This window comes from Passer domesticus, chromosome 1 (genome assembly GCF_036417665.1).
Source record: "Passer domesticus isolate bPasDom1 chromosome 1, bPasDom1.hap1, whole genome shotgun sequence".
NCBI lineage: Eukaryota > Metazoa > Chordata > Aves > Passeriformes > Passeridae > Passer > Passer domesticus.
The window spans coordinates 150,070,922-150,215,100 of NC_087474.1; the positions used below are offsets into that span (position 1 = coordinate 150,070,922).

Below are 144,179 nucleotides of genomic sequence, written 5' to 3' on the forward strand. Positions count from 1 at the left end.
AGTCACTCAAGTTGCTAATTTTTTTCTTTTTCTTTTGGAACCGTGTTTCTGAGAATAGTTGTGATTTGTATTTAAATTTTTCACTGTTTGGATTTATGTCTGTCATCTCCTTGCTATGGTCCTGTAACCAGATGTCTAATGGTCTTCTGGCTTCAAAAGTCAACCCCAGGACAATACTTTCTTGAATTATACCAGCACTTTAACGCAATTGTAGTTTTGAGACATTTTACCTTGACAGAATGTTTAAAATGTGCATTTGGTGAACATTGTGCAATTTTAGCCTGCCTAGATGTGGATGACTGTCTCTTGTGTTTTATACTGAGGGTGAATTAGATTCCTTTGTTGCTCTGTGGAAAAATGAAAATGTTGTCCCCAGTGTGGATTTACTTTTTCATGCAGTGGGTAGGGGGAAGTTGTGGTGCTGCCTTTGGAAACATTAGCCTGGAGAAAAGGAGACTCAGATGTGACGTTTTCATTCTCTACAATTTCATGAAATGTGGATGTAGTGAGGTGGGATTTGGTCTCTTTCTCCAGACAGCAACTGAGAGAATGAGAGGACACAGTCTCAAGCTGTGTCAAGGGAAATATAGGTTGGATATTAGGAGAAAGTTTTTTATGGAAAGCGTGATAAAGTACTGGAATGGTCTGCCCAGGGAGTTGGTGGTGTCACCATCCCTGGATGTGTTTAAAGAGATTGGATGTGGCACTTGGTGCCATGGTTTAGTTGAGGTGTTTGAGCATGGGTTGGACTAGATGATCTTGAAGGTTTCTTCCAACCCACTGATTCTGTGAGGGACAGCCAGCCTGTGGCTGCAATGATCTGGCATCCTGTTGTTCAGCTGCTTTTGTGCTGCCTGACTGATAAACCATCCCAACTCTCTGCATGCAACCAGCAAGCACAGCCCTTTGCCAGTGCTTCCTCATTTTGCCACCCTGAGCTGCAATGCTCTGTAATGGGTCCCTGTACACCCCAGTTATGATTGTGGAAGGGAATGCTGAAATCTTGGTGCTCTAGATACCATTCATCACCCCCATTTTTCTGCATCTCTATCATGTTAATGGTGAGCTACATTGGCATGAAAGAAAAGAACCAAATCGTTGGCTTTGGATATTTAGAAATTGGAGGAGTTTGTTAATGTCTGTCCTTGGGTTGTCCCCAGTCTCACAGGTACAGAACAGGAAGCATGCTCTGGAATTTCATAGCCCTGTCTGTAGCTGTCTGTGCCCAGCTCTGATCCACGTGCTAACATTTCTGCAGGTAACAAGTACAGTCACCAGGATCCCAGTAGGCTTTTTATCTCCTTCTCCAAACACATCTAAATTCCCATGTAATTATGAAGCCATCATGCTAATTACAGTTGTGGGAAAAGATTGTCCCTATCTGCCAACAGTTCCTCTGTATTGCTGAGGCACAAGTCAGGCTGGGGAAGGATTAATTTCAGTGTATTTAGTCACATTAGCAGTTCTGGGCTTTATTATTGCATCACCACAGACACCCCCAGTTAACTCATTGTGCTGGTGTGTGTCACACGTGTGCTTGGGGCCCCAGGGCTCTGTGAGGCTGTCTGTGAATGGGTGATGTGGGGAGCAGGCTCAGGACAGGGATTACAGTTTTGAGGGAAGGAAAGGATACTTAAACCAAATGAAAATGGGTGAAGGTCTTCTGTGGTTTAGGATGTCTTATTAATATTTAGAAATAGACTCCCAGCTCCAAAAGTTACAGAAGAATGCTGTGTACCAAGTAATTTTGCTGCAGGCTTATCTTTGCTCTAAGTAGAACAGAAGACAATTACTGCATTCTGCCTTTCTATTTTTAAATAAAAATAGTTAGGCCACCAGTGACTTTGCTATAAGCAATATATTATTCTTATTAATAGTTTAAAAAAATGCTTCACCCACAAAAGTGGCATTTTTAAGGAGTTATAACAAGGTCAGAGAGATCTTCCAGCTGATGTTGTGATGTTTTCATGGTACCTGCAGAACAGAGTTGCTGTTCTAGAATTTATGGAGACCTTTTCCCCTCAACTTACCCCTCCCTGGACTGCTGCCAGAGCTCTTGCCAGGGCTTGAGTCAGCAGGAGCTCAGCTGTGGGTGAGTGGAGGGAGAGGAGTCAGGAGGGGTTCAAGCTTTGCTCTGCCTCTGTGCTGGGCTGTGTCTAAAAAGCACCAAGCCTCAAAGGAATGAATTTGCTGTAGGTTTGCAGACTTGGCTGAACTTTTAACTTTACTTGCCCAGAAAGCTGCTGGAATATTGTTCTGCACTCTGCATGGCAGACACAGCCTTGTCTTCAGTGTGAAGAGCTCCCATGTAATGTTGCCTGCTGCTACTGAAACCTGACAGTCCAATGGATAGCCCTGGAAAGCTGCTAGGGAAGCTGTGTGTGTATCTGTGCAGTGTGAGTATACAGTGCCACCCATGTGCTCCTTTCTTCTGTGCCTTCTTTCCTTCTCCGATGTGTTGCCCTGCCAAGTGCTTCAGGAGGAAATTCTCTCAGGTGGGTCTGTGTGTGAAAATGCAGAAAAGCCTCCTACCTTATCACCCCGCCAGAGACCCCCGCAAGGGATCCACGTTGTCTGATTCCATCTGATGCTGTTAAGGGAGAGATCTCAAGTCTATGAACTCACAGCAAAAAAATCATCTTTGTCCCACTTGATAAGCTGATTTAAACTCCCCTACTGAAATACTGAAGAGCAAAGAAAAAAGAGGTGTTAATGAATAGATTGGACCTAATTAAAATCTAAATCTGGTAACACTGTGGAAAAAGCACAACTTTCTGTTCTAGGTTCTGCCTCATTTCAAGGCAGATGATTCTCATGAAGTGACTAAAATTGTCTAAAATTGTCGTTGTTCCACACATTATCACACATGCAGCATTTTCATGTCCAGCCAGCATCAATCTTCCCAACCTGAAAAAAAGTTTAAAATATTAAAAAAAATACCAAAAACCCTTTATGCTAAGGGATTTTTTGTCTTTGACTGTAAAATCAGCACTATATGCTCACATCATGGGCAAAAAGTAGGTTTTCTAAAAGACAAAGATGAGAATCAAGCACAGTTATGTGGCTCCAGGAAGAAACACTAAAGTCCTTTTTATCCGTGGCTCCAATTATGCTGCAAGACAACTTTCCGAAATTTTCAACAATAAAAAACAGTTGATTATATTGTAAACAGCAAAGACTATAAAGCATCAATTCACAGTCCAGATCCTTCTTTTCTAACTTCAAAGAATACAAATTATTTTAAGAAAAGGAGAACTAACTTTTGAAGGTAGCCTTTTCTTCCCCACATTCCCCAGAACTTTATCTCACAAATTCTTTAAATACTTTGCACAGTCAATTAAAATTATTATTATAACAATTTATTACAGTTCAGCAGCAAAATACACAAGTGGGCATTTGACCAAGTGGGACTGTAATGGCACGAAATCTGTCATTATGCTTGGAAGAAACAAGTGAAAATTTGCAAATATTTCTGTGTGATATTCCTAAAATGGCAGGTCAACCCTTTGAGCTTTTGAATTGATTTGGTTGGAAGCACTCAGGAAGGTAGCAAGGAGATTACAAAACTGACCTGAGGGTGTCCAGGATGAAGAGCTGTGTGAATGCTCAAAGCACAAAGCAGATCTGAAACACTTGTCTGAATATGGGACTGAGGCTGCATTGATGAACAGTATTTTGAAAGTTTGCCATAGTGTCTGCAGATGTCAGCTGAGCTTCATGGCATTTTACTGTCATATTTAATATTAAATTTTCACCATAATTTTTTTAACTTCCTAGTGTGATTTTGTGAACCAGGTGCCCAGCATTCAACTTGATATTTTTATCAGACCATCCTGGTGGAAGACTAATGGGGAATAAAACTCAACCCAAATATGTATGAAGCATGGTCATACTATAACAATTTATATCTTTAAAACCTATTAGACTGTTGCAGACAGGGACTTAGTGTGGCTTGTATGTCTATTTTATGCACAGGAACATTAACTGGTATTAGTTGTTTTAGCAGCTCTGGATGGAGTTGCACCTCTGAGAATATAATGCAGAAAGGATTGCAGGTTTAGTATTTGCCTGCTAAAAGAATTTTATTTCAGTGACTGTCTTCCCTGGCATTTAATCCCTGCCTAACAACTGCTGCCCTGATGCTGGTGTTGTAGCTCTCTACAAAGTATTCAAGATTTGTAGAGGGTGCTGGGATTTCTGTAAATGGATTTTAGTTATCTGTTCTGAAAAGGTTGAAAAGACACTGAATTAGACTCTGGAAGAGCTGTTCTTAGTTTTATAGATCATTTGAGCGTGACACTCAATTTTTCCAAAAAGGAAAGTACCTGAGACGAATATTAATGGAATAATGCAGTTTTTGTATTTTGAACAAAGAAAATTTTAAATGTAAAAAATCCAAATAATATTTTTAAGTTATACACAAACTTTTCAATCTTTAGAAATTTATTGATTTGCAATTGCAAACTGTGCTTTCTTATGTGTTTGAAGCAGATACTCGGTGCTGAAAACCCAGAAATATGTTTGTGAACCTGAGTTCAGTCGATGGTCTGTTGGCAACAGTGATACTTTTATATTTGTTGCCACTGAGTGTTGAGGTGAGAAAGGCCATTTTCAGGTTTTCTGTGTGTATTTAACTACGTGCACGTTGTGTCTTGAGTGGTGATGTTGGAAGGAAATCTACCACGACGGCTCTGCTAAAGCCCGCTCGCCATGTGGCTGTGCTGTGGCTGTGCTGTGCTGCCACTGAGAGCTCAGTGTGGGAAACTGTAAGTAAAACATCCCCACCCTGGGCTGCCAGGCTGGTGGAGGGTGTTTCATGCCATGGCCAGAGAGGAAGGCATGCAGCTTTCCAGTGCCATCAGCTGTCACTGTCATATTTTCTGAAAAATCCCTTCACCAGGATTTCTTCTCCTGGGAAGCTGAGAAGCCTCCGAGAAGAATGAAAACAATAATTATCTGATTGCTTCTCCCGTTTTGATGCTTTGGAATGTGGTCTGGAGATTGTTTACCAACTGGTCATTGTTTGATTGGTTTCATGTGAATTGTTTTAACTTAGTGACCAGTCACAGTCCAGCTGTGTCAGGACTCTGGAAGCAGTCACGAGTTTTCATTATCATTCTTGTAAAGCCTCCTGTCTGTATACTTTCTCTATTCTCTAGTATAGTTTAGTATAGCATAAAATAATAGAATAGAATAGAATAGAATAGAATAGAATAGAATAGAATAGAATAGAATAGAAGAATAATAAATCAGCCTTCTAAGAATATGGAATCAGATTCAATCATTCCTCCTTCATCCTGGGGACCCCAGAAATTACCACAATCAGCAGTGATGTGTAGGGCATGGCAGGGTGGGTGTCTGGCAGGGAACAGAGGAAGCAGCAAGGAGGGTTTCCTGCTGGGATAGGGCTGTTCTTTCTCTTGTCCTGTACAGGCAGGGACTGAGACTCTCCTCTGTAAGATAAAATGTCCTGTTTTGGGTATTCCTCTAAGGAGGATGCTGTGGGCTATTTTCTGGCTCTTGCTTTGAGCTCAGTTCAGCCCCCACCTGCCACAAACAGCAGCAAATCTGCAGTGAGCCTGGGCTGCTGCCTGCCTTGGGCAAAGCCAAGGGAGAACCAACTTTCTGGTGGGTTTTGGAGCAAAACACAGAAATATTTTATTGGCCAAGATGTTTGTGGCCTCTTGCTAATGTTGTCTTTGATGCCCTTTGGGTTTTTTTTAGCATCCTTGGGTGAGAAAGAGCAGTGGATGGGACAGCATCACAAACATGCATTATTTGGTTTATGTTTTAACTGTGATTCCTCTCTGTAAAAATCCATACCTTGGGATTTATGGCTGAAAAAAAATTTTAGGACAAATTCAGTGGACAGTTTGTGCTTAGGAGTATCAGAAGTTTCATTTCAGTGTGCTGTGAGCCCTGGGAAACAAAACTCACTTGAAGGTCTTCCTTTGATCATATTTTATTTATTCTGAAATAGCTGGAATTCCACTTCTGCAGTCTGTCATCTCAAATTCTGAAGACTGGAACAGTTTTTGCAGCTTCTTGGCCAGATATTGAGGAAGAGATCCAGCAGCCATGCCCTACATATCTTCTGCTGTGCTGCACACCTCTCCCAGGTGTCCTCCACAGGCCTGGCTTTTGGCAGCTCTTCCTTGGGATGAACACAGACTGTAGGACAAAAAAATTAATTGTCTACGTTCTGCTGCTCAAATTTATCTTGAGATTTCACACTCACTTGATTAAAAAATTTGCAAACCAATCTGCAGTTCTGTGCAAGGAATAGGACGGCAGAAAGATTCATGCCTGCACCAAGCTCTAATTTGTTTCTATCACTCGCTTCAAAGAATAGAGATAAGTGGTATTTTCTAGAGAAATGGATTTGATCTTTGCATGCATCAGGTACAAACCACAAGTAAACAGAAAATTTATGAAGAATTTTTATCTAAGAAAGGGAAAAATGCTTACACTAATATCAAAGTATGTATTTACAGAGGGATGTTATGGTTTATGATCAGCCCTGAAAGAACCATTGTAGTTTTTAAAACTTCAGGCTGAAGGGTCACCCCATTTATTTCCTGATGCAAACAAACAAAACTGCAGACTAGAGCTGAGACACTCTATTTAAATGAATTTACTTGACAAATAGTTTGCCTGTTGAAAAAATTCAAATAGAACAGGCTTCTTTTGTTGAACTATTTACAGTTTTAATCTAAATGTATGCCATTGTGAGATATTTTGACTATGTTTAATTTTTGGGAAAAAAACCCCATACCAACAAAACTATGGTAAAACAGGTGTTTGATTAAATTCCAAACTGACCAAGGTAATATTCTTCACTTCACCAGCAGAACCAAACTACTCCTCTCCTTTTGGTCAACAGCACAACAGGAGACAGCTGGGAGGCTGCTGTGTGTACCCTGTGGTTGGCAAAGTGCTGCAGCGAGGCTGTAACTAAGTTAATAGGTTTATCTGTTGGAGAGATGTAAAGGACAAAGAGGTTTTAACTCTGTTTAATGCCTCACTTAGCTTGCTGAGCAGCAGTGCTGTGTCTGTGTGGCTAATACCTGAAACAATAGTATTTCAGAAGAAGTGAAGAGCTGGATAAAAATAGAAGGACAGAAGTGAAGGGATGTCCTAATTACCGTGGTCCCCACGAGCCTCTCAGGATTGACTCATCAGCTTCACCATCATATCACTGTTATGGATGACATTGTGGTGGTCAATAGTTCCTTTTGTTCAGAGGAACAGACCAGAGATCTATATCATTAAAATGGAGTGAAGTGAAAAACTTGTTTATCTCCTAATTGTGCCAAATGCAAGATTGCTGAAACCCTCCAAAGCCACAATAGTTCACCAGGAGAAACCCACCTAATCTGATCTGTGACAGTAAAAGAGGTGAAGTGTCCAAAGTGTCTTGGCCTTCAATGGACCAGATTAGTTCTGAAAATGCCACACAAATTCCTGCACTGGGTAGTTTCAATACAGCTGGCTTTGTGTACCTTGGCATGGCTCTTTGGCAGAGAGTATTTCTAAACAGACTCACAAAATGCATCATGTCCTGCCTTTCTGGAAAATATTTGGTTAAATTAGATGTTTTTGGGAATGTGCCCTGTACTGCTGTTGTTGACATTAAGGGTTTGTCATTGCAAGTTAGAGGACAAAATGATGGAATGGTTTGAAATTGTCGGATCACAGAGTGGTTTGGGTTGGAAAGGATCTTAAAGATCATCTAGTTCCAGATCTCTGCCACTGGCAGGGACACTACCAAGATCCACATACTGGTCCCTAGTGCTGGCTGAAGTAGTTTTATCCCACTGTCAGCCAAAATGGGAATTTTATTACCACTGTATTCTTGAATTAGGATAAACCCCCTCCCCCCACAAATATTGTCGAATTTGTTGCTGCAGTCAATGCAGTATAAGCAGACAGATAACAGAAGTACAAGGTCTGGCTTCAGCTCCTCTGACCTGTATCTATAGGGACCTTTGCAGTCCTGAGTTATTCAGGCATCTACCGCCAAGATTCAAACCTGAATTTGTCTTATAAATCTGCTGCAGCTTTTAAAACCACAAGAGACCAGGTAACAGAGGCTGAAGTAAATCTGGAAAGAGAAGTGGGCAGGCAATGTCTCAAGGCTTTCCAAGCCAGGGGTTTGCTTTACGGGAACAGGCTGAAGTTAAATATATCTGCAGAATTGTGCTGAAGGAGGACTAGAATTGTGCAGTGGGAAAGCTCCAGCAACATGGGAACTGCTATCAGAAAAAATAAAGATGGGTTTATTGTTCTTACAGGCAAACTGGTTTTGAGGGTAGCTGACATGAAAATAAAATAGAAAACATTGACACTGTCCCTCAAAGTCTTGCATTTGCTCTGCTCTCAGCCCCTGGCTGCCATCGTGTGCTCTGCTGCCTCCCTGGGCTGCCCCAGGGTGGGTGATCCTGCAGCAGCCCAGTGCCTGAGGCATGGGTTTGGCAGAGATCTGAGTTCTGGTTTATATTTTATATATTTTATAATTTATATATATTTTATATTTTATTTTGTATTTTATATTTTAGTCTATTTGGAGAAGGTGTTTGTCTGCTGACCCCGAGCCCCCACCCAGACCCAGCACAGCCGAGGGCAGGGAGCAGCTGCAGGCTGTGCCATGGGTGCCCTGGCTCACACAGCCCCTCCCTGTGGCACATCAGTACAGGAGATTCTTTATGTAATGCAGAAGAACGAGGTCAGGAGAGACCAAGACTCATGTTTTGTGTTTACTGTGAGACACTGGAAAAGATTGTCCAGAGAAGTTATGGCTGCCCCATCCCTGGAAGTGTTCAAGGCCAGACTGGATGGGGCTTTTAGCAACCTCTTCTAGTGGAAGATACCACTGCCAATGGCAGGGAGCTGAAATTAGATGATCTCTAAGTTCCCTTCCAACCCAAACAATTCTATGACTGGTAACTGGCTTTATCCAGCCTCTGAGAAGTGGATATTTGGCTCCTGAATATATCTATCCATATCTATATCTATATCTATATCTATATCTATATCATCTATATCTATATCTATATCTATATCTATATCTATATCTATATCTATATCTATATCTATATAATGAACAGACACAGATATGACATGATTTGCAGCTTGAGGTCAGAGCTCTGTGTGTTGCTGATGCTGCAGCTGAGTTTCTGTAGCTGTGGTGGAAATGGATCTCCAAGAAATCTGAGTTCCAAGATCCAAATCTCCAAGAGTTTTACTGCTGCAGCTTTTGTGGGGAAAGGGAGAGAGCAGGAGGGCTTCAGGCTCTGCTTGCCAAGGGGTCATTCTTTTCCAGGAAAGAGAGAAATTAAGTGACAAAGGATTTTGGTTATCCTTTGCAAAAAAAGCATCAAGCTTTCTTCTCTTCACTTCTGTGTTTTGGTGAAAATGTAATGGCAATTAAATGAGCTTTGCTAAATCTTTCATAAACCAGGCTAGTTGTGGAGAAAGCAGAGGAGTTAAAATAAACTCTAGTGTTTTCCCTGCAGACTTTCTTGCTGAGGCTCCTACAGATACAGAGGTCTGCAGGTCTACGACTCCTAAATGCAGTTGCTCATTTTTGCACTCAGAAATTTCTGCAAGTGGCTCTTTTCAGAGGAATCTCACAGATCCTGAATTTTCCTCTATTCCATCTGCAGTCATTTTCACCCAAACCAGTTCCATGTGAAGTTCATTTTGTTAAATTTTCTCCATCTTTAAAAAATTGAAGATTTTTTTTGTGTGTAGATATAAGTGTTTCTAGGTGCACAGTTCTTTTCAGGAAGGCTCATCTAGTTATTTTAAAAAGAACCACATAGAGAAGAACCAGGATTTTGAGTGCTGCTATAAATTTCTTAAATATTCCCATTTCCTGGTATAAGTGGTTTGATAAACTACCTCTGGATATACAATCCTGTATGAGAGCAATCCAGGCCTGTGTTTTACAGAGATTTTGCAAAAAAAGCAAAGGATGTATGTGCTCAAATCTGGTGTAATTTATATTGCAGGTGACAGAGTTGCTATTCCAATTTTCACAGTTTCACAGTGTTACTTGGATTTGTTTTGTATTAATTAAATTTTATTACATCTGAAATTTATGTTATCTTTTAATTATAATAATATCTAAATTCATATTGAAAAGTGTGGCTTATCAGCCTACACAGTACCTTTCACAAAACTGAATTAAATGTCTTGAAAAAAAAATTTAATTCACATTTACTGAGATGAATGACAAAAGAGCTTATCTCCTCTCTCTCGGCTTTTTCTTATTTATATTCCTAGATGCTTATTTTATCTGGCATTCAGGTCCCCAGTGTGGTGGATTTTTCCTGTTTAAAATAAAGCTATCCTTTTACAGCCAAAGAAATGTTTTTCCAAATGAGGAAGGTAAGTATTTGTCTTTTGTGCCTTACTCACCAGAGCTGATGTTGTGAGGAGGTTGGGCTGTTTTTGTGTTGATCCTGGCAGTGTTACTGTGTTCTGTAACTGGGCATTTCTGATATGACTTATGGCAGTTCAGAATATCAAATATTATCCCTCACTACATTTTCTGCAGAATAACTGTCACGAAGCAATGCAGCTTTTTGTGTGCCTCCTTGTTTAACCAGGGCTATAATTTTTGCAGCATGTGTTTGGTGTGGGAAGACAATTTAATGGAGACACATTTCCTCCCATTTACAGATCAAACTCTCCCAATAAACAATGAGTCAAATCACAGGGAGCTTAGGGAGATGCCTCATCTCTCATACAGTTTGTTCTCTGCTGGGTCATGGATGATTTGAGGCAGCAATCACCTTTTCCTGTCTCTGTCAGGTGGAGATCACTGGAACTTTGGCTTGAATATCTCATAGAGTGATATAAAATGAGCATAGAAGTGGTTTGTATAAAAGCCATAATCTGCTTTTACCTTTTACTTTTCATTTTTACTGTATTTTTAATATAGTATGAGGCAGTGATCTTAATGAAGATGCCAAACTTGCACAGTGAAATCACTTCATCCTGCAATCCGACTGTGTACTTGGTGTTTGGAGAGGGATGTGTATCCATATTCAAGTTCCTTTTAACCTTTGGTTTGGGTTTAAAACTCTTAATTAAAGCCGTGGGACTTTAGTTAAGGTCCTAGGACAAAATGCTCTTGTCCATTCTTTGAACTCTCAGAAGGGAGAAGATGCTGCCACAAAAAGAACTTGGGCCCACGTTTCAGCCAGCTCTGTTGAGGTGATTAAAGATCACCATCACCAGCTGAGAGAACAAAATCATGCAGGGTGTGAATGAACAGTCTGGTTATTACAATTATCCCTGTTAAGCCTCAGGGTCCCCTGGGGCAGGTTTTGGGTAGTGCAAAGCAAAGGGGCCGTCTCTGCCCTGTTGGTCCCACCATCCATGGATCACAGCCTGGGTTCATTGTCCCTTGCTGGCACCTCCAAGGGCTTCAGCAGGACCCTGCTGAAGTTCCTGCCTTGGGGGCACACTGATGCTCTGGCATTTCTAATGCTGCTGATTTCTTCAGCATCTCACTGTGGAGCTCTGGGCTGCCTCATTCTTTCTCTAAAGTGGGAGCTGGGTGCTCAGAGCTCAATCTGTGTGACCGTACCCACCTCCTGTTCTCTTGAGCTCATTTATTTCCCAGATTGTCATTTTGTCAATCAGTTTTATACTTGAGTGATATGAAAAACAAAGTCAATAAAGAGAAGGCCATCCTTAGGTTCTGTTTATATGGCAGTGCACTTACTGAAGCAGGCCCTGTTTGCTCAGGTTTTTAATTTTTGGGGGGCAGGAACTATTCCTCCCTATAGGTCTGAATGGATGTTAAGATGGTGGCAACCAAATTTTGAGCAGGGTCTTTAAGGAGTCACCACTCTTGCTAAAACTCAGACACTCTCAAGCACTTAGCAGTTGCTGAGGCTGTTCAGGGAGATGTAAAATGCTTGTATTTGGCCAACAGCAGCATCTTTCTGAGAAAGAGGTTTGTGTGACCAAGGAAAAAGGTATGAGGGCAAACATGGAGCCAGGAGGCACCCACCAGGGGCAAGGCTCGTGAGATCCACAAGGGCAACTCTGACGTTTACCAACCCTGCCATCTCCTCTGTGCCCTGATAAGGAAAGTGAGTTCTCAGAGTCACAGAAACCCCCATCCTGGTTTTGCATATTCTAGTCTCAATTTGCGCCTGAAATCCTGACTGTGTAAATATACATTTGACAAAAGCACAAGGAAAATTGTCATATCAGTGGCACTGAAATAACAAGATACTTCCTCAAATTTGGCTCCCTGTTCAATATTGACTCACCCGTGTCACAACACACAGTGTACAGGGGTGTTGACACACCAAACAACTTGGCAGAATTCCATGTTATAGCCCAATTTTATATTTCTACCTGGCCTACCTTTTGATACCTACTATGTCTGAAAATTTTACGATAATTATGTCATAGTCTCTGATCAGTCTTAGGACTGATTTGTATGACATGTGGGAACATTAAAAACTGCAGATCACCTGGAATGGACTCCCACAACAGATAAGATTTGGAGTTATTCCTTGATTTCTCAATCTGTAGGTGGTTTTGGTGGTTTGGACATGTGGATGGGTTTTGTTTTGCAGCCAAATGATACTAGAGGTGGAGAGAAGTATTTAAGAAAAGGCTGAGATTTTGGGGTGTTATTATTCCAACAGCTCAGACTATTTAAAAAAAGCCCAAACCCAAACTCAAAAGAAAATGCAAAAGGAGTCTACAATGAGAAATAATTACAAAGTTAAGATAAACCCAGTCATGGAAATACTTGTGAAAAATGTGTGGCATTGATCCTGTCCATGTAATGACCTTGTGTCCTACCCACTAGGTAAAAAAATGTTTCCAACTTGTTCCTTTGGTATCAGAAAATGTGACATTTGTTCATCATTCTCTTTAACTCAAGCTAGTATTGGCCAATTGGTTTGCAAGACCTAATGAGAGCTGAACACCATCTGGGATGCCTAAATCATGGCCAGGTTATTAGATATTCAGAAGTGCCAGTGTGGCTATTTGTGAGGGTGTTTGCCATGCCCAAAAGTTGTGTTAACTTTTGGAAAGCTTGTTTGGAGAGATGCCCAAGAGGCAAAGTCAGTATTTCCTGGCCCAGGACAGTCAGAACCTGGCCAGAGCTCTTCATGGTGGGGTCTTTGCCTTATAAAATCAAATGAGGGGGACAGTGGCACATTATATTGGTAAGTGGGGCCACACATGAAAAGTCTTTATCAACAGTATTGGGAAATATTTTTGGGGCTCTAAATTACAGTGTTTGGGTGACTGGGCATTTTAGGGACTGTAGTGCTTGTAGTAGAGGCTGCTCTTCAGAGAGTCCCTCTCTGCAGCTGGCCCTCTGGAGGTTTGGTTTCTGGAGCTGGTCTGCAAGGATTCAGGAAGAGAGACTGAGACTTACTGCTGCTGTGAGCTCTTGTTTAGGACCTGCATGCAGCTTTGAAGCGGAGCCATATGAAGACATCACCATTCTGGTCTCATCCTGGTTTGAGCCATCACAGAAGAAAATTAAATAAGGAGATGATATGAAAACTGCTTTACAAATTATACCACTAGTATTTTGAAGGCAAAGCAATGCAGATAAAATACACGGAGCAATTCCAAATCCATTAGCAGCGGATGTGCTTAGAAACCCCAGCCCTATTATGGAAATTTGTGGGCAGGTGTCCATAAATTGATAAAAATGCATTCTCTATGCAGTGCTCACAAAGCTGAGGCTAGAAGAGTAATGGGGAAGCTGTGCAAAGCATTGGCAATAACTATTCTCCATAGCTAAGCACAAAGAGAAAAAAAAAATACAAAGCTGGTAAAATCAGAATTAATGTCAATCTGACTTTACAAGGAGAAGTGAATGTCTCACAAGTGCCTATAGAAGAAATTAAATCTGTTTAATGCATATATTGGGAAATAAAAAAAAATCAGGGGATAGAATTAGAGGCTTGGTTTGAATCATACCCAAGTAAAAAGCATTTCAAAGGTATGGCTCTCTTTGCCTTATCAAGCCTGTGCCATAGAACAAGGGCTAAACAAATAAAGAAGCATGTGATGTTACAGATGCAGTAACTACCTTGTCTTGCAGAAGGGGGGAAAGTACAGATAATTACATGGACAACGTTGGCTTTAAAGTAACTTGTAGAAAATTAGGTTCAGGATCAGCAGAGGACAGTAACATGATGCATGTTGGAAAGGGGAATGGAAGATTGCTGTGGGTAGTGCTGTGTGAGGTTTTAAAGCACAGAACACATCCTCATGAATATGACCAAGCCATTGAGGCTTGGAAGCTTGCCTAGAGGTGGGATTTGAATTATGGACACTGGTTAAAAAATTCTGTATAAAGTTGTTTCTGTTGAAGTGAAAAAAAACAACCCCAAAACAGACATCTGCTGACATATGGGCATGAAATAGTCACCCACAGGATTTCAGATTCAATTTAAATTAATAAGCTTGTTGTGGATTAAATAAACCAACAGAGCATATCTGTATGAAATACTAAGAAGTGCATATATTAAAAATTTTTCTTTCTGTTTTCTAGAGCAACATATCTGAGGAAGGAAGCAAACCAACTTTACCATGTTTTTAATTACAGTTGTGAACAAAACAATTTGAATGCTTTATATAGATTGTTTCACAGAGGAAACCTAAAATATCTATAACTGAGCTGCAGGGGAAGCTGTAAGTATATAAATGAGAAGAATTTTATTTTATTCACATGGGCAAAATAAGTTCCAGTCTCTTCATACTATATATAAAAGTGAGAAATGGATGCATATGAAGCAGAGATGTCTCTTTGTATGTTACCTTCGGTAGGAAGTGCTCATTTAAAGCATTGGGGAATCCAGGTACAAGCCTTTTTCATTTGCTTTGGATTTTGTTATGTAAGACTAAGTGAAGGACATGGCTGAAGCTTTGCCTGTGGAGCAGGAGGATAAGGTGTCAATGGTCACACTGCAGGACAGGTCAGTCTGGTGTGTATTTGTGTGATGTCCTTTCTACTTGACACCAGAATCAGACATTGCAGAGTTCCTGGGAATTGCCAGATATTATGGTGTGGGAACCTTGCTGGCAGTCAGACCAGGGTGGCCTGATGTTTTGAGCTTGAGGGGGAGCAGGAGCTACTCCCTTCATGTCAATTATTAGCTATGTCTTCTATGCCTTTGAGTGTAATCTCAGTACCACATAACTGGGAAGGACTTTGAGGCTTTTATTCCACCTTTTATTCCAGCCAAGGCTGAATGTTAAGTCTGAACTTGACAGAAGAACTCAGGGGGTTCCCTTGCTGGATGTCCACACCTGCATGAGCTCCCTAGAATGTGTTAGGTCAGCTAAGTCTCAAAATGTTTCTTTATTTCCACTGACCAAGAGGTTCTAGGTGACTATTTCACACATCAACATTTAGTCTGCAGACATGTGGAGTTAGGAGAGATGAATCTTTTCTCTATCATCCACATCAGGTAGATTATGACTTAGAAAACTGTGAGACTTCCAGCACAACTCCTTTCTCAGAGGAACAAGGAGAGGAAACAGCAGAAGAAAAGTAAGAAATCTGACAGCAGGTTCAAGTTCCTCCTTTTATGTTAGAGTTGGCTTGTGCCTGACTGTCTTAGCTTTGCAGCTTTTTTATTAGATTAGTGGGTAAGAGGGGAAATGGATTTTTTTAAGATGGGGTAAGCTGATAAATGAAGTGAAATGAAAGAGAGCATCCTCCCGGTTCAGCTGCTACAGACTAGGAAAATCCATCTCTGGGGAGTTTGGCCCCCCTTATCAGGGTTTCTCAGGAGTGTGTCCTGCCTCCATTTCCCAGCAGATATTCCTCTTGCTGCTGTCTCTACTAATTCAGAGAAAAGCAGGGAAGGCTTGGATCTCCATGCCTGAGCAACTTCTAGCACAAGCTGCTTCAGAAGAGGATGTCACAGGCTGATGCTTTGCCCAGGCTGTGGTTGGCCAGGGATGGGCTGCAGCCTCCCTGGTATGCTCCAGACTTCACACCAGCTTTAGTTAGGCAGCATAAAATTTTATCTGTGATTTTATCTGTGTGCCTCAGGGGGCTCCTGTTCTGAAAGCAGAGCGAAAGGGGCCATCAAACTTTTATGGCAGGTGTAGTTAATTTACATGAGAACTCTTCTTCCATTTCAGAGCATGGAAAATGTTTTTGTAGTAGCTGTGCATGATGTCTATTCCAATTCTTCTATATCAATAACCATCTTTTCAGGACTGAATTTATTTATGAAAACTCAGCAAATTTTTCCAAGAAGCATGAACTTCTAGAGAAGCCAAAGATGATGATCTATTAATTGTGAATTTAAAAAAAACCCCTATTCTTTAAAAACTGACTCTATTTGAGAACATTGTGCTCTGTTCTCTGAATGCTTTACCCTTAATTTCTTCTGGTATCTCAATGTTACATGGTCATGTGCTAAGCAGCAGCTGAATGGCTTCATCTGTTCCACACTGTAGCTATGTGTCTTATGCAAAACACTTCTTCAGTGATAAACTGTAGCAAGTGTTTCCTGCTCATCTTGCCATTCCACCAATGATTTTAGAAGCCCTAATGTATCCCACTCATTTGTCTTTTTCAAACATCAGTGTCCAAGCTGTAATTTGGAAGGCACCCCATGCCCTTGGTGACCTCACTCTCCTCCATCCCCTGACAACTTCTATTGTCTTCTTTTGGGAAAACTGCACAGAATGCTAGACTCAGAATGTAAAACCAGGTGTTTAGAGTGGCATAATCATTTTTGTCACAAAGTGAAGAAATGATGGATGCTTCATCCACAAAAGGGACTCTTTCTTTCTTTCTTTCTTTCTTTCTTTCTTTCTTTCTTTCTTTCTTTCTTTCTTTCTTTCTTTCTTTCTTTCTTTCTTTCTTTCTTTCTTTCTTTCTTTCTTTCTTTCTTTCTTTCTTTCTTTCTTTCTTTCTTTCTTTCTTTCTTTCTTTCTTTCTTTCTTTTTCTTTCTCTCTTTCTTTCTCTCTTTCTTTCTTTCTCTCTTTCTTTCTCTCTCTCTCTCTCTCTTTCTTTCTTTCTTTTTCTTTCTTTCTTTTCTCTCTTGCTCCCTTGCTCCCCCCTTTCTTTCCCCTTTCTTTCTTCTTTCCCCTTTCTTTCTGAAGTGTAGAAGAAACTCCGCCAGCTTTGCATCTTCCTGGGTGGAGCCCTTTTCCTCATTGCCTGTTTTTCCATTTCTGTCTAGAAATGTGCTTTACCCAGACTTATTCTCCTCAGCATTTTAATGCCCTACATTGCATTACCCAAACCCTCCCTTGCAGATATAATGGCACTGTTCAAACTAATAATGATACCATATAATGGGAACTAGCCACACCTTGTGGCTGCTCTCAGCTAAACTCTCAATCAAATTGCCTTGTCAGGGGTTTGGGATATTGGTGGGTAAACATTTCTGAGTCACAGTGTTTCTGGAAGACAGCTGCCTGGGAAGCAGGAAGGTGCCCAGGTTTATGTAATCCCTCAGCCATGGAGTCTCTCCAAATAGCTGTACATTGCTGGAGGTGGGTCCAGACAGACCTGCTTTCATCTTTCCCCCCACTACTGAAACACAGCACATTTTTCCATGTTTAATCATTGGCTAGATGTTGGGGGGAAAAAGGTTAATATGTTATTATTGAGTTATTAGTGTCAATTAACACCAACCCAAATCCCACTGTTTGAGGACAGCAGGAGCCCCATTGTGGATTTCCAATGGTGTCAATCATTATTTCTCATTGCAAAGACTGTGCTACAAGATACCCTGTTATTTCTGTGAGGGTGTGTTATCCCTAAGATAGCAGCAGACTAAAAGCCCGGTATTGACACAATTTTTCTCTTCCTTCCTGCAGAAAACAGACACTGCTTTTCAGGTCACAGTTATGTTCTTCAGCCTCCTCTGCCCCCATGGTGTTTGAGCAGATCAGACAGACCTCACTGGGCTCCTGTGTGACCCCTCCAGGGCACTGAAGCGTGCCTCATTTCACATTCATTCATTTAATTTCCAAACTTAATGAAACCAAATTCAATTACTGTCATGGTAGTTCTGAGCATGTGTCTCTACACAGAGAAGAATGCAGTTGAATTTGTCCACTTTAAATATTAATTCAGAGTAACTCCCCCAGTGTCCCCTGTGCAGCAGAGCCATCATTGGTCTCCCACAGAGCCAAGAGACTGGCATCTTTCAGGAAATTAGAGAAATAACAATACCTAAGGTGAGATTAATGTTATTGAACCTCAAAAAGGCCCTCTCCAGTTCATGCTGAGCAGTGAGGCACAGCTCTGCTGGCCTCCTCTGCACAGGCGCATTAGAAAGAGGCTGGAGTGCTGAATTGAGGACAGTGAATGGATGTCTGTCAACATGAGAGATGATTCTCCCACCTTATAACAGGTCAGTATCCTAAATGTGAAAGAAACTACATCAATTCTGTAAGGTAATGACCAGTGGCAGCTATAATATCCACTGAACTAACAGTGCCCCAGAAAAATGCCCAGTTATGAAGTGAAAGAGCTCTGCACCATAAAAGAAGAATTTTTATGCACCATAAAAGAACATTTTCTTGAATGTGGGAGCTGGACTGATGAGATGACCCAGAATAGCTTGGAATGACTTTCCAAAAAATGGAGTTTCCATCTTTTGTTTCATTTCACTCAATTTTCAAAACTGAGCCCTGCAGCATTACCTACCAAAAACTAGTGGGTCACACTAGGTCCTCCTAAAGTGCTGTTTCACAGCCAAATTGGAACTGTAGGGACACAGGCATCTTGTGCCATTAGAGAGGCCATGGAGGCCAGCCACCCACAAGGGCTGGTAAGTATAACACAGGATCCATGACACCTACCTGTGTCTGGAACAGGGAAGGGAGACCAAACAGGATGTCCTGAAGCACCACAGATGGCACTGGCTGCCCCTGTTGAGCTGCACTGCTTTCTTTGCTTCCTTATTTCAGAGTCTGGGTCCTCTCCTCTTTCCAGTTGCTGTTCTGATGAGCATTCACCTAAACATACCTACAGCCTTCCTCAGAAAGCTGCTAGAACTACTTTGTCAGGATAAACAAAAAATTGGGTAAAGAAATTAAGAAACTGCTCACCTGACACTTTCATAGGCCGCACAAGGGAACATGTGAGTGGAGAAAAAAATGTTTAAGATTGTGATTTCATCTGGTTCTGAGCCACCCTGATGGCTCTGTCTTCCCTGCTGTCCTTTCTCCTGTTCCCAACTGCATGATGGCTCTCCCTCCTTTCCTCCTGGCTCCAGACTCTCTGGTTCCTCCTGGAAAACAGTTCCAAATTGTCCACTTCTTTCTGGTGGATAAACAGTCTCAGAGGAGTGTTGCTATAGTTGGTGTAACATATGCATCAGAAAGATGGTTGACAGCAAAAAGGGGACAGGTAAATGGGAATAATGCCCTCATCCCTTCCCAGCACAAAGAGCTGTTAAATTGACTCAGATTGCTATATGAAAACCCATCAAAGGTAAATGTCTACACTACAGGGTATGAATGTGTCCCTGTGAGTTGTCCTTAGCACTCAGAGCAAATGTATGAGTAGCCAAGTGCTAAAACAGACATAAGCCCTAAAAAGTCAATTAAGAAAATAGTAACAAAGGTTGAAACCTTTAGTGTTTTCCTCTATCATAATCTATTTTTAACTAAGATAGAGAGAAGTTCCTGTTTGGAGAGACATGAATTAACCTTCATGGTGTAAGATATTCCTCTTGCCAAATAATGTCTTTTCTTCCTCATTTACTCCTTAATACCAGTCTTTGGCAACACTTAGACATGAATTGCCAAACTACTGCACTGAGCAGCAAAATGACTACACATGCAGTGACTGCTCAGTGAGACAGGTCCTCTCTTTTTCTGCTAATTTTATTAATTACAGAAGTTTCTTTATTCCTTTCATGCATGTTTTAATACATGGGAGATGTTTACTTTTGCAGAACCATGGAACGCAGTATGTTCATATGTGTTTTATATGAGACATGAAATGATGAGCTAGTTAACACCCTGTGTATTTGGGCAGCAGGTTGATGTTGTTAGTCTAATTAGGTTAAGAAAGACATTGCCTAAACTGTGGCTGTGCTTTGTCCCAAAGTCTACACTTGTATCTCTTCAAGGACTAATGGAAATATTGCATTGGTTGTATTGCTGTGAGACTGAAGAACATCATTTGCCATATGAATAATTTTAAAATGTTATAGTATGCCTGCAAATGCCCCAGGGAAATAAGAAACCAGAATGATTCCCATACAGCAGCTGCATAAGCTGAAATTCAGAGAAGATATATGACCAATATCTCTTCAGAGGGTAGATTTTGTCCTCAACCCATGTTGTAAATCCTGATATGCCTGCACATGCCATCCCCAGAATATAGGATCATAGGGTGGGATCACAGGAGAACTGAGCAGGGGCCTGTGGGCGGGCTCCAGTTCAACCTCCTGCTCAGAGGAGAGTGACCAGGTGCTCTCCAGGCTTGGTCCAGCCAGGATGTGAAAATCTGCCAGGGCAGAGATCACACAGACTCTCTGAGCAGGTTGTTCTAATGCTGGGCTGTCCTCATAATTGGGATGTATGTTTGTTTGTTTTATTATATCTGGGACATACAGGGAGCAATAAGTCTGAACCCTGGGAAAACCTAAACTAAACAAAATAGCTCTTGTGCCTATCCACTTTACCAGTCTCTGATATCTTGGAGTTAAAACTCCCAAGATTCTGTTGATTTTGTTGGAATATTTGTACACTAGGGAGAAAAGTCTGGGCTGGTAAATCTGGAGAGAGGCTCTATGCATGCAGAGAAGGAGCAGAAGTTATGTTAGTGCAGCAAATACCTGGACCACGTGAAGCCCTGTGAAAAGATATATACCTCATAACCCAAAATAACCCCCAGTATACTCCATTTTGACATCATTGCACCCCAGAACATCAGGCTGTTGTGCCCCTGGAGCTGTTTTATGAGCCAGAACACTGGCTGAGCCAGGAGCTTATCCTACCCAACTGCAGCTGCATGGCAGGAGGAGGAAAAAGTGTCTCTGTAAAGGAGCACTATGAGGCAAAACCACAGACTTTTGCTAGGCTTCAGTAAGCAGCTAACAGCACTTGTACACTTCAGTGCTTTGGGAAACCTTATCTACAATAACCATCATAATTCAGTGTTTAAACAGCCTCACCCTGCCGTGGCGGATCTCTCAGTGGGTTAATCATAACACAGGCAGAATCCCTATGGCAGCCAAAGGAAGAAGACCAGAGTGTCTGGCATGTGTGGGATGAGCTGCTGAAGGCCAGCTTTGACATCAGACAACAGAAAGGTGTAGGAGATGGAAGGAAAAAAGCCCAGGTAATGTCTCTTCTTGAAAATGTAAGACATCTGCAGTTAGAAAAAATAAGGTTTAGGAATACATAGAGACCTAGAATTTCAACATTAAGGTGTTTGCATGAGGGTTTTATTTAAGTCAGAAAGTTTCATACTATTATTTTTTTTTCTTGAAAGTCTTCAAGGGAAGATCATGAATTCTACTGAGCTGCAGATGAGAGGACATGAATGTCTCTGGCAAGCATATTTTCTCGCATCCTTAGGTCTTTCTTGTCCACTGTTTTCTAGAATTTTAGTGTTCTCAGGATCACTCTGGTTCACACTTGCTGTGCATTGACCAGCAGTGCAAGTTAAGAAAACAGAAATCCCTTGGAGCACCCTGGTCCAGGGCTGTGGGGCTTGAATGTAGAGGAGTTCCTGTGTCTGCATCAGTTGGCTTAACATAACTGGTATCTCTGCCTGTAATTCTGTGATTCTGTGATTTTCTTCAGAAATACTCAGAAACAGCATTGCTGTGTTTCGTAGGTAGATATATAGGTAAATACATATATGCATCAGTTTATCCATTGAGAATGTCTTTTCATTGCAATAGGATGCATCTAAAGGAAAAAGATGGCACTTAAATCTTTTAATGCTCAGTTGCAGCAGCTGGAAATAATCTTACTTTCGTGAAATTGATCTAATTCATGAGCTGGGTATTAGCTCTAGTTTTTAAGTGCTTGTTTTTCATAAGGAAAGGTTACTGGCTTTTTGCTGAAAGAGAACAGAGGAATAACACCCACAAACACAGTGGATGTTTGTGTCTTGAAGCATATGCAAATATAGATACACATGTCCATGTTTATTCATATGTTTTTGTATTTCTGTTAACAGTAAGATTATTTAAATAGGATATCCTGCTTGTAGTGTATATTCTTGTTTCTACCTTCTTTTGCAGTAGAGCTGAATGTGGATCTAGAAAACAAATTTTGCCTTGGCTCTATGAGAACAAACCAAAAACTTTTAAATTGATTTTATCGCATCTCTACAGACTCAGAGATGTGGAACTGAGACCAAAGCTTGGCCAAAGTTCCTAGAGAATTTGCCTTAGAATTTTATATAGTTTATATAACTAGCAAATAAATGGTAGTGATTAAATAAATTTAACATAGTGACAAATTTTAATTTGTGCCTCACCCTAAATTCTAGGACAACTATACAAGGTTTTTTTGTGTGTAAAGAGAAAGTCATGTTTTGCTGTAATGGTTTGCTTCATTGAAACAATCTAAGAATATCTACCTAAAACTAAACTAACATTAGCTCTGGTAAGATTGATATCAATTTTTCAATTTCTTCTGCTGAAATGTATTTTTTCTGCTGATATATATACATATATATATGTGTGTGTGTGTGATTTTGGAGTCCAAGTAATTTAATAATCTGTGGAACTGATCCTGCAGACAAGGGATATCTCCATCAGAGAAGAAAGCAGTTGCATTACTCTGGAATACCTTTAAAGTTAACAAAAGGGCTTGTCACAGAAGAAAGACAAGAGGAGGCTGGGTGGGATTATTTGGATTAATTTTAGGTATTATGTTTTATCCAGGCTGCTTGATGTCCTTGAGGGAATTGTTTCTCCTTGAAACAATTCACAGAGCACCACATAAACCTTTGTGGCTAAATGGTCTCTGGAAAAGCCTGTCTGTCTCCACTGCTATGCTGGGAGGATCCTGCCTGCTAAGATGCACTGGGACCAAACCCTGGCTCCCTCCCTCAACCCCAGCAATGGTGAACATAGTGGAGGTCTTTATTTCTAGTTTTGAGCTTTATTCCTGTTCACTACAGCTCAGCAGCTCTGTTAAGGACTTCAGCACAAGGAAAAGCAAAGCAGTTGTGCTAGGGATGAAAAGGTTTTGGAATAGTGAATATGGAAAATTACTTCAGTGATATAATGCTTTCCTCTTTGACTCATACAAATAGTTCAGAAAGTTTGCAGACAGCACCTAGCTGCAGCTGAGTCACTTGAGGGAAGGGATGTAATCCAGAGGGGCAGGCTTGGGGAGTGGGGTTATGTGAACTTCATGACGTTCAGCAAGGCCAAGTGCAAGGTCCTGTGCATGGACTGGAGTAATCCCCAATATCAGAACTGCAGAATGAGTTGGTTGAGAGCAGCCCTGAGGAGAAAGACTTAGGGATCCTGGTTGGTGAAATATTGGACATGAACTGGCAATGTGCACTTGCAGTCCAGAAAGCCAAGCATGCCCTGGGCTGCATCAAAAGAAACATGGCCAGCAGCTGATTCTTCCCCTCTGCTGTGCTTTTGTGAGAGCCCTCCTGGAGTCCCCTGCCCCCACCGTGTCCAGCTCTGAAGTATTCACCATAAAAAATACTCTTGAAGAGGGTCCAGAGGAGGCCATGACAATGATGGAGAGCTGGGGCACCTGTCCTGTGAAGAAAAGCTGAGAGAGTTGAGATTATTCAGCCTGGAGAAGAGAAAGGTCAAGGGAGACCTTATTGCATCTTCTCAATGAACAGAGGGCACTTACAGAAAAAACAAAGAAAGCCTTTTTACCAGGGCCTGGACAAGGGGCAATGGTTTTAAACTGAAAGTCAGTAGGTTTAAGTTGGACATAAGTAAGAATCCTTTAGATGAAGGCAGTGAGACAGTGGAGCAGGTTGTCCAGAGGAGCTGTAGATACTCCAGCCTGGGAAGTGCTCAAGACCAGGTTGGACAGGGCTTGGAGAAACCTGATCTGGTGAAAAATGTCCCTGTCTGTAGTGGAGGGGTTGGGCTGAATAATTTTCAAAGTTCCCTTTCAATCCAAACTGATCTACTACTCTGTGATTCTGTGAATAGAAGATTAATTATTCCTCTGTATGTTTATATACAAAAGAGCATATTAGTAATTCCTCCAGCAATCTTTCTTCATATAATAATCTGTATCTTCTTTCATGTTTGTTTGCCTTTCTTCTTTATTCAATCGTCCTGGTAAAATATGAATGAAATTCGATGCAGACCTGATTCCTCACATGGGGATCAATTTTTATGTGGAGACAGGCTCCTTGCTAGACAGCATGGACAGATATTTTTGCCAGCCATTTCCGTCTCGGACACTAACAAGACTTGTGACAATTGCAGTAAATTGGCTGCTTCCAAACATCTTGGTAAATACTGAAATAACCAAAAGAACTTGGTTCAACCAAATGTGCTTATTTTTGATAAAGTGTGACTCATACCCCAAACAGCAAACCCCTTTGAGCTCCACCCTGTGAAGGGAGGATGCTCTCAAGGACATTGATGAGACAGGAATATTGACATAAAGATATTACTGTAGGCATTAGTAATGTTCTAGACATTTTATACAGCCTTTATTTGAGCAGCTTCTCTCTAGCAACAGTGAAACAAAGGAGTAAAATTGATAAACAATGTTATATCCATGGCTATGGTAAAAGGTGAGAGAGAAGATATTTGTCCAGACCTTTCAGGCCCTGTCCTTTAAAATATAAAACTGTCTTTGATTTAAAGGGTGATTTTGTGGAAAGTCTGGACTGGTTACACACTTTCTTTTTACAAGTTTGGATTTTCTGGTAGCAAATGGAAAGTGAGTTGCTGCAGCATCAGACAAGACCCATTTCTAGTCCAGTTTAAAGGCATTTTACAGCATCAGTGTGAAGCACATAGTCTTGGTTTCAGCTGGGATACAGTTAGTAGCTGGTACAATGTTGCAAGATTAGGATTTAGGATTGAGAATAATGTTGGTAGCACACTGATTTAGTTGCTCTTGAGAAGTACTTACACTCTGTCAAGGACTTTTCAGCTTCTCACACTGCCCTGCCAGTGAGGAGTCTGGAGGTGCACAAAAAGTTGTGAGTGGACACATGTGGGACAGCTGACCCCAGCTGATCCAAGGGATATTCCAAACCATATGGCATCATGCTGAACAATATACTGGGGGCATTGACTGCAGGTCAGGAATTGACCTGCAGGGGGAATTGACCTGCTGCTCAGGGACTGGCTGGGCAGCAGTCAGTGAGTGGTGAGCAAACTGCATTGTGCATAATTTATTCTGTATGTAACAATAACAATCACAATCACATTATCATTGTTATTATCATTATTATTTCTTCTCCTTCATTTTTGTCCTATTAAACTTTATCTCAATGAAAGAGTATTCCCTTTTTTTTCCTGTTTTCTCCCCCACTCCACTGAGGGGCAGTGAGTGAATGGCTGTGTGGTGTTTAGCTGCCTGCCAAGGTAACCCAGAACACACGTGTAGTGTGGCACTGATCAGCACTTCCAGAGGGTCACTTGGTGCTGGGTGGCAGCAGCCCTGTGTCCCACTCATAGCCTTTGCAGGCTCCCTGGGATTTCCACAGGCAATTATCCTCATGCTCCACAAGTAATTGTTCAAGGTGGTGTTGTTTTTCTCTCTCATGACTTGTTCAGGACTGGAGAATAAAGGAGTTTATTTGGCCTGGCAGGGCACAGGCTATCCATAGTGAAAATCACCTTGCTGTCTGGACCAGAGCACAATTACTGCAGCAGCTATTCCATAAAATACTCCCTTCAAACTTGATATCTATAGAAATGCTGAAGGCAGCATTCACCCTTCTGTTTTTCAAAAGACATGTCTGTTATGAAGATAATCCTCCAAAATCATACTGAAAATTAATTTGAAAGTTTTGCAGAACAGGAGGTTATTCTGGAATATGTGACTGGTAAACTCTAGCATTTTACAGCTCCACCGAGCCAGAAAGAATAGCCCTTTGCACTTTAAGATAAGTGACATACTCATCCTGTTTCAAGAAATGTCAGATTAACAAGCTGCTTACCTCTTCATCTAGGAGCATCTTTTACATTAGTCAGTGATGGTCTTTTCATTTTTTTGGACTGGAACTGAGGTAGGGACAACAAAAACAGATTTATAATTTAGGAAGAAATCTAAAAAGAAAAGAGATCTAATGGTGGCAGTGGGGGATCACAGGGACACAGGAAGTGAAAAAGTATTGTCAGTCTGTGGGCAATGCAAAAATCATAACTTTAATCTCACACATAGGCATTCGTAAATAGAGAACTGTATTATGTGCTCAAGAATTGTCAGTAGCTTTTGGTAAAACTCTGGGAGGGCAATGTACATCCCTTACCCTCCACACTTGCCCACCAGGACCCCTGCTACTGGGTGTCTGTACTTGTCTTGGTACGGTGACATTCCTTTCTGAGGCTGGAATGAAAAAGCAGCTCTGTGCCAGGTGTAGCGACTTCAGAGCTGCTTTGTGCTCACAGCTTTTTGTTTATAGAAACCAACCTTCTTGTCCTCCTGAGCAGTGTTTGAACTTCATGTCTGCTTGGAAGAGAATCCCACTGTGTGTGTGGAATAAACTGAGATCCTGACCACTTCCCTCAGCAAACAGTCTGGTTTTGTTCCCGTGTCAGAAAGGACTTATTTGGGATTAACACTTCCCTGCCCACCAGGCAATGGTTAAATTCCAGTGCAGACAATCTGATAAAGCAGAAGCATCTTTGCAGATGTTACTGCTTAATTGACATTCACAGTATATCTTGTGTCATCACTGGAGGGTGATGACCCAGACAGAAGTCTTGGGGCTACATTGGTGGGCTGTATTTTTTGGTCATGAGTTCTGATAGCTGTACTGGGCAGAGGGCAGAGCCTTGTTTGCCCATCAGAGCACGTGAGAGCTCACAGCGCTGCTGTTGGCACTGACAGGGTTTGGTACAAAATAGGGCAGCCAGAAGTGTGTTTTCATATCCATGGCCCAGGCAGCCTTCTATAACCAGGAATGTAAGGGAGGGAGAGGAATTAAACCACTGTCATTTAACTCACACCTTGACAAGAGACTAACCTCTGGCTTGGGATTGACAACATCCAAAGCATATTGTGGGCCAAGTGCACCCAGGTGGGATTTGTGATTCTTCTCCTTTTCTAGCTCCAAAATAATTTGCTGACAAATCTTCCTAATGGACTTTGGAAAGTCAAAGACTAGGTATATTGTGAGCTTTGTAGAATAAAAAGCCCCCTGGGGAGAGGTAGGTTGCACAGCTGAGCTGCAAAGTCTGGGCTGAATACTGAGATCTGGCATGGCCTGGGAAGGGTTGAGCCACTGCCTGTGAGAAATGGCTCAGCAAGGGATGCTTGTCTGCCTGGCTTCACAGAACAAGGCTTGCTCAGGAACAGCTCCTGCCCCAGGCTTGTTTTAACCCTCCCAGGGCATTAAATCAGGCATCATCACTGACTGTAGGCAGACTACAGACCCCTCCTGGCTGACCTGGCACTGAGACTGCTCTGTGACTTGGCTGCTGAGCAGGTTTCTTTTGCAGACCAGCACAGCCTAAGTCTGTCACTGATGCTTCATTACTTCTGCAGATACAGTAGTTTTTATGCCTGCAGGAGTAGAACCAAAGGCATTAGTGGGGTCTGAGTCACTTTGTGCTGCCTGAGCCATGCTGCAACACCTGCTGTACAAGCAGGGAGGTGGAAGGAGAAGCAGGGGCACAGAGACCTTCTAGCAGCTGCTCACTTGCCTTGAGCAAAGCTGGGATTACAATTCAGGGCTCTGAGTAGTACTCCTTCCACCCTTTTGTATGCCTTTATCTCCCTGAAATAAAATTTTTTAGTAAAGCAAGTGCTAAAAGATTGAGTTAGGGATGGTATCAGAACACTGAGGTTCCCCTGGGCAGGGCACTGAATGTAATACTTCACTTCCACAAGCACATATTATATTTTTCAAGTGTGAAATGTTTTCCTTTACATCAAAGCATCAATCTGTCCAATATTCAGGAAGAAATCCACTCACTGAGGGTAATCCAACAGCATTGTTCCACACCAGCCAGGTCTTGCAGTGGTCAGCTGGTTCTGACTCTCCATCCCTGAGAGACCACTTTGAAACCTGCTCCCCAAAGCTGTAGGAAGCACTGGGGAAATGCTCTTGCTGGCCCTGTACAGCCACTTCCACATCTGCACTTCTCTTGGCCCTCGGCCAGCTTTGCAGCATCACTTATAAAAGCCAAATTCTGCTCTTTATACTTGGCTCTATTAAACCTTTTTATTTCTTTTCAGCTGGATCATTAGTTAGATGATTCTGTATTGGTTTTGACACCTGTATTCTTCCCTGAAAAGTTAGAGAAATCCCATTTATAGGGCTACCCTGTCACTGAGAGAACAGACCAATATACACTTGCTGAGTGGACAGCCTGTTTAATGTCTTTTTCTAAGCAAGTATCACTTCCTCCAAAAGAGGTTGTTCCTATGCTTTGAGGACTCCCTCAAAGCATACAATTGTCAGAAGACAATTTATGCTTCCTGTTCTCTGACTTGCCACAAAATGAAGTCACTGTTTATAGCTGCTTGCATTTGGCAGCAACACTCCCAGTTTGGTCCCATCTGGAACCACAGAACGGTTTGGAAATCTTTAATGGTCACCTGCTCCCAATGCCCTCCCATAGGCAGGGACACCTTGAACTAAATCTGGCTGCTCAGGCACCTTTCCAGCCTGTCCTTGAATGTAGAGATGGGGCATCTACCACCTGTCTCAGGGGAACAAAGGGCACCAGGTCTCTCAGGGTCGCAAAGGTGATTGAGAGCAATATTCTGCACCCATTAAAGAAACCAAACACAAAACATGTAAACATGTGGATCACTAAGAGCCCGGGGTAGTTGGGAGGAACCATTTTGTCCTCAGATGTACCAGCCCATCTCTATAAATGCCATGGTTTGATCAGAGCACTTTTCACACCACTGAAGTCTGATGCTCTTCCCACAGGACAGGTAAACCTTATAAATCCATCAACTGAAGAGACCACTAAAAGCTACACAGCTTTATTGATATGGCAGGAATGAGGCTGGAAACAGACTGTGTATCTTGACTTTCTTCTCATCCCTGGTCTTCCACTAGAGGCTGGACTTAGCCCAGGTCTGGTCTACTTTTTTTATGACATGAGAGGGCCTGAGTCACTTTTTCAACACACTGACTTATTGAAAACCTCCCCTTATGTAAACTTTCTATTTATTGACACTCCTGAGTTGCCAAGTATCCTACAACTTGGTGCTGGGCACAGCCCCCACCTTGCTTTATCAGGCAGCTCAGAGAAACACCTACTCTGTAAATACAAGGGAGTTTCTGTTCAGCCTCAGATTCATAAAATGAGCATGCCAGAACTTTCGGTCCTTCTGTTCCTGTGGCACAGAGCAATCCATCAGGCAGAGGGACTACTGTCCTGTGCTGCCTGGCTGGTGAGTTGAGGCTCACAGCTGGTGCAGGGCTGTTCCTGCTGGGTGAGAGGGGGAGATGCAAATCTGAACTTTGAGCATGGCGGGAAAACTATTATTTTAACAAGTACTGCTGAGGTTGGATTTACTAAGGGAGGGGAGAAAAGGGGCAAGGCTCAGGAAAGTGTTCCCCCTCAGGCAGTGATTTGTGATGTGTTTTGTGATCTGGGATGGGCAGCTGGTGAAGGCAGAGTTCCTGCAGGGCTCTTTGCTGCTGCTTTCCTGTATGAACACCACAGCTGGAAACTGCCCCCTTTGTCTTCCACAAATTTTAATAGGATGCTGTTAACCATCTGGTGATGAAAGCTTCACTTTTGGCTACCACCACCCTGAAGCCTGCTCTCCCAGCCATAGGGACAGTGCCCCTCACTCAGCATTTACTGTGTGCCACAGCAATCACCAGGGTTATTATGATGATGTGTTTCACTGTCTTTGATACAATGACAGGTGAAGATCAGCACCTTGGGTCAGGGTATGGTCACAGAAAGTCTCAGAGAATCTCACAGAGTCTCTGATGAAAACTCCTTGAGGAGTTTTTAGTTTCACTAGCAAAGGGTGAGAGGAATGGAATTGTCAGTACTGTGGTCTTACAGATAGGAAGGATCTCAGGGTCTGATTTCACTAATTTAATGTCTAGCTTCTACATGGCACCCATGGCTTTTCTGGTGAGTAGTAATAAAAGGAAAGGGTAGTTCCTGGAAGAAGGCTCTCCATTGCCCCATGTGCTCTGCAAACATGGCTTGATTTCAGAGTATGTATAGATACACACATGGAGACTGCTTCTGCCCTACTTGCTGCACAGCAGATCTGGAAACATAAACTTCAGAAAACATGGGCTGAAGTGGCACCTGGAATGTGGTCCTTACAGCAACAAGAACAGGAGATGCCACCCTCACAGCCTTTCCTTGCTGTTACAGTGCTCAGTTATAAAACAATCTGTGAGATTTCTTGCCAGCCTTGCCAGTCTGGAGGCACATAGACTGAGGAGTAGTGTACATGTTTACATCCACTTAAAAAAACCCTGTTGGCAGCTCAAGGCAGGCATCCCATATGGCCTGAAGGCTGATTTACACCTCTTTACACACTGAATCTTAACTGTCAAACTTCATAAGTCTGAAAACATTTCCTATAGAAAATGAAGCAGCCAAGACAATCTTACTCTCTACTCTCTCCTTCAAAGAAAAAAGAAAAAGAAAAGAAAAGAAAAGAAAAGAAAAGAAAAGAAAAGAAAAGAAAAGAAAAGAAAAGAAAAGAAAAGAAAAGAAAAGAAAAGAAAAGAAAAGAAAAATAATTAGATCAGGGCAGCTGCTGAATGGTCACCTCGGCTTTTGCCACTCAATGCTAATTGAGTCCTCAACACAGAGCCACCATGTCCAGCTGAACAAAGGGGATGGTATTGGATTATTTCAGGTCTTATGGGAAGATTTCCCCATTCAGAAAACAAAATGTTTGAGACCTGGATGGTGTAGGGGGCTTACAGCCTGCCAGAGAAGCTCTCTGGAGATGTAAGCAGAGTTTGGTTGCCTGACAAGATATTGGTGAACAAAACTGATCATCCACTGAGTGTGCTTGGGTGCCCTGGACTCTCTCCCTGAGAGTTTTCTCCTGCAGAGCTGTCAGTTCTGCATACTTCATTGCAATTTCTAGGACAGGGCAGTGAAACCATTCTGTGCAGCTCATTAATCATTTCTCAATCCAAGAGAGAGAGAATTTTTTTTTTTTTAATTTTGGCAGCCTGTGAGCAACCCCTCCACTGAAAGGGCTCCCTGACCTCTCCTAGTGTTTAGGATTTCATCTAGGTGCATTAAAAACTAGGTGCATTAAAACCATACTTTGGTGAAGTGCTTTGGAATGGCTGTGCTGTGTGGGGTGTCCCAGAGGAGCACACCATGCTGTCAGCCCAGTCTGCCTGGACTGGGTGTGCTGTTATCTGCTCTTATCCCTGTTCCAATTCCTTCCTTCCTGTAGCTCATGCTTTCTAAAGGGAAAGTTATTGAGCCTTTTAAGGGAAGTAGATAGGTAAAGCAACAGTGTCTGTCTGTGGCATAGGCACATCATTGCCCAAAACTGGAAAAGACAAGATAGATGAGAAGAAGTAAGAAAAGGAACTGAAGAAGAGTGTCCTCAGTAAAAGCCAGCACAAGAACTCAGGGCTAATTGCAAAATTCAGAAGGATTAATGAAAAAAAAAAAAGCATTAATTTTCTGCTCCAGTGGAGAAAAGGGAATTTTGCACATGCTTTTTAAAGATACAGGAGCATATGAGATATCTGATTTAATTACTATTTCTCCTTTGAGTAGAGCAATCACTTAAGTCAAACAAGAGTGTGATGGATGCTGGTGAAAGGCAGGGCAGCTTCTGGACAGCTAGACTGGAATCTTCTTCAACAGAAGAGCAAATAAGCCTGACCTTCAGAGGCAGCCATCTCCCCAAATTCCACTGAAAGAAAGAAAAGGTTAGAGAATTTTGACCCTGGTTGATGGCTTGGGTTAAGCTGCCTATTGTAGTTTAATTTCTTTGCATTTTTTGTGTCAGCAGAATTACTGATACCTCATGTGCTATGGGTACTTCATCACTGCAGGGACCTTAATGATGTATTTTGGGAATAATGAATCCTTCTGTTGGGGTTCAAATGTTTAATTCCAAACGTGTCCTTAACAAGATGTTCTCCTCACAGTAACAGAGTGTCCTCTTTAAAGGTCAGATCCCATCAGAAAAGGTTAAGAACAATGTGAAAACTGTCTTTGGGAAGTGCAGAACAAAAGTGGTCTTGTGCCTCTGGAATTTGTTCTCAGCAAGGACTGATGTCCAAGAGGAAATGCCAAGAAAGCAGATGTACTTACAAGGCTGGAGACAGGAGCTGTGACTAATATAATGGTTTATTAACTAAGAATAACAGATTTTAAGCCTTTGAGTTGGGGAGGTTAGAGGACTAGAAGGAGGAACCCCAATCCAGAGCTTTGTACATTGAGCTGCTACAGAGAGAAGTTAGGCAAGCTATAGGTGGAAAAAGAAAACAGAGAAAAAGAAATTATGTCCTTATTAAAAAACCAGCAAGTGCAAATACAAAAATACTTTAGATAGGCCTGTTTTTTCAGAGAGTGGTTGTTAAGACTGTCTGAAATCTAAACTTTTCAAGGTATCTTGGTGGGTGTGGTAAGCCTGCTGGCCTTTTAGCTCACAGCTGTTGTTCAAGAGCAGTACATGGCTTCCACAACAGACTGGCTCCTGCAGATCTCTGCAGGGCAAGAGGAGTTAATGTTTGCACTGAGATAAATCTTTGTTCTTGTTCAGTGTTTACCAGATTGACTAACCAGGCACCACATTTGCTACCAGCAAGAAGCAAACTTAAATGCAAATAGAGCAAGAGGACACAGCCTCAAATGTGACCGGGGAGGTTTTAGATTGGATATTTTTAAAAATTTCTTCACTGAAAGGGTTATCAAGCAATGAAAGCGGCTGCCCAGGAAAGTGGCTGAGTCACCATCCCTGGAGTATTTAAAAGATTTGCATATGTGGCACTCAGGGTTTAGTGGTGAATTTCGGAAGTCTCAGGTTAATAGTTGAACTTGATGGTCTTAGAGGTCTTTTCCAGCCTAATTGGTTCTATAAGCTCAGAATGCCTGTTCACAATGTAAAAGGTAGAGACTGAAAGAAAAACAGCAGGATGGAGCCCTCAACAGTGGTACCTCGGTCCCACAGGTATGTCTAATACCCTCAGGAAATTCTTCCAAGGTTTAAATTAAATTCACTTAATTGTAACTGAAGACTTTTTCTTGAAGGAAAAGAAAATCAACAAGTCCTTTAATGCTTGTTTTAGCTGCTCCTGGGGGGTGTGATTATTATTCCTGGCAAAATCTAGTGTGCTGTCTTTAATAATTTCTGACGGCACAAAGTCATGGGAAGTCTTTCACAATTCAGCAGGTGAGGGGTCAAGATCCCTGTAGAGGGAATAAAGAACTCTAAGAGGTGCGGGAACAAAAGAAAGCACCTCTCTGCATGTAACAACTGCATTCTTTATTTTGTAGGTCTGTGTTAGTATTTAGTAGGTCTGTTACCCAGCTCTTGTGTATTGACATGTGAAAAGTTGTTGAATATAACCATTAATTTGCATCTGTTCAGGATGTGGCTTCCTTGTTGTCATGACTCATAGTGCATAAGGATGCTGAATGTGTCAATAAAAAGTCATTGGTTTTCTGCAGGAGGGACAGGGTTTGGAAGAATGGAGGCTTTATGTGCCAGGGTAGATGGCCAGTGTTTGCAGAGATACTGTGCTCTGGTACTGCTCTTCCTGAAGGCTCAGAGTTTGGAGTTTTAGATCATTTGTGGCAGAATTGTGCACAATTCAAAAGTTCAAATTATAGATTGCTCAGAGTGCGTATCAGTAGACCTGGTGTTTCTTCTTCTGCATCTAGGAAAATAATTTTTTTTTAAATGAAAATACTGAAAAACATAGAAGCAACTGTGTCAATAGAGTTTCTGCCTGCCAAGAAGGGCCAAAGGTAGATAACTGGAAGTACAGTTTGTGAAATTGGTATGAGCAAGGCTCTCAGCAGTTTCATACACTTAGTTTATGAGCTGGATGGATATCAGACCCTCTGCCCACAAACTCCATAAATGTGCCTGAATGCCCTTGAATTCTCTAACTCAACAACCTTCTTTGCAATGTGTGATTTATGTGTCTCACTGAAGAATACCTCATTTGTTCGCACCCTCATTTGTTTTAAAATTGTTGCCTGATAATGTCATCGAGCACTGTGGTTTTGTGGTCTGGGGAGTGAAACTGAGACTCTCCTTCTCTATCCATCTTTCCATGTCACTCATTATTTTATAGCTCACTTCCAAAGAACACTTCAGGTGTGGTTAAACAATATAGTAAACCCAGATGCCTCTCAAAGACATGGGGATCACATGAGACTGATAACTGGGAATGAATTCATCTTCCTGCTCAAGTGTGCTCCAAGAATGGATTTGTTTTTTCACTATCCAGCTTTATGCTGGATTAGGTACAATTTTGGCAAAAGCTTATGTATGAATGCTTTGATCATTCAGACAAAAACATGATAATGAACCCATACCTGACTCAAATCCATGCCAGGTGACCCAGCCATGCATGGATTTGGTATTTATGATCAGGGAATGACCAGAACAGGAGAAACATTCTATGAGGTCAGATCCCATATCCATCTGGCAACGTGTTCTTCTCCAGCAGTGACAAAAGGATGGGATATTCAGGGAGAGCACATGAGCCTGGGCACTTTCTGTGTTCCATTCTCCTTAGCATTCAGAACATTTTTATCATGAGTGTTAATGGGTACATCCCCATCCAGTCCTTTTAGTATTTTCAGTCTTGTTTCATCAAGTGTTGTGTGTTATGCTGTGAAAGAAGCAGCTCTGTTTTCATCCTATTTGCCAGTTTAAATTTATAAAATTTCATCCTAGTGCCACTCAGTCATCTCCTCTCCAAATGAAGAGTTACAGCTGTTTCAGTCTGTTATAAACTGACTTTTCCCACCTTTTTTCTGTGCCTACTCTAACCCTGTTGCCTTATTTGAGATATGGAGACTAAAGCTGCACACAGAATGTGAGATGTTAAACTGATTTATTCTGTGATCCTGTGCAATGACCTTGTGCAGGTTCACCAGTGCTTTAGAGGCAAGCTGACACTCACTCCTTTCTTTCTGACACCCATCCTGACAACACCCTGCACAGTGTGGACGCTTTTAACTGATGCTGCACACTGAGCTGCTAATCCAGAGACCACCAGGGTGACTCTAGGACCATCTTCTAGTGTTTGGTAGCCAGTTCAGCATTCTCAGGCATGTTTCATTATTTTCACCTCACTGCCCCACCTGAAAAGCTCTTTCTATCATCTCTTTCTCAGGCTAAATAGACTCTGCCAGGACCCTCTTTTGACCACACCTCACATGGTTTTCTCTGCATTGCTCAGTTTTAGGTTCCTTTTGAGATGGGAAGACAAAGCAGCAAGCTGTAGCCAAAATGCAGTAATTTAGTGGCATAAGAGGTTCCCTGCCACATTTTTATTTAATTTCTTATCCTTTCTAATGGCTGATTTCAGGTTTTGACTGCTGCAGTGCAAGAAACAGGAGTTTTACACAGAAATATCCACAAAGACATCAGAATTTCTCCTGAATAGCTATTTTAGAGCCTGTTCTTGAATGCACAGACCCAATGTGTAGCTAATCTTCACCACTGTATTGTTAACTTACAATTTTCTTTTCTTACAGAGGAGATATTAATAGTCTAGACACATAAAGTCACAGTGTCACATAGATATGAAAAATCCCAAGATGCAAAACTGATACCTGTAGCTGCCACAGCTGGTTTTTAAATTGCAGCTTGTCATACAGAATTCTGTATTCACCTTCTTGAAGAGCTGAAGTTTTCCTATTGCAAATCCTTGGACCTGTCAAAAAAGCAGAACCAGGGGGAAATCAGGAAAAGTGTAAACAAGTTAAGGCAGCTTGTAAAAGCTCCAAGCTTTGAAAGAACCACACCAGAAATAATGAATCTGGGGATAAAGGGAGGTTCTTTGCTGAAGCAGGATGAAAGATCTGACAGTATATTGAACAAAGCAACCCTGCACTGGGAAACAGTGAATTAAATGAATTAATTGTCAAGTTTTCCTTTAACTTCTATAATCCTGAGAAAAGAAGGCATGAAATGAATACATTTTAGCCCCTCATTAAGATTTGTTTGCTTGACATATGTCCAAGATCACAGAATTTATTTTATTTGGCCCTCCTTGATAATTAAATATAGTGCAATAAATTTATTATCACAAGTGATATAATATTTTAATAAAAAATGGTTGTGAATTAACCAGCTGTGGTTATGTGACTGTTTTAGATTTATTAGACTTTTCATTTTGAAGCCATATCTTTGTATTGTAATTATATTTTATTCTTTGGAAAAAGGGATTTAAGTTATGAGATAATTTCCTTGACTAGTATATATTGTGGGAGTGTTAAAATGAGCCAAGAGTCATTCCTACATTTCAGGTTTGTTATTTCTTTTCTTTTTCATTAGAAATGAAAAGAAGTAACATGTTTATAACTTAGAGAACTTGTGTTTATTTCATGTAAATTAGAACTACTCACGTGCAGATAATTATTCACCTAGTGCTGTGTTGTTTGATATACTGAAAGACTCTCTTGAAAATGAACTTACATTGAAAGAAGTGAAATGGGAAGGAGCTGAATAAAAGCCCACCAAGACATCTTAGAAAATGCAAATAACAAAATCCAAAGATAAAACCTCACCTACCAAATTTTATGTTCATGTGTAGAAAGGCACAAGGTTTTTTTTCTTCTTGCTTCAGTTTCTGCTCCCTCAGCCAAGGCAACCACTGGCTTAGAGTCTTGAGGCACTGGAGCTGGCTCAGAGCTGAGGTGCACAAACCTTTGGTCATCACTGAACTAAATAATTTTGATGGTTCCAAAAGGTTTGCTAAGACTGCTGCTTCCAGGGAGGAAGGGACTTGAGGGAAAAAAGCAGGGCAGCTGCTCCAATAAGGACTCAGCCTATCCATGTGAGAACTGGATGGTCTTGGGGGATGTGCTGGATAAAACAGGCTTTGTATCTCTGTCTGTCCTCTGTGTGTCCAGCTCTCACCCCCTGGTTTCTTTCCTCTTTGCCCTCCAGGAGTACAGCTCACACACCAGCACAAGGGAAGGGCATCTCAAGGCTACAAAAATGAAACTTGACAAATATCTTGGTCTTAATGTAGCCAAGCCCAAGTCTGGGTTTTGTCTGACCAAGTTCTGGAAAACTGCATGGAGAGGGGGCTCTGATGAAGGGACAGAAGGTCCTTCCCCAAGCTACACATGTCTGTGTTTAAATGGCTCAGTTTATTCTTCCAGCTTGATAAGTCATGGAGGAGTGTTTTCTGCCACCCCACAGTGAGAGCCTAGAGTGAGGTAGATAACCTGCACCCTACAAGTGCCTGTGTTTCTCTGGATGGCTTGTAACCATTCCCAAAGCAGGAAGCCAGTCTCCTCTTGAAACAACTCTTCAAGCACACAGACTTCTGAAAAGATTTTGCTGGAAGAAAATACTGCATTTAAACAATATGGAGGAACTCTGAGGTTCAGTATTAGTAAGGTCATTTGAACTCTCATGCTGACAGCTCTGAAGTGGATTTTTTTTTGCCAACTTTCCTTTAAATTAGACTGCAAATTGCAATTATTGGATGTAAGAGAACATTTTGGTGTGCAAGAAGTGATCACAGAGCCTCTGTGATGATGGGACAGCTTAGATGAAAAGAAAGAACATGAAAGCAATTTTTTGGAAAGCTGGATGCTGCCATGAATGAACCTTGACAAGAGGAGAATAAAATTTGTGAGTCTTTTTTTCAAGGTATGAAAATTAATTCAGAGACCCAGTGGACCTGTGACACCGATAACAGGAAATGAACCCTTGTGTTTACAGAGGTGCAAATTCAACATGGTCTGAGTATAGGCAAATGCTGTGGTATGTCCCACTCTTATTTACTATTTATATCAGGAAAGCCTCAATGAATCACAGTCATAAATAAGGTCTATATTGTACTGTGCATATGCAGAAAAGAAAAAGTTCCCCTAACTTCAGATTTTTTTACAATCCCCTTGTGAAAGGAGCTGGGACACTCAGTCCTCTTTGAACTAAGAAATGTTCTTGATTAGCTGAGATGGCTGATTTTTAATTGCTTCTAATCAAAGCACTTAAGACAGGAAACCTCTTTGTAGCCTGTAAGAATTCTTTCATCTGCCTTCTCTTTGGGCATGGAATTGCTTTATTCTATCTCAAATTAGCTTGTAGGATTCAGTGAGGAGCAAAACCTCTATTTGTGCATTATGTAGCATGTGGGGGTTAAATCTTCACTGAAGTTTGTAATACCTCAACACTAACAATCCCCAACCTTCCCACATGTCCATGACAGGTGAATGAGTTTTTCTGCACCCCAAGTCGCTCCTGATTTCCCATGTTTGTGCCTCACTGATAGCCAGGAGGTCCTGGGGGAATATGAGAGACCTTTCCTCACTATATCTTTCTAGGGGTTTACCTAGAGGTGGCACAAAGTTTTATGCCTGGCTTAGGGATACAGATTGGTATGGATAACTTTGGTGTCATTCTCAAATCTGGTATAACTGAGTAGAAGGTCCGAACTTTCTCTTGTTAAAATTTACACTATCTTGGGGAAGAAGGGATGGAATAATTTTCAAGTTTTCAACAGTTGATTAAATTTATGTCAAAACTGTAGGGAAAAATAGTTTGTGGAAATCTGAAGAAAGGTTAATTTTTTTATTCCCTCTGTGAGAACAAACTGTCTACCACAAAAAGCATATCCACAGAACACTTTCAGGAAGCCTAGCTGGTTAAATTAAGCAGTGTGGATGCTACCCATGTGCACAGGATTAGGGTGTGTGATGGGTTTTCTCTGAGAGCCAGGCCTTATGAGCTCTCAGAGAAACCTATCGCACCTGAGACAGCTCTGCTACCTGGAATGGCATAAAATCAGCACTATGGCATCTTAGGTAGTGTTGGAAACAGAAGAGTTTTAATAAAAGGCAAAATAACAAAGCTCTTACAGAGAAAACTCAAGCTAGGGGCAAGAGATTTTTGCTCTTGTACTTCACAAAAGTAATTATTTACTTTGTTCTCTTCTTTTTCTAGTGAATTACCTAGACAGGACTTTTTGGCTTCTGTCGAATTGGCAGCCCTAGATTTGAGGTGAAGTCCTAAAGGTCCAGTGAGGTGTCTTTTTACCAAATTGAGGAGAGAAACTTCTGGGCTTTTTTCCTTTTTAAGGAGACAAAGGATAATTTGGTTACTTTGTCAACAAGGGGCCCATTCCTACAGGTGTGCACACTGGCACTGGCTGACAAGTGGTTTATATATCAAAGTGAAGGAGCCTGTTGTGAAAGATTGAGTCATTCAGTTCCCTGAAGATTTTATTTACTTAGTTTAGACCCTTACAGAGAAAATTCTCTTTGGCAAATCCCATGTACAGAGAAAGTCACCCTGCCCTCCAGCTGAACAAACCCACACTCTTTGTCCCCATAGCTGAGCCCTGCAAGTGACCTGTGCTTGCTGCCTGTCTGTGCTGTCAAGGGACACATCTCTGCATGTTTATCTTCCTCTGGGGTCAGGGGACAGGGGTCAGGGACATATCTCTGCATGGTTATCTTGGCTAAGGTAACCTCTGGGGTCAGGGGTGCAGGAGAGCTCAGATGCAGCCTGATGCCATTTGTGCCCAAACCTCTGATAGAATAAAAACCTGAGACTGAAATCTGGTTTACTTCAAAGATGGATTTTGCTCTTGGCACTAAGCCTGGGTAATTCTCTTTCTGTTACCCTGTGGCACCTTCTGCAGTTCTGTCTTTAAGCAGTTTCAAGTGTTATGTAAACATAAGAATCATAGAATACAGCCCAGTTAACACATCTGGCTTTATTAATGGCCATTTCCTGCAGTCACCCTCTGACTCTTGCTTTGCTTGAGGCCTGTTTGTGTCTCAGTGCTACATTTCCACTCATACTGATCAGATTTTAGGATTCTTTGGCATAAAGTCGTGCACTCTCTGCTATTGTATCCTTACATTGCTGACATTCCTCTTGGGCTGGCCAGTAAACTTAATTTGCTTGCTCTGAATACAACCTTTAAACATTACCAACTTCCCTTCCCAGTTTGCAGTATCTTTTCCTCCACAGCTTGAATTTGCAGATGATTTCAGATGTTTGACCACTGGTCACTATCAGATTTACTCAGCTTGTAGATGCCTGCTTGTTTTGGCTCTTTGGACTATGTGCTTCTGCAGGTAAATTTTTATACCTACAATAATTTAGGCAAATAAATCCTCTGATGACAGGGGGAAGAAAATTTGCTGAATGTTTGTCACTGCATGCTTGTGGCCAACAAAGAACCTGAAAAATGCTGCTGTTATATAAAATCCTTTGTGTTTGCCTCTCACCACTTGGTTTGTCAGTACTGTTAATAGCACAAAGTTCTCAAGCAGCATAGATTGTTTCTCTCTCTGAAACATGTGGCATATTTATTTTCTTGGAAAGCTGATGCTAGGCAGAAACACCTCTCTAACACAGCTAGAGGAGCAGCCCTTGTTCAGGCTTGTTCATTGCTTTGCTGCTGAAGGGGAGTGAGAACTACCTAAATTATGTGCTGTATGTGCCACTGATACCATGGGTGTGTGTAGTGGGTGTCCTGACCAAGGTATTTACACAAATAACTTTATCTCAATTCAGTGGAAAACTGCTTTTGTTCTGGATCCTCTAATCTGCCTTTTATCTCTGGTCTTGTCACAGGCATAAAGAATGAGCTACATGTGTGAGAAGTCAGTAGATTGGAAACTTATCTTTGATTTTCTTTCTTTGCATCTTGCCATCTTGGTTTGAACAGAAGTTTTGGTTCTTGTCACATTATGTTTGCCTGTACATGGCCAAATTTTAAAAAGAAACTACATTAGATGAAGCAAAAAGTCAGAGTTTTCTCTCGTTTGCTGTCGATAAAAGGAAATTCAGAATATAATGATCTGTCTTGGAAATCAAAACTCCCTATTAACAGCTCCTCGAGTTAAATTAGAATCCAGTACAGAGAAAGGTTTGAAAATACTGTACTGATCAATTTTCTCTACTTTTTCAGAAAGGGGCTGTTTGCTGGCATGAAGCTGAAGAAGAAGAAAAAAGGCGAGAAAGGGCTGACTATTGCAAACAAAGACGCATTGGGTAAGCCTCATAAATCAATATTTCAACAAGGATGAGCAGGTGGTGGGGGATTATATTAGATCTGATTTCATGTGAACTCATTTGAATTGTGTCTCAAGGCTTAGCATTGATAAACCAGGCAGTAAACTCCTTACCACTCCAAAATAAACAGAGAGCTAATTCTTTTTGCATTAACTGTTTCATGAAGTTCACGTTCAGATTCTGTGAGTTCATACCAGTCTGTCTGGTGCAATAAACTAAAAATGGCAGCTTGCCCCTTACCATAGAGAGATGGCATATTTTTGAGAGGTTTTTTTTCTACTTTACAGATAGATAATTTACTACAAGTGCGTAATTCCTCTGGAAGTTCTGCTTCTTTTAGAAACCATAAATACACAGGCTGCATAGGCTGTGATGGCTGGATGGGCTGGCTCAATAAAGGTGGCAGATTTACTCACTAGTGTGTGTGTGCCTCTTGTGAGTGCACACAGGGTGAGGAGAGTGGCTACAGCCACATGGATATGGGAAATGATTTTGCACAGGAGGGGAGCTGATGGTGTAAATACAGATACAGACCATGAGAGTATCTCTAACTGGGACACCCAAATAAATAAAATATTCAGTTCATGATGATAAATTCACTGCTCTTCTCCAAGTGAGCTTTTTGTTACTGGAAATTAGACATTGTCTGTTTTCTTCATCAGGTGGTCATGATGAGATTACAAATTTTCTCCACGACACTCTTGGAAGACAGGAAGAGATAGAGGAAGACCTAATGAACAGTGATGCTCTATCCAGTGCTTTTGGATCCTTAAGCACAAATAGGAAAAGGTGCTCCTTCATGTATCTTGCCAAACATCCCCCTAAACATCTTTTCCAGATCCCTGTTTCCCAGGAAGGGCATTATCCTTGAACAAAACATCTGACAGAAAATCCCTTTGCTGACAGCAGTGATCCCTTCACTCCTGCTCTCCCACATGACAGAGTGGAATGCACTTGTCAGCTCAGTGATATCACAGATGCTATCCAGTGCAGGGAGAGGTTGAAATGGATCCTGGGTGTGCCTCAACTGTGCTAAGGAGTTCTAAACAAAAACAAGCCAAAGGGAACAGCAACGTCTATACCACAGAGCTTGCATAGTTGTGCTTTTCATACAGGAGAGGAATGCAGTCTGGAGAGGAATGGAGTCAAGCTTGATGGGATCCACAAGTGAAATCACTGCCATGATAGGTAGCTGCGCTGCTTTGTGTGGATGCAAAACATTTTCCTATCAAAAAGTATATGAGAAAGACAGAGATGGTCTCTGTTGATGAAATCAAGCCTAACAGTTCACAACAAAGCTGTTTGCCATAAATAATACTTGTTTACTGTTGAGAAGTCTTTCTAATGTGTGTACAAGTACCAGCTCTTGCCTAGAGATGTCTAATGCCTTCTTCTGACATTTAAACAGGGCAAAGCTGGTGACCAGAATTCATGAAGAGGAGATGAAATCCCAGAACTACCAGGTGAGCAGGGGGTGACAGCCCTTATGTGACTGTGAATTTCTCAGGCATTCTGGACCTGAGCTCAGGATCCATGGTGTCCTTGTGGCCCACAGATTGCCATCACCATCATCGAGGCCAGGCAGCTGGTGGGTGAGAACATCGACCCTGTGGTGATCATCGAGATAGGTGATGAGAAGAAGCAAACAACAGTAAAGGAAGGCACAAATGCCCCTTTCTACAATGAAGTAAGTGATTTCTCTTAAAAAAGACATTTTCTTCAATGGTTCTGGGTGGACTTCGCCATTTGGTAGCTTATAAGGGGCTGAATTAAATTTACAGCACTTCCATGTCTGAGCAGACACGTCTCCAGGAGACAAAGCACCAGCAATAGCTCCCTTGGGTTTTAGATCTGTTTGCTCTTTCTCTTCTCAAGGTCTGTCCAACCTGTTCCCCACCTTCTCCTGCACATTCTACTTTACTGCCACTGCTGCTGCAGTTTTTTAAATCATCCATTCAGGAGCTTTGTCTGTACTGCACCACCCCACACACTTCCACTCCCTTTTCTACTATATCATGGTTCCAGTCTTCCCTTGACATATGTTTGTTCCAATTGGTGACAAATGACACCAAAACAATCCCCAAAACCAACAGGTCCTTTGGGTTTCCTTGTCCCTCCTGTCTCTTTTGACAATACCTTTTGATGCAGACTGAGGCCCATGGGCATTTGTGAAGCAAGTCTTGTGCAGCCATGCAAGGAATAAAGTAGAAAACAAGTCTGGGCCATGGCAGAAATATATCAGAGTCAAGGAAAGAATTTTGCTTTGTCCACCACTGTCCCCCTGCACCCCCAGCATCTCACCAGGGCTCTGTGCACTAACAAAAAGTGCTGAGCCATGCAGCTGACAGCACTGTCTGCCTGCCCAGGGATGGTTCTCATCTGCTGTCCCCTCTTCCCACAGTACTTCGTGTTCGATCTCGTTGGACCACAGGTGCTGCTGTTTGACAAAATAATCAACATCTCTGTAAGTACCTAGGAATGCTTAGCACAGTGAGTAAAGGCCATTGTTTTTGTGTCACTTCAACTCTAAGTGATTCTTAATGTAGTTTAAAAGAAAAAAAAATTAGATACCAAGAGTGCTAGAAAGTCACCATGAAGTATAGGAAAGAGAAGAGGAGTCAGCTGGCAGAAATTTGAAGGAATGTATCCAAAGGGAAGATTTAGTCTGCATTTTCAGGGCCACTCATTGCTGGTGCGGCAAGCTGCAAGGAAGAATGAGAAAATTCAGCTTAGGTCTCTCTTCTCACTGTCTTAATCCATCTAATTTTCAACCTGCCACTTGATTCAAATGACTGAGTTGAAACTTCTTATTTACATCAGATATAACTGTTTCTAACTAAATGAAGCTAAATTGATGCAGGCACTTTTCCTCAGCAAGGGCTCTCAGGCTGCCTGAGTGTCACTGGTTGGTTGCTATTAGCACGGGAGTGCTCTCCAAGAGTTCAGTGCTGCTTCCACGACTCACTGCAATTCAAGTCCCAGCAAAACTACAGGGGGGCCTTATTGCTCTTTACAAATACCTGAAAGAAGGTTAGAGACAGGTGTGGCTTGGTCTCTTCTCCCACGTAACAAGTGACAGGACATTCCAAGAGGAAATGGCCTCAAGTTGGACCAGGAGAAATTCAGACTGGATATTAGGAAAATTTCTTCACTGAAGGGGTAGAGAGGCATTGGAATACACTGCCCAGCAAAGTGGTGGAATCACCATCCCCAGAGGGATTTAAAAGGCATGTGGATGTAGCAGCTGGGGACATGGTTTAGTGGTGGATTTGGCAATGCTGGGCTAATGATTGGGCTCTATCTTAAAGATCTTTTCCAACCTAAATGATGTAGTTTCTGTGACACCTCAGAACAGTCCTGATGGAAGACACATATGCTCTTCGGCTTGGACATTAAATAATGATGTGCAGTTTGGAAGGCCAAGTCCATGGAGCCATGTTAATTATCTTGTCCAAAACTCATCACCACATATAGCAAATCTGCTAAGGAGTTAGAGATTTCATGAAACTCTGGACAGTGCTGTATTTGTATTATTTGGAAACTTCAACAGCTGTGCCATTCATGAACTCTTGATTTGCTAAAAGTTCATCCATTTTGTCAGAGATTTCTCTGGCAAATAAACAGTGTGTTGTTGCTCCAGGAAAAGTAATTTTTCTCTGAAGTGCTTTGTCCATTTCAGTAATGTACACCGGGAAAAGATCTGTGCTGGTTGAGCTTGACAGAAACAAGCAGTGCTCAGGAGCTATAGGACACATCACTGTCTACTTCCTTTTCTGAGCTGCTAATAGAGTGACTTTTCCCAGCTCCAGAATAAAATGTGTTCATTTACACATAAACAACTGGACAACTAGGTTTTCAGTGCTGGGAGTAAACTGACAGTTGGAATCTTAAAGTTCCATTAACATCCAATTAACATCCACTGTACCACACTCAGAGCTCAGACACATGAAGTTCATAACTACATAAGGTATCTGCAGATCTATTCCCATCTGTGAGGACAGAATTTACTACAGGCTGACAATGGCATGGGAGTAGATATTACCTCACAGCTGTGACATATCACAGCCTGAGGCCCCACAGGTGTTTCAGACATGGTTTGTGTATCAGCACACTGCCAAGGCACCAGCTCCTGTGTGCTGCTGATGCTGTTGGGGATGTACAGTTGTTTTTCTCTGAGATGTGGCCAATCTTTCCAATATCACATTCCTTTGATAAAGATTCCATATATCCAGTGGTGGAGGGGAAAGTGCCAGCTTTCTTCTGACTGCAATAGGGGTGTGGGAAAATGTCACCATTATCTGCTGTATATCTGCCCAGTTTCATCTGGCTCAGCAAACATTTTATTTATAGCTGATGAAGGTGCTACACTAATAAATTAAAAGTCTTCTAAGTAAAAATGACTTTAGAAAAAAGCTCAGCAACAACAATGAACTAACCTTGGGCAGTGTTCATGTATGCTACTGAAAACAGAGATTCATTACCTTGCAACACAATTCTGGAGAAGGCAATCTCTCAGGGAAATAGAAACAAAGAGAGGAAATATGTGTGCTGGGAGTGAAGGAAACCCTGAGGGATGGAAAGTTTCACAGCATTTGCTTAGCATGAATCTTAAGAAGAAACAAAGATTGGCAGCCTCTATTATGAGCTTATCTGCATATGGAAACTCAAGGAAAACAAAATAGGTTAGTGCCTTTGTCTACCAGTTTAGCAGTTAGTGTAGCTGTATTCAAACCCTGCATTTGAGAGAAAAATGAGACACTCAAAGTACCTGTTAATTACTAGATTTTTTCTTCATTATTGTCTTCCTGTACATTTCAGCAAACTGGTAGTAATACCATAGTAAAACTAAGGTGACCCTTGTGTGCTAAACCTGTATCTCCCTTACTGAAATATTCCTCAGTGTAACACTATGCATGTTTGTTCTTATTCAGAAAAACTGAAGAATATCCTTCAGTCCTCTACAGTCAAGTGTGAAAAGACACAAATCTTTAATTAGATATGATGTGGATGTGATGCTCCCCCTCAGAGAAGAAAAGAGGTGTTTGCTATAAAGTTCATGCTCACTTTCTTTGTTGCATTAGAAGAAAAATACACTTGGAAAAAAAAAATAAGATGAGAAAAGATGTAGAGTGTTTGATAGAAGCAGTGAGTTACTGCCTCAGCATTAAAAGCAACACGCACTGCAGGGAGTGGAAACCTGCATCATTTTAGTGGAACAGGAGCATTTACCTTTCACAAAGCAAATCTCAGGGACAGAGAAGTGAGTTTTACACGTTTAACATCTAACGCTCTCTGAACAGGCTGTCATGGAGAGGAAATGAGCAAAGAGCAGTGAGAGGGCATCACTTTGGACTCACCACGTACTCTCACCTTGTTTTTGAGTCTTAAAGAAGCTTGTGGGGTTTTTTTTCCCTTACAGAAAGGCTGCATCCTTCTTCCCCCTTTAATCTCTCCTAGCTGGATCTGTTGATTTGGACATTCCCACGTACTTCTTCCAAAGCTGTAATATTGCCTGGCTTCAGGGAGAAACCCAACAGATTTCAAGGCTACTTCCCAGCCCTGTGTGTGCTCTAGTCCAGCCTCATAGGGGGGAAGGTCCAGTGCTATGATGGGACCTCACAGCACCAGGGATTGAAGAAAAGCAGCACTTGTGCACGCAGCACTAACTTCACACTAATTCCTTTTCCACATGAAGGTTATTTAATTTTTCAGCTTAATAGTAAAGTAAAACTGCTCCTTTGGCCATGCTTGATTTTTCAGCTCTAGAATTGGAACTTCAACACTTCCATGTTGAAGTGAGGAATCATCAAGGACAGCTGAGTGTGTTCCCTAGGTCACAGTGGCCATAGGCCCTGTCGTGGATTGACCCTGGCACAATGCCAGTTCCCCCCTGAAAATACACTTTCCCTAGTGGGTTCTGTGAGATGTAATCAGGAACAGAGCAAAGCAGGCTCCAACTTAGGAATAAAGGAGACAAACTTTATTAACTATAACATCTAAAATGAACAGACACAAAACTAAGAATGAAACCCCTCCAAATACATTCTTCCTCCTCCCCCTTTTCCTCCACAGCATGAAATAACACCACAGATTTCCACACTGTCACCATCTCTCAGATAACCCACTTTTGAGTCCATCATCACCCCTCAAATAATCAACTCTCAAGTCCATCAGGAGGAGAGGAGTCTCCCCTTGCACCATAGGCTTCCCCCAGAAACACAGTTGAAACCTCTTGGTTTTCCACGTCACTCGTGGCACCGCCTGGAGAACATCTGCCCTCATGGAAGGACTTCTTCCTTCCATGTCCAGCGCTCTCACCACTGCACATGGACCAGAACTGCTTTTAGGGTTCCCTTTTTAAGGATGCCCCGCCCAGTTCCAACAAAAGCAGCAGTCTCTCAACTTCGGGACACCAGTCCCCCCCAGATTTCACCCCCTGGGGCTGAGGGGCCTCATGACCAGAGATCTTCCTCTCCACGGAGACAGAGGGCATCCCACACCCTCCTCAGCCGTCTCTGTTCTCACCACTGCTTCACTGCACTCTCTTTGGCTCCAAGGCATTGCCTCCCCCTAAATGCAGTCTCTGTGTCACAGGAAAAACATGTGTCTGTCCATGGCCATGCAAGAGTCCAGCTCAAGGCCACTCCATCATCTCCCTCCACCTAGGATTCTTCTCACCTCTTCTAACATCTCTCACTCGTACTCACTTTCATCACACTTGCCCACTGCTTCATCTCTCTTCATTCAGATTCATGAGGATCAGTATTTGTAAGGTTCCCATTATTCTAGAAAGGGGTTAAAATCTTCGCCTCTGTCTGCCCAGAACTCCCACAGCGGGCCGGGCACCTTCTCTCGCCACATCCCCCACTTCTCCTTCTGGCCAGCCCTGCTGCCAGTCCATGATATCGAATTTCAAGGCAGAACAGGCACTGGCTCTCTCTCTATCTCTCTCCCGGGGGGTAGAAGGGGGGCCCGATGCTTCTCAGGGCTCCTCCACCCTTCCATCTTTCAGAGCCTTCACGCCCCTCCTCTGCCCGAGGCTCTGGCCTACCTCACCCGGCCGCACGGCCCCAGCCGGGCAGGGGAGCTCTGAGCTCCTTCATGGACCAGAACCAAGAGAGAGTTCTGGGAGTTCTTGCTTTTAACCCCCTGTGTTCTCAGAGGCGGTCCATACCTTCTGTGGCCAAGCTAGTGCCGATATTCAAATCCAAGCACTGATTGGTTTGACCACAACCTCCCAAAAAACTCCCTTCCTTCTTAACAGACGAGAGGCCCTTAACAGGGAAGAACATTATATTGCAATTAGAAACTTCTTGAATTTTCTGGTGAATCTTGATGAAGGTGTCAGTTATCTTGGAAATGTATGTCTACTGTCCTTGAAAAGTGTAGAAAATAAAGTCACACGACCAATCCAGTGCAAAATTGCAGAAGTCTTCCTATCCTGAAATATCCTTATCTACAATATGTAGGTCCAAAGAGAGAATATGATGTGTTCCAGACTCCTGAAATGCTGTTGCAGACCTGATTGTTTATTTCCAATATTTAGATTTAACTTCTGTAGACTTGAAAGAGCTTAGTTTCTCTTTGCAATTTGGGCAAGGTGTTCCAGAAAAATTTGGCCTCTTTCAGAGGCTTTTCCACAACCAAGGAATAGGTTTCAACTTTTTAAGCTATTCTGAAACCAAGTGAGACACATTTTTTGAGAAATACAGCTCTAGAGCAAATCTTCCTTTAGATGAAGCCTCTGTCTTATCTATAAAGTGAACAACATGCAAGTATTTGAAAATGACATAGAAATACATAGGTCTGGGAATCATGGCAATTGAAAATTATTAATTAAATTTGAATTAAATTAAATTAAATTCATTACTTAGCAGTAAGAATACAGAGACAGACTCACTGGGGCCTGCTTGCTATCTAATTTACATCTATATCACTTGTCTGATTTCATTAATATCGTGGGGGGTTAGTTTAGAATTGAGTCTCTTGGTTTGTGTGTACATTAAATGTTGCCAAGAAACACATTCTTTCTCCTCTGAGCATACTCTGTTTTTATGGCAATTCAGCTATTGCACAGTGATAGAATTTCTGCAGCATAATGTGAAACCAGTTAGGTCCCATGTGTTTATATTCATTATGATTTAGCTAAACCTGCCAGGATAAGTAATATAACTGCACCTGCTCTGAAGGAGCAGGTGCTCTAATCTTGGTCTAATTCCTGCACTTTATCCCAGGGACCTGGGATGAACCTGTGTGATTCCACTCAGATGCAATTATATTGTTTTCTAAATTGGCACAATGTTGGGTAAAAAACATATTTGAAATGCTGGCTGAATCTGCTGTGGCTATGTGCCCCCAGTTTTGGGTGGCGCTGGATGTGGCTGCTTATTGCCTCTAAACCAAATGTGATCTTGGGATGCTCTTTCCTAGGCTGTGAAGAGACAGAGTGACATTCTTTAATCAGCTTTTTCTAACAGGTTATGCACAATAAACTGATTGGGAGTGTGCTGATAGGCTCCTTTAAAGTGGATCTGGGGACGGTGTACATTCAGCCAGGTGAGTGATTTTCTGCCCTTTTTGTCTGCTTTTCAGGCAGGGAAGGAGAGGGGAAGGAGATGTGCTGTTCCACTCAGGTGATTGTGTTTACACCAAATTAAAGCTTTTGGAAGGGTTGTTTTCCTATTTGGATAGCAGAGTAACACCCAAACTGTTGGAAAGAAGTTCTACACTGAAAACGCCTTGGCAATCTGCCCATTGGTGGGTAGCACTTTTCAAGGATGGCATTTCTTTAAGTGGTCAGAGTGGGCAGCTGAATATTCTGCAAAACCCAGCTGCACTCATTTGTTACAGAGCATCCAAAGCTCTTTCAAGTGTGTTGGGGTAGAAAGAGTGGAGGGAGGGAGACCAGGATGGAGAGTGGAAGGAATGGTGAGGACAGCACAAGACAAGAGGAGAAGCAGGCCATAACAGGAGAGAGAAGATGACAAAGAGGTGGCCATGGATCCACTTGACTTGTCATCTTCAGAGCTGTTCAATGCTTTCTGACATTTGAACCTAAGAGAAGATCACCTACCTCTCTTTTGGTGTTTTTACAACCATCCATGAAACGTAATTTTTTCTCTTCCATATACTCAAGGACGTGGTCTCTTCTTCCTCTTTGGGAAAGAACATATTTAGGCCACTTGCTGTAGATGTCACACAGTTATAGCAAAAGTGTAGAGTCATTTGGGCCATCCTCTCTGCAGGGTTCCTGTAAGAGTCAGAGAGGAATGGCCTATCTGAAATGAGCAGTCTATGTCCATGCTCAGGCTGTGTGAATTCTGTCCTGTATCTCTTGTTCACACTTTAACAGGAGGGTGCTGTCTGAGGGCTGATCTTGAGCTCATATCCCTGGTAATCTGTGGTCTCTCCTTCCCACTCCTTTACCCACCCAAGGTGATGTCCAATGACTTAATATGAGATCTTAGGACCTTTCTTGGTGGGGTTGTTAAAACAGGGTTACAACAAGGACTGTTGTGGGTGAATAGTCTTGAACATTTTTTTCCTTGAAAGATGGAGCTGAACGTGCTTCTGGCTCATCCTTCTTCCTCTGATGGCTGTCCACTCTCCTTCCCTTTCTCAGCTGTCTGCCAACGTTACAGTGGCCACAGCACCCAGCAAGGTTTTTGCTGCTGGAGTTCTGAGATCTTCAGACAGTTCTCATCAAAGAGGTGGCCTTTCCTCAAAAAGGCTCAGCCTTAGTTCAACTGCTAAAATCTCACCCAGGCTTCCACTGGTCTTTAGTCATTGATCTCAGTAAACAATGATGAAAATGAGCTTGTTTTTGACAAGCTCTGCATCAATCCTTTGCTTGCCTTTTTGATCACAAAATATTTTGGACCCTCTAGAAGTATCTGGTAAAGAAGTAAATTTCAACACAATCCTCCTGACAGCACAAACTTTGTTTGATGTACCTTTTCTGTGAATGAAGAGAAAAATACTTGGATGTTTTTATATCCTCTATTCGAGTGTTTAAGCTTGTCCTTCTTACAGGTCATCAGTTTTGTGACAAGTGGGCACTTCTCACAGACCCTGCTGACATTAGGACAGGAGCCAAAGGGTACCTGAAGTGTGACCTCACTGTGATGGGGAAAGGTGATGCAATACAAGCTACACAGAAAACAGCTGATGCTGAGGAACAGATTGAAAAGTACTGCAATAATTTGTTTGGTTTGTTATTTTTTTAACTGATTTCTTCCTTACTAGGTGCCTCAATAAGTCTCTGCCCTCATTTCAGTCCTTTCCTTGTTAACTCAGGGTTAATAGCAGGATGACATTGTACACCTGGTTGTTCTCACATGCTCAAAGAGAGTTTTTACAATCCTCTCATCTAAATTGAAGGCCACATTAGGGTTGCTTTTCTGCAGCTGATAGAATTGACCAAGTCCTGTTGGCTAAGTTCCGAATTACCCCTGACAGAAGATTCATTGATCTGAAACCAATGAATGATTTCCTAAAGCAGTGAAGCAAGAAGAAAAAAATTGAGGAAAGTCTTTCCTTCTCCACTCCTGAACGTGAGTGTATGGATATTTCCACATCCTTAGATAAACTCAAGCGTGTTATTGTTCTCCTTGTAAAATACAGAAGTTCAAGGTGGTAAATATGCTACCAGCATACTTTACATTTTACTGAAGCAATGTTTCTGGTCAGTACTGAGATCCTGGATCAAGTCTGTGGAAAGTCACCAAGCTGATAAAGCACATGGTCTGTGGGGAAAAGTGGTGGCTGTTGGTTTTCTGAGCCTAAAGGAGAGCACTCAAAGGGGCATTATACATGAGGAGGGAAGAGACAGGCTCTTTTCAGATGAGTGGCTCTTTTTAGTAGAAGGATGAGAGGCTTTAGAGGCAGGTAAGAGCAATGACATTTCAGAACAGATTGTTTTTTACCATGGACATGGTCAAACGAAACAGGGGCCCAAAGATAGTGGGAAATCTCTGTCCTTGAAAATATTCAGAATTTACTGAACAAGGTTCGGAGAACCATATCTGACTGGACCAGATTCTATATCACATAGAAAGGTTTGCTGAGTAATGCCATATCATTTTTTTGGTGAAAAGATTTTTTTTTTTTTATCAGATGAAAAAACAAATTCATATACCTTTTTGTGTCTTCTCAGGTGCATGCTAACCGAAGATCACAGTGCTGTTGGAAAAATATCACTTCATTGTCCCAAGTTTTCATTTTTAAGAAAACAGTTTCTCTTTTCCTTTCAGGAATCTCTTGATCCCCAAAGGCTTTCCGTCTGAAAGACCATGGGCCAGATTTTATGTGAGAATTTACAAAGCAGAAGGACTTCCAAAGATGAACTCTAGCATCATGGCCAATGTCACCAAAGCATTCGTAGGCGACAGTAAGGACCTTGTGGATCCCTATGTGGTGGTCATGTTTGCAGGTCAAATGGTAATTGGGATCCTCTTGATCACAAAAGTAGGCCTTATTTCCTATTACCTGTGCTACAGGCAGGTGATTATGCTGATGTCCTTTACCTTACAGTTACATAAATTAGGCAAAACATGTATCTTGGTCATCAGAAAATGTTCCCTTCTTAAATTATGCAGAAATAAAGTCATGGAGACACTTAATGCCAGCAGATCTAATATCAGGCTCACAGCAGTAGGTTAGAAGCAGGCAGCAGGAAGGGAAAGAGAATTCTGTAGCACTGTTACTAAAACAATGAGTTACAAGACAGTGATTTACTCAGGAAGGTATTAGGTAAGAGCTACGTTCTGGTCTCCCTTGAGTGAAATAAGGGAGCAGGGCTGAAATCAGTGAATGTGGTTCAATCAGGGTTTTAGGGCTATGTATTGATTTCTGAATTACTCTGCTGAAATTCAGGACCCTCTCAGCTTTCCTGTGTAGAGTAAGCATTTTAGCAGGCTGGCAGTGTTGCCTGGCTTCATTGCTCCTAGGGCAACTTCAGCAATGGTGTGGCAGATTACTGCTTAGAGAGGCTTCTGACTCTAGTGGAAGAGGAATGCAGAGGAAGTGCATGGCCTGCTTCTCCTGGGGTACACCATGAAACCCTGTGTCAGAGAGCCTGTCTTGATTATCGGCGTAAATAAAGAAAGGATCAAAATGGAAACTATTTTAAGCCAGCAATGCTTTCTGTATGCAAGGAAGCCTTATGGACAGCTCCAGATAGTCCTTTTTAGATGTTTCAGGCATGGGAATGAGGCTTTTGGTGCTGATTGCATGTTCAGCCATGAATGCAAATTGCAGGGTACTACTGTGGTTTAAAACAGGCAAATGCATGGAACACCTTCAGGCTCAATAGAGGGCTGAAGAAGACAAGAATGGGTCACTGATGTGAGTTTGCACACTGGTGTGCAAAATATGGTTTTGTAGAGAGGTTTGGTGGGTTTTCTGACTCAGTTCTCTTACTTAATGTGAAAACAGCCACAGCCAGTGACTGTACAGACTGTGACACAGTCCTGCCATCTCTTGTTTGGAGGAATAGCTCTAGGACGTACCCCTCTTGCACACAGGCATTTGCCCAGAACATGAACCACAATAATCATATTTGATGCTAGATAAATTGCCTCATTTAAGGTAATCCCACTGGTACACACAGCCTGGAATCTGTAATGAATTCAGTCTTTTATGAGAAAAACTATGCTGCATCACCACTACTCAGATATTTCAAAACACATTTGAAGGTGTGCAGTTTGTAGCAGAAATGCCAAAGTCTGGCTTTACAGATGCATTTTGTGGACAAGGGCCCTGAAATATTAGATTTTATTCCAGGCTCTGCTATGTGCATGTGTGAGTTCTTTAGCCATACTGTGGTCTTTTATTAGATATGGAGTGCAAAATGAAGAAGCTAATAGAAAGGCCAAAGTACTTTCAAGATAGCATATTTGTGCTTTAAAAATGGCCAGAGAGGTGCTGCTAAGTGCAATTTCTGCTGTACTCATTGCCACTCTCCAGAGTTCAGCCCCTCTGGAATTAAATTCACTGGACTTTAATTTCAGGGCCGGACAACGGTGCAAAAGAACTGTGCAGATCCTGTGTGGCATGAGCAGATTATCTTCAAAGAAATGTTCCCTCCGCTCTGTCGAAGAGTCAAAATCCAGGTCTGGGATGAAGGCAGCATGAACGACGTGGCCTTAGCCACCCACTTCATTGATTTGAAGAAAATATCAAATGAACAAGATGGTGACAAAGGTAAAGGGGAAAATGTCTGTTCCAGGATATAATCCTAAGGTAAAACCTACTTGCATGGGATCTTGCCTCTGGCGAATCCTAATTTAGGGTTGTCAAGAGTTCAAGAGTTGGTTCTGAGACACGTTCTGTTGCTTAATTTCACATTATATTTCATTGTGTTCATGCATGGAGGGTCTGACATTGTTGTTCTCGTTAAAGGGCTACTGCATAATTTGTTACCATCTGTGTGGCTGTGGCAATAGTCTAATCTACTGGGAATGACAGATGTAAGTTTATAGTTCATGTGAGTTTCTTAAGCAATAAAGCCACAAACTGAAAATCACTAAAAATCAAAGGCAGGGCAGGCTTATGTTTTAGATCTACCCACTGGAAGCAAAGTGTTTAGGTAAGGCTCAGATGGGTGCTATCACAGCCCAGGGAGGCACCATGGACTAGTGTGTTATGCTCTATTTGAGGGGAGACTCTCTATCTGTAGTCTTTTCACTGATGTTTGAGCTACCTGTATAGTCTTATTTATCTTGTGTGATCTGTATGTGGAACATGGTCAATTATCACAGCTCAGTGAAGGCACAGTAACTCCTTAAACCTGCCAATTCAAATGTGTATCTCAGTCCTTAATCAGAAAATAAAAGAAAAATTTGTATAAATTGAGTGACAGAGAGTTGAAACAGTTTGACCTACAGGAGAAAGCCTCTATTCTCTCCCATCATGTCCCAGTCTTTAGTCTGCAGCAGCAAGCTCTTTATTCAAGAGATGCAATAGTCCTCCTGCCCATCGTCTTCTGAGAAAGAGTTCCAACCCAGCAGAGTTGTTTGGGTATTGGCAGAGGTCCCTTGGTGTCTAAGAATTGCCCTGCAAAGCAGTGCTCTCTGTGAAGTGATTCCCCACTGCCCAGAAATGGGTCCAGGTTTGGCTTTTGGGGCATTAGAGGCAAGATTTCTTGGAGCAGACAATGAGGAGAATACACGAATACCCAACAGAAAAGCCACAAAAGGTACTTTATCTTCAGGGTTTTTGCCTACCTTTGGGCCTGCCTGGATCAATCTCTATGGCTCACCCAGGAACCACAGCCTCATTGATGACCACCAGGAGCTTAATGAAGGTTTTGGAGAAGGGGTCTCCTTCAGAGGACGTCTCTTCCTTGAGATTGCTGTGGAGATACTTTCAGGAGGAGCTCGTGAGTCGAAGTTTTCAAGCATTATCAAGGATATAAAATTGTCATCTAAAGATAAAGCACTCAAAGGAAAAGACAAAACTGACAAAGCAGGAGAGGACCGAAAGTCAGCTTCTCCTTCAGACAAGATGAACTCAACTGAAGTGGAAGTTGAGCCATTTGATGTACCTTTAGAGGTCAGTATGATATGAAGAGGTTGGTTGTCATGTGTCTCTCAACCTCCAAGCATGGCACTGGTGTGTGTATTTGGGGTCAGGCCATACAATACTGTTTTTTTGTGCTCCCTACAGTTTCTCCATGCTTTCACAGTCCTGGGACCTCCCCACAATAATATATCACAAATGGAACATTAATATGTACCTGTAACTCAAAAACCTCTCAAGTAGGATTTGGTGTTCATAAAATTTAGTCTCCTGTCATATAAATCTTTTTGCTCTAGCTGCATCCACAAGTTCTTACTAGAAACTTATCTGCCATAGTATCTGCTAATGGACAGAGAACCTGTGTGGACAGCTGGGAATTACAAAGCCTGATTCCTGCATTCATTCAAGAAAATCTGGAGTTGTAATCAAAGTCAATAGAGAATCTTTGACATAAAATCTGTGCAAATGCAGAGAGACAGATACATTCTAGCCTGATTTAGTCTCTTCCTTTACTACTGCATTGCCAGTGTGGTGCCAGTGTTAGGTTGATAATCCCTTTAGATGAAGAGCTGAAAATCATGTGCTCAGTTTCAACCAGTGTTAACTGATGTTGTTTGCCTAATTCCAACTGTTGTATAGGATTACATCACGGGAAAATCTGCACTATGGTGCTTTGAGAAGGTTGGGCAGTTGTGGCAGGGTGTGTGAGCTTTGGAGCTGAGCCAATGTTTGAGCTTTAATTCTCAGCTCCACCACGTCACTCTCTGGGAGCAGCAGCAATTGCTGTGTATGCAAGCTCATTTATTTTTACCCAATAAATAAGAAAAAATATTCTCATAACCAATTTTCCTCCTAATTCACTATATCTACTACAACTACCTGACAGAAGATTGTGGTGAGAGGGGTGGGGGGTTGGCCTCATCTCCCAGTCAACTAGAAATAGGACAAGGAGAAATGGCCATGAGTTGTACCAGGGGAGGTTCAGGTTGAATATCAGGAAAAATGTGTTCACTGAGAAAGTGGTTAAACTTTGGAACAGGTTTCCCAGGGAAGTGGTGGAGTCACCATTACAGGAAATGTTCAAAAAATGAATAGATGTGGTGTTTTATGACATAGTTTAATGGGCACATTCAGTCAAATTTGGACTTAATGATCTCAGAGGTCTTTTTCAGTCTTGATGATTCTGTGATTCTATGTCATTGATCAAAATTCTGTCTTTTCTAGTGGGAGTTCCAGCTCACTTCTTAAGATATTTGTGTCCTTTATTAGCTCTGATTCTTGGTCTTTCCACTCCATCTCTACAAGTAACTAGGAGAGGAGCAATTGTTCTTTGCTTTTGAGGCCTAGCCTTGAGAAGTGGCCTTTCTTGACCTTGGCATTTCTGGCCTGAGGGCTGGCTGGGGTGGGTCAATGAGTGTGTGAGCATTGGTAATTGCTAGCCAGTTGGGTGAACTTGTGCTCTGCTGTTGTTTTATTTACTCACATTGTTGTAAATTACCTCTGTCTCTCAGTTCTTCTCTGAAGACTAATAGAGATGACATTAAAGACACTTATTTTCATATAAATTTTCCTTTATATGCAAGAAATCCATTATTATGAGTAGCTCAGTCACTGTTCTTAGGCCTGGCTAAATACCCCAGGTAGGGAAATAAACCCTGCTGTAACACCCACCAATAAAAATTAATAGTAATAATAAGAATTCTTTTCCACCTGCTGTTTCTCAGTTTCAAATAGAGAATACATAAAAGGAATAGCATGATACAGTAATGCATGATATTCTTTTAGTTGTGACATTCAGCAATAGTTTGTGCTCCAGTAGACAGTAATTGTATTACCACTCTTTGAAAGGAAAAGCAGAAACTGGAGACATTACCAATAATGCAAAAAATGTCTCATAGAGCCTCTGAGACAACAGCGGCAAATTATCCATCCCCACAGCACAACTTTATTGACCTATTCTGACAGCAAAAAGATATTAAAATTTGTTTTCTTTATAATGGGAGATAGATGCATGTGTCATAGTCTCTAAGCCTTGGCTTTATTAGGATTTCATCTGGACAAGTATAAAAAGCTAAAGTTACTCTGGAGCTGCAATCTGAGCTGCTGACTTTGATATATGATGTTGCTAATCCTTTCACTGAAGCCCTATGATATTTTGCTGTGTATAGCACAGGTTTTTCAAAATGAAAAGATCATGGGCTGTGTCAAAAACTGTTCCAGCTTTGCAGAAGTCAGGGAAACAAATATTCATGTAGAGCTGATGTTTTATTCATTGCCTCCCTCACATTGCAGAAGAATTAGGGCTGACCTTGCCTAATGGGCCTCAGTTTGCAGGTGTTGTGAAATGAGAAAGATTTGGACAGGAAAAGCACAACAGTTGGGGTTTCGGGAGAACTCAAACCATGAAATATATCTCCTTTGAGCTTAGTCTTGGCTTGGGGTTAAAACCTTTTTTTGTTAATGATCCAAGAGCATCAGAAATGTTAGCTGGCCCTCCTTGACTGAGAGTCTGTGCCAGGGACAAGCAGATGCTGAGTCTCCAATAGGTGTAAACAGAGCCCAACAGAGCCTTAAAACTCAACAAAAGACCACTGCACTTCTCCTTTATGCTGTAAAAATAGTAGAAGATAAAATAAATGCCAACATTTTCCTCCTTCTTCCAACAGATCTATGAAGAAAAATTTGAAGAATTCCTTCTCTTTGGGACATTTTTTGAAGCCACAATGATTGATAGGAAGTTTGGGGACAGGCCAATAACCTTTGAAGTTTCTGTTGGTGAGTGTGTTACAAGTCTTACCCAAAGGAGAGAGGCAGCCTCAGGAGTAAGGGAATGATAGGTGTTACTGACTGATGTGTCTCAGGGCTCAGGAATCAGCTTCAGAGTAGAGTTTCTATTTGAGTTAACCGTGATTATAATTTCTCTGGATAAAAGTCAAGCTGAACATCCTGATGCCTATCTGTTTCACTCCCCAAATGCCCTGTCTTAATGCAAATCCTGTCCCACAATATATACAGCAACTTAGCAGCATTAACCCTTTTAATCACTTGGGATATCAAACTCAGATAATTGACTTCAGGCACAGTTCATTCTGTGATGTCCATTTTGATAAGTTCCTGGCTGTGAGGGAGCCCTTTGTGGGGGATGATCCCCATCCATTGTCTTGGCCAACCCCAGTGAGTTACCTGTGGGTCCTGAGTGTAGCAGGGGGTGAGCTACTGCCAAGACTCAAGTTGTAGGCACCACCTTGTTCTAACATCCTCCTGGCAAGTAATTTCCTCTTTCAGGGGAAAGCAGGACCATACTCCATGAGCTCCTCACTGTGGAGCAAAATTATTCCTTGAAGCAGACAAAGGGGAAATTAAGACATTTTCATGAACATTTTCAAAGCAGAAGAACTTTCTCTTAAGAGTGAAGCTTGAATTGGTCTCATTTCCCTTGCAGGGATTTGATTCTCTCCACACCAGACCCACCAAGGGTCCTCGTGCACAGTGGCACTTCCAGGCGTTGTGCTCATGTCCATGATTGTGCTCAGCTATAGGGGGGCTATGTGTGCAAGGAGAGATGCTGTGAAAAACAGGAGAATCAATGAGTGATGCTGACTCCTGCTGAAACTTAACAAGAAGCTGAGCTGAGAATGAGAAGAAACTCATTTAAATCATTGGGCAAGGAATTATAGTGATTCTTGTCAGAATTAATACTAAAGATGAATCTGGCCCTGAATTCTGGACCTGAACATCTCTTAGCCATCTGTGTAGCTGAAATTTGGACCCAAACTTGGCCAATTGTCATTATTTACACGAAAGGCTGAACCAAAAACCAGTTCAGGATGTCATATGGAGTGATTCAGCACATTCTTTTCCTGCAGGGAATGTTTTCTGTCTGTCTCTTTTAAAATCTGTAATTATCAGTTTGATGGATGTACCTCTTTCCCAGAGCTGCCTTTTGCCTTTAAGGCAAAATCCTTTTAGGGAAGATGATTGTATCATTAGCAAGCTGTCTGGCATTAGGCTTGAAGCTGAGGTCTCAAAGCATTGTTATTACTAACTCTGCAACCCTAATGTGCAAAATTTACTAGTCTGAAAAAGAGCTTATCACTTTTGAGATCAAACTTTGAAATGATCCTCCATATGTTATGAAAAAGATATTTTCTGTGTGAATTAATCCCATATCAGGGCTCCTGAGTATAGAAATATCAACAGCGGTATTGTTTTGGTTTCTATATTTCTTTACCACAAGCTGAAGGTCCTGGGTGCCAGCAATCAGAGAATCACATCACAAGCAATGTGATATGCTAGGTATATGTCACATAGGATAAGCAAGGAAGCACTGTTCTAGAGCCTGACATTCCAGAGACAAACATAACCTGTCACAACCTTTATAAACTGTGGTGTGGTTAAAACAGAATGAACCAGAGGGTACAAAGATTTTCCACAGCTATGACTGGCCATTTTCTTTTTTTAAAACCTCATTCATGTTTACCAACTTCTGTAACCCTGGGTCTCTAGGTAACTTTGGAAGTACTACTGATGGAGTGTCAGCAGGAGCTGGAGGGAAAAAGAAGACCCATAATGGAGAAGCAGAGGAAAGCCTTCTGCATGAGGGTGAAGATGACATTTCTCAGGACCTTGGAATACCCCTAGTATCTACCACACCCCCTGAGAAACCCCTGATCACAGGGGGGAACAGGTGAGGATCTGTGTTTCAAAACTTCATCATGTAGGAGTCTGGTTCTTATTTTATTATCCTGTGGGACTCATGGATGAGCCCAGGCAGCATTAAAAAGTTTGTGTGAAATGAAGGCTTTCAGGTCCTCAACTGCATCTTTCACAACAGTAAATTTTTTTGTCTTCACTGAAGTGAACAGGCTCTGAGCTATTTTATATGCATCTAATCCTGGCCTCACGGGCTCTTGAATCCTTTCTGAAAGTGTTGTGTGTTACATCAGCTGTACATTGGAAAGCTACAGCAAAATGCAACTTCTTCAGTGCCTTCCCTGGTTTAGGGTCCCACACTGTGATCACAAGTAACACCCAGCCAGTGTCCAGCTCCAGAAGCACAATGTCACATGTGAAATATTGAAATCTGGTCAAGGCAAAGTCACCTTCCCAGAACACTTTCTAGAGCTAGTAATTACAGATACAGACTTAAATAACATGTAATAACTGAGGCAGGAGGAAATAGGCTTTGAGAAAAGAAATGGAGCAATGGATGAAAACATGCAGAACAGTTCTTCTAAATAACCTTGTTTATAAACAGAATTGTAAAGGTTTGATTCATCTGAAAGGTGAATAAAAGAAATAAAATAATAAAAAGAAATACTTTCTTTGTTGCTTTGGTAGGTAGAACAATCCCCAGTATTGGTGACTGCCAAGACTAGATGGCACTTCTTCCTTTAGAAGGCCAAGCAGCCTACAGATATAAGGACAGGAGGAAAATATTGACCTGGATCTTTTATTTAAATTTAAATTTAAATTTAGACACATCCTGGTTTCTGGATGTATCTAAATTTAAAAAGCACTTTCATTCTTTTCTGCAACCAATGGTTCACTTAGATAAAATAGGAGTTAGTGAAAGAAAACAAGAATAAAAATATCATGGTAAAAAATTCTGGTTTTGCAACAAGTGAAAAAAGAGAGGAGAAAAGCACTTTCTATCAGTGCGTGATAGAACTGCAAATTTGGGTACATGCAGAGGGTTATTATCTTCCCTGAGAGAAGCTGGGATTTTGTCATTTTCCCTTAACAAGAATTTAGATTTAAAGAACCATTGTAACAGAATGAATCACTCTTCAAATCAGCTATTTGCTTCTTGACTTGCTCCAGTATTAATAAAGTTTTCTCTCATTAAAGATCCCTTTTCCTCAAATTTATGTAGAATGCTGCATCTTTTATTTCCTCCTGTGGTATTTAAAAGAGTTTGGTCAGCCACAGATATCAATTAATGAGTTTTTCAGTCGTCTCATAATGATGTCTTGGTGGTCTCACCACTGGATATTTTTAGTATTAATAAGCACTTAATGGGATATCCAGTACTTTAGATAAACTGCATTTCAGATTCATAAATGAACAATGGAAAACAAAAAGAAGAGTATATTTTGGAGATTAAAACCACTAACTAACTAAAGGAAGAGACAGAGCAATAAGACTTCTAAAGCAGACACCATGAAATTCCCAGGAGTTTTCCACACTTATGTCAAAACTTAAACTAAGGATAAGCTAAACCTGAAAAAGAAATTCCTCAAAATTGTAATAATGAGAATAATAGACATGAATTTTCAGTTTTACATGTGAATTTTTTCACAGCTATATATACTCTTCTTAGTAAATCCAATGAAAATGTTCATAAGCTCTATGAATTTCAGGTTAAGAAGTTCAGGCCCTCAGAGATGGTTGAATTGATTTTCTCTTCTCTGAAAGCACCAGAATTAATGACACCCAAGGCCTGTGTAGCTCTGCTGTGCACAAAATTCAATGGGTAATCCTCACCTTGTTGTAGGTTATTGAGGAGAAAGTAAGTGGAAAATTCAATATTGATATCACATAGGGCAGTAAAATGATGTTATAGGGAAGACACTTATCTTTTTAAATGGAAAAAAAATCACACATAAACCTCTTTGGGATGTGTGGAAGTTTGGAGTCATTGATATGACACTCAAGAGCAAAAAGTGATTTGGTTTCCATGGTCTTGGCTTGGTGATCTAACATGTGGCCAGTTCTATCTGAAATCACAGAGACTATCTGAGGCCATTAGAACCATGGCCAGAGGAACATGAAGTGGTTTGCAAATGTTCATACACATTAAAAAGGTCTCCACTGTCCCACCATTGGTATGGAAAACAAGGAGACCTCTAAATCCAGTGTGGCTGAGCAATGAAGTTTCATAAGGCTCTAGTATTTATATAAAGAAGGACAATGTGCTTATCAGGTACATGGACTTGGCATGGTACCTACTGCAGATCTAATCAAAACATCAGCTTTGTGGAGGTCTCAGAGACTCTGGGTATGCTGGCCTCCTGCTCATTTTTTTCAGTGCAAATCACTCATGCAGCTGAACACACAAAGAAAACAAAGATACAAGAGTCAATATGACACCTTGGACTTAAGATCAAAAGTGTGAGAAGAGAGAGCAGTGGATGCATTTTATCACTGAGTTATTATGAGCTTGGTATTACTTTTACTAAGCAGGCCTTGCAGATCAGTTTCTGACAGGGAATGTCAGTCTCCACAAACTGTGAAAAACAGCATCTTGTTAAAAGAGTGTGGTGTTGAGACTGCCATGGCTCTCCCACTGTGCAATGTGTGGAACCATTGCTTTTGAAGATGTGATCAGATATTAATCTTTGCTCCTTTTTCACCATTAATAGTATTTCAGAGCTTCCCTGCATGCCTTTTTGTTTAGCTTTTCTCCCACCCTGGAAAGCACTGAAATGAGATCCATTGACATCAAATTGTTTCTCTTCAAGGATCTCACAAGTAGCATAATTGATGTTTGCGTTTGCCCTTCCCAGAGTTTACTTGTTAGCACAGGAGAACACATCCTATTGTGCCTACAGTTTCCATGATGTGAGAGCACCAAACAACTTTTCTTTGCTCTGTGTCCCCTTGACCTGCTCTGTCACCTTCATGATCTGCTCCCTACCTTGTTTCCACAGGAACTACCAGTACCTGCCATATGATGAAAGGAAGCCATGTATCTGCATAAAGAGCTACTGGGGCAACCAGACATTTCGGCTGTACTCTTCCAACACTCTTGAGAAAATGGCAGATCACCTGGTAAGTGACAACCATCCTCCCAGACTCGTGTGTTCAGCCAACTATAGCAGTGAGAGGCCACACTTCCCAAATAGGACTTTCAAAATTTCCCCCAGCTGCATTTCATGTTGTTCATTTTGTGAGAAAGCAGTTGATATAAACCCTTTCCTTTTTATTTCCCCCAAATTGCTTTGAACTATTAGAGCTGCTCAAGTATTCCTGACCACAACAATTATTTTTTGCCTTAGGTCTGCTTTCTTTCCTCAACAATGCTTTATTCTTTGAAAAATATTCAAATAATTAAATTATGAGATACAGAGTAATTTTGTCTCCTATGGCTCATCCTCTAATGTCTTCTTGCCTTATATTTATACTGGGCACTCCTTAAAGGACAATATTTGCTCTTAGTTTTCCTAAAACATTGACAGAGACAGAATGGCATGTCATCTCATGGGCAGTCACTCTGATGTCCCAGTCACTGTGCTTTCCCATAATGGTTGTTTCATTCTACCTTTGTTTAAAGTTGACTATCAACAGTCTCAAGAAAGTAGGTTTTGTTGTTTGTTGTTTTTTTTTTTTAAGTGACTCCTAATGTTGAATATTTTAATGTGGGGCTCTCGGATTAAGAGTCTGGTTCATCCCTCATTTATCTATATATATCTCATGAGGAACAACACTGAAGTCATACTTATGCAAGGTTGTATCAGGAGAAGACACTTACTTACAACCAAACATTTTAAACTCAGGTATCTGTATATTAAACATCTGAATATACAAATATGGAGAGATAATGTTTGTCAGTGCACCCCAACACCCACAGGCCTTACTGAAAATCCAGATATTTATTTTAGCTTTCAACAACAGATTCCATTCCTCATGGATAACAGTAGGTTTTGTGATAGACCTCACATATGGATTCAAGTGACCACTGAATTTTAAGATGTTAAGTCCAGCAACTTGCTAAAGTTAAGCAGCAGGATTAGAAACAGAACCAAGAAGAAATAACTATTTTTTTTCTCCTACCTAGTGGATAATGTTTCCAAATTATTGATCTTCCTCAAAGAACTAAGAACACAAAGTTGCTCCAAGCAGTAATAGCTTGGACAAGTAATTGGGAAGACTGGGAAAAGGTCAAAATATATCATGCTGCTGGAGTCTTTTCTCTTCAAGTATAGTGAACTTCAAGTATAGTGATATATCAAAGGTTCTTTCTGTCAGGCCGCAAAATCACCTCCCTCACTCTTGCTAGTCATAAATGGCACTGTAACACCGACAGAATGACAAAGTGCCCTCCTGTGCATAATGGCTTTCTCATGCGTTTTTCATAGGAAGAATCATTAGAGCAAGTAAAGGACTTGATCAAGGTTTCAGAGACTGCAGCTGAGGAGAAAATGAAGAACACCCTAAATGGTTTTATCAATCAAAGCAGGTAATAACCTTTACTAGATGCATACAGAAAATTAAATTTAATATTGGCTACAAATTCAAGGCTAGATAATGAAAGTGATGATAATTTTAAAAAAATACAGTAAACTTACTGAGCTATATATTTTATTTATTTTGCTGTAAAAGCAAAGACCTTCCCAAATTGCAGTTTCTATTTAGACAGAGAAAATATTTATTGCTATTTTCCATATTCAGTATTGACAATAGATGACTGCCAACCATTGTCATATTATTTTGGCTTTCAGAACCCTAAGAATACATTGTATAGGTGATAAGTAGGATTTAATAAAGTGTGTGATAGATACACTGTAAAAAAAACCAACCACAGTTAATATAAAAACAAAGGATGCCACATATTGGTATAGATCCAGTGGACTCTGTATCAAATTACAACTGGGCTCAAAAGCAATATAAACCCTTATTTCTAGATACTATTAATCCATTTCTGGGAAGCGTGGTGCAGAGGTTTTGGACTTTTTTCCTTTAATCTTATAGGTACATAATATTTTAGAGATTTTCAGCACCTTTGTCTTCTGGTTCATGTGCTGCAGCAGACACAGAACATTCCAATGTATTTTAGCACATTAGTATTCTCACATTAAAAAAAAACAACACATTTAAAACCCCTGTTATTCCTGTGTCCTAGGGCATTCATGATCATTGCTGAAAAGAAGCCCAAAGGGTTGAACTGCACTGCTTTGGACAAAAAGAGGCTCATGCTGTTCAAGCAAGAGCTGGTACGTGCTGTTCTTTTCCTGTAAGCATTGATGCAATGATGATTCCTAAATGCACACTGTTTTTTGGGGTTGTTTTTCTTATTTTATTTTCTATTTGATTGCATCATATGGGAATGCTTTGTAATACATATGAATATAGTATCCATGAGCATTTATTTTAATAAATCCCACTGTGCTTAATAAAGTCGTCAAATACACTAAAATGAAGATTTTGTTTTTAAATACCAATAAGGCATTATAATGATGAGATTATTTTTCCTGTCCATGCATCTTAAATTGGAATGATGCTGAGTTGAGGGAAAAGCACCAAATTTACACTGCTGTCAGGTGTCTCACTACTGTGGTGGTGCTGAATTTCAAGACTAGTGAAGTCTGGCCTTTGTAAGGACCTTAGGAGGAGGACCTTAGTAATCTCCTCCAGGGAACCAGTGAGAAGAAACCAAACTGGGTGGAGGTCATCGGAATATTTATTACCTTTTTTTACTGTTTGTTACTTGTAGTGTTACTTTTGTAGCACAAAAGATTGCGCCTTTTGTCTGGATCAAGGTCCAGTAATTCCAGGTGACAATCACATGTTTTTTGGGACTTCCATACATGCAGCATACAGACAAAGACAAAATGGGGGACATTCAGTTTTTATATTGTCCAGTTCCAAAAAGTTGATTTGTTTCTGTTGTGACAAAGAAACATTTAACAAAGTGTCTCCCATCTTCTCTTTTCAACTTGAATCAAAGGCTGTTTCTCTTCCACTTCAGACTACTTGATAACAGATGAAAAGTATATATTGTCTTTCCTCACTGCAGGAAGCAATGTCCAGTGATGCCAAGGGAATCATTCAGCAGCAGAAAAAGAAGATGTCAGTGGATGAAATGATTCGTGAGACTCAGAGCTTTATAGATAAAATCCGATTCTTGGTTGATGAGGTAACCCACACAGAATTCAGAAAAATTTGATTTTCATAATCTCATGTGAATTATAACTTCTGGCTTGGTTATCCAAAGAGTTCTCCTTCAGATATCTGGACCTTATTCTCTTTAGCATTAAATTAAATTCAGCTGTTATCGAACCAGGGTAGAAAATATTGGGCTGTGTGGTATGGAGAAGATGCACCACAGATATATATTTTTTTAATAAGGTCATCCCATACCTGGTGGCTTGAAGCAGCCAGCTTTCTGATATGAAGTGTCACCACTTGTATGGACACCTGAATGGATTTGGACTGATATGAGCTTGAGATGCCTATATCATTTAGCCTGAGAATAACAGAAAATTTTATATATTTGTTTGGGCAAAAATCCAGCCACTGGAAAGCTGTGCCTCTGAGAGCTGCCTGTGCTAGCAACCCAAAGAGAGCCATGGCTATTCCTTGGCACAGAGAGCAAGTGGCACAGTGGCATGGTTTGCATCCTACACAAAAATTCCCTTCCTTCCTAAAACAGAGTGACCCTGCTTACAGTTCCTTCAGGGAACAGCCCCTTGGCTGTCTTTTTTTCAAACCACACTGGAGGTTTGTTTGGGGAACATTATCTGGGACAGGGCAAGGCAGTCTCACTGAGCATTGTCATAAGCAGAAAAGATGATTATATGCCAGTGTTTGAGCTTGGTCTGGATCCTTTTTAGTTTGCTGGTATAGATGAAATTAGTGGTATTTCCATGGTAGTTCCTTCCATGGTCTGTGGTTAAGTTATTTGCTGGGACAGAGCCATACTCAGATTCTTAATTTTAGTTTCTCCTTAAATTACTTATGAAGTAACCCTGAATCACTCTATAAAGCTCTTTACCTTCAGCTGTAATTAGAAATTGAGGTATGGACTGCAGAGCATGAAGTGACAGCCTCGTTTAATTCAGAGGCATATCTGCCATTCCACAGGAGCCATGCAGGCATCAGATCTTACTCTTAGTAACAGTGTTTCAACAAAAATATGATGGTGGTGGCTCATATAAAGAATCCAGTTTTAGTTCAATATGCCTCATTTAACAGCCGCAGAATACAGTGCCTGACGTGTTCATCTGGATGATCAGCAACAACAAAAGAGTTGCATATGCAAGAGTCCCAGCAAAAACCATACTCTACTCCCCAGCAAAAGAGCAGAGAGGCAAGGACTGTGGGAAGATTAAAACTCATTTCCTGAAAGTAAGTCTGTGGCACACTGCAAACACAGGTAATGCTTGCGGAGCATTTGGTATTCAGATTTCTTGCAGGGATAGTATTTTACAGATTAATCTTTGTAATGTAAAAATATGTACAGATTTGTATCCACCATTTATTAATATTTGCTTCTTACATTTATGCTTCTAATTTTTTAATCACTCTATCATTGCCAGGCTTTTGATGTATGAGTAATTAATTTCCTCACTACTTGTTATGGCAAGTATAAAACATTGTTCATCAATGGCTGTATACATAAACATATAGAAAAGGTACATCCTCTTTGCTGACAAAAATATCCAAATGCAGCACATGAAAGCCTGTGAGGAGACTGGTGAGAGAGCAGCACTCAGCAACTCAGTGAGGAAACCTAGGTATTCAGCGTAATACAGGAATTATTTATACTTTCTATTTAAAACATGCTGAAGTTTGCAGATTATATGTCCAAAATACTGTTATGGGATTATTCATGATAAAGGAAAGTCCTAGTGGGTATAAGCCTACAAAGGCAGTGTGACCAGTAGTACCTAGAGTGGAATATTGTGCAATGTAATTGTTTCTATGACCATCACGAAAAACCCAAATACTCCAGACAACATAACGAGTTTTTAGTGGGTTTTCACCTTGGACTTCTGGGAATGCTCCCATAAAACAGAGCTAAAGAGCAGATAAAAACATCTAAGACCCAGAGATACTTGCCAAGGTACTTGCTAAGCAAAGTACTATTTGCCTGCATGAAATAAAATATTCTGCAATTAACTATCCAGGCCCTTCAGTATCAAGAATTGCCTTAGGAACAGACAATACCTAAACTCTGAACTTAGCAGATATGAATGAAGTGGGAAGTAAGAAAAAGGTCAAGACTAGTAACATTTTGTTTTCTGACCTGCCCAATAGCATAATATTTTTAGTAATACATGGGACTAACTACTGCATGAAATGGAAAGTGGGCTGAAGTCTGGACAAAGAAGGGGATAAAATAGCACTTACATGTGTGCAGCTGTAAGATAATCTGTACAAACCTGTGCATGTTAGGCAGTATGCAATTTACATAGACTGTTAGTTGAGCAAACTACTGATTCCTTCCCTAAGAATCCAGAAGTTTCTTGTGATAAATGAGTTTCAAGGCCACTCACTGTGAAGAAATGCCATTTATCAGTATATCAGCTCAGAGAATGCTTTATTTGACTCTGGCTTGGTAAGACTCAACACCCAGCCCTCCTGAGCCCTCAAGGCTCTCTTGAGCTTGTTGGTAACATTGGATTTTTTTTTCAGCTCCCAGGCAAGCGCCCTCTGGGCTGGACTGTGCAAGCAAAGGTGGACATCTACCTATGGCTTGGACCTAGCAGCTATGCCCAGAGTGCCATGGAGAATTTGCCTGTAGGATATGAGATTGAACTACCATCTAACACCAACTCAGGGCACAGTGCACTGCCCTCATCTGCTTGCCTGCTGTATAAAAGTAAGGCACTCTTTCTTCTCCCTATTAACAATTAAGAGAAATGGCCCCAAAAGCTCTAGTTCAGTGTGGCACAACCCCTGTATAAAGTAACTGTATTAAGATTATAATGGCTTTGTTTCTTTATCAGAAAAGGCTGGCTTCATTGCCAAGTCGTCATTCTGCCACTGACACTTTGTAGATGCCAGGGAAAGAAGGAACTTGTATTGCAATTTATGCTCCCCATCCCATGAATCTGTCTCCTTGTAGAGGGAGCATCCCTCAGTTCTCCTGATTATGCATAGAACACCTAGTAGATAAGAGTGATGGCAGACATTAAAAATTGGCCAATAAAAATTGGCACTTAATAGCCCTGCAGTAGAGACCTACATAACTGATTTTAAATTAATTCAGATGTGTTGCACAACTTCTGAGTGTCTCAGGTGCTTCTTTAGTGAGACAGCACGAGCAACAGCTCCCCTTGTCAGATCCTGCTTGGAGAGCAGCTGATGACTCTTCCCCTCCTGCACAAGTGCTGCACTGTTTCCACGGAGCTGATGTTGCTGTTTTCTCTGCCCTGATGCAGCCCTGCACCTCTTCCAGCTGAGGGCCCACATGTATCAGGCCAGGGGGCTCATTGCTGCTGACAGCACTGGACTTTCTGACCCTTTTGCAAAGGTTACTTTCACATCACGCTGCCAGACCACAAAGGTAAATCCCAGAGCCTCTTTTGGTGACTGAAAACGCTTTTTTTGTTGTTGTTGTTGGAGGTTTTTTTTTTTTATTTTCGTTTTGTTTTGTTGGGTTTTTTTTTTGTCTTCTGTAACAAATAAGGTATGAAACAGAGAAAATCTTGGTTTTGCAAGGAGGTACCTAGCAGGAAAAGTTAGATGCTTGCTGTTAAAGAGCAGACCCTGAAAGTCTACTGCAAGCAGGCAAAAGTTTGCGTGTTACCCACTACTCTAATAAGAGGTGCAGCAGTACTAGTTTATTTTAGCTCAGATATCAGATTCTCTGGGACCACTGGGAATTTTAGCAAGTGTACCTTTCTTCACATCTTTATTTCTGTGTTTTGAATTTGGACTGTTGTCATTGCTAGGTATAAATGTGGGTATAAGGATGAACCGTCATTCTCTTTTCCTCTAGCCTCTGCATTCAGTCCCTGAGCAGAGTGAAGACCTTTCCATGAGCCAGGACAACCCTTTGCCATGGAATGTGGCAAAGCACACTGGTAGAGCCTTAAAATGGAAATGAGCTGAAAACAGAGAGGTGGGAGACTTAAAGGCTGCTAAAATATGCCCAGCAGGGAATGGTTTCCCATCTCCCTCAGGAAACTCCAAGGATCAAATAGGCTCCTGTGGAGCCTCTAGAGAGATGTGGAAACTTCTACAGAGTTTCAGCAGGAAGGATTGAACTACAGCCTGGGCAAGTGAGCAGGAGGATGGTTCCTCACAGAACATGGAGACTTACTTTCAAAGGTCCTGAGCCCTTTACAACTACCCTGGAGTTTAAATTGGGCAGGAATTCTGACAATCATGCCACAAACAGAATTTGCTGAGCCAAATGTGGTCTTGCTTCACACCAAATACAGTCTTGCTTCAGAAAAAATATTTAACCCTCCCATCCAATCCCCCCCTTAAACTTCACAGAAGACCATTTTAATTTAATTAATTCTAATATTCCTCTGACATTTTATTCTGTTACAAAGCAAGCTCTGTTGCATGTGCCAAAGGGAGCAAAAATAAAGACCTTTCTCTAAATAGTAAATGTCTGCTTGTGCTACTTTTGCCTCAGGGTTATTAATTGTTTTTTTCCTGTAATGTGATTTTAACTTCTAATAGAAGATGGTGAATGAATCCAATTAAATTAGTGTCTACACCCACCAGATTCTGGAAAGTATAATTTGGTCCAGAAAAATAGGTGTTTATAGGCACAGAAGTGTTAAGTTTATTCGCTGCCTGAATAAAATATTGCAGCTGATAACTTGCGTGTTTTCATAAGAGTTTCAGCTAAGAGCCAATAAATGGTAAAGAACCTTATTTCCATTCAAAAAAACGATAGGAGGTTATGAGTAATTTTGCAGTTGGCACGATTTTCCTCTTTAACTGTTATCTTTGTTAAATACATTTTCTGCCTAGACAGTTAAAACATTCTCTCTGATGAAATGCTATAAGCATCCACCTAATTCAAATTACAACAAATTAAAAACTTCTGATTTCTTAAGAGTGATTAACCAAAATATCTTCTTTCTTTTTCATAAAGTGCTAAGTGTCATTACACAGAACGAAAAATAAGATTTAAAAATGTGCCCTGAAGAAGTGAAAACTGGCCTCAGTTAGGGAAAAAGCTTTATTTTAATAGTACTTGGCACGTGCCTGCTTTCCTAAACCAACCAGCTTTCCTCTAACTTTAATACTGAAGTTTGTCTACAGAGGCTGGTTGTCAAGTATTGATATGCTTTTAGGGATTTGTGAGGGAAATGGAGACTTTGAAGGTACGAGCCTCACAGCAAAAGATTTATATTCTCCTGGCTGGGAGGAGCTGCTGAAAAACGTGGTGTCCCAGACATGGCATTGCTCAGGCTGTGGAAAAGGAGGTCACCAGCAGAGGAGCATGTCCTATGAAGGGTACTCAACCAAACAGCTCATTAAAAAATTCATCTCTTCCATTAGATCATTCCTCAGACACTGTCCCCCACCTGGAACCAGACACTGCTTTTCAACAACATTGTGCTCCATGGTGACAAAGAGGAGATCGCCCAGTTCCCACCGGAGGTTGTCATCGAGCTCTATGATGATGATGCAGTGGTAAACTCAGAACTCTTCTCTCTAAAACCTGGGCTTTTACATCCTACTGCAAGCATGAAAACAAAGCTGAGTCACTCAATAGGCTTTAAATGGTTCACCTTGCTGAATAGAGCTCAGTGATACTGTGGTTTGCAGTTTAACATCTGAGAACAGCCCTGAGATTCACTACATGGCCTTGCAAAGATGTGGCCTTTTATTTTCCCCGAGTGAATCTTGCTCCCAAAGACCAGCTTACAGAAATCAGAAACATCTTGCCCCCAGGTCCCTTGAACACTGCTGTAAATATTGTATCTAAATCTGGGTCAAGACCATGCAGACTCTGATGCAGTCTCACTGACTAAATACAGACCTCAGAAATTTTGAATACGCTAAGAGCTAAAAAGTACTCAGCTCTTCCTCTTCATATCTGCCTTGCATCTTACCTTGGACTTTCCTTCAGAAGGTTTTTTTTGTTTGTTTTTTTTGGGTTTTTTTTCGTAAATACTAAGCTCTGCTTCATCTCGGCTCCTATAACCACTGTGAAATCCAAATGCATTTGACCCCTGTATTCTCCTTTATTTAGGGTAAGGCAGAATATATTGGGTCTACAGTGGCTGCCCCTGTGGTGAGACTTGCTCATCAAAGCTATGAACCACCAAAACTTTGTTACCACCCAGTGCACTGTGGAAGTCTTTCAGGAGGAGACCTTCTTGCCACATTTGAGCTTCTGGAGGTAAATTTGACTTTCTCAACAATTACGGTTTTACACCTTGGGGCTCACAAAAGCTGTCATGGCATCAAGATCCATGACCATCTTGAATTAATAGGAACTATGAGCCATTGGGCCTCGTAGTCCCCATGCAAATCCTGTTACCCCTTCCATCTTGTCAGGGGCCACTGCCCACACACACGACTGCCAGCCCTTCACAGGCTGTAAGCCTCGTTTGCCTGTCACTTGCTCTGCCCTAAACTCTGAGAAACTGAAAATCCCACTGCCATTGCAATGACCTGCTGTTTGGAGTAGCACATGGCCCTGACTACCAGCCTTAAAGCTCCCAATACTGCTTTCATACTTAGGAAAATGAAATGGTGAATAATAAGGATTGGATAAGGGAGGCTGAGGTTTTAGATACCCCTACTACATCAAAAGAAACATTACATGGTTTCCAGCTGCAAGACAAAAGGAAAATTTCATCCTGGTAGATGCAGGACTGGGGTCTATCATGCTGGCATTCTAGGTAATTTTACTGAAATTTGTAGAGCCACCAGTTATGGGTAACTTCCATCTGCTGAAAACCTACGACAATTTATTCTGAAATTTGAAATGGGAAAAATTTGGAATGTCATAACGTGTTTTATGGATAAAACAAGCTTCTAATCATGATAGCTATTTATGTCTTTGGTGTAAGCCAGAAATATAACACCACATGGAATCTTTCCTCCTTATGGTGGCGTCACAGGGGAGAGTGAGAGCTTCAGGCAAAGTTCATTACAGAAGCCCTCCTGTTGAGTCACAAGGTGCAGAAAGATCCTCTTGCTTTTAAAACTCCTTCTCAGAGAGGAGCTTGAGCGTGGCTGGGTCCAGTCTTAGTCCCACATTTTCAGTGATTTAAGTCTAAGGAAGTATAGAGGTGTGAGAGAACCTTTCTGAGATTCCACTTTGTGGTGAACAAAAAAGTTACATATTATATTTTCTTTTACTATCTTTTGGGATAAAGAAGCAACACCATTTAGGGGATATATTCAAATATATTCCTAAGATTTCTCTAGAAAGTTGACAACTTCATTTCATGAAAGCAAATTAAATCTTGCCATTGCAGTGAGTACCCATTTGGCAAGGTTTGGTCCATTTTCCTGCACTTTGCACTTTGTTTCATAATTTTCTCTCCCTCTCTCTTTTTTTTTTTTTCCCAAGCATTTCATTTCACCAATTTCTTCTCTTCTCTCTTTGTTTCACTTTGTTCCCTCATTTCAGGATTCCAGTGAGTATGATTTTGGCATCTTTTGGTTCTTTTCAGTGCACCTCCTTTTATCCCAATTCTTTTGTTGTGTTCACTACTTTTCCAAATTTCCTTTATTTATTTTAATTGCATTTTATTTTATTCTATCTCCTTTCCATAGCGTTTGTTATACTTTGTTTTCTGATTTCAAGATCTCATTTCTTTTCTTGAAATGAAACTGCCTGGCCTCAAAGCATTCCAAGAGCTGATAGGCTGTTGTTTTTTTCCAACATCAGAAGATGCCTGATGGTGCTCTGATTGAGGAAGGAAAGAAAAAACTCTCTCATCCCTGATTCATTCTCATTCTGACCCCATAACTTTTCCTATGACATACCATTCTCCATAACTCTGATCTGCAGGTACTGCTTGGTTCAGCTGAAGAGTGTTGTGAAGAAGTGAATGCTCCTTTCTCCTTTCAAAATGAATGTTGTGTCTTGCTGAAGGGATAAAAATTAATCTTACAATGAAGCATCCTGACATTCAGAGAAAGAGTACACTGAAAAAATACAGACTAATGGATACTGAGAGTCTTGGTTTTGCTCAGAATGAGCTCAGGGTTTATTCATTTTTTTAATCAAAAAAGCAAAGTCTCTTTGTAAACCTTCATGCAGGTATTTCACTCTACTGTCATTTGAGCAGTAGATAATTTTTCACCTCTTCTTCTGTGCAATTATTAAATTAATTGCTTTGGATTTTTACTGATAAAATGTAGATGACATGTGCACGTGAATTATTGCTGCTAATTATGTGAATTATTGCTGGTAATTATATGAATACTTACCTCTGCTGCAGGTGCTGTTCTAGATATTACGTGTTCCACCCATCTCTTCCTCCACCTACAAGATACCAAGGAACACATCCTTTCTCCCTTATAGTAATTAGACTCCCACACAGCTGCACATAGACAGATGGCCTGGTTAAATGAAGCAGAAGAGTTCAACTTCACAGACCCTTTGAGAGCTGTATCTCACCTGCTTCACCTCTCAGCAGTGACAAGTTAGCTTAGGAACACTGCTGCACTCCAGAAGTTGTGCTTCTTTTCCCAGAAGCTGCCTACTCAGTATTCCTTAGGTACCATGCTTCAAGTGAAAGGTGAGAAGAGTTGTGCCTGTAGGTTGTTCCCTGCTGCCACAGCCTGAGCTTCTGACAGGACTCATCATCATCATCATCATCATCATCATCATCATCATCATCATCATCATCATCATCATCATCATCATGTGCTGGCTTCCGTTGTTTTATGTAGGAATTTTCTAAATCAGGCCAGGCTTCAGATCTGTCCTGTTATGGAATCCGAAGGTCATAAATACACACTTAAAAATGAGGAAGGTGTTGGTATATGAAGCCAATGAGCTTTGTCACAGAAGGTGCACCAAAGCTTGGAGCACAGCAAGAGGCAGAGATGGTCACGCCTCAGAGCTGCACTGGAGTGTGCTCTCCTCCCACCCAGCAGGAACAGGGCAGTCATGTACATCAAATATGCTCCTGAACATGGGTCAGGTTCATGTGCAATCACACACAAAGAACAGAAGTGCCACAAGAGTTTATTGGCTGCACAGAGAAAACTCAGCCCTAATGTTGGAGAGGTGGTTTGGAAGTTCTCAGGTGGTGAGAGCATGCAATAATGCAGGAACACTATTCCATAGCAGCTGAAGAATATTGTCTTTCCAGCAAATGTGTGTTTTTGCTGATGTGCACTGTCTGTTCTAGCTCTTTTTAACTAGAATCACATCTAGAATCTTCCTGTGGAAGTCTTCTAAGCAGTTTTGCTCAGGATTTTTGTTAAATAGAATTGCCATGCTTTCCTTTTTTAGTAAGTAGAATTACCATGCTTCAGTATGTGCATGTCTTTAGGGCAAACTATGTCCTACTAGGAAAAAGGAGCCTTTTTTTTTTCAGAAAGACACATAAACCAAATCCCTTGAATACTTTTTCTGCCATGTGTTTTAGCATCACAGCTTGAGAGGGCATTTCAAGTCACATTCCTTTCACAGCACAACGGTTCTGCTCTGCAGCTTGTCTTATAAAATTGATTGAATTGGTGTGTTCTATGTGCCATTATCAACAGATATTTCCAATACTGGTTTTATTCATCCAAAAACCAGCCTGAGTTAAAACTGTTTCATTTTTCAGATTCCTGAGTCAGATCCAGACAGACTTCCCCCACTGGATCCACCAGATATTGGCCAGATTTACCCAGTCCCAGCTAACATACGGCCTGTTTTAAGCAAATACAGAGTGGAGGTGAGATACTTTGACCATTTCCCTTTCCTAACCTCATCTCCTTTTATTCTCTTGCTGAGCTGCACCAATAACTGATGATTTTACAATCTTGATCAATATGATTCACATGGAAATAGCATATGAGGTCATGCAAGGCTCTGCTTCCACTGAGGGAACAGTGGGGCTGTGTCTCAATCCTGACCTGCTGGGACTTCTCCTGTGGCAGAGCATTGCTGGTGGATCCACACTCTGTGCAGCCAAGGAAGTGTCCACAGGAGATGGAGAGCTTCCCCTTGCAAATGGCATCACTGAGCTGAAGTTTGGCACCAGCTATCTGTCTCACAGGTTTTTCTGGGTCCCTGAGCTCAGCCAAATGATGTCTTCTGCCTGTACAAATGTCTACACCTTCCCTGCCCTTCTCTCTGGTACAATTTGTCCAAAGTAGCCTTATATTAGAAAGCTGGGAAAAGTGGCAGCTTTTCCTATCTTTGCAGTGCCTGATGCTGCCCAGCCTCACTGTTCCCTGCTGCTCATTCTGCAGCCTTCACACACCTCATCAGCCCATTTGCCCATGCCAGGCCAGGGTTTCTGCAGGCTCACAGCTTCTCTCTGTTTCTCTCTACACACCACAGGTCCTGTTCTGGGGGGTTCGAGAGCTGAAGAAGGTCCAGCTCCTCTCAGTAGATCGGCCCCAGGTTCTCATCGAGTGTGCAGGGAAAGGAGTCAAATCCTCTGTCATACAGAGCTACAAGAAAAATCCCAATTTCACTGGCCTTGCAGACTGGTTTGAAGTGGTGTGTACAGCATGCTGCTCCTTGCCTGTCTGTTCTCTAGTCAGACAAGGTGTTAATTACCATTATCTTCCTTTCTTGTCAAATAATTTGTTCTATGTCTTGATTAAATAGTAAGGGATGTCAGTTCTTGTGCAAAAGCTACTGTTTTGAAAAGCTTTAAAAGACTTCTGCTGCAATCATATGATAAAAGAAGATTATGTTTTTCATGTTAAGTCCCAAGTAGATAAGAAAATGTGTTGTAATCAGATTTTTACTGATAGGTTGGAACATGTGGGTAGCTAACAGAAATATATTTAGTATTTTTCCAGTTTTGCTGGGTAGTGTTCAATTTCCGTTGTTTCTTTCCATTCTTACAACTTTCATTTGTGTGTTACTGGACTATTAAGGGGGCTGATCATTTCTTTCGAGCTCAGGACCTTCTTACATTGTCACACCTGCTTTCATGAACTGCAAAGTATTGTACCACCTGTTGGTTGGGTTATGAGAGCTGCACTTTCAGAATCAGTCACCAGCAGAATAAAACTGTCTGTTCAATCTGCTATTGAGAAAAGCATATCAAAACTATAACATGGGTACTGAAGTACAGTTCCTACAGTATTTTTAGCTCCTATTGTACTGTCCTAAGAGCTGTTTTCCTCTTGGTAGTTCCTTCTATAAGCATGTAACCACACAGGGTCCACATCTTGTTGTTGGGCAAACAGAGGCAGATAGGGCATATAGCCTTAAACAAAGCAGCAATGGAATTAGGACTCACAACTTCCAACACTGCATTTTATCCTCCTGAACACTCCTGATTCTCCTACTTTATTCTAAAAAGAGATGCTTCAATATGAGAGCATGGGATTCATCCCAGCAGCATGGTCTGTACAGTCCACTCTGTACTTTAAAGAACAGAGCTTTCTCTAGATTTTGCAGAAACCCAAAATCTTATTGCCTATGCTGAATGCATTTTGCATTATGAATATATTAATTGCTAAGGAGGAGAAAGGAGGGAGGGAAGGAGGGAAGAGCAGAAGCCCTATTTCTGTGCATGAGAAATATTCTATACGTGTCCTACATTCTCTAGCAATTCTCTCATGCTGCTGTCTGTCCCCTGCGCCAGGAGCTGCCTGAAAATGAACTCTTGCATCCACCACTAAGCATCTGTGTGGTTGACTGGAGAGCGTTTGGGAGGAGTACTCTTGTTGGAACACATACCATCAACTGTCTTAAGCAATTCCTATGTAAAACCCCATTAGGTCTTCAAGCTGCACCTAACAGAATATACATTGCAGAAACTGAGGAAGGTAAGTGTTCAATTCTGACCCCAAATAAAAGGACAAAGGACCTTCTTAGAGGTTTACACTTAGAAGTGTGCTTTATTGTGTTGAGCGTAGGATCAAACCCTTAATCACATTATTATTTGATGATCATCAAACGCAATGACAGTATTTCTGCAAAATCGTACCTAACTTGCAAAGTTTCCATTTCAGCTTCCCCTGAATTATCCCAGCCTGCTGAGCTATCCCAAGAAGAAGCATTTTTAGCTGATGACATCTATGCTGAGGTGGAGCAGGGTAAATGGACAGTGGTAGAGCCAGAGCCATCCCTCCCAGCACTTCCTGCCACTGAGCCAGAGCACTCTGCCCCTGAGCCAGGGAAACAGAAGAAACAGAAGGTGGGTACAGCTGAAGCTACCAGCTAATTCCCTCCTGCAGTCTTGCAGAATTCAGCCCTTCCTTAAGAAGTGGTAACCTGTTGGTCCCAGATTTAGAGATTTTGGGTATTGATGTTTACATCCACACTATCTTACTTACCCTCAATAGTAATTTACAATGCAGCTGTGACCCCACAGAATTTCATTACTTCCACTGATAAATTCTTAAAATTCTTGCAGATTCAAGTGGGAAAAGCCAATTTGTATCTGGATGTTTGCATCCCTTGAAACATCATTATTCATTATCTATTTATTATCTATTTATTGTCTGTTTATTTATTATCTATTTATTATCATTATTTGCCTGTTGTCTGGGTTGCTCCTGTGGCAATGTCTCCAATGTTTAAAGTCATGGCATAGTCAGTAGAAAATACAAAGATGGCTTTAAAATATGATGATCACAATGAAGTGTCTTGGAATAAAGGACAGAGATGGGAATTCATATTGCATTTTATTTACGCTCTTAGAGGCTGAAATTTTCTGTGTATACAGCCGTTAATGCTTAATGTCATGAGTCAGGTGATTAGTTTTAATCAGTTCTAGTGCTTTTGTCATCATTTGGTAGGACATTAAAAAATCCATCCGACGGTCAACAAAGAGGAGAAAAAGAACCATTGCAGATGAATCAGCTGAAAATGTTATTGACTGGTGGTCAAAATACTATGCTTCTGTGCTCAAAATGCAAAAGGTGAGTCACCCAGCATGCCCAAAATTCTCACAGATGAGCAGTGTTGTAAAAGTAGATATACTGCTGAATGATTCCTTTTCGGTATTACACTCATAATGAGGAGTTTGTCCATCATGTTTTTCTTTTGAAAGGCAAAAGGAATTTTTCCCAGTGAAGGAAAACCTGAAGACAGTAAGTAAATTATTTGCATTTTTCTAATATTTTGCTCCAATACTGTCTCTAGTGTCACTTCTCTACTATTTTGCTGGCAACAATTAATGTCTGGTAACAGAATACTGTTGGTGTACTGGGCTCTTTCCTCTACAGCTGATCAGATGATGGATATGTTAAAACTTCACAGTCAGGGTTGGCTTAACATGAATTTCCTGTCATTCAAATAAATTGTAAATTCTCTTCTGATCATTTTTGTTGCAAATTTTCACCTGTGATGATAAGCATTATACATATAAGACATCTCTGACATTAAATATGTATCTCTAAATATTTAGTGCTGTTAAACACACAGGAACTACTAAAAACAATGAAAGTAAAGTAAACTAAAAATCCAGATTTCAGCCAAAGAACTGAACCATCTCAGTATAACTTTTGGGGGCTCACCCTCTTTTTGTTGGGAAATCCCCTCAGTGTTTGGGATCTGACTTTAGTCTGGTGTACTCTTCCCATTTCTCATACTTCCAAGTTTTCATCAGGTGAAATACACCCTATTTTGTGACATCTTTAAGCAGAGAAGAACTTGGGTCATCCTGATATCTGAAGTAGTTGTCAGCCTAAACAACAGCTTTCAGTTTTAAATAAATCTTAATTTTTATGTGAAAAATGATAAACTCTGTTTATTTGCATTGGGGAGGAGTCAGAGAGGGAGGAAAAGGGTGGTCTGGGAGGTGGCCATCAGGGAGGGGGCCATGCAGGACACCTTCACACTTGGTCCAGAAAATTCTTTATGAAGACTGGCAGCCACAGAAAGCATACATTGCCACCTCTCTGCCTGGGAGAACCAGTGGTAAAAGAGAGGATCCCTATGTCTGGCAGTAAAGGAATAAATAGAGAAAGAGCAAGAAGGACTCTTTATAAAATGTATTTTGCATCCTTTTCTGAAGCTTTTATGTGCTTTGCTTATTGAAACATACATGATGTCATTAAATTTCTGCAGATAAGCAGACTTCTGACCACATAGCACTGATCATAGAGGATGAACCAGACAAAAAGAAGAAGGATAAGACACTGAAAAGGATACAGAAGGAAACTCCAAACCTAGCAACACTGCAGGTAAGAGAAAAATAAGGATGAGTTAAGGCTGTTGTTCACTGTCTCTCCAAAGTTTGACATCACAGCTGAGTTTGGCAAACCCTCCTTACATATATTTCAGACACTTTAAAATGAATAAAAGACACTAAATTATAGTGATAATGCCCTTCAGCACAAGGGACACAGAGGAGACCACAGTGTGGCCCACTTGGTCTTAGACATAGAATTTATTGGTGTAGACAAACCCAGAGAAACTTCAGTGAAATTCAGTTTTGTTGTTTGCATGTAAAATACTGCAGTTGGAAATCCCAAATTTCATGTTAGAAATATTGCAGCCTATTAGGAATGTCTGAAAAAAGAGGTGGAAAGCATTACTGTGATGGCTAGTGCATCCTTCCTGTTGGGAAATAATACTCAGCTCACATTAGATTTCGTTGTTTAATGATAGAGGGAATTTAAAGAAAGCTATATGGGCTGTGCAAAATGTCTGGAGAGATGAGAGGTTTGAAAAGATTAAGACAGTTTAGATTAGATTGTGGCTGAATAAATGGGAATTTGAAACTGCTGTTTCCATTTTTAAGAGATTGCAGTAGTATAGGCCCTTCTATTTCATGCTTGATAAATTACTGGGGGAGAGTATTGAAAAAACATGTTCTTTGAAAAATTATTTGGTCTTTTGAGCTACCCTAAAGCTCTGTCCCCACAGCACTTTATTATTGTGTGCTTTGCACTCAAATTTTATCACATTAACACAATAGAATAGGTCAAGTCAACAAAGGCACAATGCAGCAAGGAAACAGAAGCAAAGAGCAGCAAATCCACAATTTTTCACTCACAGCAGTGGCTACAAATGTTCATTTTGGCCCCTCCAGATTCACTTTCAGCTGCTACATTAATGTGTCATTTTAGTAGCTGGGGAAAGCCTTTGGTTGAGGACAAAATTGGTCCTGTTTTAAACAGGGAATTAACTTTTTTCCTCAAAGATTTTGCAAAACCTTGGTTTTTATTAAAGTCTGAATTTTGGGTCAAAATTCATTTCTATTCATTCTTTAATAAAAAAGTTGCTATAAATACACTCACTGCACCACAAAATGTTAGCATTCTTCTATTTTCAAAGATTTATGAAGGAGACTTGGAGAGTGAATTTAATAACTTTGAGGACTGGGTGAAAACTTTCCAGCTCTTAAGAGGAAAATCTAATGATGAAGTTCATGCTGATGCTGAAGATAGAATAATAGGAAAATTTAAGGTAAGCCTTAATGTTAATTAAATAGGTAAAAATTTAGAGATTTTAGGTTTTAATACATATTTCAGGTATGCCAGGGATGAAAGAAATAAATATTGCTAGTCTGTTGTAAATATAATTAGTTTTATTATTTCTAGAGTCAAGTTTTTCCCTTTCCCATTATCTGATAGAAAAAAGCATCATCCAGCACCAGGTGTTCACTTCTGTTTTGAAATAAGGAATCACAAGGAGTTTGAAATTACAGAAGGGGAAGAAGAGCTATTATGTAGTCCAGATTTCATTAATGCAGCTTGGTTTCTACACCATCATTTACAGAACCTTGCATGTAATTTTGTGTATTTTAGGTGTAGGCCCTCACAGCTGCAGCCTCATCCAGGGCTCCATCAGGCAATCTGAAAAGTTCAAAGCCTGAGCAATGTTATTAGGATTTGTTTGTAGTTTAAAGGAACTGATTAAACTCATTTATATCTCAATTGGCTTGCAATGCAGATTTCTGTCCAAATGACAGAACTGTTGTTAGTTGCTTTCAGGCATTGTGAGCTACTCAGCAACATGAGTCAATATTGATCCATATGAGGTGCAAAAACACAGTTGGATTCCTCTCACACTCTTATGAAACTTAATGAAATTATTAATTTGCCAATATACAGTTATGGTTAAAATATTATTTTTAAAATGTTAATGATAAGAAAAATGGATTTGGAGCACCTAAAGGTATTAGTTTAAAATGGTCTATAGGCACAGAGGTACTCCTTGTAAATATCTAGATATAATAATACCACATTGTAGAGAACAGACATCTTAAAAGGTGATGTTTATTGCAATGCAGTTTGGGTTCCCTGTGAGGATTACCACAAAATAAGTTGCATGAGTGATGTTTTTTTCATTCAAAGGGTTGGTTTTTTATTGCACTTGATCTGTTTTCAAGAGAGGTAATAAAAGTCAATGTATTTCCAGGGCTCCTTCTGCATTTACCCAAGTCCTGAGGATGGCAGCTTGCTGGATGGAGGGCAGCCCCACATCCTGCAAGGCATCCCCCCAAACCACCCTGTCAAAGTGCTCATCAGGGTTTATATCGTGGCAGTAAGTAGACAGATGCTCTTTTAACCTTGAAGTAATTTGGATTTTTCTTTTCAACTGAGTTTACTTAAAGTGTCTTTGCAGTGAAGCTTCTGAAAATCCTCATCCATGGCGTTTGGGCTTTTTCCTGGTCATGTTTCAGACAACGTTTCATACTGTAAAAATATGTGCTCAGAGTTGAAAATGTTATATATGTATTCCTCACAAGAAATCTGTAGATTTCTGCAACACTGGAGAATCACTCTACTTGTTGAAATTAAAAGCTCTGGATACATAACTGACATAGTATGGATAACCTGTTCCATCCACAATATGCAAATGCAGCCAGTTTTAATGAATAGAGTTGTTAAAAATGACACACATTTAAACAAAACCTCAGTAAGAGGGAAATGGTAGTGCATTTTTGAGGGCCTGTGAATAGCAGAACTTTCAGCACACATGTGAATAAATTTGGGGTAGATTAAGGTAGAAATACAGAGCACAAGATGAGAGAGAATGGTGTGAGAAGTAAAATGGGTAGAAGAAACTGGTGTTTCAGAGAAACAAGAAAGTTGCAAATAATCTAAGACAGAAAGATGGCATGCAGAGGGACTGTGGCAATAAGACATAAAGAGATAATTTTACTTCCTGAATGAATATAAAGACGTAGAGGTCTTTTCCAACCTTAACAATTCTGTGATTCTATAAAGAGATGGTTTGCACTGTTCAATGATCTGGAACAATATTTGTGGGTAAATCTTTCCTGAATCCTACCTGCACTTGTGCACCCAGCTTCTTCCTTAGCATTGCCTCTCCTGCTCAGCTTTTTCTATGTTAGTGATGGAACAACATTTCCAGCTTGGCAAACTCTCCAGATCATCTTTTTGTAGTAGCCTACAAAACCACAGGCCAAATTTTACATTGCATGAGTCAGGCAAAGCCCCTGAACTTCCAGAACACCCAGGACTGGACAGGAAAACCATAGGCATGTGTAGGGACCCTGCTGTATTTAAGCAAACTTCTTGAGGACACTTTTTTTCTTCTTAACAGGCGTTTAACCTCAGCCCAGCTGATCCAGATGGAAAGTCAGATCCCTACATTGTGCTGAGGCTGGGCAACACAGAAATTAAAGACAGGGAAAACTACATCCCCAAGCAGCTAAACCCGATATTTGGAAGGTCAGTGGTGACTTATTTTTGTATTCAGTGTAATTTGTGCTTTATCTCTTGCTACCACTGTTGCTGTTACTAAGTGTTTGCTATATGCTGATTCCTGCCTGTTTGGATGTTTTGTAATTCTGATGGTTAAAATGTTGGGAATTGGTGTCACACTGTATGATAATAAAATATTTTGTTTTCATACCCACCAAAACAGACCAAGTAATGCAATCTGTGAGAGGTTTTGCAAAATGATGTGTGAGAGGAAATGAGGCAACAAATGATAATTGTCTGTAAAAATTAATACAATCATTAAGTTTAAAGCAAAATAAATATCAGAAGAGTAAAGTGTGATTACACAATCTTTGTTGCTGTTTCAGATTGAATAGAGTACTAAATAAATATCATAATTCTAGGACATAGGAGTTTTTTGAATTCAGACAGCCTTCTGAATGGGAGAGCCAGGGGCAAGCTGTCAGTAAAGATCCAGTTTGTGTTATCAGTGCTTTATAGTTATGTATAGTTTCAATGCTAATAGCTGTGATTTTTTTTCCCCCTAAATTTCTCTATTTTCAGAAGGTTGAAAATATTTTAAATCAGGGTGGAAGAACATTAAGACAGAAAAATTATCCTATTTTGGACCAGAAGAACCCTAGAACAGAGGGAAGAGTAGAAAACTCATCCTTCAGGAGATAAAGCTCAGTTTTTTCTGTGCTTTGGAGAAATCTGGAGCCAGTGTTGTGATCAGGATGTCCTGTCCTTCACTAATTTGTAAAATCCCTTTTACAATCATGTTTATATTTTCGACTTCCCATCACATCTCAACTGACTCCTGAAAAATGCACTGAGTGAAAAGGGAGTTCTTTGCTTTTTTGAGATTTATTTAAAACTTTTGCCTGATCATTTTGTTGGGTGCCCCCAGATTCCTATATTCAATATTTAACCTGCATCTTTTGCAGGAAAACAGAAAATACTTAGATGTCCCTTTTGGGGGTTCTGAAAAATGTGTGAGAACCCTTACATACAGCTGTATTAGTATTACTGGATTCAGGATTGTAGGAACAATCTTAGGACTGTTCACAGGGTGCTAGGAAAGCAGGGAAAGAATATACTTTTGCACTTTGTGTTTCCAGCATGTTTATGTATTTAATTAAAGGAAAAAGCACTACTAAAAAAGCCCACTGTTTAGTAGAAGAGGCACCACTCACACAGTTTGCATGGCATTAATTAGCCTCTCCTTTGAGGTTTCAAAAGTGATTTGACTTCATGTAGGTCTCAATTTTTCCTGTAGATCATTTGAAATCCAAGCTACATTCCCCAAGGATTCCTTGCTCACAGTCTTGATCTATGACCATGACTTCATTGGGACAGATGATCTTATTGGAGAGACTAAAATTGATTTGGAAAATCGCTTCTACAGCAGACACCGAGCCACCTGTGGTTTACAGAGTCAATATGAAATGTAAGTACTTCTTCAGGCAGCAGCAGAGCTCACAGTGAGTGACTTGACTTGAAGGAGAAATTACAGATGTGTTCCAGATATTGTGCTTTCTCCAGCATAGAAGTGTCACAGAGTGTATTTTAATTAAAACTCACCAAAGAGCTTAGTGGTGGCTTTGGGTCTCTGCCAGCCTCAGTGGGGAATGGATATTTTTAAATTAACACCACTGTTGGTTCAAGAAGTATTTTAGATAGTAAACAGCTGATGTTTACAACATACCTGCTTGAAAAACTGCCTTTGGACAGGCATAAAGGGCAAATAGGAAAAATATCTCAGAGAAATTATGCCAGGGTTCTACTTTGCTCTCTGCTATTCAGCTGCAGCTGGAGTGATTGCAGCAAGGCTGGTGGGACTGGGGTGGCACTGGGGGCAGCAGGAGCAGGAGCAGAGGCTCCTGACATGACCTCTGTGATGGGGTGGAGCAGTGAGGCTGAGCTTCTGGTCCCTGCCAGACAGCTGCACTCTCAAGGACGTTGCACATAAAAAATAATTAATGCAGAGAAAATCAACCTAAAATGACTCAGCTGCCCTGGAGTGGGGCACTAACCTGGGAGATGTGTGCCTGGGGCTCCTCCATGATCTTTTGTCATTTTTTCTACACACCAAGGGTGGACAATGTCAAAAAGCAATCAGGAACACTGACCAAACCCCAAAGCTTCCCTTGCCAGCTCAATCTACAGTTTGAGATATTTCTTCATGTACTTGTTACATGTCAGATAACCTGAGCTTGTCCTTTGCATATGGGAGCTGTAGAATTATTTCCTTGAATGGAGGCAGCACATGTAAACTCAAATCTTTAGGTACTGCAGGGAAGAAGCTCTGTTCCTTTTTCCCCTGGGAGGCACGCCCATGCTATGATTTTATCTAAGCTGTAGGCAAGCCTGCCTCAGCTTCTCCTGTGTTTTAAGAGAAAGGAGTGGTTGATCTCCAAGGACCTGAGCAGAAAGAGGCTGTGTTTTAAGTAAGAAGCAGTGCTCGACAAAGGAAAAGTTTGAGCTGGTGTCAGGGTGACTGACCACAAAGTGAATCTCTGCTTTGAAATTCTTGGTCCATCAGTGCACTATTCTGAAGGAAAACCTCACCCATTTTCTTCACTCTGTCCCCTCCTTGCAGAGAAGGATACAATGCATGGCGAGATGCAACCAAGCCAAGCGAGATCCTCACTAAGCTGTGCAAGGACTACAGATTAAGTGGACCCTTCATGAGGCCAGGAGAGATACAAGTAGGAACAAAAATCTTCAAGGGACAGACAGTCTTCACGGAAGATGAGAATGGTAACAAAGTAGTTCAGCATCCTTCCTTTGCATTGTAGCAGTACCAGAAGCCTGCCAAGGTGTGGCTGGAGCCCTGTTGTGCTGTGAACTCCCAAGACGGATTACTGGAGCCTGTGTCTGCTCTTAAACACTCATGTAACTCTGGCAAGGAAGCTGTGTCTTTGCTGTAGCTTAATTGTAAAGAATCTGTAGAGTGAAACAGTTGCTGCTGATGACATCCTCGTGATGGCTGTTGGGAAATACCTTGGACTAGCTCCTACCTGATCCCAAGGATGGGATGTCCAAGATTGGTTGGAGTGTGGGGGACCCTCTTGGAACATGTCTTCTGCCTTAGTGTTGGTCTGTGCATGCTCTGAAATCCTTCCCCACAGAATATCAAAGCATGGGAAGTCAGGAAAAGCCTTTCAAAGAATGTATTCTCTGTCTAAATTAAACCACTGCAATAGACAGACTCAACAAGTGAGAAGAAGAGGGAAGAGAAATACTGTTTTGAAGGGAGTTACTCAAGGTCAATTTCTGACCATAGTTGTATTCCAGGCCACTTACCAGCCAGTCCTACCTTACCTACTTGTCTTTCCTGTGTGTTGGTTTTTTCCTCCTCTTGGTTACTGCCACTCTGATTCCCCTTCCGAAGCACTGACATAGCACTCTGTAAATGCAGGTATCTGTGGGGTCCATGAATCCAGATGGCAGGGTGTAACTTACTGTCAGAGCTCCCAGGTTAAAAAGAGTCAAAGCAATTGGGACCTCCAGTGTCCATATCACATTGGGGTGGAGTGGGACAGAGCCATCAGTGAAAGGTGCCCCTGGCCATGGCAGGGGGCATGAACAAAATAGTCTTTGAACATTCCTTCGAACCCAAACCATTCCATGACTCAGTCTTGTATTTAGAATAAGGAAAATAGATGTGAGGATGGAGCCTTTCATGGGGAGTGAAAGGAGCTGGTCTCAGAGACAGTGGTGGACACTGTGGCAGTGTAAGAAAATCTCCAGTCCCTTATCAGTGTTGGTTTGTCTTTGACACATTCTTCTTAGCAACTACAAAATACAGCTCACACCTTGAGTGGGAGGCTGCCAAGGAAGCACTGTTGAAGGGAGAAGAGTTGATCCATTTTTGGTTTCTTGGCCTGAAAGATTTTTTACTCCAATATTGCTGTTTGTTTTCCCCACTAGCAGATGACTGAGTGTGACTACCAGCAACAGGATGTCTCAATCAAAACTCTGGTTCACTAAAATGAGCTTCAGACAAACCAGTGTCAGATGAGATGATGGAAATCAGAAGCAAGGAAATATAGAACCAGATGGCAAAGACCAAAAGACTCATGTACACAAGTTTTTCATATTGTACAGAAATAGTTTATCACATGTGGGCTTTACATAATTTCTATCCAGATTGCTGTTCTGACAAGTACATCTGGGTCCTTATTTCCTGATGGATTTCTGTGGTGGCCATAATTTGGATCTGTAAAACTAGCAAAGGCCACAGATTTGAGCTCTAGAGGCATACTGAAAAGGGGAAGTGGTCCCATTTCCACTGTACAGGTGGAAAAAAATGTAATTATCCATCCAGCTTTAACTTGCAAGGGAAGGAAAAATTTAACTTTGCTCTAGGAACAAAGAAGTTGGATAGGATAGGATAGGATAGGATGGGATAAGAATAGTCTGGTTGGAACAGACCTACAATAATCACCTAGTCCAACTGCCTGTCCACTACTTCCAGGTAGTCTAGTAGCTAATGGGAAGAAATATGTATCTTCAGGGGTAAAAATTAAAAAAAAATTAAAAACATTTAAAAAATCTTTAGAAAGGTTTCTTTGAGAGGATACAGGATTTTGGATATTGTAGGATAATCTGAGTCATTGTTACTGAGGCTGCCTGACTGAATAGCAGCCAGAGATCTTGCTAAACCTGGCTAAAATTAGATGTTGGTGCACAAGAGGGAACCAAGATTCATAATCACAAGATCATCCTTCCTCACTCTCTGAGCTGTTAGGGAGGGTTTAATACCTACTGTTTAAATTCCAAATGAGTCTTTTGCCAACAATCAGTAATTCAGACATAGCAACATGCGTAGGAAAAACGATAACAATTTGTTGACACAAATAAATCTTAACCTTCTTCTCACTTAGGGACTTCTAATCTAGAAGATATCACTTGTCAAAAGTCTGGGCTCCTTTTGTGTGGAGCCCACACAAAAGGAGGAAAGACCTCAAAGGGCTTTCTCTGCTTTCTAACATCCACACTACTTTCAGTATTAGCACTGGTTCTTCCTTGAGGTGCCATTCTCTGGCATTCTCTGGTTTTCCCTTCCAGTGGCCAAGGTGAAAGGGTGAGGAGGGGAAATGTTCTTGCCCATGGACTTCAACTCTCTTCCTCTGAGGTGTGATTCAATTCTCTAAGGTCTTTGCTGTTGCCATTACAAAGTAAAAGGAGGCATAGCTAACTTCTAGTGCCTATTTACTGTCAGCTTTGTCAGATCCAAGTCTCCTTGTCTTTCACAGGCTTTAAAAATTTGCAATTTTCTGCCAAAAGAATAACTGACAGTTTCTTCCATCTTCCTGTTAACAACGGGTTCTGTAACAGTGGAATGATTTGCTGTACTTTACAGGAAAACTGGTGCCTGAGTGCTAATCTTCTAATTAACCCAATGGGTTCCCTTACTTATGCAAATTAGAAGTATTTTCAGGCCCTTCTTTATTTAGCTGGAATGCATAAAACCTTCCTCTTAACTCAAGCAAATTTTTAATGAGTACCTCTAATAACTAATGAAACATGTTACCAAGGGGTTCAATATTATAATTCAGCTCTCATTGTTCTTTTTGTTTTACTCTTTCCTGTAGAGGAGCCAGTTGAATCATACGAACATCTCTCCTTAAAGGTTTTACGTGCCTGGGAAGAAATCCCTGGAGCTGGCTACAAACTGGTCCCAGAGCACATTGAGACTCGGCCTCTCTACCATAAGGATAAGCCAGGCATGGAACAGGTAGAGCAGCTCGGAGGTGCTGGTGATGGTAGACCCAGGAGCAGTTTTCATTCCCTCCAGTTATTGTGGTTTTTATTTGTAACTGCAAACATGGAGCCAGCACTCCAGTACTGCACCAAACATGAGACTTGCACAGTGTTAACCTGGAAATTGACTCCCATGTGTGTACAGAGCCACTTACCCAAATACACAGTAATCACACCAGGTGTAAATGCAAATTTTTATTCTTTTAAATGCTTTACTTTATTAAGTTAACAAAACCTCTGCTTGTATCTAAACCTTTGTTCACCTTTTTTTTTCTGTTCATCACACACTGGTTTTGCATGGATTTTACCTTGAAGCTGACAGTGTTTGAGCTCTATTTCAACATCACCAAATACCTGAAAGATTGAAAGAATATGTGCACAAAGATATTGTATAGAAAGTTCCTAGATTAAACCATAGTTACAGGATATTGACCTGGTTGGTGCTTGTAGAGGAAGAGGTGTTTTTGGATGTCAGAACTACATTGAAAGCCTTTTAAATCCTCTGTGAAATAGGTTTACAGGGATGTTTATCTCTTTGTTTTCAAGGGTCGTGTACAGATGTGGGTTGACATGTTTCCTAATGATATGCCTCTGCCAGGACCCCCCGTGGACATTTCACCAAGAAAACCCAAAGGGTAATACTCTGTGCTTTCCTCCCACCACAGTGGCAATAACTCTTCAAAGACTGAGTCTTTCCTAAGTGTCTGGAAATAAATAGAAAATGAACTACTAAAACAAACCTCTCCAGTCCTGAGGAAAGTTTTCTTAGGTTCACAAGACTTCAAGTCAAAGGGGAGCATCTAGTTTGGTTTCCTCCATTAAACAACCCTAAGAACTGTTGGTGATTTTTCAGCAAGAGCTATCACGTGCTTCTTACAAAGATATCCTTTTTTATCCTTTATCCCTTTATCTTTTATAATAAAGAGATTCCAGGTGCTAGAGCAAGTAATTCTGATGTTATCATCTGCTTGTTGGGCTGCAAGGATTAATTCTGGTTTCACTAGCTTTTTCACTGAGATAACTTCCTCGACCCTCGTTGAGCGCTTTAATCTGCTGCAATAGCACTACAGTTTTGGATTTCCAGAAATTTATCCAAGGATAAGATCAAGAAACACATAAAGCAGCAACAGATAGAAGAGATCTCTTTGGAATAGCCTTCTCCCATTTCCTTATGGTTCTTTACATGCAATACTGCACATAGTTGTTCAAGCTAATTGAATGTTGTAAAGAAAACACTAAAATGAGAAACAGAATTCTCAGCCCATCCTGTATTTTATCAAGGCCTTTCCTGAGAATTTCACATCTGAAACATCATCAGGTACTATTCCTACATTATTTGATTTGACAAACAGAAAATCCGTATAGCAATTACTTCTTTCCAACGAGAACTTTCTATAAAACTCCTCAACAACAAGCATTTTCCAATCCAAAAAGATTTAAAACTAATCAAGCCCACAAAACCAAATTGTTGCTGCCATTTTTGTAGTATACTGTAGCAGGGAAAAATACTGTTGAACATTGATTACGAGGAAAAAACCCAGTACATGTAGACACAAATTACACATCTTGGTGATGAATGCATCTTTGCTGCAGCAAAACAGGCTCCAACCTCTGGAAAATTTCAAACACTTTGTGAAAACACCTCTTATTGATGATCTTTGATTGAACAAGACTCATGTGGGGCATTGCAGATTCAAATTTCTTTGGTTATTGCAGAGGCTTTGTTCTCATGGAGCTCCATGATGTAGGGTATCTGGTAACTTCTGAAGAAAATTCTTCCACACCCTGACATTGAGGCTATTTCCAAGACAAAATATGTCATATCAGGGAAATTTTATGTTGGTGTTATCAAACATAGTTTGTCTTTTTAACGTATTTTTCAGTTCATACAATGACTTAGGGAAAACCTAAATTTTTCAGTATTAAATTTTTATGTCACCTGCAATATCTGTATATCAGCTCAAGTTTCAAGAGCTTTGAATGACCACCATAAATGTCTGCATATAGGAAGTGGAAAGGATGGAGAAATTTAAATTCTTTATACTGTTGTTTCTAAAGATGATTGTACATGCTTAAATGCAAATATCTCCAAGCAGTCCTCTTCCCCTTTAATGCCTTAGATTGCACAAAATGCAACTTTTTTAGGCATTTCTTCTAAAAAGCACCTCTCAGGAAGCTCTATTCTTTATTAGCAAGATGATCACTCTTTTGGACACAGCTCTGATGAAGTTTATCAGATCAACTTTGCCTTATTCCCCTGCAGTATTTTTGTGAAAAAAAAGTTGAAAATGAACAGACATATAAAAAGCAAGGAATTTTCCATCCCTCCAAAGCTGGCAGTGACCCTGTTGTTGTCCATTATAGTCCATGAGCTGAGGGGAACCTGCATCCCCACTCTATCACCAGACTCTTGTAAACAGAAGAGGCCTGAGACTGATGCACAAACACAATATTCTCACTTTATAAAAAACATGATTCTATAGAGGCTGGCATTAGTTCCTGACCAGGGCTTTACACACAATCCTTTTTTTCTTTTTCAGATATGAATTGAGGGTAATAATCTGGAATACAGAGGATGTAATTCTAGAAGATGAAAATATCTTTACAGGGCAAAAATCAAGTGATATCTATGTAAAAGGGTAAGTTCTTCACACTTCAAAATAACATGTAATATTTCATTCAAAAATCAGAGGAAAAAATTATGTTGTGAGAATATTTGATGAGCTATTCAGTGACCTTTGCACTTTTCACTAAATACCTGCCAAAATTACTCACCCACATGGGATACTCCTCCCTTTTTGCCCCGTTTTATTTCCTCTGAACATCAAGTAACTAAAATGACACTAATCATTAATTCCTACTCAGGCAGAGATGGCACACAACAAGCACCAAGCTCACAGTTTAGCACAGAGGGATCAAACACTTACAAATCTTGAACTGTTAGAGCTCACATGGATGCAGATAATCAGAGAAAAGAGTACCAGGGAGGGCTGGGAGGAAATTATGGGCATAAGTGGTAGTACAAAGTACTGAAAATCTCAGGTGCCAGACTGATCTTAGATTTCTTGCCATTTTTCCACTCCTGGAGAGTAAGCTTAATATGCCAATATGAATTGTGTGTTCAGAGCAGTACCAGAGTAACTTTGAGAGCACAAATTTGAAGAATTAAATAGGGAGCCAGCCTTTGTGCTGAGCTGTGTGATGAGAACATCACCATCAGTGCCAGAGTGATCTGACAGAGAAGCCAGGAGTGGGAAACTTTTTTCTTCTGTGCCTTAATGATGAAGACACAAATCTCATTATGTTCAAACAGTGCATATGGCACTGTATCTGTCACCAGTCATGGATTTGTACTTGAGGCAGTGCCACGTTTCAGGTTGTTACCATTTTTCACAATTCCTTTTTGAAATATTTGGGTTGCAGGGGAAAAGCTGTTCTTTGGATACAGCACAAAAGTGCTAATCTTTATTCAAGGTGTGATAAATCATCTAGAGAACTAAAACACACCTAGCTGGATCATTACCTCTCTTCAGATGAGAAAATTATGTTTAAGAAAGTGTTGTCCTTTGTACCACAGCACATCTGATATTGTGCACACTGTAGGAGAAACCAAGAGGAAAGCACAAAAAAACAAAGACTTTTCTAGCCATACAAAAACCATGTTTATAGCTGCAAACAGGAATTGCCAAAAATTTAGGCTCTAATACTGAGCACTGATCACAGTCTTGAGACAGTGACACAGAATTTATTAGTATGTTAAAATATCAATACAGGGTGATTAGTGCTGGATAAACAAGTGATGCTGTCACCACTGCCTGTCCCAAAGAAGAGAGGTGTCCTGGCCAATAGCAAACTGGTACTGGCCAAGTGGTACTTTGGGGTCTGATTGAAATAAAATCCATGTTCTCATTCTCAGCTTTTGATCACCACTGGTCATTACAGCAGCCTGTGTCCCAAGATATCCCAAGCCATGGCTGTTGTTGCCTGCCACCATGCTGAACACTGTGCTGGCTCTTACAGGTTAGGGAGGAATTGGTAAATGGTCAGGCCTGAAACCAAATAACAATTACATTTCAAGATCCCCTGGTGACAGCAATGCTTTCCACTGTGTGCTTGCTGTAGGTGGATAAAGGGCCTGGAAGAGGACAAACAGGAGACAGATGTCCATTACAATTCCTTGACAGGAGAGGGCAACTTCAACTGGCGCTTTGTGTTTCCGTTCCACTACCTCCCAGCAGAGAAACAAATGGTGGTTACTAAAAGAGAAAACATATTTTCCTTAGAAAAGACAGAACGCAAAATACCTGCTGAGCTGGTGCTTCAGGTGTGGGATTTTGAAAGACTCTCTTCAGATGATTTCTTGGGTAAGTATGCAATGGATCTGCCTGAACTCCATCTGAGGTCTCACCAGAACCATGTTTGGCAGAGGTATGCACAAATTAGTGTCTGAGCTCCAGCTTTTGCTTTTTTCTTTCTGAAACACCACACTGCAAACTTACACATTTCTTGTAAAGCCAAAAATTAGGACCCAGATGAGAATGCCAGGGCAATACAAATGAATGACTGGCAGTACAGAGAGATCTTCAGCTGCTAAATTCCTCCATGGGTCTCATCTGGAAGCTGCTATTTAAAAGTCTTTGTGTCTGTCTGGTCGCTGAGTGTTGTCAAATTATTTCTTTCTCCAGGCACTCTTGAGTTGGACCTGAATGGGTTCCCTCGGGCAGCAAAGACAGCCAAGAGCTGTGACTTAGGCACAGTTGTGGCTGCAAGTGAGGAAAACAAGATCTCCATATTTCAGCAGAAGCGCGTCAGAGGCTGGTGGCCTTTCATCAAGGCTGGGGAGCTCACGGTAAGCAGCTCACTACAGATGAACAGCTTTTCTCTGGAACTAATGTGCTAATTTTGGATTTTGAACAACCACCACTGGCAACCCACAAGATTCCTCCAAATGCTTTAATGGTTCTCCAGATATTTGGTTCAGAAGAACCCAGGTAACTGAGTACTAAAGTGCCTTTTCAGGTGCATTCAGTTCTCTAGTGGGACATGGACCAAGAGCTACCAGCTACTTATTTCCAGTAGTATAGCCCTCTATAAATTCACCTGCTTTTGTCCTTTTTTAGGGGTCTCTGCCGCTGTCTCTACACTTTCATTGATTCTCCAAGGGTTTTCCTAAAGCTCACCATTCCTTCACTTTCTGTCTATTCCAGCAAAAAGAATGTTTTAATGAAAAGTGCCATCCTCAAGTTCATTGCCTTATTCAGCTTGAAACTGACTGTGTACTTTCCATGGATTTAGTGAATAAACTCCACTTCCAAATGTCAGATTTACTTCCCTATTCTCAACTCTAGTACAATTAATTCCCTTTCTCCCAGTCCACTTTGATCTCTCCCTCTTCCACATTTATAACTTTATTGGCATCCTTCTTTCAGCCCTGTTCTGTGCTGAGTCACAGCCAGTGGGCATAGATCAACACTTCAGATTAACACCATCCACAAAGGTATAGGGTAGGAAAATCACAAATATATGTAAAGTCATTTGTCTGTCTTTCATCCATCACAGATTCTATAAAGCTGATTGAATTTATCCACTCTGAATTGGAACTGGACTCTTTAAATTCCATCTTCCTTTTGTGAGCTGAGACCCCACAGCTCAATAGCTCCAGCACTTGTGAGTGGCTGAATGTCCCCCTGCTGATGGGTTACATCTGGTCCGTGTCAGCAGCACAGCTTCCAGCTCAGACATTCAGCTCTGCCAGGATTGTGTGACAGATAGAAATTCATCTGTTTTTTCAGATGAATTACATGATAATTTAAGAAGCAGAAAATGTATTTGTGAGTCTGGAAGAAAATGACCTCTCTTTCCTACAGTCCTTGAGCATAAGTCAGAAATTTGTGCCTGGGTTTTCCTATGTGCTTTCTCTTCAGCTGAAAAGACTCTCTTATTTTCCTTAATCAATTTCCTTTGCCCTCAACTGGTTCCATAATTTCTCCACAAGACAAATCCTGCTGTGAGTTAGTGATAATAACCAGGACTGGATGCTTACATATTCTCTCTCTGATCCAGGGCAAGGTGGAAGCTGAGTTTCATTTGGTCACAGCAGAAGAAGCTGAGAAGAATCCAGTGGGCAAAGCTCGAAAGGAGCCTGAGCCCTTGGAAAAGCCCAAGTAAGTGGGAGCATACTCATTAAACATGCTGGGGCAGGGGCATTCAGCAGGAGATGGGGAAGGGCAACCACCTGACCTCCTTGTGGAACACCTCCTCTCTGGTCTCCTGGATTTTCTTCTCTTTCCTGCTGCAACCTTCAGCAAGAAATTGTGCAGCTTGTGCATTGCCTGATGGGTGGCACTGCTGCTGGCAGCACCTTCAGGTTTGCTGAAATGGCTTCCTCTGGAAGCCCAAATAAATTGCATTGCTGTGCATTTGTCCTCAGCTGCAATTCACACATGAGCTCATTCCATAGCTGACCTGGCACATGATAACATCTTAAATCATCATAGCCTACACATAGAGTCAACATCTCAGTTTGGTTACCTATAAAGATCAGATGGATAATATTTATTATTGTAATAATAGAATCGTTTACATTGGAAATTAGCTTTAAAATCATTGAGTCCAATCATTAATCCAGCACTTCCAAGTCCATTGTTAACTCATGTTTCTAAGCATGACATCTCCACACCTTTTAAATATCTCCAGGAGTGGTGACTCCCCCACTGCCCTGGGAAGCCTGTTCCAATGCTTGACAGCCCTTTTGGTCAGTAAATTTTTCACCAATACACAATCTAAACTCTCCTTGAAGCAACTTGAGTTTATTTCCTCTCATCCTGTCATTTGTTACTTGAAAGAAGAGACCAATTCCCACCTGGCTACAGCCTCCTTTCAGGTGGTGTAAAGAGCAGTAAGGTCTCCTCTGAAGCCTTCTTTTTCTCCAGGATGAACAACTCTAGTTCCCTCAGCTGCTGCTCACAAGACTTGTGCTCAGACCTTTCACCAGCATCATTGCCCTTCTTTAGACACGTGAAGGATGTAACTTCCAACTCTAATTTTATTGTTCTTCATACTCAGAGAATGAAGATGCTTATTTTTCATCATAAGACTTTTTAATGAGGACATTGGGAGTGTTTAAAAAAAGGCAAATGATCTAGAAGGAGCAATTTATCTTTCAGTATTTGTCACATTTAAAAAGTATCAGCTGAGTTTTTTGCATTCAGGAAAAAAGTACTTTTAATCTATTTGGGCTCAAGTGCTTTGTTCTACTAAAACACTTGAGCAGGGTTTTTTTATGAGCTGGATAAAAAATGAGTGTGAGAAATTGATGTTATATTTCCTGCTACCAAAGCTTCTAAAATTCAATTGCTATTCATAATGGTAATGATTACACATTCTGTTCAATTTTGTTGGTTTGAGATACATCTCAGGATAAACATGAGAAAGGAGGAAGCCGCATAAAATAATTATCAGATCAGAGGTATCAGAGCATTATTTAAAACTAGCTTTGGAAAGACTTTAATCCATCACTTCACCCAACACCGTCACCCAAAGGCAGGATGAGCTTTGCCTGACAGGTGTTTGCTTGAAAGATTCCCAGTAGTGGAAACCTCTTTCAGAGGAAAGAGGGCTGGGATACATGTGGTGGAAATCAATCTGCATAGGAAGTTTTAAGAGGGAGTTTTAAGTGGAATAGAAGGATTACATGTCCAAAAGGTTGTCAACAGGATGCACAAGGCACTATCTTATTTTCCTCTCACTTTTTGAGACCCAGCCCATGCACCCATGGCTGCTTAGGGCTCCCTGTGTTTTCAGCTCAAGGGCATTTTATCTGCAAATGTGCTGCTGGGCCAAAAAGTTGTCACCAGCCTGATGGCCTCTTCTCTGCTGCACAGCCTGGGAGTGTTTTGACCCAGAAGCCACAAAACCAGAGTCTCCCTCCAGATCTTGCACTGAGTGATCAGTGGTTTTTGTGGTGTGAATACACAGCCAACATATACCTCAACATAATTCTACTCTCAACTGAGATGTATGCCTCAATTAAATCCAAACTAGGGTGGGGATAGTGTCATTTGCCATACCCATCTCAGAAGCAAAACATTCAGGCTCTTTTGTAGCTGCTCGTGGTACAGGTGGAGGAGTTGTCCCATTTCCTTAGCACACATATCCTGAGATATGAGCTGGGGAAAGAGATGACCTGGCCTCCTGAAGATCCTTCCTCTCCCCATGCAGACAGCCCATGAAGGATCAGACTGAGCACCTAAGCTTTAAAGTTCAGCAGAATAAATCCTAAAGTTACTAAAGCAATATCAGCATCTGAATAGTAAAAATTATTTTAGCTAGACACTCACTCACTGGAAAGAAAATAAACAGTTGAAGGCATAGCACGCCTCAACTTTCATTAAAGTTCAAATTAAAGTTTACCAGCTCAGTGCCCCCAGATCATACAATATGTGGTTCATACATGCAGAGTAGCCACAGTCAGCTTGGAGATAAAAAATAATTGATTCTACACTTCAAATGGGTTCTCTTCAGGAAGGAGTGGATCTCAAGGACCTCTTTTCTCAGGACCTCCAGATCTCTATGCCAGTACTGTACATTCACTCTATTTTTTTTTTGCTCATCATGTAAGAACACCCAGAGAAGCAGAGAAATTTTCAGATTTTTTTTGGAAATTATTCTTTTTAATTAATAAGAAAAATAATTTCAAAAGAAAAAATTATTTTCTAGGAGCTATAGATATTAGCTGACTCTATGATGTGCCAGAGAAAGGTGTACAAAGATTAAATGTCTGTGAACTAGAGAGAGAAACATGCAAACAAAGAATAAGGTTCAATGAGTGTAATTTCCTGCTGGCCAAAGACCTATGAGGCTATTCATCTCTTCAGTTCTGCTGATCAAGGCATGATGCCTTTCCGGATGCAGTCTATTATCATAAATACACTTCTATAACTGGTAATGAGTTCTACTGACTACATTGCAAAGGTAACAAATTAATAAGCAAGAGTCTGGCTTTCTTTTTTTTTTTCTTTTTTTTTTTTTCCAGCCTTTAAAGGTTATGAAAGTACTCAAGCAGTTGGAAAAGTACTCATGCAGACTAAGGGTATTGTTACTCAAGTAGTTTTAATCTTCAGGGTGCCCAGTTTTTTTATAATTCCTTTTATCCTGGAGGGCTAATCTGATGATTTATTTCTGAATAATTTCCACCTCAATAAAAAGCCCAGTCTTTCATAAAAAGACTTTCTGTCACATTGGCATTCACTTCCACTGGCTCAATGCTGAGTTTACTAGATAATTAAGACATTGCTTAAATTCCTGGAACATCTTTCTGGAGTGAGACATGGCCACAGCTTTTTGTGACCCTCAGTTCATTTCCTTCTCCTTATTTCTGCCCCATCTGCACCATTACAGTGACATTGGATGAGAAAGACAACCTGCCCAGGTTTTGCAGGTGTTAGTGTTGCCCAACACCACTGCATTCATCAGGTCATCCCACTGAAAAAGCCGAGAGATGCTGCCTGGGTAGGGCTGCTGGAGCAGCAGCACAGTGCCCTCCCAGTCCAGGTGTCATGGCAGAGGAGAGACCAGGCCAAATTTTTCCCTAAATAGAACATTGCTTTCCTCTCTGTGTGCAGTTAGCTTTGTTGTACAGTGGGAAGAAATTTCTGGGTATGGAGGAGAACAAAACATGGGGCAACATTTGGAAAAAGCTTGGATTGTGGGATGCAGATATTCTCCACTGGAAGAAGGTGGCTCTTCATGTACACAGGCAAACCATCTGGGCTTCATTTCAACATTTCCTGTTTTCACGAGGCCTGTGTTAAATTTCCTTCTGAAAAAAACACCATTTTGGGCCACATACCCTGCCTGAGCTGGCTCTGATTATTATGGCACTATGATTATCACTGTGCTTTTTGCATGGCTCATTACCACTTTTGTGGTGCTAAATTCCTTGAAATTACTAGAAAACTTTTGTACTAAAGTTTATGATGCCTGCATTTCTTCTTTAGGGTTTATCATAATCTTGTTTTCAATTTTGAACCCTATATCATGACATAAGTTGAAGTATTTATGATGTGTGAGCTGGAATTTCATTACAAGTTGTGTGTGGAGCTTGGTTCAGGAATGGGTGGAGGAAAAGTGACCCAACAGCTTGTGAGCATGGGTGGACATTCCCTCTAATCCCTGTAGTGGGTTCCAAGGAGATAAAGGTCCTTTTCAGTCTCAAATATATATTTTGCTGTGGGATAACTTTGGAAAGAAATGGATCTGCCTTAACAAAAGATTTTCTTTTTCTTTCTTCCCCTTTAGCCGACCAGACACCTCCTTCTCTTGGTTTGTAAACCCTTTCAAATGTTTGTATCACCTGATCTGGAGGAATTACAAGAAATACATCATCATTGGCATAATTCTGCTTATTCTCGTTATCTTCCTAGTTCTCTTTATCTACACACTGCCAGGTGCAATTAGTGAAAGGATAGTTATAGGAAAAGGGTAGATCATGGCTCTCATTGTAGCCAATCAAATAAGGAAACTAAAAGCTAAAAATAAGTCAGGCAAAAAGTATTAATTAACTTTAAACACATCTCATTCCTTGTAAAAATAAAAGTAACTATTTTCATCAGAAAGTGGAGCTCTCAGAATATTGGAATGTCTTCTTTGAATGCTCATTCAGACCCATCCTCAAGGTACTTTATCATTCATGTACGTTAATGTACATTAATGGGGTATATTAATGATGTACATCATTACTACTGCAGCTTTATTGACATTATTATTGAAAGTGTTGTTATGCACCTAAAACTGAATTTAAGAGTAAATTCTTCAATGTTATGCAGAAATTAATTTCTCAGTCGAATGTTATTATTACAGATGTATGATTAAATGTGAAGGTCAAAATCTTTACATAAAGATATATGTATAATAGAGTCTTTGCATAGTTTTGTAATTAATTATTTTAACTTTTTTTTTCAATAACCTTATAATGGCATGATTATTTTTAGATTAAAGGTATTATTAAAAGAACTCTAAGGTTAAATTTTCTCATTTGGTGTCGTGTAGAATTTATCCTGCACCTCTCAGTAAAAATGCTGTGCTCTACAAAAACATCTCACACACTCATAAATGAGGTAAGTGCCAACGACAGGGATGTAGTAGCAGAGACTGAAAGAACTTTTTCCAGCTGCAAATTGAATGTGCTGGTGATCTCTGCAGAAGAGGGATCAGGAAGATGAAGACTCGTGCACGGGCACTGTGGTAATAAATGATCCTTGTAGAGGACAGGGGACAGGGAAAATCCTGCTGCTTGAAAAGCTAAGGCAAAGAGCAATGGAAAAGAGATGGACTGCAGAACAGAACAAACCATGGAGTATTAAAGAAAAACAAGGAATAAAACCTTACACTGTTGTCAGTGTGAAAATCCTCATCCTGCTTAAGAATACATAAAATTTTGCCACCTGTGTAATGCACAAGGCAAGGCTTGATAACTCAGTGATTCCACTTGGCCTTCAGATGAGTGGTTATGAATTTGAAATAGCTATCCAAATCTCCTCCAGTGTCAGCCTTAGTTGGATGTGTCCTAAAGACAACCTTTGTGAAAATGCTTTCCGTCACGCACCCCTCACACAAAGTGTGAGCACCCTTTGCACATTTCAAAGTATCAAAAGGCAACACAAAGAGATCCTTTAAATGCTGATAATTCTGCCAAGCTCAGGGTGCAGGAATAGAAAAGCAGGCAGCTTGATAATTCTCAGAAGCCACTTATAAGGGAAGCTTGTTTGGTACTGCTTGTACCTGGCTTGCTAAGGCTGTGCAAGGAGCCTCTGTTCTCTGGCCTAAAACACTGGTAATTGCATTAGTCTGGGAAATTAATATGAAACTTCCACAGACAAGATATCTCACCTTTGAAAAGCATTTTAGAGGATTTTGGATGGGACAACTTGCTCTGGAAGTGCCTCTTCCCCATCCCATTGATGACAGAGGCAGATGGAGAAAGGCAAGCTGAAAGCATCTCATCCCTACTCCATCCAGCAGATTGTGACTCTACTTTCTTCCTAAATTTCATCTTCTAAATATATAATAAATATAACTAAATTATCCAGATGATTTAGTTACTCACTCAATGTGAGTGAGTATATTGCAACTAGACATGTGGCAAAGGACTGCAGTGGGTGAGTTTTTCTGTTCTATTTTCCTTTAGAAGCTATTATTTTCACCAAGAAACTAAAACACAATTAGATGGTTAAATCTGCCCCAGCTGAATGTAGCAAGACAATGATGTGAAAAGGTGTTGATCACCCTTGAATCCCTCTTCATCTCATATCCCTCTGCACCAGGCCATTGTCTGGTGCAGTCTCCGCTCACACACCATATATGACATATTCCTGTGAAACCACGTTTTTCAATTTTGAGCTATTTTGAAAGTGAACCTGAATTAAACAAAAAACAAAATGTTGTTTCTCCTAATATATTTCATCATACCATGAATTTTTGAAATGCAATTTAAAAGCTCCAATAAGAGTTTTATTCTGGTGCAAAAGATGAGAGACAATTATTAATGACTGGAGTATGTTGTGATAGCCAAAAAGGCAATGAATCTGAATTTTTTTCCATTGTGTCAGGTCAGAGGTCCTGATGCTGCATGGCAGCTGTTGCATTCATCTGTCCTTACTCTGCTTGTTTGTTCTTGCTGCCATGGACTGTGGTCTGCTCTGTCCTGATTTTTGCAGAATGTTCCGTGCCTTGCTCCCAGTCTGCAAACTGCACTGGACCCCGCAGATTGGTCTCATAGTGACTAATGACTATGTTAAAATTACTTTTATATTTGGAAGAAAGAAAGCCCTAGACAAGGTGATATAAGAATTTGCTTCCTTCATATTTTAGTCACAGAAGTGGTTTTGGTTGCCAGGCAGAGCTCCTCATTGCTCTGTGTCCCAGCTGCCAGCTCCAAAGGGATTTTTATCATCTTGGCTGAAAATCCTGCTTGCCATCAGCTCCAAAGTGCAGAGCACTGTCTACTTCCAGACTAATTTATACTTTTTTATGAGTTATTTGTGACTGGGGAAGAGCTTAACCCAAGATCTGGTTCCAGCCTCCCAGACATTTGGAATATGACAGTCACCTCTTCTTTCCATTTTCTAATTAATCTGTCTCAATAGCAAACAAATAAATGTTCATGTATTTTCTATGGAGAAAGGATAATTTATAAAACTCCTCCAGACAGCCTCTGGAAGAGTTTCAAGCACTTCTGCAAGCAGCTATGAAGACTAATCAGAGCTATGTTGATTAGCAGAAATCTGTGTCTGCTTCCTGGATGCCTCTGCCGTGGTTCCAGAACTCTGCATCAGGAACAGAGGCCTCCTTCATTAGGAACAAGCCAGAAAGGTTTATGGATGTTCCTTCCCTCCCTCTGACTAGAGAGTGGCCCTGGCTGAACTCTCTGTGGTGACACTGACAGTTCATTACCTGGGTAATTCCAACACCCTGTCCTTCCAGAGTTACCTGCCCATCACAGCTCACACCTTTTTCATACAGCAGCTCCTCAGGAGGGCTGTGCTTGACCCACCAGCACAAGAGAGCACTGCTCCCAGCAGTGCCTCCTCCTTTCCAAGCAGCTGGCTCCTGTCAGAGAGCAGCTGGAAAGCTGCAAGTGCACTGCAGGCAGCTGCTGCCCCAGAAGCTGGAGTGGAGGGGAGACTGACACAGGGGAGGGAAATCACCTCCCATTTACATGTCATGTGCAGCCTGCATTTCCCTCACCATTCAGATACTGAAAACACAGCAGACCTGGGGGTGATTTCAATAAGGACTGTAAGATTTCTTTCCCAAATGTCTTTTAAGACAGGCACAAACAGAAATATGCCCACTAGTGGGCAAAACGGACAATCACTGCAGATTGGGAAATACAGTAAGATATATACAAAATGATGTAAAAAATACAGACCAGAAACCTGTCAGATATCCACACTACTAAGTGGGATGTTCAAACAGTATAGTTGTACTGCCATCACCCCCTTCCAGTGCATTCCTTTTCCTTTAGTTCTTTGTCATTCTCTGAAGTTCTCATCCATTGAGGGTCTCTGTATCCTCAATCTCTGAACCAGAGCAGCTACCCTATGACACCACACCTCAGAGGCATCCTTCATGCACTTTTCTACCTCCAGCCTGAGTGGGTACAGCTGGTCCTGCAGCCTCCTTTCGAAGCTGCCTCTCCACCCTTCATCCTGGATCAAGGCATCTTGCACCCATGAGCAGTGCTTACAGCTGCAAGCTCCTGCTGGGCCGAGGGACATACTTCAGGCACAAGAAAATCCAGATAGGTCTGTTGTGCCCAAAGCATGCTGGCACATGCTGTTTAGCTTTGCACTGCAGGTTAATGCCAGATTTTAGAAAAATATTAGGAAAAGAGCCAAATGCAAAGGTTCATACAACATAAGAGCCAAAGCAAGGATTTATTTGTTTACTTATTTGTTAGTGATGTTTCTTTTCCCTGACAGATAAGCAATAGTTAATCCTCTCCAGAAACCAGCACACAGTTCTAATATACTGACAAAGCACTGGCCTGTCAATATGACCGTACAGCAAATAAACATTGGCTGCATTTAGTGCTTGTGATGAACTTTTAATTAGCCATAGCAATAAAACCTCCACAAAGCACTTAACAAAACACTTTCCAAAAGCCTCTTAACACTGTCAATATGCTCTTGGCTCTTGGTGTGTGAATAGTTTCACCCAGGAGAGCAGCTTTGCCTTTCACCGACGGCTCTCTGGGGCTGGGACCCACCATGCAGATGGATGCACACAACTTGTGCAAAACTGCTACACCAGAGCAGCTTCAAAGGCTGTTTTAGTGTGTGGAACACAACTGGGGTGAAGACAGTACAGAAAAGTCAATATATTAAGAAAAGAGTGATAATAAGAGCAACACTTTAGGAGGATTTGTTCTGCTCAGTGCATTTCTTCCCCTTTGTTGTCTTTATTTGGAAATGGTTTGCATGTCCCAAGCTCTGCTTTGACTGAATGCTGATGGTATGCAGCTCACAAAGATATTCCATCAGCATCTATGACCATAAAGTGGATTTGCACATGGCTCTGGAAACTGGATTTTGATGTACCATGGCCAGGTCTTCCTGTTGTTGGCACAAGGAGCTGCAGTAGCTATTTGTGAGGAGCACTCATCGACTGGGGATTTAAAATGTGACAGTATGGAGGATGGGTTTCAAAGCCAGGCATTCTGATTCTCCCTCCAAGTGCCATGACAGAACCTTAAGAGAATTGAATAACCAGTGCTGTCTGTGTGATCCTGGCTCAACATCTACCACTGGTGACAGATGTGCCCTTGAAGGACATGCCCACCACAGACCTTTGCAGTGTGGAGCCAACACATGTGCTGTAAAAATCGTTGTTGGAGTTTTGGACAGGGAAGACCTTTCCGCCTGGAAAGTGAAGCTGGGATGCTTTATCAGTATATTTGTTTATTTTTTAATAACATCTGTGATGGGGAAAGATGGAAAGGCTTAATGTTTTCTACTGTCTCCACAGGTTCTGGCCAGGGCCTTTTTAGTTTGTAAAACCAAAGACTGTGCAGGCAGATAAAAAGTGAAAGTTTGGAAAGAACTATATTTGTAGTTCAAATCCTATTACAGTTCTCTAAAATTAAGTGACTGTAGAGACCCTACAGACCCTCAGGTCAAGAGCCAAAGCATCATTTTCTCCAAAATCCTCACTCTCCCACACAATATATTTAGTTTGGCAGCTGAAATTTTATAGATCAGCTTTATGGTTCCATTTCCATTTAGTGGTTTGCGAAGTCAGCTGGATTTATGGAAAGGGAAGCAGAGACTGATGAGAATTTGGTTTTAGTGTCTCTGTCTGGACTATAAGCCATCAGACTCATCTGCCCACCCAGCAGCAGCTGAGTTCTTCCATCAGTCTTTGGGGGCCTGTACCATAAACACACTCCAGAGTGTGAGATCTTTTGTAGCTGAACTCCCCCTTGCCAAAGCCTTTCATTACTATGTAGGGCAAATTATTTCCTAGCAGGTGTTAGGTTTTCCAAGGTGGCCTTCCCATTGGAGCCAAAGAGGAAAGTTGCACCTATAGATCTCTTGCCCCTGTGGTCACTGGGGTGCTGGTTTAATTCCCTGTGGCATCTCAGTCTGTGTCAGACCCCAGGCAGTCCATTGCTTATGCCACACACAAAACCCTTTTTAGGCACAGAATAAAAGAGGTCTGATAAATGCCTGAAAGGTTGTTCCACTTGTTTATTATTCAAATATGCTAATTTATTCATGGGAAGAAAATGATCTTGCTGCACACAAAACTAAACCCTGGTTCCTGCAATCACTTACATTTCATTAGCTTCGCAATAAAGTGATAGGTTTGCCTTTGAATTTACTCCCATTCATTTTGTTACCCTGCAAGGAAGTTCCTCATGAGTCCCCATGAGCATCCTGAGGACTCTCAGGCAGGTTGGGGGACTGACACCTTGTGAGAGAAATATCAGCTCTCTGTTTGAGTCTGGTCTTGTAATGGCTGCAATATTTAACAAGCCCTGCTGATCACACCTTGCTTTGCTAATTGAACCCATCCAATGGGGCTGTGATGTGAATCCTACCTGTTAATTACCTTTGGGTGACTCCTGGCCTTCAGACTTCTCCTCTACATCCTTCAAGGGCACAAAGTCTTTCCTGCAGTCCCTGATCACAAGACAAGGTTTCCAAATCAGCTCTCACTCACTACTAAAATTAAACACTCACCATTGCCAAGTGGCCTTCTAAAACTCCTGTTTCTTCTCCCTTGTGCCACCTGTTCCCACTCCTGCAGGAGCAGATAAGTCATTCCCTCTTTGGAAGAAAGCAACCTCTCGTGTTCTTTCATTTTAAATACTGGTGGAACAAGCTCTTCTTCCACAAGCAATGAAAAGCAGACACACACTTGGTTTATCTGTGCTCATCATTGCTTCCTGAGAGGCCAAGTACCCACAGCATGTTAATTACTTAGCCTGTTATTGACTTTCTTCAAGTATTGGCTGTAAATTAAAATATAAAATCAGGTGGTTCACATCTCTGCAGTCCTTGGGACTGGGACACTTGCCTGCTTGGGGAAAAGTGAAGTTTAGTTTCAGAAAATGCATTTTATGAGCAGGTTTGGCAGCACAAATCAGACCCAGACCTGGAACCCAGTTCCAACCTGCAGCAGAAGTGCAAAGGAGGATCCAGCTCCAAATTTCACAGCTGATCCTACTACCTTCAGTTTCAGAGCAGCTTGATCCCAACAGGAGCAGGCTGATCATCTGGAGCAGGCTGATCATCTGGAGCAGGCTGCCCTGTGGGATGTGTTTGAGGACAGGCTCTGATGATGCCAGGGCTCCTCAGCTGATCAGGGTCAGTGTCTGACAGCAACAGCTCAATCCCACAGGATCTGGTCTTGTCTCAGCTCTATGGGTCTGTAGGCAGTTCACTATATTTTACAAGATTTTCAAAGGCTATGGTTGATCCAAAACCACTGGCACTGGCATTCCCTTGTAACTGAATTAGACAAGTTATGATCCCTGTATTAGAAAAGCAGGCAGTATGGGGGGGGGGGGTTCAGTGCTTTTGAGAGATCAAGGCAAATTTGTCAACAAGAAATATTCTTTTAACCTGGGGCAGCTGGCAAGTACTTCATATGGGACAGCTCTGTGATTGCACTGCCTATAATTACAATAACTCAGAGCTTTTACCAGGCTCTTGATATATGAATGTGCATGACTGTGATGTGCTTGTTTTTAATCCGTTGAAATACCTGTTATCACAGGGCAATAAGGTCTTTTATTCAAGAACCCCTGTGAGATGGTTTTACTTAGCATACTTCACTGAAAAGGAAGCAAACCAAGTGGGGCATGTGTGCATTTGCAAGGCATCTGCTGAACTGTGTGCAGCTGCAATGCATCCTGCTCACGCCTTGCAAAGCCCTGATATTGAGACCCACCATCAGAAAAGAGCCCCTGAAACATTGGAATGCCACAGCATTCATGCTCAATTAACTAATTAACAGACAATGTGGTCAATCATCCCTGGCACAGCTTAAACATTAAACTGAAATGACTTTGTGCCAAAGCATCACACAGGAAAGCAGTAGTGCTCTTGCTGAACAGAAATGGAGTGATCCTGGTATGTTCCTGGTGTGAGTGGGGCTTGAGACTGCTAGATTTCAAACAGTCAGCAGACTGAGAGTGACTTTGCTGCTGAAGGCTTTGGAAAAAAATCCTCTGTTGGGTCTCATCAAATATATGTGCTTCTCACAGTTTTATATGTTGTAGGAAACAGAACACAGAGAAAAGAGATAGCCACTGTGATCAAAAGCTCTGCTATAAAAAAGCTGTAAGTAGCTCCAGTATTCCACATTTCCAAACTTTTGTAGTGCAGGACTCAACATGAGGGCTGGGAAAAAAAAAGCCCTCAAGAAACCTCTCTGGAAAAAACAAACCTTCTCTAAACTCCTGCAGAGTGACTGCAGCCCTGGAGATCAGTTTCTCCCATCAGGCTCTCAGGGTGTAGATCTGAAGCACTGGGTGGCATGGAGAGGCATCACCCTGGGGACATGAGGGCAGGGCTCCCATGAGATGTCCCTTTAGCACAGGTAAGGTGGGGCAGCACTGGAGCAGAGCAGAGCAGCACAGTCAGCTGCCTGTGCTCACCCCACCACCCCTCCTGCAGCACCTGATGCAAGGACATCACCAGCCCATCCTCACCAGGAGATCTGCAGATGCTTATCCAAGCCTGGATGTGAGCTCTGGCTGCCAACAACACCTTATGGGACATACTGAGATGGGGCAGGAGATGTCACAAAGCATTTTAGCAGTCATTGGCTGCAGAATTGAACTCTACTAGTCACGACCATTTCAGTGCTGGAAGAAGGAACAAACAGTACACAGCAGAGTAATTCAGGGTGCCAGTGGAGAGAGAGCTCCTGAATTCAGATTGTGCAGCAGCACTGACCCAGAACAAGCTGTTTCAATACCCCTACCAATCAAACCTCTGTGGTTATGAGATAGGGATGTAGGTGCAGATCCAAGTTGAGTCCCAGACTCAGTCAACCATTTATATCTACAGGGTTATATGGCATAATAAATTCTTTATGTCCCTTAGGTGCAATTTCAAAGTTTAGCATGCAGGCATCTGTCAGCCTCGAGGTGTAACCTTGAGAGGCATCCCTGCACAAGGGGAGATGGTCTCATGCAGCTGCTGCCCTGCAGGAGAATCCAATGGACCCTGGGCTGCCTGCTGTTTATGGGCTAGGGTGATTGACTTAGTCATATGTACACACCTGCTCTATTTTAGGTTGGCACATGCTCAACTAGTCCTTGGCTGTTGAACAAGATTTATGGCCCTTAATTAGTTTGTTGTTCTCTCTAAGCCAGACGTGGCCTTCATAACAACCACCAGTGGCTATTGCATAAGAAGGAAAAGGAGGAGAGGGAAGCACACTGTCACAGTCAGGGAAGTGGTAAAACCCTTCAAAGAGTTTGAGGCACTCAGAAAGTGTGCCCTCATAGTTATTTAAATCAAGGAAAAAGCTTGGTCTCTTGTAATGAGCAAGGTAATGAAAAGCCTTTCAGCTGCTTGCTCTGTACCCCACAACACAATAAATAAATAGATATTGACTTCCCAGCAGGCCCTCTGTGAGAGGTGTGTGGGCAGGTGTGGGAAATGAGCACTTTGGACAACTCCAGCCTCTGCACTAGTGATGTAGCTCTCAGTCCCTGCAGAGAGATAAAGCTCAGCAGGGCCAGGGGTTTCCCATGGTGTCAGTACAATAAATTCACCTTACAAAGTGTGAATCACGAATTCAAAAGGAAAGCTTCAGCCCAAGAAGACTCTAGAACTGCAGGGCTGCCTAGGAGGACAAGAGAGCTCCTGATACCTTTGCACATTATCTCTCCAAGACTGTATTTTAGAGCCTGTCTTTTGTTAGAGCAGATAGTCCAATATAACAACAGTCTGAGCCACCAATGCTGCCTTCCTGCCACAGGCATGAACCAGAAAGCAGAATTCAAATGCAGCTGGAAAGGGGGCCCGTCACACAAAAAAACAGCAAGAGGAGTTCAGCCACAGCCACCACAGCAGGGACAGAATGTGTTTGGTCAGGGCTAAGACCTCGGAGTTCAAACCCCTTTAGGGTTCCACACTGAATAGCAGCACTCAGGAAGAGGAGTGTCAATGCCTGAACTCTTTTCTGCTCTGAGCCTCAGGCATCTCAGCAACCACCAGGGAGGAAGGTTTCTGCACAGGTAGAATCTGAGGTTGGGTTCATTTAACTGAGTTTGGGTTCATTTCTTCTGCCTTTCTCTTCTGCAATCTTTTCCCCTACTGGAAGTGCAGCTACCTTAATGTGGTTTGGCTGAACTAAACCTGTCATGCTCCCATCCCTGCCTTGCCTTGTGAGAAGCCTTGGGAAAGTGAGAAGTCTGTGCATCAGGGGACCAGGGGATGTGCACAGGCAGAACCACTGGGACCTGCCAGCCAGGACAAGCGAGGCTGTGCCTCCTGCAGAGCTTCAAAGGCAGCTCACTGGGCAGTTTTCCTCAGGCCAGCTCCCAGACAGAAGCTCCTCTCCAGCAGCTGAGGGAGAGCTTCCAGCTCCAGCACCCTTCTCTTATTGTCTGCTCTTGGCACATGCCTCCCTTCCCTGAGGGAATGAAAATTTTTATGTAAGGCACTCCTCAAAACACTTGTGGTTTTCCTCCTACAGAATTTCTTTTCTGTGTTTTGATCCTGTGAGATCATTCCCCAGGCCCAGCACAAGTGCCCCAGCAGGTATCTGTCTCTCCCCACATGGGCTGTGCTGCTTCATCTCAGCCAATGTTTGGGCATGACCCATCTGAGATAACACAAAGAAAGTAGGAATTGTCTCACCTGTCTATTTCCCCAAGGAAAAATACCATTATCCTATTATCATCACAGCACTTTTCCATCAATCTCTTTTGGACAGTATCAGGTATCTCTTTATTTCTCTTCAAATGGTGATATCATTGTCACATTTTCACAGCTGTTCTGATGCAGATATTCCCTTCATTCCTATCAGGAGTTCAGGGCATTGCTGTTCTTCAATAACAGGAATTTCATTGCAGAGACTTCAGAGGCTGAGTTACAACCTGTGAATTACTATTATTAAAGCTAACTAACTGAATAATTAAACTGTGTTGCAAATAGGCGTTTGATTGAAGAAAAGCCCATTTCATCATGAATCCAGCCCAGAAGCTGGATGCTGGCTCCATGAATAGCAGCAGGGAGCAGATTCTGTTCAGAAAGGCTGACAGGATCTGAATGGCCCTCTCCCCTCAGACAGGGCAAGGTGCAGAAGCTTTCTACAGCACTCTGGCAATAGGAGCAGCTGGAAAAGTGATCCTGGCAGACTGACATCAAATCGATGGCAAAGGTTTGTGCTTCATCTCAGTTTCCAAATTCAAGAAGATTGTTTGAAGTAAGTAGAGATAAGGGCCTGAGAAAGGTTCTATACCAATTATTGGAGGTGTAGCCACACTTGCATCACTTTTTCACTTCATTTACAAGGGAAAAAAAGCCACATGTGAGTCATTAAAGACCTTGTGAGCCTTTCACATTCTGTTTAAAGTACCAATAGAAGGAACTCCTTCAGCACCTGCTGAAACATCACTTATTTGAAGAGCTCTTAGGGGCTGATCTCGATCCCCTAGCCCCCTAGCCCCCTAGCCCCCTAGTCCCTTAGCCTCAGCTCAGCCCCACTGAATGCAATGTTTTTTATTTGATAACCAAAAAATACAAATTCTGTTGGGTATGTACTGAGGTTTGTGGGTTTTTTAAAGTAGCTTTTTTAAAGTTGGATTGGATTACTGGGAAGAGCAAAGACTGCAGTTTTCCCAAACCAAATCCTTCCAGTCCAACTTAGCAATGGAGCCAAGAGAAGTGGTAGAACAAAAAATCTTGTTGCAACTTGGGCTGAAAGTTTCATTAAAGCTCAAGCAGGCCAAGGGAGATTTCCCAGGATGGAAAGTTTTATCTTGAACAGTTACAATTAAGCAAACTTACAAGTGCCTATAAAGCAAATTTTAAATTTTGGGATTAGAAGGATCCTGTCTCCAGAGCAGGTGAGTAGGTAGTAGAACATCTATTGTTCTCACAGAAAGTGTTTTCCGCTTTCTAAGATGTGATTTCTTCCACTTTTCTTGATTGGTTCTTATCCTACCCATCCTGGGAGGAAAGTGGGTATTACTCCTTTCTCCCTCATAGAAACCTGACATATTTCAAGACTTTTTTATTGTTTCTGACTCATTGATTCTGAATGTATCCAAATGCATCAGCTGAGACCTCATTCCCGCTGAACACAGCAGCAGGGTAACCTCAGGGGCCACGTAGTCTAACTGCAAAAGTCACCTTAATAATTATTCTGGTGTGACCTGCTGGGCTGAATTGCTTGGGGAAAGGTGGGGGAGTCAGGCAGATCCAGTCACTTGCTCTGTTGTCCCTGTTTCTTAGCCATGCACTGCAGCCAGCCGTGGAGAAGGAACAAAATGGTCAAAGAAATAAATTTATTTTCTCCACTGTTAATCCCAGTGGATCTATAAGGCTGTTCTTGAAGCTTTGCAGTTGAAAGGTACTTTGGGAGTGCACAATACACTGGAGAGTAGAACGTGTCTGATTGTATCAGGAAACTTCTATGTCTTTTTTACTCCAAAACATCATTATATGCAGAGTGACATTATGGACTATTATATGCAGAATCTCACGCCATAATAAGAAAAAAATTTCATTCAGAAAGAGCTTCAAAGACCAAGAAAGGGGCAGACATGACTTATTGGCATGTCATCTAAATTCTGTCTTATCCTGACCTCAGGTCAGATAGCAATTATTGAGTGAACTTTGTAGATCAGACAAAAAATGTAACACATTACAGCATCCCCCAAAGACTGTCTCCAGTGCAAACTCAACCTCCCACTTCTGCTGGTGGTGGATTACTTGTGACAGGCTGGGCAGAAGATTGATTATTGTTATAAATTATTCCATGATCCCTCTTCTGGTGCAAAAAAGGGCAGTGATTCAGCTATCTAGAGAGAGGCGAATGAAAAAAAATTAAGGACTTAATTAAATGCAATTCTGGAGTAGGAGTTCGTTGGTGAAAGATTTTTGAATCCATTTAAAATTTCACTCAGTTCTTTTTATTTCTAATAAAGTCAGTAAAATGACACCAGCATTCCACTGTGACAGGCTGCACCTTGACTAACCATACGCAGTGAAGCTTTTTTGAACAGTTTCTGTTTTAATGTATTCTTTGATTTAATAAGATTAATATTTTCCCACCTTTTCTACAGAGTGCTACAGGCTTTTTATCCATGTCAATGCAGCATGAAAATATTCCAAGGCTGGAACAGAGGACATGTGTAAGAGAAACTGGTTTCTATTAGTGGAAGAAATTAATTATATTAATTAATATACTAGTTTTGAAATTGATGTTTGTTTTCTAGAGGAAAATTGTAAGTGGATATTAAATGGATATAGCTACATATTAATTCACATTTAAAGGGTTAGACACAAAGGATTTTTAAGAAAAAAAGTATGATATTGCATTAAGCAAGCCCTGGGAGTGACCCAGCACAGAAGAGTTAATAGATGACTGAGTGAAGTCCATGAGGGGAACTGGTGGCACACACTATCCCAGAGCCAGGACTCCAGCACTGGCTCAGTCTCTCCAGCCTTAGTCCTGAGCTCAACCCTCAACTCTCATTGTGATCCATGAATCATATCCCACAAATGTAAATAAGAATGGTGCCCTTGTGTTTTCTCAGGCGCTACTTGGAGAAATGCTCAACTCTAGAGCTAAACTTTTCCCTCCTTCATCTCCCTCCTTGCTCCTCTTCCAGCCCATTTCATGGGGTTTCAATGCTGATATCTTTGTGCCCTTGTCATGTGAGCTCGTGGGAAGAGGAGGTTTGGTCCTTCCCTGCAGGTGGGCAGGAGGGGCCACCCTGCAGGACAGGGAGCAAGCCCCAGCCCAGCCCCACCGTGGGCTCCAGGCTGAGTCACACAACACCCACTGCCCACAGCACCAGAAAGGAGCAGGAAAGGCCAAATTAATCCCTCATGTATCACCATGGACTAAGGAGCTCCCAATTTTCCAGCAATGAAGATTCAGCAGGGACAGAATGGCAATAAATCCTCCTTCACAGCACAAAGGTTCTTATATCCAATTTCTTTCAGTGAGCAATATCTGGCATTCCTTCAGATGCTGAAATTTGGGAAATTTACTTTTTACTCTGAGTTTGCAGCATCGCAGTCTTAGGCCAGAAAATTCAGCTATTAAAAATGTCTACCTCTTCTTTTTTTTTTCTTCTTTTCCTCTACTTTTGAAGATGGAAGGAAAGAAATCAGCAAAAGTTCAAAAGTTCAGGTGAAAGGCAATGAACTGTTCAAAAAGGGAGCAGAGAAAAAAGGCGGACTATCCTAGGAAAAATAAAAAGTTGTATGTCTGGAAAATGTGGATTGTGAAAGCAAGACTGCATAAGCAGCTTTCCTTCCTTGTGCAGGGGCACAATACACATATTATCTCATCTAGAGCTCACACCTAATTTAGAACAAGTGTTATGGAAGACAAAAAAGTGCTCTAGAAATGAATAACCAGATAAAATGTTTTGTATACAGGGAAGAGAACTGATGAAGGAGAGCCATATGGGAGGCAGAATAGGTGCATGTGGGAGGTCCACTGTCCAGTCCCAGCTCTGTCACTGGTTTTCTGGTGATTTGGGTCAGCTGCCTCCCTCTACCCAAGCCAAAGTTAGTTCACTTGGGGGTTTCTGACTTGTTCCTCCTTGCTTTTAATTTTTCTATGTGAAAAATAAAACTACACAATAATTTTTCCACTTGAAAATCCAAAATGATTCCTATTTTTTTCTGTTCTCTCTAGACAGATTTGAACCTTAGGGTAGAAAATTTGTACTTAATAGAGTTTCCATCTATCTCCTCTCCACACAAGTATTGGAATTTTATGAAAATAATATGATTCATGCTCCCACCTGAATTTGGTTTTCTTTTTTTCCTCCTCCAGTATCCTGGCTGAAATAATGTCTTTATTTCACAGTCACAAAATTAAATATATTTATAAATCTCCATTAAAAAAAAAAAAAACCAAACAAAAAAAACAAAAAAAAAACCACTGTGAAACTAAATGTGCTTTCCTGTTCTCTGGCTGTGTTTGGAGAGCAGCTCCTGAGAAGTGCTGCACAGAAGGAGCCACTGGCAGGGCACAGACTTCTTGGCCACCCTGGGTCTGCTCTGTGCACACCTGAGTGCCTTGTGCTGGCCCCTGAACTGTGGGGATCTGGTGCACAGAGATCAGGTACTGCCCCTCATCTCTGGGCACCCTGCTGCCCCCGGGGACATGCTGCAGCCACAGGGAGCCTGGCCACTCCAGAGCAGAGGCTGTCCACCTGGAGAGTGTAAATACCACCAAATCTTTAAAGATTCAAAAGTGATCATGCTCAGCTTTGCCCTTCTGAGCATCTTCTAGGAAGTTTCAGCCTTGAATCTACATCTTTCCTAAAAAAGATGGGGATTTATGAATGATGGTGGGTCAGGAGCCACAGACAGGACTTTATCCTCTATTTCCCTCCAGGTCACCTACTTAGGTAGTATCCTGCCTCCTTTCTGGGCAACACTCTGTGTACCACTGCCCCTTTCTGCTGATATTCCTCCATCCCATGATACTTTTTGGAGAGAGAACCTTTATGGTTTTTGTCTCATGGTCCAATAGCAAGCAGAAGGTGCCAGGAGGTTTTTATAAAGCCTGTTCAAGGCAAACACAGTGTGAGTCTCTTACCTGCAGCTTTGTGGGCCTCTAATCCAAAGCAGGCACTGCAGGGCCCTGTCAGTAGATTTGTAAAACCTCAGAGGCAGGGAAATGTAACATCTGAGAGGCTGGGTGATGGGCTGAGCTGTGGAAGATCTGACATCTACATGGCAGCCTACCTTGAGCCTCCTAAAGGAGTAGGAAGGCACAAAATAGACTCAAGAATTTGGGTTGGAGTACACAGGAAGGTGTCACTCTGTGAAAATGTTGCACTAAGAATTCAAATTCATGAAACTCAGGGACTGCAGAAAGTGGCAATAGATGTGACTTCTTGCAACATGTTTTCTTGTGGTAGTGAACAGATACCACAAAGATGTATAAGAGTGGGACACAAGAGCAAACCAGGAAACTGTAGGGCTGCAAAAAGGAAAATCTGTTCTGTACTGTAGCAGTAAGGCACACAATGAGAGGAAAAGATGACTGATTTCAATTATTACTATGGGCAATTGAACAATTCAAAAGAAGGATGGTAGGTTTGTAGTTTTGGGGTTTTAACTTTCCCCTCTTTGTTTCTTTTCAGAACATCAGGTAGGTTTCTTCTATTCCTACTGCATTTTCAAACTTCTCAGCAGTTTTATACAGTCTCCTGATTTGGGCACTTTTATCTTGGAAGGGTCCTCTGGAAGTGATCTAGTCCAGCTTCCTGCTCTAAGCATGGATATTTTCAAAGTTCGATCAGGATTCTCAGCACCTTGCATGGCTGAGTTTTGGAAATCTCCAAGGACAGAGATTTTCCATCTTTGTGGGCACCTATTCCTGTGCTGACTGACCAACATGCCCACACACACTGGTTTGTCTAGGCAATCTCCCCTCTGTACAGGGACACAGGAAGTGAATGTAACGGCATAGAATATCTCTGTTTCCCTTCATATTCTCATCATATCCATTTTTAAATTATTACAGGCTAATATATATAAAATGAAGCGCCAGTTAAGTTAGATACTCCATCATAATTCATTGGGGAAATTAGGCACAGTTCAGCTGCTGCTGAAGTCAGCACATGTCTCCCCAAAGACTCCTCTGGAGGATTCAACTCAGGACCCAGAACTTTAAGACATGTCCATCTTTCCAGAAACCTGTTTCTGAAAATAGCCAGTACAGTTATCTCAGTTTTTTCCAGGTCCATGCTTGGTCTTTCCTTCCACATTTGGCCAGCAGGTAAAGTCTAGCGAAGTCACCTCTCTGGATAACAAAGGAATCCATTCAATCAATCAGCTAGACCTTTAGACAAGAAGCAAAGCCTGAACTGTAAAACTGCTTGTTCTGCTTGTGTTTTTATGAAGAGCAAGCATGATCCTGTAATACAGCTGAGTCAGTTCATGAGCACTGTGAGATGAGAGAGCAGCTCTGTCAGATCTGAGCTACTCCTGCTAAGAGAGGCTTATGTGCCTTGTAAGATAATGTTGGTCCACGGGAACACTCAGCACATGGACTTTCAGACAAAGACATAAAAATTATTTTCCTCTGGGCTTTGTACTTCCTCTCAATATTTTGTTGTTGTTGTATTTTTGCTTGCATATTTGTTTGTTTTCACATTCAGATATGAATTTAAGTATAAACTCATCTAAAGTTGACATTGGAATACCCAGAAATTGTGCTTACACACTTAACTGATTTCAAGCCCAGCACGGCTCAGGGAGAGCTGATTCTGTCCTGCACAGAGAATCACAAGATTGATACAAAAACCAAACATAATCCTTCTTTACACTTCAGTTCACTGTTTCAGGGTTTTTTTGACCTGGCCTGCAAAGCTGGCATCTCTGTTAGACTTGACAAGAGGAAAACTGAACTGATGATCAAGAAGTCATCTGTCCTTAATCTTTCTCTAGTGGCTTATATGCAAATAAGTGTCTTGATTTCCAAATACAATATTTGCTTCCCAGTACGATTTCATCTTTCCTGCTTGATTATGTCAGAGCTTTTAATCTCAATAATTAATTTAGCCAAATTGATATGATTCTTTAAACACACCCCTCCCTCCCCCTCCATTAAAATTAAATCTGAGATTTGGGATTTCTTTAATCAGGAAGAAAAAGATAATATTTTATCTTCCTGTTTCTCATAATGAAATCAAAATGGCCCTTTAAGGCATTGATAAATGGTTTCTGTGGTACTGTGACTATCACAAGGGACTCAAATGGGATTTGAGAGTAACTGCTTCAAGAAGATGTATATCCCATGGCTGACCAGGCAAAGGCAGAATGACTGTAATTTCTCCCAGCCAAAGGCAGCTGGCTGTGATGAGACAAGGTGTCTCACAATCTTATGCAACTCTTTTTACACTGTTTACTCTGGAGATATGGCTTGGGTCTTCTCTACTGGAAGATTAACAAGTGAGAAGTGATTTGTTTTGTGTTTATAATGCAAGACTATAAAACTGAAAATAAAGTGAAAAGAACTATGACATTTCCTTCCTACCTAAAGATCTTGGCTCTGCAAAATTCCAGTCCTACAAATGCTGTTTTCCAAAACATTCTGGTGAAGCAGCTAACACTGAGTAAATTTGATAATCTGTGGTAATTCAGAACAGGGCAATTTTTACCTGGGATTAGCAATGGCCCACACTTAGAAAAACCGTGTCTCTTTAGAGATGTACACTGGAATGTGATGGGTAGGAAGGACTGAGCTGTCAGAAGTTACAACACTACAAAGTTCACTTGTTCTGTTTTCCTGTTTATCTGCCTTAATCAAGGCTAACTGGTTCAGAAGCTCTAATTCTGAGTGATATCAAAACCAAAAAATATTCCTTTCATCTTGTTTTCTCACTCTTTTACACAAGTTTGGCAAATGTCCTTTGCAGGACCCTTCCTTGGGTAACTTCTCAATCACAAAGTTTGCCAAAGACATTAGATAAGACCGAGAAGTTACACCCCAGACCAAAGAACATCAGTCTCATCTGTACCTTGGAGCTGAGTCTGAACATGACATTAATCACAGGGCAGCAGGTAGTCTTGATGGTGTATCAAAAGTAATGCTAGAGAATGTGACATTTATCACAATGAAGAAAATGCAGCTCACTGCACATCAGTTTCTAAAGCATTGACATCTGCTGCCAGGCTTGTCATCACTGCATCACCTTTGTGATCAATAAGGAGGAATGGGTGCTGTTCATCTCATCCACCACAGGAGCAGTGAATCAGTCTGCTTCTGCCTGCTACCTGGAAAGGGAAGCTAAGGTGTCAAGTTCAAATGGAGACATCTAAAGTGATGATTATCCCTCTGTTGAGGCTCTTTGTGTGGCCTCACCCTGAGCACTCTGTGCAGCTCTTGGCCCCAACAATTAAGAAGGAAGTCAAAGTCTTTCAGAGTGTTCAGAGAAGGACAACAAAGCTGGTAACAAGGCTGGAAGGCACATCCTGTGACATGTCCTGTCAGGAGTGGCAATGGACACTGGGCTTGTCTAGTTTGGAGAAGAGGCAGCTGAGCACCAACATCATTGCTAGAGCTTCCTGAGGAGGGCAGGGTGAGAGGGCTGGACTCCTCACCCTGAGATCCAGTGATAGCATGTGGGAATAGCTCAAGGGGGCACCAGGAGAGGTTTAGACTCTGCATTTCTGTACCAATAGAGTGACCAAACACTGGAACAGGCTTCCTGGAGGAGTGGTAAATGTCCCAAGCCTGTCAGGCATTTGGATAATGCCCTTAACAAAAGGTTTAACTTGATCAGCCTTTGGATTGGTTAGGCAGTTGGGCTAGATGATTCTTGTAGGTCCCTTCCAACCAAAATATTCTGCTCCATTCTGTTCTGTTCTATGCTATTCTATTCCTTTCCTAGCCAGTGTCTAAAGACTGGCACAGATACTGCCCTACAGTCCTTGTTTTGCCCTTCTGCCTCAGAGACCCTTGCCAAAGAAAAATGAGATGCCAACTTACAGACTTTGCTGGTGTGTTTTGAGAAGCAGAAAAATCTCACACAAAAGGAGTTACCATTATTCATTTCACTTACAGGTGTCACAATGACATTTTTTCTCTCCTTAGGACTGAACTTACAGTAAGCAGACTGAGAAAGAAAGTAAGGGAAAAGGAGAAAAGGTCAAAGATCTTTTGCCAGTGAAATCCCTCTGCAGGATGGTGTGGGAGGAAGGTGCCAGTCAAGCCTTGTCCTGAACAGAGCTTACCCTGACATGCAGCTGCTGCTCATAGAGGAAATATTAGAAGGCCAGGACAGAGGTGAAGTGAGGTGATGGCTGAACAGTCCCCATGGGACTGGCTTGCTTGGCAGTGCTCTGCCTCTGGCAGGACACAGAAGATACTAAAGAAGTTCTTGTTCTAGTTCCCACAATATAAAACCCCCTGTGGGAGACTGAAATGTTATGGTAATCAGCTTAAACATTGGTAAAGAAGCTGGGACCACCAAAGCCCCCTCCCCACTCAGAAACACCTCCTGATAGGACCTGGAGTGTGAGTCAAACCACCCCAGGTCTAAAGGAAGGATTTATCCACAAGGAAAGCCAAACCCAGCAGCTGTCCTGACAGTCAGCCCTGCTGGGTTCTGGCTGGGAGGGGCCACAGCCCATAGACTCGTTTGCTGGTGCCAGGTTTGCAGACACTCCCCCCCAAGCAGGGAGGGAGAAGGAAAGTGTTTTGGTGTGTGGTGTAACCTCTGGTCAGAGGGCATGAACACCCATTGTGCCTTACACAAACTGTCTCCATTGTAAAACCCCCCACCATGGGAAGGCCCCATAGACACAGGACATTTATGTGAGAGGCAGTTGAGGAGGTGTCATAAACCTTCACAGACACCCAAAGAGCCCCCAGACTCATTCCAGAGGGCTGCATGTGATGCCAAATGATGCAACAGATCCAGAGTCTATCGCAAGAGACAGTTGCAAACTTCCCCCTAACCAGGTGAGGTACCTGGGTATTCCCACCCAGTCTGAACACAGATTAAACCACTGAACTCCGAGTTTAGCAGGACACCCAGCACCAAGAAGACCAGAAGAGGATCAACAGGGCACTGTCATGATCCAGGGAGTAGTGATGTTTTCTACTTAATCTGTCTCTCCTTCACTCTCTTTGTCTTTTCCCCACTCCCTTTGTCTATTTCTTCCCCTCTCTCTCTCTCTCACACACACACATTTACTGTTAAATACAATCCATACTATTGAATTGGGCATATGGTCTCCTTTGCACCTTGATCAGGGCAGAAGCATATCAGTAACAATTTTAATAGCTGGATCTTTACACCCCCCTCCCTTCTGCATCCTGAGTATGGAAATGTGTGCACATATATTGCCTTCTCTAACAGATGCACTGAGAAAAATCCCTTTGTATCCTGTCTTGCACTTTTGAGACTTCATATCCATATTTTCTATCAGTTGGAGAAAACCTCTTCAAAATCCCTTAATCAAATCTGTCTCTTTATGAGGTGCATTGGTTTACACCAGAGATATATCTAACATTTCCTGCCTTTGCCACAGAAAAGTCAGTAACAAGAGCAAAGACACCTTTACCGTAAGAGGAAACACAGGGAGAGTGTTCATCCCCCTGAATGTGCACACAAGGTCATTACTGGCATTACAGTGTGACATTTTTAAGATTGATCATCTCCTTTTAATTGCACAAACACAGAAGGCAGCATCGTAGATTATGACTAGAAGTCATTTGCCAGATAGACACTGCAATAGCAAATTAACTTGAACTTTCTTTGAAATTGGCAAGGCAGTCACAATATATATGCTCCTGTTTAGACCACCTACCCATGGGCTATCTGGGGAAAAGCTATTTGAGCAAAATTGGAAAATGCTGCAGAACAGCATGCTGGCAAATAATCTCTCTTAAGCCAGTATCCTGCCAAGTGAATTTAGGGAAGAAATTTAGATCTGAATAAAGAGATAGACTTCATTTAGCTGTAGCTGAAAATATCATGACTAACATTTTTCCTTTGAAAATTATTTGTTTTGCAGAATTCAAACTTCTCTCTTAATTTCTTATCACACAGATACAGATGAAAATGCCTGTACTGGTATAAGATTTCAGATTTCCTGGTTGGTTTGGGTTTTTTCAGTTTGGAATACAAGGTCAGAAATGCTAGAGTTTCCCAGTGATGGAAACTGCCATTTCTGGGGAACTCAAAGGATGGAAGTTAATTGGAAATGTCCCACCCAGACTGATTTCAGACCTACTGCATGCCTTTCATACTGTCCTTGAACAGTTATAAATTTGCAAAATGAACACATTTTGTGGAAAAATAGATAACAGAATGGCAAGAGGCTTCAGGAGAAAGACAAAGAGAGCAGGGTAGATCTACAGAAGAAACCAAGTGGAAATTAGAGTCACCTACATACCAGAGTATATTAGGGTATGCAGCTGAAAACCAAAAGATTTGAGGGGAACTTATCTATGCCTCAGAACATTGTAGGCTCATATACTGCTGTCAATACCTTTTTCAGTGGAACAGGAAAAGGAACAGGAGGAGACTAGACTGCCTGTCCTCCTGGTGATACTCTGCAAAGTACAGCTCTGGCAGCCCCTGTTGCTGTTTGGAGAGTGAAATGTGGAGTGTTCAGGCATGCCTGAAAATACAAAGATGCAACAACAGTCCAGAAAAGAGACCTGGTTCAGGCACTGCTGCCCGAAAGGCAGGGGTCATAATCCTCCCATTGCTAGCTCAGTCAGATCAGGGATGTTGCCCCAGGTGACTGTAGAACATTGCAGGTGAAATAAACCAGCATATCCACATGGGGCAGGGGGTTGTAGTTACTGGGCAGTGCGAGGTCTCTTGGGTTAAACTACTCCTTTCCATGGGACCAGATGGGGAGAACAGTATGTCAGAGACATTCACCTGGCTTTTCCTAACAGTGGTTATAACTGTCCATTATGTCACTCTAAAGTCTAAAACACAGTATATAAATAATGTTTAAAACTGTCTACTTTTTCTTTCCATTGGCAGGTCAGGAGCTCAGATAGGGAAACAAGCACTATTGTCATCCAAACGTAGGATGATGTATCTTTCCCTGTACAGCAGAGGTACTTTTGACACAAAAACCAATGTCCACTCTTTTAAAAATGAATTATCTGCTAAAGAATGTACTTTGACAGTATGTTTATTGGTTTGCATGTAGCATCTAATCAATGAAAATGCTTTGTTCTTCTTGCAGTGCATGGAGCTTTATTTGGTTACACTGATGATAAATTCCTGCACAGAGTGTGTCAAGGCTCTGTTCCAAGAGCCCCTGGGAATCACTGATAGATTGCTCTGGCTGTTCTATGTCTGCTTCTGCCTGCTCCCATTTCTGACATAATCTGGTTACTTTAGGAATAGATCCCTTCCTTCCTTGCCAGAGGCAACTGTCTCCAAGTGCCAGCAGGGATGAGGATGAGTGTTTCAGAGCCCTGGAGAAACTAAAAAAAACCTTTGACACAGGCAGTAAATTACATTTTACATTTGGAAGAGTATCTGGCCTCTAAGTGACCTTGCAAACTGTGGGAGCCAAGAGAACCTCAATACATGAACTGGAGAAGAAGCAATACTTCATATTGCACATTATCTTAATTTTTCCATTAAAAGGGGTGTTCAGTGGGAAGGCAAGAGATTTCCGTGAGCTTTCCTGGCTTCTTCTCAATCTCAGGAAACAGAAAGGTTGGATGAGGATGGTGATTTTCCTCCACCTTATCATTTCAAACAAAAATCTGCTGCAGCCACCTGCTTGTCTCCAGGACTTTCTGTTTTGCCTGACAACTTCTATTTTTAAACTGGCTGAATTCCTCTCTGTAAGGAATTGCCACAGCCACTGACACCCCTCCCAGTCACACTTTCCAGTTCTAGCCTGCTCTGGACTGTGGATTACGTTTCCTCATACGTTGTGGTCTTGTTGCTATTTTATGTATTTCTCTGGTTCCTCCACAGCACATGCTGTGTGGAACTGACTGACATGAAGGAACAAAATCCAGAAATATGTCCCAATTCCTTTTGCCTTCCTCCAGGCTACAGAGGACACAGGATTTTTCTGCTTCCTATTTTCTTTCTACTTCCTACCGCTGTTCTTATTTTAAACATTAGCTTCATATTTGATTACTGTAGTTTGTAATTGTGCTTGACTTAATAGTGGAAAAAAGCACAGCTGTTCATTGTGCCAGTCATCTTGCAAATGCTGGTGGCTTTCACAGTGATTTATACCTCCAGCCATGCTCCCTAATACACTGGAAAAAGGGCATTTGAGCATTACTGCTCATCCATTCCCACGACCCTAGGCCCTGTGGGGCACATGCATGATCCAGGATCTCGTGGTCCTATGTCTGGGTTAACCAGGAAAGTATTTTTAGCACAAGTCAACAACTGATTTGTTTCACATCTGAAATGTTTTAGTAATTTGCTGTTTCTTAATTATTATGCATGTTTCCTCTGAGTGAGTGAGGGTTCAGTCAGCCAAGATCAGACTGAGCATTCAGCCAGGACACGACACCGTGCTCTGCTGCAGATCTCCTCAAACAGCACACAAAAAGTGGAGTGTAATGAGATTTCAAGTGCTATGTATAATTGCAGTGTACATATCTCTTTTGAAACTGCCTCCTTTTTTGTTTAAGACATTTTAAACCTGGTTTTAATATAATTCCTTTCTAATGCATCCCATATAATCACACATTTGGGGCCCACTTTTCAGAATCAAGAATCTCTGCCACTGAATTTCCCTACGATTCTACAAATGTGGTGAGAAACAATAACTGTGGGAATCCAGCTGAAAATCTGAGGGTAAAAGGGTCACGACCAAAACCTCAACTTTAAACACAGGCATGAGAGAGCCTGCATGTGGTCTGTGCACAGCATCATTTGCATGTAGATGGTAAAGTCATACCAGCAGGGATTTTGTTTAGTTTTGTGTTGTTGGGTTTGGGTTTTTTTTTCCTCAGTGTTCAGCACAGCCTAATCCCAGTGTGCAAGACAATAATAAATGTTGAAAGGGAATTTGTCACGTGAGTTCAGGTCAAACCAAGCCCTAATCCTTCATTTCCCCAAAGTCTATGATTTCTGTATCTTTAATCATCTATCTGGCCACATGCTTACCTATAATCTAAATAGTGAACAGAAGAAGGAACTTAATGTTCATGACAGCATTCAAATCCTTTTCAGTCTCTCATTTCAGCTCAGTCTCTGCTTAAAGGAAAATTTGCTTAACCCTACTGATAGTTTAGTCTTTTAGGCAATTATAAGGGTAAAAAAATTATCATAAAATGTGTCCTGCACAATTCTATAACATTAGATACAGAAGCATGTCACTCTGTGAAAAAGCAAGAATACACCTAAAGATAGGAATTGGATTGATAATAGTATTTTCTGACCTGTTTCAACACCAAGACCATAGAATATTTAGGTTGGAAAAGAACTTTAAGCTCATCAAAGCCAAACATTAGCCTAATAGTGTCTTGCTCACCACTAAACCACATCCCCAAGTGCTACATCCACATGGTTTTTTTAACAATTCAAGGGATGGTGACCCAGCCACCTCCCTGGGCACCCTGTATAATACTTGACAACCTTTTCAGTGAAGGAAATTTTAAAATATCCAACCTAAAACTCCCCTGGCACAACTTTTGGCCATTTCCTCTAGTCTTGTCACCTCTTACCTGGGAGAAGAGGCCAGCTTCCACTTCCATACAGCCTCCTTTCAGGTAGTTGAAGAGATTGATAAGGTCTCCCTGACCCTCCTTTTATCCAGGCAAAAAACCCCAGATCCCTCAGCTGTTCCTCATTAGACTTCCCCTAGATCCTTCCCCAGCTTTGTTGCCCTTTTTGGACATGCTCCAGTACCTCAATGTCCTCTTTATAGCGAGGTGTCCAGAACTGAACACAGAACTTGAGGTGTCACCTCACCAGTGCCAAGGACAGGGGACTGCCCTGCTCCTGCTGGCCACACTACTGCTGATACAGGCCAGGTGCCATCGGCCCTCTTGGCCACCTGGGCACAAGCTGGCTGTCAGCGTCCCCAGAATACACATAGCCTGGTCCCACACTCCTGCAGGGTCCAGTTGCTGTGCAGGTCCACAACCACCCCAGTAATTTTAGTACCAAATCAATCCAATTTTGCAGCAGTAAAATAAGACACCAAGTCTCTAGTGTTCAGTGCATGAGCAATGCTCAGAGTCTAGGAGTATGGCTCAGAGAGACAAAAATTGTAGCAGAATTAGGCAGCAGCTTGTCAGGGGATGAGCTTTTTTTGGTCTTTACTCAATGGCCTTTATGTATCTAAATGTTCCTGCTCTAATAGTCCTTAAGAGAAGACTTTCTTGCCAGCTGCTCAACTCATTTCATCATCTGAGACATGGGTTATGTTTTGCATATTAAAGACCTAATATATCTTGGAAAAAGCTCTAATGCCTCCAATTTGTGTACAAGGGTCTTGGCTTCCCAAAAGCATTGGGCGTCCTTGTCTTCATGGCAAGCCAAACCCAGCCCCAGAGCCCACAGGAAGATGACATATCCATCTAGAAGATGACATGTATTTACTGTATAATTGTTTGATGTGGGTTTTCTTAGAGGCCAATGAACAATAGCCCAGCCTCTGTGACTGGAGTTCCCCATCCTCAAAGGATTTTCTGGAGGCTGTCACACATCAGCTGTGTGGTTCCCTTGGGTCTGCACCAAGGTGGGTGGAGAAGAACAACCCCCTTGGCACTCCACCTCACCCCACTGCTCCCAGGAAGCTCAGCATACTCTTTGATCACAAATTGGCAGCACTTGCTATGCCACTGAGGCCAGTGGGCAGTATCAAATGTTCTCCCAAAGCGTGTGGAGGTCACGTGGCTCCCAGCTTGCACGGACACAAGGCTGTGCAATGTGTTGGGAAATGCTCAAGGACACTTGGGCATTCACTGCTTTCTGCTTGCACAGAGAGGAGTGCACAGCTCAAATCCAACGGGTGCAGCAGGAGGGGAACAAACAGAGTCAGGCTAGCTCTGTGGGACTCCATCCTCCACTGATGTCAGTTGCTTAAGTCCTTTTTTCCCTTTTTTCCCATGTCAGATGGAACTGCCTGAAGCCTGCAAATACCAGGAACCTCTGAAACATGCTGCCTGGGCGAGGAAGGGGCTGGTGTCTGCTAGCTCTCACAGTCTCAGAGACAGGAGGAGCAGCATGGGGGCAAAGAAGATGGGGAAATCCTCTCTATTCAGTCATTTAATTATAACAGTTTCCTGAAATCTTTTAAATACCTGTCCCTTCTGTACACAGGTTGGGAGGGGAAGGCAACAGTGATCTACAACAGTGTGTCCAAACTGTATGAATTCTCCTGACATGATTCAAAAACCTAAACTTCAATGTGTAGTCTGTTTTCTTGCCACATTATTCCATTGATGAAAGGAATATCTTTCACACCAATTGACTGGAACTTCTAGAGTGGGAAATTGGTGTAGTTATGTTCTGCAATTATTAGAAGCTGAGTGATAGTGGTAGGGAAAAACCTAAAGTCACGCTCACAGGTACCCATGATCATGGTCCTCCATATCAGAGTTAATAAATATTTTTGTTTACATTCAGTGGTTACAAGATCACACCCCACTTGCACAAGAAAATATGCAGCCCATGCACCTGACTGGATTGGTTGTGCATTGAAGTTAGGGCTATGTTGTTGTGCATGTTTCCAAACGGCAAACTAATGTGCATAATCTGGAAGAGTTCAACTTAAAGAAAAGCTTTAAAGTTCTCAAGTAATTTAATTCAATTTCAGAGCATGATTACTAAATTTCAGAGCTAAATTACTTTTTTTGTCTAAGTACTTTCCAACATAATAAAGGATAGTGATGAAAATCAGCATGAATTTGTGGTAATTGTTTATAGACTTAAATCTGGAATTTTGAGGTTGTGGGATTTCTGGTGCACACTTGTGTTCATATCTCCAGTCTTTGGAAAGGTGTTTGAAAAATCACTCAATCATTTCTTATTTTATGGGGAACAGATTATCTGAAATGGTCCTAAGCAGTGGTCCAGATACATAATGTGTTAAGGAGTTTTAACTGGGAGGATCAACAGCCAGGACTCTTCTGACCAAATACTGGCCTCTATGTATCCATGTCTCCACAGGGACTGCATCATCTAGACACACACACAGATGTCTGAAAAGTAGCCTAGAAATACTTAATATTCAGTTTTTTTCTGTTCACAATGGTGTTTAAATAAGCAGAATTACTCCTCACAGGTCTGTCTTCATTGACTACCAGATCAAAATTCAAGCATGTTCTGTGGACATCCAAAGTGATTTTGACAAACCTTAGTAAACTTGGCTATTAATAACTGTGTGTTATCAGTCAGAAAGTAATGGGACAAGCTTTTCTATCTGGTGCCTGAAGTTGGTATTGTCTTCCACTGAATTTTGACCTACTACCTCCCCTTTGGGGCTTTACTTTGCAGTGTAGTAACTCAGACAGTTCAACAGTCCAGAGGTGACTTGTTCCTCCATCTCCACTCTTTGGCTGCTATCTGAGCCAGTCATTCTGAAAAATCCAGCCTTCACCTACAACAATCATCTGTGTATGTGGCAATTCTTTTCTGTATCTACAGACAGAAACAGTTTACTCTGCATTCAGAAAATTAGGCTAAGTCTCTAAGGAACATAGATTCGTAAAAAAGGTTTACATTTCTTTTCGTTGTTTTTCTGTCTCATCATCACATTATCAATTATACAGCTTAACATAGAAGACCCATTTAAAAATCTACATCTAGCACAGGTGCGGATTGGTTGCAAGGCCATGTGGATCCTTAATGGATGGCTTGGCCAGAGACAAATACACATATTTGAAAAAAAAAGGGCCATTCCTGTCCTTGCAGGATGTGGAGGAAGCACAGGACTATCATCTTGAAAATCTACTTGAACAATGAGATGAGAATTCATTTCCCAATGAGAATAGTCCTTCAGCTGGTTCTTTCACACTATAAATCAGATGAAGGAAGTTGGGGAGAAATTCTGTGGTATTGGTAAACCAAAGATCAATCAGCAGCAACAGCCATATGTCATGTCATAGCACACTTTGTGTGTGGTCTAAGCCAGACCACTAAATATGAAAATAACAGAAAATGTAGTTTCAGCAGCAGCTGAAGTGAGTTCCTCACAGAGATGTGTTTGCAGTCTGCAGCACTGACCACAAAGAGCAAAACAAGACAGTATTAACAATGACCTCTCCATCCAATGCTGTCTTTTTGTTCTGTTTGCATGGGACCTAATATCTGTTATGTGCCATTCTGGTCCCTGCCCAAAATCTGACACCAAAATCATGCAATCATCCAATCCAGAGGGAGAAACTCTGCAGGTACTTCTCTGCTCCCAAGTGCTGGAAAAAGGTGTTCTGCTCACACAGCTGTCTTCAACCAGCCACAGTAAACCATGAAGTGATACTTGGTTAGCTCTGAAAAACAGACCAGAGTTGAGAATTAGAAACAGGAGTCATGACATTGCCTCCAAATCAGACCTCTGATTTGAAGGGAGCCTTTCTGTGGCAAAGCACTTGTAAGCTGGATGGTTCCACTGCCTTTATGCTGCAGGTGTACCAGAGGTGGGAATGGGGCAGAAGAGTCATCTTCTCCATCTATACCAAAATGTCACAAGTTATATAATTTATAGGTGCATTTTTCATTTCTGTTAGGATATATCTTTTATGTGGTTTCAAAACCTGTTTTATTCATCTGTCATACACATCCCTTGTTGAAAACAATTATTTTCATTAAAAAGGAAGAAATAAAACCAACTTGCTGTGACACAGGGCTTGACATTGGCAGGAGATGAATTCTTGGTATTACTCTAAGAAAAATGTCTGAGTTGTACACTCCCTGTCAGAGAGAGCATTTGTGTGAATGGTCAGGAGCAAAAATTGGAAAGTCTTCATGAGACTAGAGATGCAAACACCGGTTTAATACTTCACAAGTGAGCATCAGTTGTTTAAAATTCCTCTGGCTGACAACTCTCATGTCTTTGCAGCATGTTTTTCTGAAAGTCCCTGATGCTGAGGTGGATCATACTTAGCAAAGAAAAAAATCTCATATTTACCTGTAAGGTCTTCCAAACCTTAGTGTGGACCTGAAACTCTTCTGCCTCTCTGGAAGTCTCCACAGAACAAGATGTGTTTCTGGAAGGCTTATTTTCCTCAAACACATGCTCTTAGGTCTCATCCAAGAGTCCAAAGGAGGAAGTCTAAGCTCCTTCCAATCAGACTGTCATAATGAATTATTTAACAGTTTTTGCTGGATTTAATATCTGTGCATTTAAAGAATAAAAACTAGATGGCAAGTGAAAATAATCCCATTAGCTTTTGTTATTGTTTTCTAAATAATCTTTTGGAGGTTTATCACTTTCTTGTTTATTCAGTAGTTGGCAAAATTGATAATGGCTTTACTCTTCAGCCTGCAAATATTTTTCCATTTATTTTCTATCTAACATCTACAATACAAAGAGATCAGATAAAACAGCTAGTGGGATAAATCTAGTGAAGAGTATAAGCATAGCATTATCAAAGGCAGTGGCCCTAAACTGTATCCTTTGATGGGAGCCAGAAGTTCATTTAGCCCCACAACATCTTCTGTTAGGCTTAGTGTTACTAATTTTGGTTTACAGATGGGGAAAAAAGGTGCTAAGAAGGTACTAAAATCTTTATGGTCATTGGGTCTTACATACAGCTGGGAGCTGATGTGGTTTTAAAAAAAAGACATTTGAGGCCATTTAATGGCCCATATTACCAACAACTGCAGGAGCAAGCAATTTGGAAGATCAGATTTTTTGGTGCTGAGGATTTTCCCTCTGGGCTGTGTGGTGGCAGCAGAAGGGGTGAACTTCTGATGAATTTCCACCTGGTCCCCTGTTTCCCCCATCTCTATTGGTTGTGTTACCCCAGGCTCCCCAAGTAGATCACTTCCACAAACACTTTTCCTTCCACAGGCTCTAAAAAGAGCTGCACTGAGCTCATGTGTGCCATGCCAGTGTCAGGAGCAAATCATCTCCTTCTTGTCATCATTCATGGTGGGCTTTGCAGCCCCTCATGTTGCTGTGCCCTGCCTTATTTCACTAAGAGGTTGCCATTTATACAAAAATGTCCCAGGCAGCCTTTGGACAAACAGGTGGTTTCATAGTTTTGAAGGGGTTAGATTTCACTTTGGAAACAAACCAGGCTGTAAACTGACACAGAGCTCTTCTTCTGCCAAAATCTTAGGTAAGAAAAAAGGAACAAGTGTCTTCCCAGGCCCTGATGTATCCCTACTGTCTGCCTGTTTATGAGTCCTCCTCAGCTGGGATGCAGCAGGACGTGTGATCACAGACAGGATGCAGAACAGCTTCAGTGACAGTCTCACCCTATGGGCTGTCTGCAGCAGCACTCCAGAGCTGCCCCAAGACTGGGAGGAGAGGATTTGGCACCACCAGCAGTGCACTCTGTGGTCCTTTCTAGGCAGCAAGATTAATTTTTCATAGAATGAAAAACTGATCAGAGCTTATAACCACTGCATACACTGGTCTCTGGATAAAGAGCTCTCATCCAAACCATTTCCATATTAACACTTTGGGACCATCTTTCTGAATGCTAGTCACAAAAGTTAAAAAAAAGAACCAAACAAAACAAAACAAAACAAAACAAAAAAAAAAAAAAACAAACCAAAAAAAACCAAACCAAAAAAAAAAAAACAAAAAACCAAGAACCATATCCAGAAACGACGTCTTTAAATTATGACTTCTAGGGAAAAAATATCTTTTTAATTTACATTCTGTCTGATATTTGAGTCATGACATTAATTTTTAAGTTTTACTGCAAGCACAAAAGGCCAAGAGCTTGGTCTGTGTCAAATACAACCATCCAAGTCAGGAGCTAGGGATATGTGAAAACAGCCACCAGAAGATGGGATGTAGAACTAGTCAGTCATTTCAGACATCTTTCTGGATAATAACTGAAAACAAACTGAAAATTTTACTTGCTTTTGGTATATCATTCCCCTTTGGCTTTTTCTAATGTCTTCAGCCACTTTGTTATCACTTTTCTGTTCAGGACTCAGATCAACACAGTGAGAGTATTGTTTTGGACTATTAGATATGATTCACCAGTGATAAAAATATGAGTGGAAACAAAAGGTAAATTAATTTAAATATGCTAATGTTACATTCCTTTCTTCCTGCATTTCACCCACATTATATAAACCATGACAACATCCAATTGTAGACTATCAGGAAATGAAATGTTTATAGCACTCCAAAACTCATCAACAACAAGGATTAGAGTTTTATCAACCTAGGATGTGATGATATACATTTCCCAAGAAATGTGAAACTATAACCAGAGTTTTAAACTTTAGCACTATGTTTTATGGCTGCTATGAAATCACATATGGAATGATGATTTTAACAATATTATTGCTTTATTTAAAAAAATTCTATTGGGTTTTGTTTGGGAGAAACTTATTAAATTAATGGCCTGTGGTGGGTACACTACATTCCCAGCTATCCTGTACTAGCAAAACAAGAGACTTATAGGCAATGAGGTTTCCAAAAAAACTCTTACTGAGACAGATAAAACTGTCTCATGAACCTTTATGGTCAATCCTTGTGGTATTTTAGAAACAGATACATAGAAATCTTTCACAGAGCTCAAAAGTATGCCTGTGCTTCAGGTTAGAGGTGCAGGATGCTGGATGCTGGCAGAGGCACATGGTTTCACATGGATGAATTACATACACTGCATTTTGAATTATGGGGTTGCCTCCTTTTTGCTGGTCCTTACAGTCACTTTTTCAGCATGGAAAAAGTTCATCCCATATGGATGTTCAAAAAACTTTGAGTTATTCAACAAAAATTAAGTCTTTGTTTAGGGTCTGCCTGACAAGTTACTGTAGTAACTGTGGGAGTGGATGTTCAACAACATCTCAGAATCCTTTAATCATGGGAAAATTATTTCCCTCAGTTCCTTCTTAGAAATGTTGACTGTCCAGCAGAGGATACAGTCATTCAGACAATGAATTACAATATCATGCTGACAGTTTAGAAAAAGGCCCTTTCTCCTACATAAAGCCAAAATGGTAGAAAGACAGGGTCACTCTGCATGTTGCCTCTGTTTGGGCCAATTTTTTGTATTTGTATGGCTGAATGTACTCAGATGACAAAAGAATCAAATTGCCAAGAGCTGGAGCAGTCTCTCTGATCAGACATGAAATGATGAAAATTTTGTGTTATTCTTAATATAAAACCCTTTTACATCTTCCTTTCAAACACATGTACCAACAGGGGACATGCAGTTCCTTTATCATTTTCTCTTTGCTGTCTCTCTTGTGGGAACTTCAATTCTCAGTTTGACTGATTCTTCAGTAATTAATAGTTTGAAGTTCTTTATACATCTCAGCAGCCAGCATGACTCAGAAAACAACCAGCTCTTCTGAATGGATTGTTTAGGCAAAGCATTTCCATCAATCACTCATGAAAACATATCCTGTTTTTCCCAACCATATTTCTCATTTGGACTTCTGAACATGGTTACAGGATGAGAATGGAGGATGGAAGAGCAGCTAAGGGGCAGCACAGAGGCCAGATAGGTCAGGCTGGATTCCTCCCTCCATCTCTCCAGTGGTGGAATCAATCTACCTGACTTTTTTCATGGGACTTCACAACCAAAAAAGCATTAAAGGGTGTGTATGTGACTTGCACAGATGGGAAAACAGAAAGGAAGGGATATAATTAGGTATGTATATTTAATTTAATTCAACTGAAACTATAGATTCTTGCTGCAAAAAGCCAGGACCCACATTTTCAAGGATCTAAGGCATGCAGCTTTCACTGATGTCTACAAGACCACCAAGAGCAGTGAAACTCCTGCAAGGCTGGGCTGCTGCCTCTGGCCCTTCCCACCCAGCAGTACTACCAAAAGGTGCAGAAAAGGCTTGCAAAAATATTGGCTGTTGTTCCATCAGTGACCTATCAGGCAGACTGAAAAGAGTATTACTGTTGTGACCAGTTGATGAATTTACCTGAAGAATTATTTCCAGCATTAATAGGCTGCTGAACAATTTTGCCTTTGGTTCATTATATGTAATGATACATCTTTTCAAGATAGCTATTCTGCTGAAACAGTCCCAAAAGAGTTGGTGTCTGAGTCAGGATCAAAGAAAATCCAATTGAATCACATTTGCCACAGTCTCCAAAGTGAGAAAAAGGACCATGGATCTGCTGAAACAGTGAGTGGATTGTGTGTCTGAGTCCTTCCCCTGCCTTTGGCACTGCCACCCACCTGAAAAATAGCAGTGAGAATGTTGTGAGTGAGTTGTTTCCCTGGTAGTGCTCATAAAAGAAATTAATAAGAACCTCCAGAAGTACTTGGTGCTTTGAAGGAGCTGTTACAAAATTCATCTGGGATATGTGCTAAGCTTTGAATTGATCTGTCTCTGTGAAAAAGCTGAAAAAACAAAATAGATTTACCCTCAGAGGCTGAAGTGAACTGACACGACCTGTGGTTCTAAACAGCTTTTTCCCCATGGAATTAATGCTGATTCTCTCCCTCCTTCCTGGCTACAATAACATTTGTTATTAGTTTTCACAAGAGTACAGAACAGAAATAATTTTGGCAAACCAGTTATTCTGAATACTGCTTCTCATCAGCAATCTTTAATATGCTTTTTTGACTGATTGCTCACTAAGAAGCAGACTGGAATCTTGCAAGTCTGCCTTGTGGTCTGTTCTCATTTACTTTTATTTACCATTTTATTACAAGAAGCTGGGTGCTTAAATTATTATTCTGAAGCTTAAGATGTTTTTCTTTGATTATTTTTAATCTAGCTGTTCATATGTTGCTCCCACTTTCTAACATTTCTATAGAAACACTATCAATTTAATTTTAAAATTATGTATAGTAATCAACTGAATAGTGCTAGCTTGCTACTTGCATATCATTCTCATGTTAACTGCTCAGCAAATTAGGAGCAAATCCAGTGAGACTCCTGTAAGGGTTCATGTTTCCTAGAAATGCATATTGCCAAGAACATTCCCAAGTGAGGTGGAAGTGAATGGATGCATTTTGAAAAATCTTTGTTCTGGCCAAAAAAAAAAAATCAGTCCCTGGTATAACTCTTCCAAGACTTTATATAAATATTTTAACATCTCTTTCCTTGCTTTCTGCTGCTTAAGCCTGTACGTTGTGTTCTGGCTGTATTTTCAATTTCTTCTATCATGGAGGAGAGACTTTTAAAAACAGAAAAAGGGGTGATATTAGTATAAATACACAATAAATAAAATTTCCTAAATAACATCAACTGGAAACCAGGATCAACACTATAAGGTTCAACATCAGAAGAATCAACAGATTCTTGATATCTCAAACTGCAATTTACCCTCAGTAGAAAAAGAGTGATGCTCAGACAGAAATAACTGTTCATCAAGTAATGTCACTGCAACCCACTAAAAACCCAGAAAAACAGAATTCACAAAGCAGGAAAAATGTCTAGCTTTTTTCCTACATTGTCACTATGGCATTAGGAGCCAGTCAGCTGAGGAAAACATGTTTTCCTACATATATTCTGCATTTAAAATGCAAGCACTTTTTTTAAATGCTCCAAGAATATGTTGGGTAAACTACCTGTGAACAGCAGCAATATCTTCATATCAAAGAGGATCACATTTCAGAAACTCAAAATTCCTTTGTTTTCTTTCTCCTTTTCAGTGTATCAAAGCAAGGAAGATTTTATGTGCTGCGTTGTTTTAAAAGAAGGGAATTTCTAAGCCTGGAACTAATCTTCAGTCAATTGTTAATCAGTGAATGTTTGCATGTGACCCTTCAAATTTCTGCTGTTAGATAAGGAAGAGAGAGAGACATATACCATGAAAGCAGGTCCTGCAGGTACAAAATTTGAAACTTTGGTGACAGCCTTAAAAGCCAAACCCATTTTTCACCCATAAGGGTGAAAATAATTTTTCACTCAAAGGCCATTTTCCACATGGTCATTATGAGCACCTCTGTGGGTGCTCCACAGTGTTACTGTATGTTTAGGCCATTTCCTATATTTAGGTGCACTTAGTGCATTTTATGCATTTATGCCATCTGAATACTAATGTCTTCCATCCTCCCCTTCTGAAGAAAATTAATCCACTGAAGTCATGGTGCTTTGTCCATGACTGTAGAGTGGTGAGCTTTCACTTGTGTTGCAGTTCACATTTAAGCACTTCAGAAAAAAATTTCTTGATTGTCTTATTGTGCTTCAGTCTGTGTCCCCAAGTGATACTGGAGAGGATCTGAGCTTTTCAGCTGTAATAAAATCTGAGTTGTGCTCCTGGAGCACCCTAAGCACTCCCACTGCTGGTGGGTGTTCAGTCTTCAGAGCCAGAGTGGGACGAGTCCAAATTAACCATCCTGAAATAATGTAAATGTTTTTAAACAGTGCTTTGATGATGTCTTAGAAGCTTCACCCAGATAACCATTTCTAATACCTGCTCACAGTTCATTACTGTGTCAGTTTATCTGTTCCCTTTCAGAGCCTGTTTTTACTTTTGACCTCCTTTAAGATGCCCAACTGTGAAGTTGCACTTCCTATTAACCAGTGTGTTCTCTTCTTTGTTATAAACTATGACCTAGAAATTTAGCCGGGTTCTACCTGTGGCACAGATTGTAAAAAGGAATGAAGCCTTTCCTCTTTTGTCACATCCACTCTTGTTTCCATTCCAGAAAATCCCTTTTAAAGTCCCTTTCAGAAGTCCCTTTTAAAGCCTTTCCTCCTAAAGCAGTGTGATCATCCTTGTTGCCTTTCTCAGTTCTGTTTCAAGTTGTTCTCTATTTTTGGTAGACAGGGTGACCTGATCCACACACAGTATTCCACATATTGATGTATTAGAAGCAAACATGTTTAATCAGTCTGTATTGCTGGAGAAAACCTCACTTGGTGTTTATTTGCTGCACTGGTACCTCCAGCACCACCACAGCACTGTGACATCAGATTTCAAGAGAATACCAGGAAAAAAAAACCTCAAAGCCTGAAATAAGAAAGAGGCAGAGGTACAAGCACAAGAGGGTTGTCTGCACAACCTGATGATTAAAAGATCTAGGGAAAGCCAGAGAAGAGTTGGAAGGAAAAGCGGGGAATTTGTAGTCCGAGGATCATCTCAATTTGCATGCTAACTAATTGCCAAAGTTGCAAGTGATTGAAATAATTTATCTATTTTAAAAAAATCTGGTGAACAAGTTTTCTATGCCACATAAATAACTTTTAATTAGAGAAAGTCTCAGCACTGAAACACCAAATTATGTATTAAAGAAAGAGACAAGCACTGAACCTGACATTCAACCTTACTGAAATGCTTTGCAACAAGATACTGCAGCACCAAAAATATTATGGAACTGACTGGAGGACAGAAATTATCTTTTCCAAATTCATGTATTTTCATTAAGTGCATGATTCTGCCCTTTTATCGTAAACAGGATCTTTGTCAATACATTCAAGACACATCAGCTAAAAATATTTTCTCAGGAACATTTTCAAATCCTAACTTCTTATGAAAAAGATGTTTATAATTCAGCTATTTGACAAGTTCAAAATGGATTTCTGTGCTTTCTCTAGCTTTGTCACAAGTAACTCACCCTTCTTGTGCTGCAATGGAGATGAGTGTATTTTTAAGCACTATTAAGACCACCCTGAAGCTGCTTCAGAAGTTTCTACTTAACGCTGACTATAAGCAAATGTTTATGTGCATCTTTTAAAGCTACACATTAAGATGAAAATTGCAGCCATTACAGCTCTAATTCTGAAGTGTCATTTCACAGCTAAGAACAATAACCTTTCACCTAAACTTTCTTATGTACTGAATACTTCCCAGATTCTGCAAACTTTCAAAACTCCTTCAAGTTGACTGTTTTTCAAATTCTCATCTTCATTTGCAGTTCTTGTGTATGAAAAGCTGTACATGGGTGATAATGTCATAAAAGGGATAACAACAAAAGCAAGGACAATAGTTAAAGATGAATCTGTGCTTGGAGATCATCTATCATGTCCAGTTCTGGTTCCTATAATTCAAAAAAGACATGAACAATCTGGATAGGGTCCAAAGGAGGGCCACAGAGCTGTTCAAAGGGCTGGAGAACCTGCCCTGTGGAGGAATATGGAAGGAGATAGTTCTTTTCATCTTGAAGAAGAGATAGCTCAGTCTTCAGAGAGACTCATCAGACTGTTTGAATAGTTAAAGGAAAGCTACAGAAAGGATGGGAGTGTCTTCACAAAGGCACCCCAAGGAGAGGAGGTCAGCAGGTACAAGTTGCACAAGAAGAAGTTTCATCTCCATGTAACAAAGACATTTTTTACAGTGAGAATGATCACAGCCTCTGCAGCGGTGTGGTGGAGCCCCAGCACTGAGGGGTTTCAAGCTGTGATGAGGCCAGGGGCTGCATAATTCATCAAGGCTACCTGGTTGGAGCTGGTGACCTTTCAAGGTCACCAGCCAGGGCTTGCTGTGTGACTAGAGAAGGACCAGGAGCTGGTGTGTCCCTGCTGGTGTTTAATGTGGTCATCAGATCACTGCGGAGGTCAGAGATCCAAGACAGGGCCACCCAGGGCTACCCAAGGCTCCTCATACCGAGACGTGTGACACTTACAGAAGGCTGTTGCTTTCCCAGTGGGTTCTGTAGGAGGACAGAGCATAGACAGTAGCATTGTAAAGATGTATTTTCTCTTCAATACTGGCTGAATTTTTTCTGTTGTTTTTCTATGTGGAAACAAAGTTTGTGAGAGAACTCATGAAACCTGCTTTCTCCAGCTGTGTGCAGGGTTAGCTCAGCACCAACTCAGCATGGAAACTGCCTCTCCTGTCATTCCCATGCTGCAGCTCTGGGAGAAGCCTGCTCTCCCTGCCCTATCAAACCAAGGCCCACATTAAGATGATGCATTTGTGTGTAAGCATCTGAAATCTGTCAGGTCACAGCTCAGTCCCAAATGCCCTCAGGCTTTTCTCAACTCCCCAGCTGCTTTCTTGAGTAAGTGGCTGAATAATCAAACACCAGCTGAAAATCCCAAACTTGCATTAATCTTTACACACAGAAGTACTACAGCTGATTGGGGTAGGGTGTGAGAAATGGAACTGAAACCTCCCTCCTGAAGCTCAGCTCTTTATAATTTTAGACACATTAAAATGAAATTAAGTGATCTATTTTTGTGTAGCTGTCTTACAGAGCAGCTAGCTGTCTTCAGCTGTCTTACAGCTACATTTGTCTTTCAGGCTGGCCAGTTAATGAAGCAGTGATGCACTGTTATGTTATTGTAATTGTATGTCAGGTGACCCCACAGCATCAAATCCATCATTATGTTTAGCAGCACACTGGTTTAGCTGCACATCTTGTTCTTCCTACCTTGAAAGCAATTTCATGTAATGCACTGTTGTGTTCTCCTCCTGAAAGAGTTTGTTTGAAAGGACTGCTGTGGCACAAGAAGCAGTCTACTTCCATACTCTGCCACTGGGATTTGATAAGGAATGGCAGCAAATGTGCTTTCCTCTCTGGTCCAGGTAGCTGGTAAGATTATAGACTTCCATTACAGTATAAAGGAATAAAAGTCTATTTAGGATAAAAGAAGCAGAAATGTGAAGAAAAGTATCTGCATTTGCCAGGTTGTAAACCCAAAACCTTGTAAGATTTTTCTTATTTTCTGCTACTTTTGCATTTTAGAAACCTGAAGACAAGCATGCATACAGCTACATATACACACAGGCAGGCATACTGCTTAAAACTATGTCCTTGTTAATCTAGTTATTCTGACTCTTGAATTTTGCAAACGTAGACATTCAAAAGCACATGACTGTCAGTAACAGGTCTGTTCTCATTTTTTCTGCTTGTAACAGCCTTTTGGAAAGCAAGACTGGTATCTTGGACTGCTTTTGGGGCGTCATTTTTCATCATTTCCCTATGAAGAACAATTTCAATCTGACTGTCAGATTGAAACAAGTCAAGGGAAGACCTGTGCTCAGAGGAGAGGATGCTCTGAGAGGATGGGTGATGTATTGGGGTGCTGCTGGAGCTGGAGTGACCCACACCCAGCACACTCTGGAGCCCTTGCATGGAGGTTCATTGGGTTGGAGGCAGCTGCCCCAGAGCTGCTTGTGAGGATCAGGATAAAGCCCTACAGACTGTTACAGCCTGTGCACAGCAAAGCACCTCTGCTGGCCTGTGCAATCTGCAGCCTTGACAGACATGGGCCTGCAGATGCAGAGGCTGAAGAAGCCATAAGGGGCTCCCAGACAGCCTCCTGTGAGCCCAAGAGAGACCATCTCTCATATTCAGTCTTCTGATTCTTTATCATGCTCTGAAAACTCTTCTTCTACATAGACCAAAATACTCACACACACCTGTGTCTTCAGCAAACTCTTTGGTTCCTAATTTCTGAAAGAAAATTAATTTAGGATAATTTCCCCATTTCTCTTCTGAGGATTTTGTGGGAAATCCTATCCTAGGCACAGGGAAGGACTGAACTCCTCTGCATTTCAGCTGAACATAAACTGGGGAAGCTAGAGAAAGGAGATGTTTGTCTGGGTATGTTGCTATTCCTGCAGCTGTAGCTGCCAGTACAAGCTGCTCAGAGCTCCTGGTAAGGGCAGGTGTATCTCCTGATGGATGGACAGAGTGTAGGAAACAGGCAGCTCTAAGGGTCACTGTGCTGCTCAATTCCTTCCTTATGAGGATCTGCATAATTATCCACCAGGCTCCAAATGCCCTGTGGGAGGAGGGAGTTGCAAGCTGGGTTGGCTGAACTCTCTCCTTGTCTTCCAGCCTGAGTGGCCACCAGCTCAGAGACAGCCACTGAGCTGAGCTGCTACAAGGAAGGAGCTGTTGTGCCTCTCACTGAAAATTCAGCACAGCACCCATGTGCTTCCTTTTTAGTGTTTGGCTGCCATAACACCCAGGGGATGGACCCCAGCTGGCAGCTTCATGGCATGGCAATATCTCAAGAAAAATCCTGTTCTATTAATACCTGAGTAGTGTATATTGTTATTATTATTATTATTAATATTATTATTATCATTATTATAATCATCATCAACTTTATTATTACATATTATTATAACCAGTTACAGTAAAATTATCTCCCCCCCAACTAATTTAAATTAGACAATTTAGAGGACACTTAACACCTTATCACCAAAAAAAGACCTTAAATAACAACTTTGGCATGAATTTAAGATATCTGCTTCTAAAAAAAAATGGGAAATAAAAGGTGTTATCAGTTTATTTGTTTTCCCCTACAGCACAATCTCAAACTACCAGCTCTCTCAGAAGGCTGCACAATGGTGGGCAAAATGGGAGCAAGAATAATTGTAGGCACAGGGCAAAGACGTCACTCCCAGCTGAGAAGAGCTGGGTTTGGTGGTGGTGCAGATGCATTCAGGGATCTCTGATAATTTATCTTCTCCTGTGTTTCATTTTTCATCATTTAAGTTAGGATCTATATCTATCTTACCTTTATGTTTTTCCTACTCCAAGCAAGTCAAGACTAGACCCTACCTGTAAGATAAAAATCTGGGGACAGATTTTAAGAGTAACACATCCCCCCAGTAATTCAGTGATGATGGTTTCTTACAGAAAGGCTTGCACATTATTCTTCTTGTCTTTTAAAATTCAGAGCAGTCCCAAGACATCCTCCTCTATTAGCAGTGATATATTCCCACTATCCTCATTAGTGAGCTTTGGGAGAAAGAAAGCAAAAAAACCTTCAGGAGATATAAGATGGAGAAGAAGGGAGAATACAGCAGAAGCTCCAGCCAAAAATCTAAGAATAGCAATGATTCAACTCAGGCTAAAAATATCTTCATTTCTAGTGACAGGATCCAGATGTGGAACAAATGCCAGTTCATGTCACTCAGCTCTGACCCAAGCACATGCAGTGAAGAGTGCAAGCAAAGAAATGGCAATTAAGCAGAGTTATAAAACTGACTCATGACTTCAGCAAGCAGCAGCATTTCAGTTCCCACAGCAAAGCAAGCCATCTAGCTGGGCTCATCCTTAATAAAACAGGCCAGTGCTTTTTATATCAAAAGCTTTAATAGCTCATGAATGTCAGACATCCTTTGCCAGAAATTAATCTCTGCTTTGCAAAGTCCTTTCAGCTCTCCATGTCAGCTCTGAGCTCCTGAACTCACTGCAGGTTTCCTGATTTGTTTTTTGGCAGAGGGCAGAGCTGCAGAGCTGACAGCATTTCTGGCTGGCTGCCCCAGTGCTCTGCCACCCCACTCAAAGGAGCTCTGGGGAGGATAGTTTGAGAGGGCAGAAGAGCAAGGGGAAATTTCTTTTCCTGGAAATAGCTTTGCTGACTTGCAACTTCCCCATGCTGGTGGTGTTATTTGCAGCACATCCATGGACCTGATGGATATGGGCTACAATTATGGTGGGTCCTAATTGCAGGTTGCACATTCCATTAGGAAATATGAAGGTAGGGAAGGAATATAGTTTTGCTAAACTCACCCTTGGAAAGGCATTATAAGTGAAATCAAAATGCTTCAGCTTCATAACACTGCTGCAAATCCCCCGACCTGAGCTGTCTGCCCTGTAAAGTTCTAACACAACCATTTTAATATCACTGTGCCATGATACTGGGACAGAATTTTGGAATAGAAGTTGACTCAGACTACAGTGAAGGAGAGAGAGAGCCCAGTGTCACGGAAGAGCTCTGTTTGATCCTTCCTCCCCATCTCCTAGGGAAAAAGCATGAGCTTTTTATGTGAACTTAGGCTGTGTCTCTGAACACGTAAGGCTGAGAATAAACAGGGTGGAAAAGGCTGCCCTTTTTCAGTGAAGATCTGGGAAACAGAGGACTTTTTTCTGACTTCCCTTAGTTCTTGAAGAAAAACTTCTGGGGCTGGAGGATGATCAAAGGAGCAAGGGAACACACAGTTCCTTTTCTACAAGTCACGCTGGGAGGTGACCTCCGGTACCCTAAACCAGAAACCAGACTCAGTTGAATTACAGGATGACAACTGCAGCTGTGGCACCCAAAGTCCTTTGCATGGACACATTTTGGAAACCTGACAGCCTGCAAACTTTAGAGAGAAAAATATGGACAAAAGAGATATTAAACTGCTTTGGAGATACTTAAACACCATTTCTTGGTCCTTTTTGATACTTTCCTTTTTTTTGTGACCTTTTTGGGGCTTACAGCATCCTGGGGTAAAGGGGGGCCCTTGTGCTTATGGAAGAAAGGCCTAGAAAGGTGAATGGAGAGAAAGCAGGTGCTCAGTGTAGCCCAGTGTCTCACAGACTCAGGGTGATGACCACATTTGTTATCAGGGAGGCAGGGCTGTCACAGATGTGTCCATGAGTCCAGTTCACTTGTGTGACTGTTCAAGTCATACTAAATTGTCAACCTGTGAGCAGAATGATGCCAATAAAAGCTTGAGATAGCCAACAAAACCAACCTGTGTCACCAGGGAATTGTTCTAGAACATCACTTGCTTGTTGGACAGGTTACCCCTTAGCTGGGTCCTGTAGAGGATTGATGTATCCCACCTCAACAGAACCTTCCATGCACAAGGAATTTCTTTGGAGCTGGCCGTGCTCATCCAGAATACAAGACAGAAACATCATTTTTCAATTTGTTCCAGGGGTGAAGAAAACCAAAACTACCAGAAGAGAAGCCCTAGGCAGCACACTCCTGCTGCCCCATGTCCTTGCTCTTGCAGAAAGCTGGTGAGTCAAACCAAGCACGTAACCAAGGAGCTCTCACAGACAACTTTATTGCCGAGGTGAGACTGACTGATTTCTCTCTTCTCCACCTCTCTGAAACTTACTGGCACTTACTAAATTTCAGGCTCCTTATCTTTGTCAAACATGATGAAAAAGGTGGATTTCATAAGTATTTGGAGGAAATAACTCACTGACAAACAGACAGAAATGCAGTTCCATAAACTTTGCCATATTTGACATAAGGCTTAAAAAATTCTGTCTCCTAACTTACTTGTTATTACCAAGGTCACTCCAAAACAAGATCAAAAAATAAAGATAAAGCAAAGGAGTCTGAAGAAGTTGTTAGGTGTTTCCCTCTCTATTTCAAGTGACCAAAATCTGTCCAGTTTACAAGAAAGTGTATTTATTAGGATGTTTAGGCTGCACTCCCAAGAGCAGACAAAGCATGGTTCTGTCTGGTGATGAAAACTATGAGTAACATTGAAAAATGCATTAATTCTCCATCCAGATTGTGAAAATGTAGCTGCCCTAAACAGTAGCAGCCAAACATGCATTTGATAATGGTGATTCTTTCATACAAGAACTATATCAAAGCTCTTCATAGGCCTTTTGATCTCACAATAAATCATCTTCCTATTTACAGACATTTGAGTGTTTGTTTATTTATTAATTGTGAGCCACAACA

General features: G+C 41.3%; 1 protein-coding gene and 1 long non-coding RNA gene across 9 annotated transcripts; one reads left to right on the plus strand and one right to left on the minus strand.

Annotated features, from left to right (window-relative positions):
• Positions 1-5,739: 5,739 nt before the first annotated feature.
• On the minus strand, positions 5,740-37,944 carry LOC135284684 (uncharacterized). Of its 2 annotated transcripts, XR_010349913.1 has the most exons (6): positions 36,863-37,944; positions 35,902-36,002; positions 26,124-26,187; positions 19,091-19,272; positions 13,424-13,504; positions 5,740-6,171 (listed from the first exon to the last, which is right to left on the minus strand). It is a non-coding gene; the product is annotated as an uncharacterized LOC135284684 (long non-coding RNA). The 2 variants fall into 2 exon arrangements; XR_010349912.1 differs by lacking the exon at positions 26,124-26,187.
• On the plus strand, positions 21,205-101,075 carry FER1L6 (fer-1 like family member 6). 7 transcript variants are annotated; one of them, XM_064396264.1, is made up of 41 exons: positions 21,205-21,335; positions 41,232-41,314; positions 41,998-42,124; positions 42,744-42,798; positions 42,891-43,022; positions 43,737-43,799; positions 49,813-49,891; positions 51,368-51,524; positions 52,588-52,774; positions 54,346-54,538; positions 55,548-55,888; positions 58,522-58,630; positions 60,362-60,542; positions 63,508-63,628; positions 64,936-65,036; positions 65,700-65,790; positions 66,594-66,713; positions 67,772-67,924; positions 69,215-69,401; positions 69,964-70,088; positions 72,050-72,184; positions 72,747-72,896; positions 76,297-76,407; positions 77,019-77,180; positions 78,283-78,466; positions 78,653-78,837; positions 79,442-79,564; positions 79,696-79,735; positions 80,715-80,830; positions 81,927-82,058; positions 83,013-83,138; positions 84,165-84,292; positions 85,563-85,733; positions 86,886-87,046; positions 89,887-90,029; positions 90,602-90,690; positions 92,596-92,694; positions 94,178-94,419; positions 94,741-94,904; positions 96,119-96,219; positions 100,355-101,074. In XM_064396264.1, the coding sequence occupies exons 1-41, from the start codon at positions 21,316-21,318 to the stop codon at positions 100,539-100,541; spliced, it is 5,574 nt and encodes a 1,857-aa protein (XP_064252334.1). In that variant the 5' UTR covers positions 21,205-21,315; the 3' UTR covers positions 100,542-101,074. The 7 variants fall into 7 exon arrangements, with proteins under 7 accessions (XP_064252334.1, XP_064252364.1, XP_064252352.1 ...); XM_064396294.1 differs by lacking the exons at positions 21,205-21,335; positions 41,232-41,314; positions 41,998-42,124 and adding an exon at positions 42,321-42,592 and having other exon boundaries at positions 52,588-52,801; XM_064396282.1 differs by lacking the exons at positions 21,205-21,335; positions 41,232-41,314; positions 41,998-42,124 and adding an exon at positions 42,321-42,570 and having other exon boundaries at positions 52,588-52,801.
• The last annotated feature ends 43,104 nt before the right edge of the window (positions 101,076-144,179 follow it).

Bases quoted from the DNA above. Each gene is read 5' to 3' on its own strand.
- FER1L6 (XM_064396264.1), top strand. From the start codon at position 21,316: ATGGAAGGAAAAAAGCCCAG. The intron at 72,185-72,746 runs GTAAACTCAGAA...TCCTTTATTTAG, and splicing joins TCTATGATGATGATGCAGTG to GGTAAGGCAGAATATATTGG. The intron at 94,420-94,740 runs GTAAGTATGCAA...TTCTTTCTCCAG, and splicing joins CTCTTCAGATGATTTCTTGG to GCACTCTTGAGTTGGACCTG.